Below are 121,896 nucleotides of genomic sequence, written 5' to 3'. Positions count from 1 at the left end.
GGGGAGGGAGTGGAGGTGGGAGGGGGGGAGGGAGTGGAGGTGGGTGGGAGGGAGGGGGTGGAGGAGGGAGGGAGGGGGTGGAGGTGGGGGGGGGAGGGTGGGGGTGGAGGGGGGAGTGGGGGGTGGAGGTGGGGGGGGGGAGTGGGGGTGGAGGTGGGGGGGGGAGTGGGGGTGGAGGGGAGGGGAGTGGGGGTGCAGTGGGCAGAGTGTGAGGGGGGAGGGGATCGGGGGTGCAGTGGCCAGAGTGTGAGGGGGAAGGGGATCGAGGGTGCAGTGGGCAGAGTGTGAGGAGGGAGGGGATCGGGGGTGCACTAGCCAGAGTGTGACGGGGGGCGATGACCGGCTTTGGGGGGGTGAGGACATGCAGGGTTGTCTCACTTGCTTCTGCGCCTCCGACCTCGCATGGCGCGACCTCCCGGGTGGCGGATCCCCCAGCGAGGTCCAGGGCCCTCTGCTTGTGAACATTTAGGGGGTGCAGCAGCACAGGCGAACCCACTCCGGTTCTCATACGCTCACGATGGTTGTGAGCTGTCTTGTCCTGGTGGGCGGGGGGGGGGGGGGGGGGGGGGGGTTGGATAAAGCATCACAATTAGGCGGGTATCATCAGGGCGTGCAGATAGAGGCTACATTGATGCTGGGTGGGGAGACAGTTGGAGCCACGCCATGGCATCTCTCCAGGGGGGTCCCGGTGCTCATGTGGGTCGAGTACAACGTTGTGCACCCTGTGCCCTCCCCCCCCGCCCCCCCCCCCCCCCCCCCCACTTGCTCCCCGGACCGGGGGTGTGTGCCCCACAGAACTCACAGCGGTGCTAACGTCACGCCAGCTGCGCCTCACCATGCTGGACGGCTGGCGATGCCCATGTCTTGGGCAGAGGGTGGCCCTTCGTTGTTCAACCTCATTGAGGAGGGTGTCCAGGTCCGTGTCCCGGAATCTCGGTGCGGCTCGTTGGGGCTAAGCCATCTCTCCTCCTCCTGGGTCCTTCCATGCGCGGATCGCGCCATTGATGGCAGTGCGCGGCGTCATTCGGGCGTCGTGCGCTTATGACGCTGCTTTCGCGCCACGCCCCCCCCGCCCCCCCCCGAGTTCCTCGCGGCCCCACTCCTAGCCCATTTTCGGGGCTTGACTCGATCGCGATTGGGGCCGTTTCGCGCCGTCGTGAAACTCAACGGCGTTCACGACGGCGCGGGGACTCTGTCATAACATCGGAGAATCCCGCCCGCTTTTTCCATCATTGGCAAAAGTATTGACATTATTCCTTCATAATAAACCTCCTGAAAGTATTGTCAGCCTTGATATATATTAAAAGATTTGCTTGTCCATTAAGCCTCCACGAGACAAAGATTAATGTATCACATAGGCTTCTTTAGAAAACGAACTTGATGGGGGGGAAAAAAGCCAGGCGTGCGGATAGAGATCCAGAATGAGCAAAAATGACCAAATTCTCAAAACACTGTATGAAACAAAAGTTTCAGCAAACCGACCAAATGGTGAACAGAAAAATAAAAGCAAAATGCTGCGGGTGACGGAAATTTGAAATGAATGCAAAATATGCTGGGAAAACTCCGCAGCATCCGTAGAGCGAGAAACAGTTAACACTTTTAGTCTAACATGACTTCTAAAGGTGAATACGTTGGCTCAGGAAGATGGATGTATTAAAGAGTAACTTGGACATTAATTAAAGTTGTACATTACTTTGAAGAAAATCTATATTTGTTCATCAACAAATCAGTCTAAGACTGGAAATTAATCACTTGAGAATGTATTATTACCATACTCTAGTGTTTCCAATGGGACCCATTCGAAATTATAGTTACAAAGGATGAATCTGAAATAAAACACCAAATCAATGGCTTACCACAATTGTAAAGATTTAAAAGGGATTTCCTGCAGAATCTCATTCTCTCCTACATTCAAAATTGTTGTTCCCTTGAAGGCATTAAATGAAGCATATTCTCGGGAAAACATAGTGTTAATAATAGTAATCTTTATTAGTGTCATAAGTAGGCTTACATTAACACTGCAATGAAGTTACTGTGAAAACCCCTTAGTCCCCACATTCCGGCGTCTGTAGAATACACCGAGGGCGAATTCAGGCTGTCCAATTCACCTAACAAACACGTCTTTTGGGACTTGTGGGAGGAAACCGGAGCACCCGGGGGAAACCCACGCAGACACGGAGAACGACCTCGATCTTACTCACAAAAAGGGAAAAACTAATAGGGTGTGTCTTATTGTCCTCACTGATGATTGTGGACTGACGATTGTTGAATTAAGTGCGAGTCTTTATAACCCAGTGTTTTCTTCTTTCCACTTTATTAAACTTGGCATGAAGAGAAGTTACAGAGATAAGAGTACAATCAAGTGTAGTCAAATGCCCTTCACAGTCTTGTACTCTTATGTCGGGTATTTTACAACTGAACACTAGGCATCAAGGCCTGATCCCTCTTGCCACATGACCTCATATAGTGCTCCCCCTTCAGTAAGTTTCCTTCATGAAGAACTTCCTGCCAGTTGTACCGTAATCTATCCAACATGATGAAGGGTAATCGACCTGAAATGTTAACCCTGTTTCTTTCTCAGCATATACTTCCAGACCTTGAGTATTTCTGACATTTTCTGTTTTATTTTTTAGATTTCCAGCATCTGCAGTATTTTATTTTTTCATTGATCCAATCAACTATTGTGAGAATTCCTGTTTTGCACCATGGTTAATTAAATCAACTGCTATTAGGCCAGCAAGGTACATAGATTTTTTGTACTTTACAGACATTTTGATTTTCTTTTTGTTCCCTTACCTTCTGGCCAAAATGCTGCTTCAAAGTCAACAATGCCATTCTCTTCTCTTCTTGGGTTAAATGCTTGGTTGCTCTTCAATTGTTTGGTCAGTTTCAATTAAGTTCCATGTGTTCCTTAAAACCTCTTATCTCCTCTCAGATCAGAAATTATCATTGTTTCAAAAAGAGATTCATCTCCACTCAAAGATTTGCAAATTACCCATCCCACTTTTTAGTCTTTATAAAGGTCCCTTTAGTTAATTTATGGTTTTGTCAATGTTAATTTTCACTTCCAAAGCAGTTTGCATAAAAGCTAATTGTTTGGTTCACAGTGTCAGTTCTTGTCTGACCGTAAGAAGTGCAAGAGCTTGTCCACGATCAAAATACATATACTTAACAAGTACAGAATATTAGAGATGTTGGTGTTGCTGGCAAGGCCAGCATTTGTGGCCCGTCCATAATTTCTCTTGGGTAAGTGGTGGTGAGTTGCCTTCTTGACCTGCTGTAGTCCATCCGATGCCTGTACACCTGCAGTCCTGTTAGTGAGGGAGTTCCAGGGGTTTGACCCAGTGATGATGGAATGGTGATACAGTCCCTAGTTGGGGATGGTGTGTGGCTTGGAGAGGACCTTGCAAGTGGTGGTGCTCCCAGGTTCTGGCTGTCCTTGTTCTTGGGTTTCAAGAATTTGGAAGGTGCTGTTGCGAGTTGCTGCATTGCATCTTTTATATAGTACATACTGTTGCCATTGTGCATGAGTTGTAGGGCAACTGAAAATTTAAATAAGCAAATGGGTTGCTGATCAAAAGGACTTGATTAAAAAATACAGCAATGCATCATAATGCAATTTTGAACAGGATATGTTTCACAGAGAGAAACGGCTCTCCAATTCTTTACCAAACAGTGCAATACACAAAGAACAAAGAAATGTACAGCACAGGAACAGGCCCTTCGGCCCTCCAAGCCTGTGCTGACCATGCTGCCCGACTAAACTACAATCTTCTACACTTCCTGGGACCGTATCCCTCTATTCCCATCCTATTCATGTATTTGTCAAGATGCCCCTTAAATGTCACTATCGTCCCTGCTTCCACCACCTCCTCCGGTAGCGAGTTCCAGGCACCCACTACCCTCTGCGTAAAAAACTTGCCTCGTACATCTACTCTAAACCTTGCCCCTCTCACCGTAAACCTATGCCCCCTAGTAATTGACCCCTCTACCCCGGGGAAAAGCCTCTGACTATCCACTCTGTCTATGCCCCTCATAATTTTGTAGACCTCTATCAACCCTCAACCTCCGTCGTTCCAGTGAGAACAAGCCGAGTTTATTCAACCGTTCCTCATAGCTTATGCCCTCCATACCAGGCAACATTCTGGTAAATCTCTTCTGCACCCTCTCTAAAGCCTCCACGTCCTTCTGGTAGTGTGGCGACCAGAATTGAACACTATATTCCAAGTGTGGCCTAACTAAGGTTCTATACAGCTGCAACATGGCTTGCCAATTCTTATACTCAATGCCCCGGCCAATGAAGGCAAGCATGCCATATGCCTTCTTGACTACCTTCTCCACCTGTGTTGTCCCTTTCAGTGACCTGTGGACCTGTACTCCTAGATCTCTTTGACTTTCAATACTCTTGAGGGTTCTACCATTCAGTGTATATTCCCTACCCTACCTGCATTAGACCTTCCAAAATGCATTACCTCACATTTGTCTGGATTAAACTCCACCTGCCATCTCTCCACCCAAGCCTCCAAACAATCTAAATCCTGCTGTATCCTCTGACAGTCCTCATCGCTATCCACAATTCCACTAACCTTTGTGTCGTCTGCAAACTTACTAATCAGACCAGTTACATTTTCCTCCAAATCATTTATATATACTACAAACAGCAAAGGTCCCAGCACTGATCCCTGCGGAACACCGCTGGTCACAGCCCTCCAATTAGAAAAGCATCCTTCCATTGCTACTCTCTGCCTTCTATGACCTAGCCAGTTCTGTATCCACCTTGCCAGCTCACCCCTGATCCCGTGTGACTTCACCTTTTGTACTAGTCTACCATGAGGGGCCTTGTCAAAGGCCTTACCGAAGTCCATATAGACAACATCCACTGCCCTACCTGCATCAATCATCTTTGTGACCTCCTCGAAAAACTCCAAGTTAGTGAGACACGACCTCCCCTTCACAAAACCATGCTGCCTCTCACTAATATGTCCATTTGCTTCCAAATGGGAGTAGATCCTGTCTCGAAGAATTCGCTCCAGTAATTTCCCTACCACTGATGTAAGGCTCACCGGCCTGTAGTTCCCTGGATTATCCTTGCTACCCTTCTTAAACAGAGGAACAACATTGGCTATTCTCCAGTCCTCCGGGACATCACCTGAAGACAGTGAGGATCCAAAGATTTCTGTCAAGGCCTCAGCAATTTCCTCTCTAGCCTCCTTCAGTATTTTGGGGTAGATCCCATCAAGCCTTGACTGTGACCATTGAGACTATGCCAGCTTAACTTAGACTTGTCCAATATTAACATATCTTTCTCCAAGAAAGAGACTTGCATTAAATTCATGACCTTGACAACTTCACAGCACTTTACAGCCAATTAAGTGCTTTTGAAATGTTAGTTGCTGTGGCAATGTGGCAAACGCGTTACAATTATGAGGTTTATAAGGTAATGATGTTTTAGGACTCGGCCTTTAGTTGAGGGTAAAATGAAGGGGGTCATCTGACCTATTCAGAAATTTGCCTGACAACAAGTCTGGATAGTTTTAAGGCCCAGATTCTTTTCCTGGGAAGAAAGTGCAAGATATTTATGCTTCGGGAGATAAAGGCAGCATCCTGTGTGCAAACAGTGAATAGACTGCGAATCTCCAAATTTCCATAGGAGTACTGAAAATGTTGGGTTGTAAAGAGTTATCCTTTAAATTGTCCATTTACTTCCAAGATGAGAGTTGAAGTAACAAGGATAGTTAATTAATATCTCTATCTGAATACAGGAACATGTGATTCATGTCACCATAGTGATGCGATTTGAGATGAGAAGGGTAGAGAAGAAGTCATTGTGATATCAGGTTACAGGCTTTCCCAAAGTATCATAGACGGGATCTGTCATCTGTCACGGTCAAGACATGATGGAAAATATATATATATATATTCATCAACTGAACTATTTTGCAAAGTCATTTTTTTTCTGTGCTAATAAAAATGGAAAATTTCTGATCTGATAAATGGTTCAGCTTGGCCGCAGTTTCAAGATGACAATTACTACGGGGACAAGGGGTCCAGCTAACTCCGACCAAAGGAAAACCTTCAAGTCATAATCTCCTATAATGGTGCTAATGGACAAAGTGTCAGCAGTCCCAACACCATGGTTTTGACAGAGTGGCAGGTAATTTAATCTGACACCAGTGTCTCCAAATGCAACAGGACTCCAATTAGACACCTAGATTCCAGCTTTGGGAATACACATTCTATGCCCAACATAGAGGAAATATGTCACATGACCTCCCCCAAACTGCGCTATGATATTGTCTGTTGGAACTGAACTCCGGTAGATGCTGTTTGACTTCCAAAGTGAACAGAACTCCAGCCTATGGTGGCAGCAGGAAGACCTCAGACCCTGATCAAACCTGCCAACCTGGAACTCGTGCTTCCAGACTAACTCAAACATAATGGGGCTTTTCACAGTAACTTAATTTGAAGCCTACTTGTGACAATAAGCGATTTTCATTTTCATTTCATTTCATGTCTTCTCGAGTCGTGGAAGTCTCATTCTGGAAAGATGGGGGTATTCTACAACCAGCTAACCTCCCTGCGGAATGTTCTGATTTTGGGCTATTTTATTGTGTTCATATCCTGAACCCTCTTCCTTTTTCCTTATCCCCATTTATTGTGTGTGTAGGTGTAGAAGATTGGAATCTTTCCAAATGTAAGGGTTGGGGAAAATACACCACTATTTATAAAGGGGGAAATCAGGATAATAAAAAAAAGACCTTTTAGCTTACAAAGAGCGTAGAAAAGTACAGCACAGGAACAGGCTCTTCGGTCCTCCAGGCCTGCGCCGACCATGCTGCCCGTCTAAACTAAAATCTTCTACACTTCCTGGGTCCGTATCCCTCCAATCCCATCCTATTCATGTATTTGTCAAGATGCCCCTTAAACGTCACTATCGTCCCTGCTTCCACCACCTCCTCCGGCAGCGAGTTCCAGGCACCCACTACCCTCTGTGTAAAAAAAAAAAAAAAAAAACTTGCCTCGTACATCTCCTCTAAACCTTGCCCCTCGCACCTTAAACCTATGCCCCCTAGTAATTGATCCCTCTACCCTGGGGAAAAGCCTCTGACTATCCACTCTGTCTATGCCCCTCATAATTTTGTAGGTCTCTTTCAGGACGCCCCTCAACCTCCGTCGTTCCAGTGAGAACAAACCGAGTTTATTCAACCTCTCCTCATAGCTAATGCCCTCCTTACCAGGCAACATTCTGGTAAATCTCTTCTGCACCCTCTCTAAAGCCTCCACATCCTACTGGTAGTGTGACGACCAGAATTGAACACTATACTCCAGGTGTGGCCTAACTAAGGTTCAATAAAGCTGCAAAGTGACTTGCCAATTTTTATACACAATGCCCCAGCCAATGAAGGCAAGCATGCCGTATGCCTTACAGATGGGTAGAGTGGGGAAAAATCAGGACAATTTAAATTGACCCCCCCCCCCCCCTCCTGTCCATGACACATCCTTACCCAGACTGGTGTACATATTACAGCAATCTGGTTGGCTCTTAACTGCCCTCTGAAATGGCCGAACAAGAGAGTTATTTGGCTTTTCCAGAACAGTTTTATCCAACTAAGAATAAAACAGGATGGACCACCAGCACCAACTGAGACATTGGAAACAGCTCTGCCCAGTTGAACCTGAAAGGTCCACCTCACTAACATTGTGCCACAGACCTGTGCAACAGACTGACAGTCATACTCTTCAGATCATACCTTGTAACCAACTGCTCAGACCTCTGGCAGGATAGAGCCACCAGAGGTGGCAGCACAATGGTATACAGTCAGAAGGGAGTGGCCATGAAAGTCTTCAACAGGCACCCAACCCAACCCTATAAAGCTGCATCAGGTCAAACATGGGCAAGGAAACCTCCTGTTGATTACCATTTAGAAGAAGCACTAAGGGTAGCAAGTGTCATTTTGGGCGGGCAAATCTGTACAAATGATTTTAATGTGAGGATCAATTATAATGTTTTCAAATTTTCTGATGACGCAAAACTAGGCAGGAATGTGAAGAGGATGCAAGGAGGATTCAAGTGGATTTGGACAGGCTAAAAATTAATGGGCAGATGGAATATAATGCGAAAAAGTGTGAAGTTGTCCACTTTGGTAGAAAAAAACAGAAATGCAGAGTATTTCTTAAATGCTGAGCAGTTGGGAAGTGTTGATGTCGAAAGAGACCTGGGTTCATGAGTCATTAAAAGCTAACATGCAGGTGCAGCAAACAATCAAGAAGGCAAATAGTACATTGACCTTCATTGCAATGGGATTTGACAACAGGAGCAAAGATGTCTTCCTGCCGCTGTATAGAACCTTGGTGAGAGAGCAGCTGGAGTATTCTGTACAAAACTCTGTACAGTTTGGGTCTCCTTGTGGGGGGGGGGGGTGATTTGCAGCACCCCCCCACGGCGTGTTTCTCTGCAGTGGGAGGCGGGCCACCGTTGTCCAGCAGTGGGATCTTTTTTAGTCCTGCCACTGTCAATGGGGTTTCCCATTGAATCCACTCCCCGTCACCAAGAAACCAGCGGCAGGGGTTTGCCGTCGGCGGGGCCACAAGGTCCGCTGGCGAGAACAGCCGGAAATCACCTCGTTCCTTAGCCGAGGAGGGATTTATTTACCATAGACTAAGTGCAACGGAGGTTCACCAGACGAACCCCTGAGATGGTGGGACTGTCTTATGAGGACAGATTGAGGAGACTGTGCCTTTATTGTCTAGAACTTGGAAGAATGAGAGGTGATCTCATTGAAACTTAGAGTTCTTATCGGTCTTTACAGGATAGATGTGGATCGGATGTTTTAGGACTGGGATGAGGAGGGATTTCTTCACTCAGTGGGTGGTGAATCTTTGAAATTCTCTACCCGGGAAGCTGTGGAATTTCAATCACCATGCATCCTCAAGACAGAAATTGATAGATGTCTGGATACTCATGACATCCAGGGATATGGAGTATAAGCCATGATCTGTTTGAATGTGGCCACAGGATTGATGTGCCTGCTCCTATAAGCAATAAATAAATTCTGGAATTGGAGATTTCATGGCAAAATGTAGCTTTATTGTTTTTGTTTCATGCCAGAAATATGAATGAAAAATACGTTGAAATACATTGTTGAAATTCAACTTCTGATCTTTTAAAAGTAGAATTTGCTCAACAAATTTGCTTCTATCAAGATATATAAATACCAATAACTTCAAGGTAATTAAATTAAAGATATGTCACTAAGCTAACTCCCAATCGAATCACAATTGAATAATTAGCTTGTGGGATCTCGCACTCGCCTGAATTTTGAGTTATAGTTGTTGGAAAAGTAATGAGTTGAGAAATGAATGGGAAATCCCAGATCAACGGGACTAAGAATCATTGGCGACTCGCCCATATTTTTCCTGTTCGTCAAGGTTAAGCGGAATAACAGCTTCTTTTTCACAGATTTGTGTTTCTTCACCATCCTGGCAAGGAAAAGAAAGGAAAATTCAAAGAATTCATTTTATTCCTAAAAATAGTAAGCTACAGAATCAAAAGAGTAAGTAATAATGGCAATCAAACACAGGCACGATATTTCTGTTCACTTCCTTCCACATCTTTACAAAATGGTTTGTTGAAGGACAACATGATGTGCAATATCAAAGAATCCACACCATAGCACATAGCTTATGAATAAAATTAATGGGAGAAGGGTCTAGGTTCAAAGTAAAATTCTTTTCGGTTTCTGCTAGTTTTAGATTTTTGATTTGCATTCCACTCTGGCTTTTAACAAACTTGAGTTGCATATTGATAAGAAATAGATTTTAACATTTAACAGGCAGCTAATGAGTATTTTCAGTAAGACTTTGGAAGATGGAGAGTTACCACCTCATTCTTTGCCTCAACAGGATTTGTTCTTGCAAGAGTCCAGGTTTCTAAGGTTATTATTGGCACGTTATTTTTAAATAGTTTCTCTTTCACACAGGTCACAGAGGCAGCTTTCTCTTCTCCTCATGATGCTGAATCTTACTGGGGTTTAGTTCCATTAGTACGTTCTGGTACCACCAGTCAAGTTCTGGTTCTTTGAGCTGCAGGCCATCACAGGGGGAAATATGGCACCACTTCGTCATGGGAGCGATCAAATGCCCTCTGAAATGGCCCAGCAAGCCAGTCAATTGCACAAAACTGCTATAGATACCAGATGGACTGCAGCAGGTGGCTCACCACAACCTTCTCGAGGATAGTTAGGAATGGGCAACAAATGCTGGCCTTGCCAACGATGCCCGCATCCCAAAAGAATAAAAAAGAAAGTCAAACTTCATTCAGCCTGCCCTGGCCTCGTGACCACATACACGCAGATCACTGATTAACAATCGAGTAGAAATCCTCATTGAATGATGTACACCCTGGTTCAATGACATTCATGTCTTGTGTAACAATAACAACCATATTTTCTGAGATCAACAAACTTAGCAAAGATCTATGATAGGAGTTGTCTCCACAGGTTTCCTCTGGGTGATCTGGTTGCCTCCTACAGTCCAAAGATGTGCAGGTTAGATGGAATGACCATGCTAAATTATGTACAGGGATGTGCAAGTTCAGTTACCAGGATAGTGTGGGGGCGTGCCTAGGTAGAGTGTTCTTTTGGAGGGTCGGTGCCGACTTAATGGGCCGAATGGCCTCCTTCAGCACTGTAGGGATTCTATGAAATCAATCTGAAAGGTGCTTTACATATTCTAAGTTCGTTCCAAGAGATTTCCTCTTTGTGTCAGTTGTCTTTCATATGTTCCTGGTCTTTGGCCTTAGAAATACCAGAAAGTCCAAATGAAGATTGGCCATTTTTCTATCATTTGAAATAATTGGAGCCAGGATCCAGTTCAATCAGGTTAGGATAATCCCACAATTATTAGGAAGGTTTAAAAAGGAACACAAGTCATGAAAAATAGATTTTTGCACTGACTTATTGTAGAAGTCTGAGACTAGAGTGACATTCTGAATTCAACATTCAAGATTTCTGTTTCAGGAGCACTGTTCCATTTAACGTGTGGCCATTTAAAATGGCCACCAGCAAAGGATAATGGGAGTTGTGGTCAGGTTGGGACACAGACAATACACAGCCCTGTGTATTGTGCAGAGGAAACCAGACCTACACGGAGACTGCACCTGCTAAAGGTCAATCACCGATTTCCTCAGGACAATGGGACAGATCGAAACATAGCAGCAGTAACAGGCTCGGGGGTGCCAATTCACCTTATTTGGGAGTGCCTATGTGCCTTGGACAGTAACAACTAGGATCCGCCCAGCTATCATGGTACCCGCTCCTAATTGACCAGAATCGATTAGGGTGATCGAAAACCTATCGATCCATTGGATCCCGAGTTGGGACCGCCCAAAAGAGCGTGAAAGATCGGGGGATAAGAACTGCGCGACCAACATTCTTCCTCTTTTGGGACTGGCCTCTGCCTCTACCAACTGCAGCACATCGACCAGCCAAGTTCAAGGACCTGTGATGGTTACCTGAAGGACGAGCCGCAGCCCCAACGTACCTGGCGACTCCAGCCGCCACACGTGGGGATTCAGACAAAGGCCTTGTCTAACCTGCACAGAGTCAGTCACTTGAAAGTTAAGTGAAGGTCATTTAAACTGTTGGGTATAGTTTAATGTGCAGCCGCATGTAGATTATTATGCATAGAACCAAGCCTGTGTTTAATAATAAACAATAATTGGATTAATATTCTGGTTGTGTGGTCATTTATCCAATACACAGGGCAGCATGGCGGCACAGCGGTCAGCACTGCTGTCTCACGGCACCGAGGTTCCAGGTTCGATCCCTGCTCTGGGTCACTGTCCGTGTGGAGTTTGCACATTCTCCGTGTTTGCGTGGGTTTCGCCCCCACAACCCAAAGATATGCAGGGTAGGCAGATTGGCCATGCTAAATTGCCCCTTAATTGGAAAAAATGAATTGGGTACTCTAAATTTATATATTTTTAAAATTTATCCAATACACGGAACGTACTTGCGTCCTGTGGTTCTTATTAATAAAGATAAAAGCGCAACAAACTAAAAGAGCAACAAACGCTACTGATCAGCTTCACTGAAGGTATCACAGGAGGTATCAGAAATCATTTTCGCTCTGATTTGTGCTTTCTTCCTCCTCTAAATTTTGGTATTGCACAAAGTTAAAACTAAACTATTAAATGGCATTTTTAAAAAAAATGCATCTCAAGATTAGCACTTTCCCAATAAACGTTACTCGTTTGGAACTGGTGGGACAAATGGCAAGATTTTCAAGCTAGAACTCTGACAATCCTTGTTATCACAAACAAATGCAAAATAGATAGTACAATAATAGTGAAGTATTCTGGGTGCACCCACTTCATTATATTTGGAAGCTGCAGATAGATTATCCATGCTGTATAAGACCAAATTGTTTTTCAGCATATTGTCCATGTATTTATTCAAATTCTGAGCAATTTTTTACAAAGTTGTTTGCTTGCCAGTGGCCAGGAGTAAATATTGGGAATTCAGGCACAAATCTCCTGAAATGCCATGACCTTGGATCATGAAACATTCCTTGACTAAGGAACTGAGTGGGAAATCCGTTTCCAGCTGTATCTGTACACAATTAAAATATTAATACCAGAAGCAAAAAAATCATAACAATTGTGTCAACGCCCTACTTCCCCGCCCCTATTTTCCTTCTCTCCCCTCTCCTTCAATCTAACTGTGATACATGCTTCTGGTCGCTGAAAACGGGCAAGTTCTTTTACTGTTTCAGTCACAATCAGGGCCATGGATATACTGTGGCTAAATAAGCCAAATTCCTTTTTTTTTTAAGTTCTCTGAATTTGGCCACAGTTTTTGGAATCAAGCTTTGAAATTCCATCCATTTTCCCATCAGAGTCCTAAATCTGTGGATAAGCAAGCAAATTGACATCTTCGCCATAATCAAATACGTACCTGAATTTTATAAAGTGGTTCACTTCCATTCTCGCAAAATGGGCTCACTGCAGCTTTTTTACGCCATACACATTCTCCACGCTCTTTCAACCTTTTAAGGGGCCATGCCATAAAAGCTCTTCCAAGTGTTTTCTGATCAAGAACAGTTGGAGGTGATTGCCTGACAATTTAGAGATCAAGTTAGTATTTTTCAACAGCTGAATTTTTTTTTAAAAATTGCTCATCCAATCTCAAATTGGGCAATATTAATCAAAATTGTATCATGACTGTAACAAGTGGGCGGCACAGTTAGCGCTTCTCACAGCGCCAGGGTCCCGGGTTCAATTCCGGCCTTGGGTGACTGTAAGTGTGGAGTTTGCACGTTCTCCCCGTATCTGTCTGATTTCCTCTGGGTGCTCCGGTTTACTCCCACAGTCCAAAGATGTGCAGGTTAGTTGGATTGGCCATGCTAAATTGTCGCTTAGTGCCCAGGGATGTGCGTATTACAGGGTTACAGGGCGAGGGAGGGGAGGTGGGGTGGAGCAGGATAGTTCTCTTTCAGAGGGTCGTTGCAGAGTCAATGGGGCAAATGTTCGCCTTCTGCACTGTAGGGATTCTATGAGTGCATGTTAGATAATTAGCTGTTTTCACTTTATTAGATTCCATGGGTGCGGCCTACCGGCCGCATTATGCCTCTTCCGAGATCGACCAAGCTCACCACACCGCGCGAGATCTAACGCAATCTTGTTGGACGTTGTGATGTGAATCCCGCTCATTTTGGGCGGATCACTTGTTAGCAAATCTGCAGGCAGCACAGTGGCGCAGTGGTTAGTGCTGCTGTCGCACGGCGCCGAGGTCCCAGGTTCGATCCCGGCTCTGGGTCACTGGCCATGTGGAGTTTGCACATTCTCCCCGTGTTTGCGTGGGTTTCGCCCCCACAACCCAAAGATGTGCAATGTAGGTGAATTGGCCACTCTAAATTGCCCCTTAATTGGAAAAAATGAATTGGGTACTCTAAATTTAAAAAAAAAAGCAAATCTGCATATCAAAGTGAGACAGCTAGTTTCACTCTAACATGCATTCCCATGATCTAACCAAAGCATTGGGATCTAAACCCTTCGCCTTGGAGATCTTGAATAAGATGCCTTGATGTTGACATGTACTTGAAGGACAGTTAAGTTTATTTTCTTTTTTTTAAAAAATATTTGATTCAAGGCATTTTCATTTTATATACAAAGCACACAATGCAATACAACCACCTTTATGCCATTTTCTCAAAACAAAACCCCTGTCCACCTTAAACCCCTCTTTCCGCATTTCACAGCTAAAATACAATAACACAAAAGAAAATTAACCAACAAAACCACCTCCTCTTTCCACCACCCCCCCCCCCCCCACCCCCGCCTTCTAGCGCACACACCCCGCCCACCCACTAGCGTTTACCAGTCCTTAAAGAAAGAGATGAACAACCTCCACCGAGTGGAACCCCTCCTCTGACCCCATAATGGCAAACTTTATTTTCTCCAGATGCAGGAATTCCACCAGGTCTCTCACCCAACCCCCTGCCTTAGCCCACCACCCTAACAAGATCCTCCGATGGGCTATCAAGGAGGCAAAGGCCAAGATGTCAGCCTCTCTCCCCACCTGTGCTCCCGGATCCTCCGAAACCCCAAATATCGCCATCCACGGCTCAGTGCCACCTTTACCCTTAAAATCTCCGACAAAGACCCTGCAAAAGACTCCCAAAACTCCACCAAATTCGGTCAAGACCAAAACGTGTGTGTGGTTTGCAAACCCTCTTGAACACTGCCCACATCTATTCTCCACCTCCGGGGAAAAAACGACTCATGCGCAACTTCATTGCAGTGTTAATGTAAGCCTACTTGTGACACTAATAAAGATTATTAGTATTATTCACGACTTTGTCATGTGTGCACCCTATGTATCACCTTAAATTGCATTAAACTCAATCTCGCATACGAGACAATCAAATTTATCCTCGCATGGCTTCATTCCAAACCCCCCTTCAAATCCACCAACAAACTCCACCTCCCACTTCCGCCTTATCTCCTGCAACAAGGCTCGCTCCCTTTCCATTAACTGCCTCTAAATAGGCAGAGACCTTGCCCTCCCCTATTTCGATCTCAGGCACAATCTTTTTGAGTAATAAAGGGAGTGGCAACTGTGGCAAAGTAATCAGCTCCTTCCTCACAAAATCCCTGATCTGCAGATACCAAAACACATTCCCCTTCGGCAGTTGAAACTTCTCTACCAGCCCTCCCAACTCTGCAAACCTGCCGTCCACGAACAGATCCCTAAACTTCTCTATCCCCTCCCGCTCCCAAGTCCTGAATATTGAATCCGACTCCGCTGGGATAAATCTACAGCGACATTCCCTCTATTTCAAAATGTTGCCTGAACTGATTCCAGACCTTTAAATGAGGCAATCACCATGGGATTTGTGGAGTATTTCACCGGCGAGAATGGAAGAGGTGCCATCACCAGTGCCCTCAAACCTGTCGCCCAGCATGAGATCTCCTCCATCCGCCCCCACACCGACCCCTCCTCCACAATCAACTTCCAAATCTTCTCCATGTTCCCTGCCCAATAATTTAATAATTTAGCAAATTCGGCAATGCCATGCCGCCCGTCCGCCCGTCCCTCTCCAAGAATACCTTCCTAATCCAAGGTACCTTACCCATCCATATAAAGTCCAAAATCATCCTGTTTACCCTCCCAAAAAAAGATTTTGGCAGGAAAATCGGGAGATTCTGAAAGATAAACAAACTCTTCGAGAGTACCGTCATCTTCACAGTCTGGACCCGCCACGCCAGTGACAGCGGTAGAACATCCCACCTCCTAAAATCCTCCTTCACCCCATCCACCAAATGAGCTAAATTCAAGTTATGCAACTGAGCCCAACTATGTACCACCCGTATTCCCAGATACCAAAAACCCAACCTAACCAACCAAAATGGCAACTTCTCCAATTCCCTCCCCTGTAGCTGGACATTGACCGGGAACGGGTCACTCATTCCCACGTTGAGCTTTACCCTGAAAACTAACCAGATTTCATCAGTATTCCCATAATCCTATCTGACTAGAAACCAGGTCTGTAATATGCAGCAGATCATCTGCACATAGGGACATTTGATGCTCCAACCCTCTCTATTCCTCTCTATTCCATTGAAGCCCTAAGTGCCATTGCCAATGGCTCAATCACCAAAGCAAAAAAGGAATGGGACAGTGAGCATCCCTGCTTTATTCTCTGATGCAAACAAAATTATTCCAATTTCATAGTGCTCATTTGCACACTTTCCATGTGGGCCCTTTACAACATCCTAATCCAGCCAACAAACTCTGGTCCAAAAACCAAACAGTCTCAGCACTTCAAATAGATACTCCCACTCCATCTGGTCAAACGCCTTCTCCACGTCCATGGATGTTATCACCTCCATTTCCTGACCCATAAGGGAATCACCACATTCAACAACCTCCTTATTTGACGGAAATTGTCATCCTTTCACAAACCCCGTCTAGTACTCAACTATCACACCCGGCACACAATCCTCCAGGCGCGTTGCCAACACCTTGCCTAAAAGTTTTGCATCCATGTTCAAAAGCAATATCAGTCGACAAGACCCACATTCCTCCGAATCTTCAAAATGAGCGAAATTGAGGCTTGTGCCAACGTGAGCAGGAGTTCCCCTTTCTCCAACGCATCACTAAACATTTCCACTAGCAAAGGCCCCAACTCAGATTACTATGTAAAGTTAAAGTGCATGGGATTATGGGTGGTGTCTTGCGATGAATAGAAAGCTGGTTAGCAAACAGGAAGCAAAAAGTTGGAATAAATGGGTCTTTCTCTGATTGGCAGGCAGTGACTAGTGGGGTACCGCAGGGATCTGTGCTAGGACCCCAACTATTCACGTTATATATTAATGTTTTTGGACAAGGGAACTAAATGTAGTATCTCCAAATTTTCAGATGATACAAAGTTGGATGAGAGGAGGATGCAGAGATGCTTCAGCGGGATTTGGACAGGCTGAGTGAATGGGCACATGCATGGCAGATACAGCATAATGTGGATAAATGTGAGGTTGTTCACTTTGGTCGCAAAAATACAAAGGCAGATTAATATTTGAATGGGTGTAAATTGAGAGAGACCTTGGTATCCTTGTCCATCAGTCGCTGAAAGTAAGCGCGCAGGTACAGCAGGCAGTAAAGAGGGCAAATGATATGTTGGCCTTCACAGCAAGAGGATTTGAAAAAAGGAATAGAGATTTTCTTTTTTTACTGCAATTTAATAGGGCATTGGTGAGGCCACACCTGGAGTATTGTACGCAGTTTTGGTGTCCTTATCGGAGGAAGGATGTTCTTGCTATGGAGGGGCTGCAGCAAAGGTTTACCAGGCTGATTCCTGGGATGGTGGGATTGTCATATGAGGACAGACTAAACCGGGTAGGATTATATTCATTGGAGTTTAGAAGAGTGAGAGGGGATCTCATAGAAATTAACAATTTTAACTGGATTAGGCAGTGTAGATTGAGAAAGAATGTTCCCGATGGTGGGGGAGTCCAGAACTAGGGGTCATAATAATCATCTTTATTATTGTCACAAGTAGGCTTACATTAAAACTGCAATTAACTTATTCTGAAAATCCCGAGACGCCACACTATGCCGCCTTTTCAGGTAAACTGAGGGAGAATTCAGAATGTCCAATTCACCTAACAAGCACGTCTTTCAGGACTTGTGGGAGGAAACTGGAGCACCCGGAGGAAACCCACGCAGACACGGGAAAAGGTGCAGACTCCGCGCATTGACCCAAGCCGGGAATCGAACCCGGGTCCCTGGCATTGCGAAACAACAGTGCTAACCACAGTGCTACTGTACCGCCCACTTATAGTTTGAGGATAAGCTGTAAACATTTTAGGACTGAGGTGAAGAGAAATTTCTTCACCCAGAGAGTGGTGAATCTGTGGAATTTATAAAAGGTAGTTAAGACGAAAATATTATGTAATTTCAAGAAGGAATTAGACATAGCTCTTAAGGCTAAAGGGATCAAGGGAAATGGAGGGAAGATGGTATTGAACTTGATGATCACCCCCCCCCCCCCCCCCACCACCACTTAGGGCTCTGACCTATACAGCACCCAGCAGAAGGCCTAATTCACCTTTCTTGGCTCAGTGGCCAGCCTGTCCCTGGAGTCCTTTATCTGCCCAATCTCCCTAGCCGTCGCCGCCAGCCACCTCAATTGGTGCACAAGCAACCTACTGGCCTTCTCCCCGTGCTCATAAAATGCCGTCTAATCCTATGCAATGGCCCCACTGCCTTTCCCGTCGACATAAGATCAAACTCCACCTGGAGCTTCTTCCACTCCTTCAACAACCCTTCTTCAGGGGTTGTTGAGTACTGTCTGTCCACTGCTAAAACAGCCTCAACCAGCCTCTGCCATTCCATCCTTTCTACGTTATCCCTGCATGCCTTAATTGACTTTAGTCCGTCCCGTTCCCCCCCCCCCCATTACCGCCTTCAACGTTTCCCAAAACACTGAGGGAGAGACCTCTTGATGCACGATCAATGACCACTAAAGCGAGGATGTAGTCCAACTGAAAACTTTAATAAGCTAGATGTTTCCCCCAGCAGCTCAGGTACAGAATGAAGGCTGCTGGGGCGGCACGTGTTCTTATACCCTGCCTAGCAGGGCGGAGCTACCATACATCCTAACCAATAGAAAGCATACAGTTTCCACCAATGGTGCTCCAGCCTATCAGGTACCGTAATACCTATAATACCACATTCACCCCCTGTTAAAAAAAGAGTCCGGTAGGGGTGGTGGCCTGATACTACAAACATGGCAACGTGGTATAATTAATTATGGAAGTACCGTAATACCTCTGTACAGTGTTTTGTAACTATTTACAATTCTGATAGCTATGTACATTTGATGGTTTACATTTACAGTTTACAGTCTACAATTTAAAATGAAGCAATCAGTCGATCGGGCGCCCTGGTCGTCCTCTGTGATCGTCGGAGCTTCGGTGGTGACACCAGTGGAGGCGCGGGCGTCTGTGACTCCGGGAGCGTGGCTTCGATCTCCAATGCAGCTTCGGCAACCCTAGACGGGGCTGGCGAGGAAAACGGTTGACCTGGGAAGGGAGCGCCTGCGGGGAGCGTCGGTGGGTGGGGGGGCTAAGACGGGGCCGGCGGATGGACCGTCTCTCCTGTAAGGTGCCCCGGTGGAGGGGAATGTGGGACTGGTGGCTGGGGTGTGCATGGGGTTCCGCCGGGCGCCAGGTCTTGTAGGGAGACCGTATCTTGTCGGCCGTCGGGTTACACCACGTAGGCGCACTGGGGGTTAGGGTGGAGAAGATGGACCCTCTCGACCAACGGGTCCGACCTGTGCGCCCACATGTGTTTTCGGAGCAGGATGGGTCCGGGAGCTGCCAGCCAGATCGGGAGCGAGGTCCCAGAGGAGGACGTCCTGGGGAAGACAAGGAGACGTTCATGAGGTGTCTGATTGGTTGTGGTACAAAGCAGTGACCGGATGGAGTGGAGGGCATCCGGGAGGACTTCCTGCCAGCGGGAGACTGGGAGGGTCCTGGACCGTAGGGCCAGTAGGACGGTCTTCCAGGCCATTCTGTTCTCCCTCTCTACCTGTCCGTTACCCCGGGGGTTGTAACTGGTCATCCTGCTCGAGGCGATGCCCTTGCTGAGCGGGAATTGACGCAGTTTGTCGCTCATAAAGGAGGACCCCCTATCACTATGTATGTAAGCGGGGAACCCGATCAGTGCAAAATGCTGTGGAGGGCCTTGATGACGGTGGTTGCGGTCATGTCGGGGCAGGGGATGGCGAATGGGAACTGGGAGTACTCATCAATCACGTTGAGGAAGTACGGCTTGCGGTCGGTGGAGGGGAGGGGGCCTTTGAAGTCCATGCTGAGGCGTTCAAAGGGACGGGAAGCCTTTATCAGGTGCGCTTTCTCTGGTCGGTAGAAGTGCGGTTTGCACTCCGCGCAGATTTGGCAGTCCCTGGTGGCTGTCCTGACCTCCTCGATGGAGTAGGGCAGGTTGCGGGTCTTGACAAAATGGAAAAAGTGAGTGACCCCTGGGTGGCAGAGGTCCTCGTGGAGGGCTCGGAGGTGGTCCACTTGTGTGGTGGCACATGTGCCGCGGGACAGGGCGTCAGGAGGCACATTTAGCTTCCCGGGACGATACAAGATCTCGTAGTTGTAGGTGGAGAGTTCGATGCTCCACCGCAAGATCTTGTCGTTTTTTATTTTGCCCCGCTGTGCATTATCAAACATGAAAACAACCGACCGTTGGTCCGTGAGGGGAGTGAATCTCCTGCCGGCCAGGTAATGCCTCCAATGTCACACAGCTTCTACTATGGCCTGGGCCTCCTTTTCGACTGAGGAGTGGTGGATTCCGGAAGCATCGAGGGTACGAGAGAAGAAGGCCACGGGTCTGCCCGCTTGGTTGAGGGTGGCCGCCAGAACTACGTCGGACGCATCGCTCTCGACCTGGAAGGGGAGGGACCCGTCGATGGTGTGCATCGTGGCCTTTGCAATGTCCGCTTTGATGCGGCTGAAGGCCTGGCGGGCCTCTATCGACAGGGGAAAAGCTGTGGATTGGATCAGGGGACGTGCCTTGTCTGCATAGTTGGGGACCCACCGGGCGTAGTAGCTGAAAATCCTGAGGCCTTGGAGCAGTGAGGGAGGGAGAACTCCATAAGGGGGCGCATGCGTTCAGGGTCGGGGCCTATAATTCCATTTCGCACTACGTAGCCGAGGATGGCTAGGCGGTCGGTGCTAAACACGCATTTATCCTTGTATGTAAGGTTAAGGATTTTCGCGGTCTGGAGGACTTTTCGGAGGTTGGTGTCGTCGTCCTGCTGGTCGTGGCCGCAGATGGTGACATTATCGAGATACGGGAATGTTGCACGTAAACCGTACCGGTCAACCATTTGGTCCATCTCGCGCTGGAAGACCGAGACCCCGTTGGTGATACCGAAGGGAACCCTTAAGAAGTGATAGAACCACCCATCTGCCTCGAAAGCAGTGTATTTGCGGTCCCTAGTGCGGATGGGGAGCTGGTGGTAGGCGGACTTGAGACCCACCATGGAGAAGACCTTATAATGCGCAATCCTGTTTACCATGTCGGATATGCCGGGGTGAGGATACACGTCCAGCTGCGTAAACCTGTTGATGGTCTGACTGTAGTCGATGACCATAAGACCATAAGACATAGGAGCGGAAGTAAGGCCATTCGGCCCATCGAGTCCACTCCACCATTCAATCATGGCTGATTTCAACTCCATTTACCCGCTCGCTCTCCATAGCCCTTAATTCCTCGAGAAATCAAGAATTTATCAACTTCTGTCTTAAAGACACTCAACGTCCCGGCCTCCACCGCCCTCTGTGGCAATGAATTCCACAGACCCACCACTCTCTGGCTGAAGAAATTTCTCCTCATCTCTGTTCTAAAGTGACTCCCTTTTATTCTAAGGCTGTGCCCCCAGGTCCTAGTCTCCCCTGCTAATGGAAACAACTTCCCTACATCCACCCTATCTAAGCCATTCATTATCTTGTAAGTTTCTATTAGATCTCCCCTCAACCGCCTAAACTCCAATGAATATAATCCCAGGATCCTCAGACGTTCATCGTATGTTAGGCCTACCATTCCTGGGATCATCCGTGTGAATCTCCGCTGGACCCGCTCCAGTGCCAGTATGTCCTTCCTGAGGTGTGGGGCCCAAAATTGCTCACAGTATTCTAAATGGGGCCTAACTAATGCTTTATAAAGCTTCAGAAGTACATCCCTGCTTTTATATTCCAAGCCTCTTGAGATGAATGACAACATTGCATTTGCTTTCTTAATTACGGACTCAACCTGCAAGTTTACCTTTAGAGAATCCTGGACTAGGACTCCCAAGTCCCTTTGCACTTCAGCATTATGAATTTTGTCACCGTTTAGAAAATAGTCAACGCCTCTATTCTTTTTTCCAAAGTGCAAGACCTCGCACTTGCCCACATTGAATTTCATCAGCCATTTCTTGGACCACTCTCCTAAACTGTCTAAATCTTTCTGCAGCCTCCCCACCACCTCCTCCATACTACCTGCCCCTCCACCTATCGTTGTATCATCGGCAAACTTAGCCAGAATGCCCTCAGTCCCGTCATCTAGATCGTTAATATATCAAGAGAACAGCTGTGGCCCCAACACTGAACCCTGCGGGACACCACTCGTCACCGGTTGCCATTCTGAAAAAGAACCTTTTATCCCAACTCTCTGCCTTCTGCCTGACAGCCAATCATCAATCCATGTTAGTACCTTGCCTCGAATACCATGGGCCCTTATTTTACTCAGCAGTCTCCCGTGAGGCACCTTATCAAAGGCCTTTTGGAAGTCAAGATAGATAACATCCATTGGCTCTCCTTGGTCTAACCTATTTGTTATCTCTTCAAAGAACTCTAACAGGTTTGTCAGGCACGACCTCCCCTTACTAAATCCATGCTGACTTGTCCTAATCCGACCCTGCACTTCCAAGAATTTAGAAATCTCATCCTTAACAATGGATTCTAGAATCTTGCCAACAACCGAGGTTAAGCTAATTGGCCTATAATTTTCCATCTTTTTCCTTGTTCCCTTCTTGTACAGGGAGGTTCAAACAGCGATTTTCCAATCCTCTGGGACTTTCCCTGACTCCAGTGACTTTTGAAAGATCATAACTAGCGCCTCCACTATTTCTTCAGCTATCTCCTTTAGAACTCTAGGATGTAGCCCACCTGGGCCCGGAGATTTATCAATTTTTAGACCTCTTAGTTTCTCTAGCACTTTCTCCTTTGTGATGGCTACCATATTCAACTCTGCCCCCAGACTCTCCGGAATTGTTGGGATATTACTCATGTCTTCTACTGTGAAGACTGATGCAAAGTACTTATTCAGTTCCTCAGCTATTTCCTTGTCTCCCATCAAAAAATTACCAGCGTCATTTTGGAGCAGCCCAATGTCAACTTTTGCCTCCCGTTTGTTTTTAATGTATTTAAAGAAACTTTTACTATCATTCCTAATGTTACTGGCTAGCCTACGTTCAAATTTGATCCTCTCTTTCCTTATCTCTCTCTTTGTTATCCTGTTTGTTTTTGTAGCCTTCCCAATCTTCTGACTTCCCACTACTCTTTGCCACATTTTTGGCTTTCTCTTTTGCTTTGATGCATTCCCTAACTTCCTTTGTCAGCCATGGCTGCCTAATCCCCCCTCTGATAACCTTTCTTTTCTTTGGGATGAACCTCTGTACTGTGTCCTCAATTACTCCCAGAAACTCCTGCCATTGCTGTTCTACTGTATTTCCCACTAGGCTCTGCTCCCAGTCGATTTTCGTCAGTTCCTCCCTCATGCCCCTGTAGTTACCTTTATTTAACTGTAATACCTTTACATCTGATTCTACCTTCTTTCTCTCAAATTGGAGATTGAATTCGACCATATTATGATCACTGCCTCCTAAGTGCTCCCTTACTTTAAGATCTTTAATCAAGTCTGGCTCATTACATAACACTAAGTCCAGAATGGCCTGTTCCCTCGTGGGTTCCTTCACAAGCTGTTCCAAAAAGCCCTCCTGTAAACATTCAATGAATTCCCTTTCCTTGGGTCCACTGGCAGTATTATTTACCCAGTCCACCTGCATATTAAAGTCCCCCATGATCACTGTGACCTTGCCTTTCTGACATGCACTTTCTATTTCGTGGTGCATTTTGTGCCCCTGGTCCTGACCACTGTTAGGAGGCCTGTACATGACCATCCTATGCTTCTCCCCGGTCTTTACCACCACTACTTGAGCTCTCCAGGGGCTGTTACTGGCTTCAATGACTCCTTCCCTCAGTAGCCTTTGGACCTCTGACCTAATAAAGATCCGATCCTGGACACTGTACTGTCTGCTCCTGGTGGCGACGGGTTTGCAATCCGGGGTGAGGTTCGCAAACAGGGAAGGTGGGTTGACCTTAAGGGTCGCGAGGCCGCAGACAGTAAGGGGGCATATAGGGCCGCCGAATTTGAAGGTTAGACTTTGGAGGTTACACTGGAAGTCTAAACCCAGGAGTGTAGCCGTGCAGAGGTGGGGAAGGACATGGAGACGGAAATTTTTGAACTCCCTTCCCTGGACTGTGAGGTTTGCTACACAAAACTCCTTTATCTCCACTGAGTGTGAACCGGAGGCCAGGGAGATTTTTTGATTAACGAGGTGGATGAGGAAAGAACAGCGCCTTACCGTGTTGGGGTGTATGAAGCTCTCCGAGCTCCCAGAGTCAGTTAGGCAGGATGTCTCGTGCCCGTTGATGAATACGGTCGTTGTAGCGTTGAGAGTGTTCGAGGCCGGGACTGATCCAGGGTCACCGAGGCTAGTCGCAGCAGTTGAGAGTTCTCTTCGGGCAGTGCGTGGTCAGCCGAGCTGGGGTCCTGGGGGTTCATCCAAGATGGCGGCACCCATTGGTCACATATGGCTGGGGGTGCACAAAATGGCAGCGTCCATCCCTCCAACGTGGCGTCCAGGGAACAAGATGGTGGCGTCCAGGGAACAAGATGGCGGCGCCCGGGGTCCGCACGTGGCCCTGGAATAGGAAGATGGCGGCGACCACTATCCGCATAGTGGATATGGGGGACCGCATGGGGACCGTGGAGAAGTTTGTGGTTGCGGTCCGCATTCGCCGCCGGAGACCGCGGCAACCGCATGGGCCTGACATACCCCCACGAAATGGCCCTTTTTGACGCATCCATTGCAGGTGGATGCGTGGGCCGGGCAGCGCTGGCGGGGGTGCTTGGCCTGTCCGCAAAAGTAGCAGCTGGGCCCTCCGGGGTTGCCAGGCCGCCTTGCAGTGCAGGCCTGTGGGGGGATGGGGGAAGTCTCGGGGTCGGCCGTGGAGGGGTTCCACGCTGCCCAGGGGGCTGCCGCGTGGTCGGGAACGTAAGCGCGGGCATTCCTGGAGGCCACGTCCAGGGAGCCTGCAAGGGCCCGTGCCTCCCTCAGACCCAGAGTGTCTTTTTCTAACAGTCGCTGGCGGATTTGTGAGGATAGCATACCTGCCACAAAAGCGTCCCGGACTAAGAGTTCAGTGTGTTCGCTCGCCGAAACTTGTGGGCAGCTGCAGCTTCTCCCCAACACCAGGAGTGCACGGTAGAATTCTTCCAGCGATTTCCCCAGGGGTTTTTTGCCTTGTTGCAAGCAGGTGCCGGGCGTAGACTTTGTTTACCGGGCGAATATAGTGTCCTTTTAGCAGCTCTATTGCTGCATCGAAGTCTTCCGCTTCCTCGATGAGGGTGTAAATCTCCGGGCTCACTCTTAAATGCAGGACTTGCAGTTTCTGCTCTCCCATGGGTGTGTTTTCGGCAATCCCGAGACACCCTTTAAAGCACGCCAGCCAGTGCTTGAAGATTGCCGCTGAGTTCGCCACGTGGGGGCTGAGTTGCAGACACTCCGGCATGATTCGGAGCTCCATCCTTTCTTCTTAAAAAAACTAGCTTATTAAATTGATGCACGATCAATGACCACTAAAGCGAGGTTGCAGTCCAACTGAAGGCTTTAATAAGCTAGATGTTTCCCCCAGCAGCTCAGGTACAGAATGAAGGCTGCTGGGGCGGCACGGGTTCTTATACCCCGCCTAGCAGGGCGGAGCTACCATACATCCTAATCAATAGAAAGCATACAGTTTCCACCAATGGTGCTCCAGCCTATCAGGTACCGTAATACCTATAATACCACACCTCTCCATTTTTGTTAAACTCGACTTAGGTACCAAAAGCCACCCCAATCATTTCACATGCCCCCTTATCACCAACAGTCCCACATCCAACCTCCACTGTGATCACTGGGAGCCTCCCTTCTCCACACATAGATCCACAAGGCGCAGCACGTGGTCCAACACAACAATCGCTGAATGCTCTCATCCTACCACCCCTGCCAACAACATCTTATCCATTACAGAAAAATCCATACAGTATTATATCTAATGCACGTGCAAAAACAAAAGAAAATTCCTTCCCCCTCGGGCGCCCAAACTGCTATGGATCCACGCCGCCATCCACTCCATGAACCCTAACAACTCCTTTGCCACCCCAGGCACCTTCAAAGACTTGGGACATGACTGATCCAACCTAGGTTAGAATTCCCCCGCCCATAATCAACTGATGTGTACCTACGTACGGTGTTTTCACCAGCATTTTCTTCACAACTTCTGCATCGTCCCAATCAGGGGGTTAGACATGTGTGTGGAGGTGTGGCATAGTGGTATTGTCATTAAACTAGTAATCCAGAGACCCAGGGAATAATGCTCTGGGACCTGAGTTCGAATCCCACCATGGCCAATGGTATTCAATGAATTCAATAAAAATCTGGAATTAAAAGTCTAATGATGATCATTAAACCTTTGTCGATTGTCGTAAAAACCCATCTGGTTCACTGATGTCCTTCAGAGAAGGAAATCTGTCATCCTTACCTGATCTGGCTGACATGTGACTCCAGATCCACAGCAATGTGGTTGATTCTTAAATGCCCTCCGGGATGGGCAATAAATGCTGGTTCAGCTAGCCACGCCCACATCCAATGAACAAATTTTAAAAAAAATTCCTCTGACCATCACCTATCTACCCCCGGATCACCCACAATGTTACATACTGAGAAAGCCACCCTCTTGCAGTCCCCCTCGCCTTCATATCCAAACCCGCATGGAACACTTGCCCCATCTGCCCTTTCCTCAATCTCGTTTGGTCTTTAACCCTCAGGTGAGTCTCCCGCATAAAAACCATGTCTGCCTTTGAACTCTTTAAATGGGCAAACGCAGGGTCTCACGGCGCCAAGGTCCCAGGTTCGATCCCGGCCCTGGGTCACAGTCCGTGTGGAGTTTGAACATTCTCCCCGTGTTTGTGTGGGTTTTGCCCCCACAACCCAAAGATATGCAGGGTAGGTGGATTGAACACGGTAAATTGCCCCTTAATTGGAAAGAATTAATTGGGTACCCTAATTTTTTTTTAAATGGCCAAACACATGACACCTTTGGGTTGGCCCATTCAGTCCCCTCAATTTCTATTTCTATGAAACCAGACTGCCCCCCCCCCCCCACCCCCGGATCAGCCATATCCAAATCTCAATGGACTCCTCCCGCCCCCATCTTGCCCATCACCCGGGATTCCGAAGGTGGCCACCGCCACCCCCCTCCATCCAACTACTCCATAAAAAAACCTTCCACATCAGCAGCCCAACACCTCCCATCCTCTTCCCCCATCCCCAACTAAGAAACTCCACCATCCCAGACTCAATATCCCAACCCAAATCAAAAACAAAGAAATCAAAAGATCCAACCCCCTCCCGAAATAGCCAGCCGTGGATCCTCACCCCCCCACCCACCCCCCACCACACACACACACTTCACTTCCATTAACTAGCATTTCTGCTAACAGGGTGACCCCCACCTGAGGCTAAGAACAAACTACATTTATACCAGGACCCCCGTATTCCCCCTGCCACACCTTGCAAACTCATAGTACCAAGCTCCTTCATCACCACCTCCCCACCCCCAACGCCTCCCACTATGCCTCACTCGTACTGAATACCCCCAATACCTACCTCCAAATGAGGGGTGGCAAAAGTTACAATTCTATTTCTACACATTAACAGTACAAAATGAGTATGAAAGAATAAAAAATAACAACCGCATGCAAAAACATACAATCCCTCACCCCCTGAGCACGCTTCCACAGTCCAGCAATTGCAGGTGAACCCATCCAAAATCTAAAATCCTTGAACACCACCCAGTCCATGATTCCTCAATCTGGCATGTTGAAGTAATAATCATTTCCTCCATGCGTGACCCACAGACAAGTCGGGTACATCATGCCAAATTGTACCTTGCTCCTGAAAAGAGCAGCCTTGGCCTTGTTGAAATCTGCTGTCACGTCTTGGTCGGTACAGACCGTGTGGCCTTCCCAGGTACATTTATGAGTCTTCTTTGCCAACCTCAGGATCTTTTCCTTATCCAGGTACTCGTATGATGATTGCTCGTGGGAGCTCCCCAACTCTCGGCTGCCTCTTTAATGACCAATGAGCTCAATCCACTTAAGGAGGGTGGTCAAAGACCCCCTCTCCCACCAACTTCTCAAATATCTTGACCACATACTGCACGGTACTCGTTCCCTCAATGCCTTCAGGCAGCCCCGCGATCCTCCGATTCTGTCTCCTTGAGCAGTTCTCAAGGTCGTCTACCTTCAGTTTCTCTGCCCCTCTAACATCAACTGCATTTCTGCCTCCAAAAAGGTGATCCGATCCTCATAGTCAGCCACCATCTCCTCCACTTTCTGGATCGATGCATTCTGCGCCTCCAGCTTCTTCTCCACTCTCCAGGGTAGCTCGAATCGGCTCAGCCACTCTCGTCAGCTCCTCTGAGGCTGCCAACCTGTTTCTTAAATTTGGCCAAGAGAATTCTGACTAACTGCTCCATCGACCACTGTGTGGGCAATGACGCCACAGGTCCCTCCACCATGTTTTCCCCTCCACCACGCGCGTCCTCCTGCTCCGAAGAGTGCCCCTTATTCGACACGCTGCTTGTCTGGTAACTCTTTGACATTACCCACCGAAAGATAATACCTAGTTCTTCAATCCTATCACATTTTCCACCCCTGTAAAATGGGCAGAGAGGGCCAAAGAACTTTACCTCAGGCAGGAGACACCTTATGTGTGATCGCTCAAGTTTATTTTCTTTGCTATGGCAAGTAGGCCCCAGTGATCAAAGGGTTGAACCCTCCAGCTGCAGTGTTGAAATCAGGGAACACTTTATGCCACCAATCCATGGAACGTGGAAGATTCAGGAAGATTCCTCATCCCAGGAAACCGTTAGGAGGGCACCACGGTTTACCTCACCGTCGAGCAAGGGAGGGCTTATTCCAAGGTCGTTAAAATATCTTAATTGGTTGAATTGCCTGCCTACCTCCAGCTGGGGGGGGGGGGTTTCACACTGCTACCCTTCCATTCATTGGAAATATCCTGTGGTAATGGTATGATGTCTGGCTTCTCTCCTGTCACCTTCTACTGCCATTTTAGGAAGCCTTCCACCTCCTCACCAGACACCAGAAAACATGTAAAATTCAGTCATAGGGTCTGCGAACTCAAACGATTCCTGCTTGCTAAGTTAAATGCTGCCTTGACGGGCAGATGCCAGTGTTATAGCTTGAATTTGAGTCCAATACATTATGGATGCCACGAGGAAAACCTGCATTTAAGTTTGGTGTTGCCAAATAATGATGCTGCCCTGTGGATGAGCGACAACAATGGGGAGAAATTGGAACACGCAAGAGATGGTGCATGGAATTCGGGAGGGATGAAACTTGTCTATGCTACCAACACTGCACAGGCTTGCAGCAAATTGGCACCCTGTTGTACACTGCCCCAGTTTTTATTTTCAGTTGACCTGGAGGAGTATTGCCAAGTTTTTTAACTTCAAGTCAAGTTTAAAAGGAAGCGCGTCTCCAAAAAGAGTTTAAACTATCGTCCTGTAGCATATAATGTAAAGATGATCTGATGCGGTGAAACTCGGTTGCCAATTCGCTCTAACCTTTTGCCAAGGAAATGACTGGGAGGTCATGTCGAAATGGGGATAAATTCCAAAAGCAGACAGTCAATGATTTCCTCTGGTGTACTCAGAAACAAAAGGTGACACTCTTATTTCTCAGGCCTTACATGAAAACCAGATAAGTTTATAGAAGTGTGTAGATTATTTCATACAGCTTCCAGAACACAGGGGTACAATTGATGGATATATATGACCCTGTCAATGCAAAATGGCAGAGATTCACAAACACCAATAAAATTACACTTCTTCCCGAGTAGGTGGTTGGGACTCAGACCCCACAATCTTGAGAATAATGAAACCCAAATCATTTTAGGTAAAATGATCTGGTTTTCAGATAGCCTCATCCAAGGTACTAGACATGTTTATGTTGCATCCAGAAATACATACCATGGATTTTGGTACCGATGAGCCAATTTGTCTTGAGCCTGCTGTCGGAATTCCCCTTGCTAAAATTGAAAAAGCATGAAAAAAACTTGGTGAACCTGAGAATATTTTCATGAAGTTAGAAGCAAAACAAAAGATTTATCTATAAAAATGATGGAATTCATATTTGGATTTTTTGCGTGCATGGGGGGGGGGTTCCTGATCTGTCACCCGAAAAGTCAGCAGGGAACACATCCCTGCCAATACTGGCTGCCCTATGGCCTAAGGGGCTGGTTTAGCACAGTGGGCTAAACTGCTGGCTTGTGATGCAGAACAAGGCCAGCAGTGCGGGTTCAATTCCCGGACATGCAACCTGTAAAAGGAATAACTGCAGTTTAGGTTGAGATTTGCGAAAGCTATCCAACCATGATGACATTTCATATACATCATCCATCAGGCTTTCAAACATTGGAAGCAACAGGATTTATGAGAGAGGGAGCTTGTTTTTACTCAAAGCTGCTGAATACAATATCCTGTTTCCATGCAAAGTTAGACAGTCTTGTCAGGACTAAAACAAAGGAGGCTTATTAAAAGGGCTTCACAATAGGCTTTAGAAGTCTGGAAAGGCAGATGTATGTGTGTCCCCCAATGTCCCTGAGTCTTCATAAGCACAACTAGGAGCTAACAGCCAAGCACTCGACATACAACAGCACTCGAGCTAACAGCCAAGCACTCTGGACAACGACATACTTAGTCAATCTAAACAGTCTTGCCAAAGACCATTGGAAAGTGAGGATTCCCTTCCTCCAATTTAACACATGCTGGGTTAAATTGGATCAAAGATAGTGATATTTTAATTTGGTTACTGCAGGCAATCACTGTTGCTGAGCAGAATACAACCTTGTTGGCTCATAATAGGCCATCACCCCAGTCAGTCGAATCGAGTCAGCACTGATGTCAGCCAATCTGCAATCACCAGCCTGAAACAGCACAGCCTTCTGGAATCTGTTTGCTTGGAAATAAAGGCTGCTTTGCCTTAAAGACGCAGGTCCATTAATCTTCCATAGATCAAAATTGTAATAGCAAAAATTTTTAAAAAGGGGAAATAAGGGAATAAACAGGAAACAAACAGGAGCAACCCTTACAATGGACAAAAGAGTTGAACTTGGGATCGGTGAGGGTGGTTTTCCTTGGCAACAAGGCAGCATTTAACAATCAGGGGAAAGCTCTCCAGTGGTTGGAGTCATACCTAGGTGCAAAGGAAGATGGTTGGAGTTGTTGGAGGACAATCATCTTAGCCCCAAGACATCACTGCAGGTACTCCTCCAGGATGAGTCTCTGGATTTCTGCTTCCATTGCCTTTTAAAGAAGAGTCTTTGAATATATTTAAGGTAAAGCTACAGAAATTCTTGACGAACAAGGGGAGGGTTGAAAGGTCACAGGAATATGGGGTTGAAGTTACAATCAGATCAGCCATGATCATTTTAATGGCAGAGCAAGTTTGAGGGGCTGGGTGGCCTACTCCTGTTCCTAATTCATATGTTTATGTAGTGTCCTAGGCCAACCATCGTCAGCTGCTTGATCAATGGCCTTCCCTTCATCATAAGGTCAGAAGCGGGAATGTTCGCTGATGATTACACAGTGTTCAGTACCATTTGCGACTCTTCAGTAACTGAAGCAATTCATGCTCCCATGCAGCAAGACCTGGGTAATATTCAAGCTTGGGCTAATAAATGTAAAATAACGTCATGCCACACAAATGTCTGGCAATGACCGTCTTCAAGAAGAATTAATTTAACTATCCCTGAGATTCAAAGCATTACCATCGCTGAACACACATCATCAATATCTTGAGTGTTACCATTGATCAGAAACTTAACTGGACCAGCCAATTAATACTGTGGCAAAAGGAGCAGGTTAGCATCTGGGAATTCTACAGCGAGTAACCCACCTCCTGACACCCCAAGGTCTGTCTACTATCTACGAGACACAAAGTGTATGATGGAATATTCTCCACTTGCCTGGATGCATGCATCTCCAACAGCACAGCATCCAGGACAAAGCAGTTTATTTCATCAGCACCCCATCCATCACTTAAACATTCACTCCCACCCTCACTGCCGCACAGTGGCAGCAGAGTGAACCATATTCAATACACACTGCAGAGACTCACCAAGCCTCCTTTGACAACACCATTCAAACTTGCATTGTCTAGAGCCTAGAAGGACAAGGGGAGCAGACACATGGGAACACCAACAACTTCAGGTTCCCCTCCAAGCCACACAGCATCCCCACTGTTCTTTCACAGTCGCTTGGTCAAGATCCTGTGTTGAATGCCCTTCCTATAGCACTGTGAATGTACCTACACCACATGGTCAGCAATATATCAAAAATGCAGTTCACCGCCACTCTCTGAAGGGTAATTATAGACGGTCAACACATTCTGGTAATGCCAGTGACACTTCCATCCCATTAAAGAATGAAAAAACAAGATGAGTGAAAGTGAGGAGCATCAAGATATGTGCTGGATTCCATGGAGTTTGGCAGCACTGCAGGATTGGAAAGATGAGCATGGGTGTGTAATGGGGGCTGGCAGGATTTCCCCATTAAATGGAACATAGGCGATTTGGTTTGTGATGGGGAGTTGATGGTCACGCTCTGATGTTAGGAGTTGGGGTGGACCGAAGTATGGAGGCCATTTTATCATTTAGCACCATCCTGGGCGCTTTGAGTGTCCTGGCTTCCACTCCAACATATACAGGGCTCCACAACACTGACAGGAAAGACTGAGGGATTTGCTCGGCTGAATCCAGGAGCAGGGATAAGAAACAAATAAGTTTGTTGCCGTTGTTTCAGTTACTTCGAAGTAATGAATGACCAGAATCAGCCGTACAGTGCAAAGGTTCAGGTAAAGGTGATTTTTATGGATTGATACAACCAAGAACTTAATAACAAAAAAGAGGGCGATCACATTGCTGGAAGTGTACTCTAGGACAGAAGGAGAGTTGAGGGGGTTCTGGCGAAGAGTGCCTTTTGTTGAAGATTGTATCAACTCGGGTTGAGTGAAACTGCTGAGAATCGGTGGCTAAATCTTTGAGGAAAAGGAGCTGGAATTCTACCTGAGGAAGATTAGAGTCTTGTAGGACTTTATGGCTGAAATTGCTACCATGTATGCTGAGTGGACTGCCTGAGATCTATCCTTTTAGCCTCTGCTTTTTAATGTATAATTTATATTGATTATTATTTGTCTGTTAATTCATGTTTAATTTACGTTGATTTTGGTTTGATTGTTGAACTAAAAGGAACTAAAAGTTGAAATTGTGTCCTTTTCTTTCAATGGGGTTGTTTGGTAAATTTGGCTATTTTGGTTTGTTGATCTCCACAGGGAACATAATAATTAGCACCAGTAACGAGATACTGAACAAAATAGTCATGGAAACAGACTTTATGGGCCAAATTATCTCTTCATTTTTTTTGCATATTAACAATTCTCTGCTGAAGCACAACATTTTTGTAAGTTATTCCCTCTTTGCTTTAAAGCTTGCCCGTTTCACATTCTCCCCGTGTCTGCGTGGGTCTCACCCCCACAACCCAAAGATGTGCCTGGTGGGAAGATTGGCCACACTAAACAAAAAAAAAACCTTCATTGGAAAAAAAAACCTTCATTGGAAAAAAAAGAATTGGGTACACTAAATTAAAAATTAAATAAATAAATAAAGCTAGCCCTTTTAAAATGATAGACGTATTTCTTTGTTACTTTGCACTCTCAGATTATGCAAAAGCTTGTTGTACTGTGACTGCAGTACAGTACTATGTTTCCTGTATGCTGTCTGGATTATGATGGAAAGGTTGGGAGCAATGGTGGATGGGCAGGAGAGGATGATTTTAGAGCAGAGAGAGAGAGAATAGGGTAGGGGAGAGAGGTAGAAGTAGAAAGGATGAGGAGCTGTGAAGGAGCGAGAGCATGTGGAACTAAAAGAGGAGGAATTGCATTATTAATTAGGGAGAACATCACAGCCGTACTCAGGAATGATAACTTTGTAGGTTCCTCAAATGAAGCCATTTGGATAGCACTAGTAAAAAAAAAAAGGAGCGATCTTATTGCTGGGAGTGTACCAGTCAGGGAGAGATAGGGCAGCTATGTAGGCAAATCTCTGAGAATTGGAAGATAAACTGGGTAATAATAGTAGTGGATATCAGCTTCCTCAATATTAAGTGGGATTGTCAAATTGTGAAAGGCTTAGAGGGGGTGGAATTCTTAAAATGCATCCAGGAGAGGTTTTTATGCCAAAACGTAAAGTCCTACGTGGGAGGGAGCGGTGCAGGATCTAATTTTTTTTAAAAATAAATGTTTTTTATTGGATTTTTGAACAAAGTATATTTGCCGTTATGTACACAGGATATGATATATATAGAGAAGAGAAGGGCGCACACACACACGCACAGGAGAAAAGAAAAAAAAACACAGTAACAACATGTGAGAAGTACAAAATCAAATAATGTAACTGGTGGGGTACAATGCACCGCCCAGCCGCAGCAACTCTGTACACTTGGCAAAATTATTTACACACATAAGTAGGCATCTGTTTGTGGGGGGGAAGGGGGGGGGGGGCGGGCGTAGATATACAATTGGGTGCTGAAGAGTGAAGGATCTAATATAATGAGGAGAATACATGAGAGTTTCCAGGAAAGTCAAACAGAAAGAATAACAAAGAATCTAAAGTTTAGGATGAGGGATACAACAGCCAAAGGAACTCGAGTTGCACAAATGCATGCTTTATTTATATGTTCACCATAAGCCGCATCAGAGGTAATCAACCAATATTATTTAAAAGAAGGCAGGATAGTGGATGGTTGTAATTGTGTGATTGGATTACAAAACAGGAGAGTAACAAAATCTGGATTCGATTACTGCTTGGTTATCACCCTAAACATTATGGGCAAGGTCTAACCAAAAACAACCGGAGTCTGTCTGGGTGGGATTAGCAGAGCCAAGTGCTAGGAACGACCCCGCTATCTAATGGCACTCTGGGTTTTTCGGGTCTCAGCTGGAAACGCCCCGCCAATTCTGCACTCAGTCGCATTTTTAAATGGTGCTCTGATCACTTTACCCCCAGACCTCTCCAATGCCCCAACTGACCTGTGTGGGGTCCTCAAACTCATCACACCCCACCTCATATGGGCAGGGCATCCCTGGGCCAGATCCTCTGCATGTGCAGAATGTCACCTGCACACCTGCTAGTCTCAGTGCCAGCCTGGCACCCTGGCAGTGCCCTGGTAGTCTCAGTGCCAGCCTGGCACCCTGGCAGTGCCTTGCCAGTCTCAGTGCCAGCTGGGCACCCTGGGTGCCGAGGTGACACTGCCAGGGGATCATTCTGGCAGGGCCAATGTGCCTGGGTGGCATCAGTAGTGCCAGGGTGCCACCCTGCCCAAATTCTACCCACCCAGGGGCCTCTGATCTGAAACCCCCAAGTGCCATTCCGAGTGCTAAACAGCGCCCGGCTGGGGTATCCTCCATCAGGCTGGTAGAAGCTCACTTAATTCTGCAAGTCTAAGGGTGGCAGCGCGGCGCAGTGGTTAGCACTGCTGCCTCATGGCACCGAGGACCTGGGTTCAATCTCGGCCCGGGTCACTGTGCGTGTGGAGTTTGCACATTCTCCCCATGTCTGGGGGTCTCACCCCCACAACCCAAAGATGTGCAGGTTAGATGGATTGGCCACGCTAAATTGCCCCTTAATTGGAAAAAAAATAATTGGATACTCTAAATTTTTTTTTTTTAAAGATGCATAGGGTACGTGGTTTGGCCATGCTAAATTGCCCCTCAATTGGACATTTTTTTAAAAACTCTGCAAGTCTTGCTCCAGCCCATTGTGGGTGAGATCCAGATCGCAACATCTCACGAGATCTTGTTAGGTCTTTCGAAGTGTAACGACCATTGGAAATCCCAGAAGACACCTCTCACGGGATCTACTGGCCGCGTCCTGTTCCGATTCTGGCGGGTCGCAGCCAGTAAATCGTGCCCTGTATCTGCATACACTTCTGTAATTGCAATTTTACACTTCTGTTCAGACGGTTGACAATTCAGCACATTCATAAAAGATCATTCGAAAATCTAAGTGGTCTGGATACCACAATGAGTGAACACAATGCACTGAAATTACTATGAGCTTTCTTGCACCCTGATGCAACTTTGTTTAACCATGGAAACATTGTTTCTGCCAAACTTCCAAATTTGATCCAATCTGTGCGAACAGGATGAAACCTCCTCTTCTGTCACTTGTCACAGTGCTAAGTGACATCTCCACTAAATTCTGAGTGAATACAGGCTCACAAACCTATCTACACATCATGATTCAGGACAAGCTGTCAATCTCAGTTTCAGGATAGAATAGTGGTTGGTGTAGGAAATGCAAACAGAAACCGATGTCGACTCAAGTCCTGTTTTGAGATTTAGATTGGAGTAGTGCTCCATCTGTGCATTGTGGATACTGATGCCCGGAAAAGTGTTCTCCTCTCCAGCATTAACAACCCCAAGTTTGATGGACACTAAAATTGGCCAACAAAGACAAATAAAATAAAAACGAACAATTGTATTTTAAATAGTTATAAATGTAATACCTTGAATTGCTTGCCACTTAGGAGATTGGTTTTGTTTAGTTTTGGGCCTAAACACCATCCCCAGCCAATCTCACCCACATAGCTTTGCTTGGGTAGCTGATATGAACCATAAGGTGCAGCACGATATAAATAGCTTAGATTTCCAGTATTTTCAGCAGATACATGTTGACTCTCACCAATGTAGTAAGGAAAGTCAGAGAATTTTGGTCTGAAATCTCTTGAATTATCTGGTCCTGGAAAAAGTAAAATGGAAGTGTTAACAGCAATTACTTATCATAGAACCATAGAATGGCTACAAGTACAGAGGATTCCACTTACACATTGTGTTTATGTTGACTCTCTACGCCAGCAATTCACCTGCAGCTATCTTTTAATATGTTTGATCTATTACTCCTATCTCACAGGAACAAGAGTAGGTTATTCAGCAATTAAATCATAGCTGATCTTTGTCTTAACACTGCGCCCTTCCCCGCCATGGTTCCATATCCTTTCATATCCTTGGTCAGTAAAAATGTGTTGATTCCAAATATAAATATTACTTGAGCTAGTATCCACTGCTTTTTTGTGGGAGAGGGTTCCACACTTATACAAATCTTTGCCCGAAGAAGTGTTTCCCAACTTCTCTACTGAATGGCCTGGCTCTGAAATATAGAAATGTGGAACGATGTAGGGCATTAAAGGGGGCCATTCAGCCCATTATGTCTGTGCCAGCTGAAAAAGAGTCATCCAGTTAAATCCCATTTCCTCGCTCTTGATCTGTAGCCCTTAAACTTAGGGGTTACAGCACGTTAAGTGCATATCCAAGTGGTTTTTTCCCAATACCACCCTTTCAGGCAATGGGTTCCAGACCCCCTCCTAACCTCTGGCTGAAAAGAATACTCTTCAATTCCCCTCTAATCCTTCCACCAATTTCTTGAAATCTATTTCCCCTGGTTATTGACCCCTCTGCCAGTGGAAACTGGTCTTTCCTATCTACTCCATCTATGCCCTTCATGATTGTATACACCTCAATTAAATCTCCCCACTAGCCTCCTCTGTTTAATAAACAACTCAGCCCAGCCAACCTTTCCTCATAGTTAAAACACTCCATTCTGGCAACATCACTATAAATCTCTTATGTACTCTCTCTAATGTGATCAGATCCTTTCTGTGATGCAGTGACCAGAACTGTATGTGACGTGTGGCCTAACTAGCGTTTTATTCAGTTTTAGCATAATCTCTTACTTTCTCTGCTGTTCCCCTCTGGGCCTTGGCCAGTAAGGATGTAGACAGGTAAGTGAGTATCAAAAAGCTGGCAGATAGACAGATAGAGTATAATATGGGGAAATGTGCGATCATTCACTTTTACCATCAGAATAGAAAAGCTAAACATTTTTACAAGATGTGAAAATTCTAAATGTTAATGTTCAGAAAGACTCCGGTGTTCTCGTAAAAGAAACGCAAAGTTATCAAGTCACCCAAAACCTTCTATATACCAAAGAATACAACGCTAACTTAGGTAGTTCCACTTTATAATCTAGCCATGAGGGGCAGCACAGCGTCACGGTGGTTAGCACTACTGCCACACAGCACCGAGGACCCGGGTTCAATCCTGGCCCCGGGTCACTGTCCGTGTGGAGTTTGCACATTCACCCCATGTCTGCGGGGGGTCTCAGCCCCACAATCCAAAAATGTGCAGGATTAGCCATGCTAAATTGCCCCTTAATTGGAAAAAAATGAATTGGGTTCTTTAAAAATGTAAAAATATTTATATATGTGTATAATCTAGCCATTAGAAATTGGTAATGTTCTGGTAAAATGAATGCAAAACACTGCGAATGCTGGAGATCCAAAATAAAAACAAAATGCTGGAAAATCTCAGCTGGACTAGTCACATTTGTGGAGAGAGAAACAGCGTTAACATTTTTAGTCAAGTATGACTCTTCAGAACTGAAGGTGGGTAGATATGTGATAGGTTTTATGCCTGCTATAACCAGCACGAAACCTCGGGGTTGGAGCAATCAACCTCCTCGTGAGTCTCGCTGAATATGAGCACCCCCACTAAAGGGGCGGGGAGCCCTAAATCATCCGTAGTTAATCTCTGTATAAAGTCGGCCAGGTACGGTACCGACAGTTCAGACGCGGTTGGGATTTGTTGTAATTTGTAAATGCTAGTGTGTGTTAATAAACTAAGTTTCTGAAATCTACTCTGTTTTGTTTGTGGCCTACAAAATTGTTATTGAAAGCAGGGAGGAGGAAGGAATAAAAGGGAAGGTCTGGGATAGGGTAGAGGGTGGGAGAGATTAAATGACAACGGTATCATGAACAAAAGGCAAAGGGAGTGGTAGTGGTTGCAGTAAAAAGGGAAAGCATTTGTCCAGAGTAAGTGTAAATGCCAGAATAATAAATAGTTTTGTCCAAAAGAAAAAAGGTGAGAAACATGATTAAGACCAGCACATAGCAAAAAACAGAATCAAAATGGGGAACAGAGTTCGTGGCCTGAAATTGTTGAGTCCAAAGGGCTGGGGCATGTCTAATCCTGTTCCTCGAGGCTACTTTGAGTTTCACTAGTGTGGTGAATGTATTACTGCTACCATTCACCATTGTATCACATTACATTACATTGTATTATGTTGATGCCCTTGTGGGCTCCGCCTATGGCCCACCATTGTATTACATTACATTACATTGTATTATGATGGTGCCTTTTTTGGGCTCCGCCCCCTCGGGGGAGGTATATACACCTGCACCCTGTAGGCGGCACTCGGTACAGAGCAGTCGCCATTAGGCACAGTTCTAGCTGATTAAAACCACTGTTCACTTCAACTCTTCGTCTCGTGTGAATTGATGGTCGCATCAATTTAATCAGCTACAATATCACTATGGAAGCAGCCCTCAAACTTGATCGACTGGAACTCGACCCTCAGGCAGCAGAAGCCAAAGGAAGTTTTTCGCATTGGCTCCGCTGTTTTGAGGCCTACCTTGCCGCCTCCTCCTCGTCCACCGAGGAACAGAAACTGAGTCTCCTCCACGCAAGCCTCCAAACAATCTAAATCCTGCTGTATCCTCTGACAGTCCTCATCGCTATCCGCAATTCCACTAACCTTTGTGTCGCCTGCAAACTTACTAATCAGACCAGTTACATTTTCCTCCAAATCATTTATATATACTACAAACAGCAAAGGTCCCAGCACTGATCCCTGTGGAACACCACTAGTCACAGCCCTCCAATTAGAAAAGCACCCTTCCATTGCTACTGTCTGCCTTCTATGACCTAGCCAGTTCTGTATCCACCTTGCCAGCTCACCCTGATCCCGTGTGACTTCACCTTTTGTACCAGTCTACCATGAGGGACCTTGTCAAAGGCCTTATTGAAGTCCATATAGACAACATCCACTGCCCTACCTGCATCAATCATCTTTGTGACCTCTTCGAAAAACTCTATCAAGTTAGTGAGACACGACCTCCCCTTCACAAAACCATGCTGCCTCTCACTAATATGTCCATTTGCTTCCAAATGGGAGTAGATCCTGTCACAAAGAATTCTCTCCAGTAATTTCCCTACCGCTGATGTAAGGCTCACCGACCTGTAGTTCCCTGGATTATCCTTGCTACCCTTCTTAAACAAAGGAACAACATTGGCTATTCTCCAGTCCTCCAGGACATCACCTGAAGACAATGAGGATCCAAAGATTTCTGTCAAGGCCTCAGCAATTTCCTCTCTAGCCTCCTTCAGTATTCTGGGGTAGATCCCATCAGGCCCTGGAGGCTTACCTACCTTAATATTTTTCAAGACGCCCAACATCTCGTCTTTTTGGATCTCAATGTGACCCAGGCTATCTACACACCCTTCTCCAGACTCAACATCCACCAATTCCTTCTCTTTGGTGAATACTGATGCAAAGTATTCATTTCGTACCTCGCCCATTTCCTCTGGCTCCACACATAGATTCCCTTGCCTATCCTTCAGTGGGCCAACCCTTTCCCTGGCTACCCACTTGCTTTTTATGTATGAGTAAAAACCCTTGGGATTTTCCTTAACGCTATTTGCCAATGACTTTTCGTGACCCCTTCTAGCCCTCCTGACTCCTTGCTTAAGTTCTTTCCTACTTTCCCTATATTCCACACAGGCTTCGTCTGTTCCCAGCCTTTTAGCCCTGACAAATGCCTCCTTTTTTTTTTGACGAGGCCTACAATATCTCTCGTTATCCAAGGTTCCTGAAATTTGCCGTATTTATCCTTCTTCCACACAGGAACATGCCGGTCCTGAATTCCTTTCAACTGACACTTGAAAGCCTTTATAATTAAAGCAATTATAAGGACGTCACAGCCTCGCAGCATATGGACCGAATGGTGGAACAGTATGGGCTGCGGGCCACATTTCCGTACTTGGACAACATCACCATCTGCGGCCATGATCAGCAGGATCACGACGCCAACCTGCAGAAGTTTCTCCAAACCGCCCAAGTCCTCAATCTCACCTATAACAAGGAGAAATGCGTTTTCCGCACAATCCGACTGGCCATCCTCGGCTATGTCGTGGAAAACTGAGTCTTAGGGCCCGACCCCGACCGCATGCGCCCCTCCTGCAACTCCCCCTCCCCAACTGCCCCAAGGCCCTGAAAAGATGCCTCGGGTTCTTTTCCTATTATGCCCAGTGGGTCCCCAACTATGCCGTCAAAGCCCGCCCGCTGATCAAAGCCACCATCTTCCCCCTGACGGCTGAGGCCCGCCAGGCCTTCAGCTGTATCAAGGCAGATATTACCAAAGCCGCGATGCACGCAGTGGACGAGTCCATCCTCTTCCAGGTGGAGAGCGACATGTCAGAGGTCGCCCTCGCCGCTACCCTTAACTAGGCAGGCCCGTAGCCTTTTTTTCCAGTACCCTCAACGCCTCCGAGATTCAACACTCCTCAGTCGAAAAAGAAGCTTAAGCCATTGTGGAACTGTACGGCATTGGAGGCACTACCTCGCTGGTAGGAGGTTCACCCTCGTCACCGACCAACGGTCGGTAGCCTTCATGTTCAACAATTCACAGCGGGGCAAGAGATCAAGAATGATAAAATCTTGAGGTGGAGAATCGAACTCTCCACCTATAATTACGATATTGTATATCATCCAGGGAAGCTCAACGAGACCCCAGATGCCCCATCCCCTGGCACATGCGCCAGCGCGCAAGGTGACCGACTCCGGGCCATCCACAATGACCTCTGTCACCCGGGGGTCACCCGGCTTCTCCACTTCATCAAGGCCCGCAACCTGCCCTACTCCACCGAGGAGGTCAGGGCTCTGACCAGGGACTGCCAAGTCTGCGCGGAGTGTAAGCCGCACTTCTATCGGCCAGACAAGGCCCACCTGGTGAAAGCATCCCGGCCCTTTGAGCGCCTCAGTATCGACTTCAAAGGGCCCCTCTCCTCCACTGACCGCAACGCGTATTTTCTTAACGTCGTTCCCGACATGACCACGGCGACTGTCATTAAGGCCCTGCATAGTATCTTCACCCTGTTCGGTTTCCCCACTTACGTCCACAGTAACCGGGGCTCCTCGTTTATGGGAGGCAAACTGCCTCAGTACCTGCTCAGTAAGGGCATCGCCTCGAGCAGGACTACCAGTTACAACCCCCGGGGAAACAGACAGTTGGAGAGGGAGAACACAACGGTCTGGAAGGCCGTCCTTCTGGCCCTACGGTCTCGGAGTCTCCCAGTTTCCCGCTGGCAGGAGGTCCTCCCTGACGCGCTCCACTCCATTAGGTCACTCCTTTGCACAGCCACGAATGAGACCCCTCATGACAGCCTCTTTGTTTTCACCCGGAAATCCACCTCTGGGGTCTCGCTTCCGTCCTGGCTGACGACACCGGGGCCTGTCCTCCTCCGAAAGCACGTGAGGAGCCATAAGTCCGACCCCCTGGTCGAGAGGATTCAGCTCCTTCACGCCAACCCCCAGTATGCCTACGTGGCACACCACGACGGCCAACAAGATATGGTCTCCCTCTGGGACCTGGCACCCGCCGGTTCCCCTGCGACCATCACCTAACCCCCCCCCCCCCCACCCTACACCGAACACCACCCGCGCCCCTACATGGCCTACACCCACCCTCCCCCCATCGCCGACCTACAGGGATGAAGCTCCAGAATACATGCTCCCGGAGTCAACACCCATACCCGCAGCGACGAGTTCAACACCTGTGCCCATGGTGACGAGTTCAACACCCGTGCCCACAGCGAAACCAGAGCTCAGGTGATCGCAGCGAACGATCAAGGCGGCGGACAGACTCAATCTGTGAGCCCACTTCACCCCCGCTGGACTTCAATTTTTAACAGGGGGTGAATGTGGTGAATGTATTACTGCGACCATTCACCATTGCATTAGATTACATTACATTGTATTATGTTGGAGCCCTTGTGGACTCCGTCCCCTTGGGGGAGGTATATAGATCTGCAGCCTGTAGGTGGCACTCAGTACAGAGCAGTCGCAGGCACAGTTCAAGCTGATTAAAACCACTGTTCACTTCAACTCTTCGTCTCGTGTGAATTGATGGTCGCATCAACTAGAACACAGCAGCAAGCTGAGGACAGAAATGTGAGGGGTGAGAGCAAAGTGGTGAATTAAAATGGAAACTTGGCGTCACGCTAACAGATTGAGCAGAGGTGTTCCACAAAGCAGTCACCAAATCTGAGTTTGATCTCCCCAGTGTAGTAGAGACCACATTGTGAGCAGTGAATTCTGGTGACCACTTTGAGAGAAGACCAAGTAAATCACCTGGAAGGAATGTTTGGGGCCTCGGGCTTTGAGTGGAGAGAGGAGGTAAAAGGGCTGAAGTTACACTTTCTGCGATTGCGAGGGAAGGCGATGAGGTATTGGGGTGATTAAAGAATGGACCAGCGTGTCGCAAAGGAAACCATCTCTTCAGAATGCTGACAGGGGAAGAGAGGGGACATTGTTTTGGTGGGATTGGGTGGCATGGTGGCGCAGTGGTTAACACTGCTGCAAAATCGTGCCGAGGACTGTGGGTTCGATCTCACCTCCGGGTCACTACCCGTGTGGAGTTTGCACATTCTCCCCATGTATGCATGGGTCTTGATGTGTTGGGTGTTCTGGATCACAAACAGGTCACCAACACTGGAAGTGGTGCAACTCTATTTTATTATAAGGTTAACTATATTAACATACTTGAACTGTGGATAAATGCAATACCAGCTTTAACTGTTGACCCTTGCCTAGTCCTAACCAGGTGATGCACTCAGCACATGGTGAATGTCTGTGTTGCAGGCTGTGAGCTCTGTGCTCCGAGCTGGCTGCTACTAGAATGAGCGGGTACTCTCCTGTCCCCTGTCTTTATAGTGCGTGTGCTCTCACTGGTGATTGGCTGCGGTGTTGTGTATGCTGATTGGTCCCACTGCATGTCCATCAGTGTGTGTGTCTGCACCATAATATACTGGTGTATATTATGACATCCCCCCTTTTATATAAAGAACATGTGCCTGCGTGACAATAAATATCGTGTAGTGAATGTACCTGACTATGTGTGTGCGTGTTATTTACATGACTATGTACATAAGGCTAATCTATTTACACGGTGTAGCGCACAAAGACTCACGAGAGACGAATAGAGATGAAGTCGATGAGGCTTTATTAAGCGTGACTTGTTCCCCGCAGTTCAGGAACAGACTGGCCTGCGGGGGAGAACTCCTGGTTCTTATACTCCGCCTTCAGGGCGGAGCTAGAGGTCAACAGCCAACCAGGACCCGGGATCTGTCAGCCAATTACATCACGGCTTCACAGTCCCACATGACCCCGAATGCATACTACCACATTCACCCCTTGTTAAAAATGATCCCGGCGGGGTGGTGCTTCGCATGGTGGTAGGGGTTTACAAGGCTGGTCCTGGGAGGAAAACTTTTGCATGTCATCACAGTATGTACAGGGTTTTTTTTTTTGTTTTGCACTATTTACAGTAGTCGTAAGGGGGAAAAGAAAAAAAGTTCTCGTTAAAGTCCACAACATTGTAGTGTTACATCCATGCCACGAGTCGGTCGGGCGGTCCGGTCATCCTTGTCGATCGCCTCGGCCCCGGTGGTGGTGCTTGTTCCCGTGTTGTCGTCTCCGGGAGCCTTACGGTTTCTGCTTCAGCTTCACTTCTGGTCGGACCTGGGAGGAGGACCGATCCTCCCGGGAAGGGGGCGGTGGCGGGGTGCGCCGGTGGCAGGGAGGGGGTGATTGGTGTCGGGGGGGGGGGGTGTGCGTGTTGCCGGCGGGCGCCAGATCTCGCAGGGAGACCGTGTCCTGTCGGCCGTCGGGGTACTCCACGTAAGCGTACTGCGGGTTCGCGTGGAGGAGGTGAACCCTCTCGACCAACGGGTCCTACTTGTGCGCCCGCACATGTTTTCGGAGCAAGATGGGTCCTGGGGCCGCCAGCCAGGTCGGCAGCGACGTTCCAGAGGAGGACTTCCTGGGGAAGACAAGGAGGCGCTCATGAGGCGTTTGGTTAGTGCTAGTACACAGTAGCGACCGGATGGAGTGGAGAGCGTTCGGGAGGACCTCCTGCCACCGTGAAACTGGGAGGTCCCTGGACCGTAGGGCCAGTAGGACGGTCTTCCAGACCGTGCCGTTCTCCCTCTCTACTTGCCCGTTCCCCCGGGGGTTGTAGCTGGTCGTCCTGCTCGAGGCTATACCGTTGCTGAGCAGGAACTGGCGCAGCTCGTCACTCATGAAGCAGGACCCCCTGTCGCTGTGGACGTATGCGGGGCAACCGAACAGTGTGAATATGGTGTTAAGGGCTTTAATGAAACCGGGTGCTCCGGTTTCCTCCCACAGTCCAAAGATGTGCGGGTTAGGTGGATTGGCCATGATAAATTGCCCTTAGTGTTCAAAATTGGCCTTAGTGTTGGGTGGGGTTACTGGGTTATGGGGATAGGGTGGAGGTGTTGACCTTGGGTATGGTGCTCTTTCCAGGAGCCGATGCAGACTCGATGGGCCGAATGGCCTCCTTCTGCACTGTAAATTCTATGAAAAAAAATTCTATGACTGTGGCCGCTGTCATGTCAGGGCAGGGGATGGCGAAGGGGAAATGGGAGTACTCATTCACCACATTCAGGAAGTATGTGTTGCGGTCGGTGGAGGGGAGGGGCCCTTTGAAATCCAGACTAAGGCGTTCAAAGAGACGGGAAGCCTTGATCAGGTGCGCACCATCCGGCCTGAAAAAGTGCGGTTTGCACTCTGCGCAGATGTGGCAGTTCCTTGTGACTGTATGGACCTCCTCCACAGAGTAGGGGAGGTTGCGGGACTTTATAAAGTGGTAGAACCGAGTGACCCCCGGGTGGCAGAGGTCCTCGTGGAGGGTTTGGAGGCGGTTAATTTGTGCGTTGGCACATGTGCCGCGGGATAGGGCATCGGACGGCTCGTTCAGCTTTCCGGGCCGGTACAAGATCTCATAGTTGAAGGTGGAGAGCTCGATCCTCCACCTTAAGATCTTGTCGTTTTTAATTTTGCCCCGCTGTGCATTATCGAACATGAAGGCTACCGACCGTTGGTCCGTGAGGAGAGTGAATCTCCTGCCGGCCAGGTAATGCCTCCAATGTCGCACAGCTTCCACTATGGCTTGGGCTTCCTTTTCCACTGAGGAGTGGCGGATTTCTGAAGCGTGGAGGGTTCGGGAGAAAAAGGCCACGGGTCTGCCCGCTTGGTTAAGGGTGGCCGCTAGAGCTACATCGGAGGCGTCGCTCTCGACCTGGAAGGGGAGGGACTCGTCGATGGCGCGCATCGTGGCCTTTGCGATATCCGCTTTGATGCAGCTGAAGGCCTCGCAAGCCTCTGTCGACAGAGGGAAGGTCGTGGTCTGTATTAGGGGGCGGGCCTTGTCTGCGTACTGGGGGACCCACTGGGCGTAATATGAAAAGAACCCCAGGCAACGTTTTAGGGCTTTTGAGCAGTAAGGGAGGGGAAATTCCATGAGGGGGCGCATGCGTTCGGGGTCGGGGCCTGTTATCCCATTGCGCACTACATATCCCAAGATGGCTAGCCGGTTTGTGCTGAAAACGCACTTGTCCTCGTTGTATGTGAGGTTCAAGGCTCTAGCGGTCTGGAGGAATTTTTGGAGGTTGGCGTCGTGGTCCTGCTGATCGTGGCCTCAGATGGTTATGTTGTCGAGATACGGGAACGTGGCCTGCAACCCGTGCTGGTCAACCATTCGGTCCATCTCCCGTTGGAAGACCAAGACCCCGTTAGTGACACCAAATGGGACCGGAGAATCGCTGGACGAATTCTACGCCGCGCTGCTAATTTTGGGACGGGCCTGCAGCTGCCCGCCGGTAAACGCGATTGAACACATGGACATGTTGATGCGCGATGCTTTTGTCGCAGGTATGAACTCTCCCCAAATCCGCCAAAGACTTTTGGAAAAAGAGTCGCTGGGACTCTCAGAGGCACGGGCCCTTGCAGCCTCCCTGGATGTAGCCGCGCGAAACGCCCGCGTGTACGTCCCCGACCGCGCGGCAGCCCCTTGGGCTCCGTGGACCCCCGTCGCGACAAACCCCCCCCCCCCCACCCCACAGGCTTGCGCGGTTCAGACTCCAAGTCGTCCCGGGGGAGCCCGCTGCTATTTCTGCGGCCAGGCAAAACATCCCCGGCAGCGCTGCCTGGCCCGCGCAGCGATTTGCAAGAGCTGCGGGAAAAAGGGCCACTTCGCGGCTGTGTGCCGGTCCCGGGAGGTCGCCACTGTCCCAGGAGAAGAAGCAGTCTGAACCGCGCAAGCCTGTGGGGTGGGGGGGGGGTTGTCGCAACGGGGGTCCACGGAGCCCAAGGGGCTGCCGCGCGGTCGGGGCCGTACGTGCGGGCGTTTCGCGCGGCTACATCCAGGGAGGCTGCAAGGGCCCGTGCCTCTGAAAGTCCCAGCGACTCTTTTTCCAAAAGTCTTTGGCGGATTTGGGGAGAGTTCATACCTGCGACGAAAGCATCGCGCATCAACATGTCCATGTGTTCAATCGCGTTTACCGGCGGGCAGCTGCAGGCCCGTCCCAAAATTAGCAGCGCGGCGTAGAATTCGTCCAGCGATTCTCTGGGACTTTGCCGTCTCATTGCGAGTTGGTAGCGTGCGTAGATCTGGTTCACTGGGCGAACATAGATGCTCTTTAGTGCTGCGAATGCCATCTGGAAATCCTCTGCGTCTTCGATGAGAGGGAAAATTTCCGGGCTTACCCTCGATTGCAGGACCTGTCGTTTCTGGTCTTCTGTGACCCGGCCGGGGGCCGTTCTGAGGTAGGCCTCGAAACAAGTCTGCCAGTGTTTGAAAACTGCTGCTGAGTTCACTGCGTGGGGGCTGATCCTCAGGCATTCCGGGTGTCACACCAACAACAAAATGAACATTATATACAAACTACTGGAACGATGAAACAGGATAACAGAACAGATCAAAGAGTCCAACATTGTAAAACTCATAAGTCAAGTCTCTGAGGTGGGCGACGAATTCTGGTTGACCGCCTCAAGGGTGGGTCAGGAGCCATCGGCTGAGGAACGGGCTGGGCCAGGGCAGAGTGAGGAGGATGCAGAGTATTCGGAATCTCCACACAGTCCAGGTTGCGGACAACAGGAGGGCGTGGCACCGGTGGAGGATCACGTAGCGAGCATGGAACGAGACGAAGGGCCCGCCGATTGCGGTGACGAATGGAACCATCTGGCAGACAAACCAGGAACGAGCGGGGAGACACCTGCCGAAGAACCACAGCAGTTGCAGACCAGCCACCCTCCGGAAGATGGATGCGGATGTTTTCATCCGGTGCCAGAGCAGGGAGATCAGTCGCCCGAGCGTCATGCGCCGCCTTGTGTTGTGCACGAGACTGTTGCATCTGCTGAAGGACCGGAACGTGGTCGAGGTCTGGGACGTGAATGGACGGCACCGTGATCCTGAGGGTGCGACCCATGAGCAGCTGGGCTGGCGACTGGCCCGTGGAGAGTGGGGCCGAATGATAGGCCAGCAAGGCGAGGTAGAAGTCGGATCCTGCATCGGCAGCCTTGCAGAGGAGCCGTTTGACGATGTGGACGCCCTTTTCTGCTTTGCCATTGGATTGGGGGTGCAGGGGACTGGCTGTCACATGTACAAAGTTGTACCTGCTGGCAAAGTTGGACCATTCCTGGCTCGCGAAGCAGGGGCCATTGTCCGACATCACAGTGAGTGGGATGCCGTGACGAGCAAAGATCTCCTTGCAGGCACGGATGACCGCCGATGATGTGATGTCATGCAGGCGTACGACCTCCGGGTAGTTCGAAAAATAGTCTACAATCAGAACATAGTCCATGCCGAGCGCATGGAACAGGTCAACGCCTACCTTAGACCAAGGGGACGTGACCAACTCATGGGACTGTAGGGTCTCACGTGGTTGGGCCGGCTGGAACCGCTGACAGGTGGGGCAGTTGAGCACTGTGTTGGCGATGTCCTCATTGATGCCGGGCCAGTACACAGCCTCTCGGGCTCTCCGTCGGTACTTCTCCATGCCAAGATGCCCCTCGTGTAGATGTTCCAAAACGAGCTGGCGCATGCTGTGTGGGATCACGATGCGGTCCAGCTTCAGGAGGACACCATCGACTACCGCCAGATCGTCTCTGATATTGTAGAACTGTGGGCATTGGCCCTTGAGCTACCCATCTGTCATGTGGAGCATTACACACTGTAGTAGAGGGTCAGCCGCAGTCTCGCGGCGAATGTGGATAAGGCGTTCATCCGTGGCTGGCAGATTGGAGGCCGTGAAGGCCAAATGGGCGTCAACCCAGCAGACGAACCCCTCTGAGTCACACGGGGTGTTGACTGCCCTGGACAGAGCGTCGGCTATGATCAGGTCCTTGCCCGGGGTGAAGAGGAGCTGGAAATCGTACCGCCGGAGTTTAAGCAGAATGCGCTGGAGGCGAGAGGTCATATAATTCAGGTCTTTTTGTATAATATTGACCAGCAGGCGATGGTTGGTCTCGACAGTGAATTGGGGGAGGCCGTACACGTAATCATGAAATTTGTCGACCCCAGTCAACAGGCCCAAGCATTCCTTTTCGATCTGCGCGTGGCGCTGTTCCGTGGGGGTCATGGCACGTGACGCATATGCAACGGGGGCCCATGATGAGGCCTCATCGCGTTACAGGAGCACCGCCCCATGCCGGATTGGCTGGCATCCGTTGAGATTTTTGTTTCCTTCGTGGGATCAAAAAATGCCAATACCGGGGACATGGTAAGCTTGGTCTTAAGCTCCTCCCATTCGCGCTCATGGGCGGGAAGCCATTGGAAGTCTGTCGTCTTCCTGACCAGGTTCCGGAGAGCTGTGGTATGGGAGGCGAGGTTGGGGATGAACTCCCCCAGGAACTTGACCATGCCCAAAAATCGGAGGACCACCTTCTTATCCGCTGGCTTCTGCATGGCCGTGATGGCTGCCATCTTGTTCGCATCCGGCCGCACACCCAACCGGGAGATGTGGTCCCCTAGGAACTTGAGTTCCGTTTGGCCGAAGGAACATTTGATGTTGAGGCGAAGGCCTTGGTCCCGTATTCGTTTGAAAATGCGCTGGAGGCGACTGATGTGCTCCTGCGGGGTGGTGGACCAAATGATGATGTCGTCAACATAGACGCGCACACCCTCAATGCCCTCCATCATTTGCTCCATGATCCGGTGGAAGACTTCTGAGGCCGATATAATCCCAAACGGCATCCTGTTGTAGCAGTATCTGCCACACGGGGTATTAAAGGTACACAGCTTTCTGCTGGACCTGTCCAGTTGAATTTGTCAGAATCCTTTCGAGGCGTCAAGTTTGGTGAAGGTGTTGGCCTGAGCCATCTCGCACGTGATCTCCTCGGGCTTGGGGATAGGGTAATGCTCCCTCATTATGTTGCGATTCAGATCCTGGATCAATGCAGATCCCAAGCTCGCCAGAAGGCTTCTGTACGCACACCATGGAACTGACCCAGTCGGTTGGTTCTGTCACTCTGGAGAGCACTCCTTGGTCCTGGAGGTCCTGCAGCTGCTGCTTGAGGCGGTCCTTGAGAGGTGCTGGGACTCTGCGAGGTGCATGAACCACAGGCGTGGCGTCTTGTTTGAGCAGGATTTTGTAAGTGTATGGAAGCGTGCCCATGCCTTCGAAAACGTTGCGGTGCTGGTCGATGATGGCATTGAGTTGCGCCCTGAAGTCCGCATCCTGGAAGGCAGACGTGTCCTCTGTAGAGAGAGAGTGTACTCGTTGAACGAGGTTAAGGAGTTTGCATGCCCGTGCGCCTAGCAGAGAGTCCTTCGAGGAGCCCACGATCTCGAAGGGAAGGATGGCTTTTCGTGAGTTGTGCGTCACTTCGAGTTGGCATGAACCGGTAGCAGGAATGACGTTGCCGTTGTAGTCCACTAGTTGGCAGGTCGACGGAAGAATGGTTGGTTTAACCCCAAGGGTCTGAAAGTCTGACCACGCTAGGTGATTAGCTGAACCACCAGTGTCCAGGCGGAATATTTTGATTCGGGGACAGCCTGTTCTTTGTTATAACAGCGACTCGAAAAGGCTCCCTCGGGTCCTCAGTGTCACTGATCTGCGGGAAGTCGGAATCGGATTTGGTGAACGTGGGTTGAATTGCCCAAACGTTCCTGCGAGGCTGGCTGAAGCGATGCGAATTGGCAGGCTGAGCTGCTCGACAGCAGGCAGCATAGTGGCCAAGTCTGCCACATCGTAGGCATTGTCGCGATTTTGCAGGACATTGCCGTTTTAAATGGGCGGAGCCACTGTTGCCGCACGTCGTGACTTCAGTACGCTCGTTGCGCCACTGCGCATGCGCGGTGCGGTCCTGCGTGGTGCGCACCTCGCATCACGTTCCTCCACGTCACCATCCCCTCGTTTGGCGCATACAAGCGAGGCCGCGAAAAGCGCGTGAAATGGCCGCCCTCATCCAGGCTGCAGCCCTGGAGGTGTTCAACCGTTCGGACACGTTCCGCCTCGTGGGGACATTGCCGCGCCGTTTTAGCCACCCGTATGTGGGAGTACCGGCTGGTGGCATTCTCATGCAGGACACAGGTCTCGATGGTAGTCGCGAGGGTGAGCCGCCCAATTTTGAGGAGCTGCTGACGCAGGGGGTCCGACAGAACACCAAACACGATCTGGACGCGTATCATGGAGTCGGAGGTTGGCCCATAGCCGCAGGACTGCGCAAGGATGCAGAGGTGTGTTAAAAAGGATTGGAAAGGCTCGTCCTTACCCTGCAAGCGCTGCTGGAACAGGTACCTTTCGAAGCTTTCATTGACCTCGATGCTGAAGTGGGTATCGAATTTGAGGAGAATCGTCTTGTACTTTGTCTTGTCCTCGTCGTCTGCGAATGTGAGGGAGTTGAAGATGTGGATGGCGTGATGCCCGGCCGTGGAGAGGAGCAGAGCAATCTTCCTGGTGTCCGAGGCGTTCTCCCTGTCCGTGTCTTCGAGGAAGAGCTGGAAGCGCTGTTTGAAAATCTTCCAGTTGACCCTGAGGTTGCCGGCGATGCGGAGCGGCAGCGGCGGGTTGATGTTCGCCATACTTCAGGATGTCGGAATGCTGATTAGTTGCAGGTGGGTCTCAGAAGTGCTAGTATGCAACCACTCCTTGTACCATGATGTGTTGGGTGTTCTGGATCACAAACAGGTCACCAACACTGGAAGTGGTGCAACTCTATTTTATTATAAGGTTAACTATATTAACATACTTGAACTGTGGGTAAATGCAATACCAGCTTTAACTATTGCCGAGTCCTAACCAGGTGATGCACTCAGCACATGGTGAATGTCTGTGTTGCAGGCTGTGAGCTCTGTGCTCCGAGCTGGCTGCTACTAGAATGAGCGGGAACTCTCCTGTCCCCTGTCTTTATAGTGCGTGTGCTCTCACTGGTGATTGGCTGCGGTGTTGTGTATGTTGCTTGGTCCCACTGCATGTCCATCAGTGTGTGTGTGTGTGTCTGCACCATAATATACTGGTGTATATATGACAGGTCTCACCCCCACAACTCAAAGATGTACAGGGTAGGTGGATTGGCCACACTAAATTGGCACTTAATTGGAAAAAAAAGAATTGGGGACTTTAAATTTTTTTTTAAATGCTAGAGGTGGAGATTAGTCCTTTGAAGGTGGAGGCTGGTCGGTGGAAAGTGAGGACAAAAGGAATCCTATTGTGGTTCTGGGAGGGAGGGGGAGGAATGAGAGCAAAAGAGTAGGTCATGGATCAGATTCCGTTGCAGGACCTGTCAACTACAGTGGTGGCGGAAGGTGGAGGGGGTGCTCTTTGTTTGAGGAGAAAGAAAGACACATCAGTATTGTCTTGATATTCAAACACACACATCATGATAGACACACCAACAGACAAATCAGAACACACAACACCACAACCAATGACAGAAAGATATAAAAGCACAGACACGACCCCCGGTGGTCAGTATTAGCTGCAGAGGAGAACCAGGACACATCTGTTGCCAAACACACTTAGGGAGACAGCACGTGCAGAGTATCCAGAACGAACTGTATTATAAGAGTTATAATAAAATAGAGTTGTACCACATACAACTGTGTTGGCTCATCTGTGCACCAGAGCACCCAACACCACATGGTACAGGAGTGGATCGATACCTGCCGGCATACCTCAGTGTACACAGACAACCAGCAGTGCCCAGGCATGATGTACGAGCTCCCGGTTCCGCAGCCGCTCCAGTGCCACGGCGACCTCCGCGAAAACTGGCGGCGATTCCGGCAAATGTTCGAATTGTTCCTGGTGGCAGCTGAACTCCAAGACCTGGATGATAGGGAAAAAATTGAATTTCTCCTCACCATCGCCGGTGCAAGGGCAAGAGAAATATTCACAAGGTTCAGGTTCTTCAGGAGGCAGCAAAGGTACGATTACCAGGCAGTCCTGGGCAAATTCTCCAAGTACTGTGAAGAAAACGCAATCCAATCGGCACATAAAGGTAAGAAAAGCTGCAGTACTCACCTCGTGGCTGGGATCCCGGAGCCCGAATTCCCAGAGGCCGAAATCCCGGGCCTGAGAGAAGGCTGGGTCGAGGTCGGCGGCCATCTTGCTAAAGGTATCACGCTAGCACAGTTGCGCGAGCAGTGCGCAGAACCGGAAGTTTCGTTTGCGCATGCGCGAGATGCTGCGCATGCGCAGTCCAGAAAACGGCCATCGGTAAAGGAACAGCGATCTGAGCATGCGCAGTCGCTTCCTACGTGCTACATACCGAGCGTCAGGATGTCAGAGGCCCCAGACTGCACCAATTTAAAAGGGAAACGTCCCAAATCAAAAAAACAAAAATCTGTTAAAGCTGTAAAACAACCTTCCCTCACCTGGAATGACAGCACAGTGCCGCAAATTGACCCAGGAGATGAATTTGACCTCCGAAGAACCCTCCGACAAGCAGTTACCTACGCACAAGCCGATGATTCCGACCTTGAATACTTCGATGACGATCTTTACAGTGTTTCCGGACCTCGCGAGCCCAATGATAGCTCCGTGGTCCTATATGACTATGACTCGGACGAACCTTTCGTGTTGCACATTGGCGGCCCCCACATTGAATCCGACGCAGATGCGGATTCATTTTTCGGATTTGAGGATCTTCAATCCAGCAGATATGACGTTCCAACTTATCAGTACCGGATGATGCTGCAGCCTGACATTAACAGACAGGGAGCGGTGCAAGCACACGGAGAGTGCCCTGCTGCCACACAGAGCGTGGTCCACGTCCCGCTCAACGTTCCCGACTCTATGAAAGAAGACATGCAAGACTCCAGAGTGCAGTCCTCGCATGAACCAGAAGTGACTCCAGTGTCACAAGCTTCCACAGCAAGCTCGTGGACAGACTCCACAATTGCAGAAATGCAAGACTCCAGAGCGCAGTCCTTGCACGAACAAGAAGTGACTCCAGTGTCACAAGCCTCCACAGAGAGCTCGTGGACAGCCTCCACGATAGAAGCAACGCAAGACTCCAGAGCGCAGTCCTTGCACGAACAAGAAGTGACTCCAGTGTCACAAGCCTCCACAGAGAGCTCGTGGACAGCCTCCACGATAGAAGCAACGCAAGACTCCAGAGCGCAGTCCTTGCACGAACAAGAAGTGACTCCAGTGTCACAAGCCTCCACAGAGAGCTCGTGGACGGACTCCACGATGGAAGGAACGCAAGACTCCAGAGCGCAGTCCTTGCAGGAACAAGACCATGAGGGTCTAGCAACCTCTCCTGACCAACCAGCGGCAGACGATGCAAGTCTGCCATGCTCACGTGAACAGCAAGAAGGCTATAACAGCCTACCATGCTCCACTACACAGCAGCATGAACATGACGGTCTCTCATGCTACAATGAAGGGCACAGCGCTGAAGACTGTTCAAGCCCAACTGAAGACAAGCCAAAGGAATCGCCTCGTCCAAGCCCGAAGAAAAAAGGTTTATGCGCTGACCTTCAGGATCATTATAGCCGAACAGAGATTAATAATGCTGCACGGCCACAGAAGGATGCTGCGGATTTGCTAACAAAATTAATTGAATGTTTAACTTGCAAGGAGCAGACTGAGAATTGCCAGTGTTTTAGTACGGATCGAAAAAATGGACAAGACATTGATCCTCAGGTAATGGAAATAACACAACCTGAATCATATCTACAGCAGGGACAAATGTCTCCCTTCAACACAACACCGCAAAATCCCAACTTCGGAGACCAGCAGTTAGTCAGTAATGACTCTTCAAACCTTGAGGGGAACATTAATTGCATTGAACCTATACACGCTCCACTGATTATTGAGCAGAACATTGGAGCAAGAATCCTGAGGACACCGACATCGAGTAGCCAGATAACGAATTTAAAACCTCCACAGAGAGCTCGTGGACGGACTCCACGATGGAAGGAACGCAAGACTCCAGAGCGCAGTCCTTGCAGGAACAAGACCATGAGGGTCTAGCAACCTCTCCTGACCAACCAGCGGCAGACGATGCAGCAGTTTCAAGTGAACCAAGTGTGCTTTCCACTAATGGTGAAGATGCAGATAAGGTCGACCCGATTATCCATTGTACCACACTAACCCCAGTGATTAAGCAGTTATGTATGGGGAGTATAATGTGGGCAATTGAGAACAGTAAAAGAGAGACTGTGACCATGCCAGTCCCAGCAAAATCAGACCCAGAGACCATGAAGGCATGTACATTAGACAAAGATACATATGAGGCACCTGAGAAGAAAAGTGAAACGGAATGTTCTTTGGAAAATAGTACAATGTCGATAGAAACATTGGATCCTATATTCGAGACCATACCTATGGGAGAATTTGGGGGTAATAAACAAGGTTCTGCAATGTCTGGGGGAAGATTTAAAATTCCAAAGAAGAAAAGCCCAAATGAAGGACAACGGCAAGACAATGACAGTCCACCGACATGGTGTGCACCACCAGATGAAAACTCTGACAATTTACCCAACCCTAGTGAACAGCAAGCTGCTAATGAGGATCTATCCACGGGATGTGAGACGAGTGACGACAGCATCCCACTTCCCATGCAAAAGGTGCAAGGTGACGGACCTCGCCTAGTGCGTACCGAGGCACTCGACGATCACGGTGGGACCACTGACGACTGCGGTGGCGGCGCACCGCTTCCACCCTCGATGGCTCGACCCTCTCCACTGGTTGGTGCATTCCTGCATGTTCCGACTCCAGAAGTGCAGCTTCAGGGAATCTCGGCTGCCTCCAGTGAACCTGTTGGGACTCCGGACGGGGGGCATCGACGGAAGGCAGACCGGACTCCAGATGGGGAGCAGCCAAGCGCCGACTCTGATTCGCGCACGCCAGACCTTGCTCCGGACGGGCGGTGTCGCGGCCTCGGTGATGGCACGCTCAGGGTGACGGCGGATGCCACGGCGACAGGGAATGGATCGCGTGGCAGTCCCACTGGGTCGGCAGTGGCAACCAGCACCGGCGGTCCAAGATGGATACACCAATTCGCGCCATCGCCAGACGTTGATGCGAGCAACAATTCTCTCTCCAAGGCGACATGCTTCGACGTTTCTCTGCGGAGTCGCCCTTCCGGCACAGCAGGTGGCCGGAACCAGCGTACACGGTCTCGGCCAACTTCCACATCTGGCACAGTCATCGCCTTGCATGATATTAGTGATGGTGCTACTTCGATGGCGACGACCCATCGGCTACAAGATGCCGTCCACCACAAACATAAAAAGAAAAAGACTCCACCTTGTTCCTGGCATGCAGGGCGGATGGATTGGTGCGTAGGCGCAATCAGCGAGCTTTGCGCCGCCTTCCACGCTCGCAACTGAACCGTACGCACACGCCGGATCCTCCACTGGTTCCCAAGGATGACTTCGTGGAGATGCCACGGATCATGCCCCTTCCATCGCCACCAGAACCAAACCACAGCCAAGGCACCACTAACAAAGATGTTGAATGTTATATTTGCACGAATGAAAAAACCAAGCACTGCACGAAGTACAACAAATGGTAAAGTAGAGACTTCGGCAACAGCATCACCTCCAACAGTCCAAGGTGAACCAGTGTGACCCCAAATCTCCACAGCTGAACCGGCTTGAGGACCAGCCCATTCTTGAGGCGGTCACCCATTAGACTGGACTTATAACGCTGTTCATACGTTCAAAAAGTCAAACACTTCTGTATTATAACCTGTTGTTGTTTATTGTTCCAGATATCGTCTGACCAGACCAATGTTCAAGTTTTTTTTTCTCTCGCATCCAAGTTTTGTTATGGTACAACCTTGTTAGTGTGACGCACCCGACATCGCCCCATGTAAATAGTTACGTCATATACACACGCTGTACATAACACACACACACACTCTTCGATGCACTCACGACACAATTATATTTATAACCACGTAGGCACATGTCTTTGTAAAAAGGGGGGATGTCATGATATTCAAACACACACATCATGATAGACACACCAACAGACAAATCAGAACACACAACACCACAACCAATGACAGAAAGATATAAAAGCACAGACACGACCCCCGGTGGTCAGTATTAGCTGCAGAGGAGAACCAGGACACATCTGTTGCCAAACACACTTAGGGAGACAGCACGTGCAGAGTATCCAGAACGAACTGTATTATAAGAGTTATAATAAAATAGAGTTGTACCACATACAACTGTATTGGCTCATCTGTGCACCAGAGCACCCAACACCACAAGTATTGCTGTTGTGGAATGTTGCAACATCAAAATTGATGTGACAGAGATGGAAGTTCTGGGAGAATGGAATGGAATCCTTATAGGAGGCAGAGTGTGAAGAAGTCTAGTTATGGATGTTAAGGGAGTGGGTGGGCTTTCTAGTTAATATTAGTAGACAGCCTATCCCTGGAAATGGAGACAGTGAAGTCAAGGAAGGGAATAGAAATGGCAGTGATAAGCCACGTGAAAGTGAAAGTTGATTAAGTTTTCCAGTTCTGAGTGACAGCAGCGAGCTACATTGCTACAGTCATCAATGTACTGGAAAAAGAGTTGTGGGAGGGGCATTGAGCAGGACAAGAACAAGGAATGTTCCACATGCCCCACAAAAAGGACCCATACGGGTACCCATAGCAACACCTTTTATTTGGAGGAAGTGAGATAAGTTGAAGGGGAAATTATTCAACGAGAGAACAAGTTCAGTGAGGCAGAAGAGAGCATGGAGGTCGGTTAGGCCTCTGTTCAAGGAAGGAGCAAAGAGCCCTCAGACCATCTTGTGGGTAATGAAGCTGTATGATAAATTCTGGTAGATCAGTATTGCGTGCCTTTCAGGTCAATAATTTACCTTCAATTACATGAGCTTTAATATACGTCTTTTATGGTACGATGTCTAGAACCCATCAGATGTGGCATAAGCAGTTTTTGTGTAGCTGCTGTAAAACTCCCTCCCATTTATATTCTAGCCCTCTAGTTATAAAGGGTGGGATTTTCCAGCCTCTCCCAACAGCAGGACCTCTTGGTGTCACTGAAGCTCACTGCATCTGCCGCAGGGGAACCCGCCATGGTGGGCTGGACAATTCTGGCCAAAGACTTACATTCCAAAAGCCTTTTGATTATTTTTTTGTACCTCATTGCAACATTTCAGTGTTTTGTGTTCATGGACACCTAAACCTCTTTGGACCTCCAATGTTTTCAGATGTTCACTATTTACAATCAAAACACGCGGATCTATATTTTTGGTCCAAAATGGATGATCCCACACTTGCTTGTGTTGAAGTGCATCTGCCACAGGTTTACCCATTCTTAATCTAGCAATGCCTCTTTGTAATATTCTGCTTTGGTTTATATTACTTACATACCACCAATCTTCTTGTCATCAGCAAACTCTGTTACATTATCCAAGTCATTAATAAATATAATGAATAATTAAGGGGCCCAGCACGAATGTTTTTGGGACACCACTGGTCACTTTTTAGACAGATTGAGCACAAGCCCATTATCCCTACTCTCCGACTTCTACCACTTAACCAGATCAATAATTTACCTTCAATTACATGAGATTTAATTTTCATTCATAACCTCTAAGCGGAACTTTATTGAATGCCTCCTGTAAATCCATATATATTACATCCACAGGCATTCCCTTTCTACTCCTTTAGTTACTTGTTCTAAAAATTCAATTAGGGTCAATAGACATGGTCTACTCTTTATCATAGAATCATAGAATTTGCAGTGCAGTAGGAGGCCATTCGGCCCATCGAGTCTGCACCAGCCCTTGGAAAGAGCATCCTACCTAAGCCCACACCCCCACCCTATCCCCGTATGCCAGTAACCCCACCCAACCCAACCATTTTGGACACTAAAGGCAATTTTAGCACGGCCAATCCACCTAACCTGCACATCTTTTGGACTGTGGGAGGAATCTGGAGCACCCGGAGGAAACCCACGCAGACACGGGGAGAACGTGCAGACTCCGCACAGACAGTGACCCAAGCCAGGAATCGAACCTGGGACCCTGGAGCTGTGAAGCAACTGTGCTAACCACTGTGCTACCGTGCCCCCCCTTGTATAAATCCACAAACGGAATACTTTGGATGCTGGAAATCTAGGCTAAAAGCAGAAAGTGCTCAAAAGATTTGGCAGATCTGTGCAGAGAGAAAAACCTTAATTCTGTTTCTCTTCCACAAGTGCTGCCAACCCGACTAAACATTTCCAGCATTTTCTCTGTTTACTTTACAAATCGGTGCTTTCTGATCAGCTCAAATTTCACTAAGAGCTCAGTTACTCCCCTTAATTATAGATTCCAATAACTTCCTCACAATAGATATTAGACTAACAAGTTTGTAATTTCCTGGGTTTCTTACGGTCTCACCTTTCATAAATAATTGAGTAACAATTACATCTTTCCAATCTAAAGAGGCAATTCAGGAACCAAGAGATCTTTGGAAGGTTTTGTCTAAAACTACTTCCTTTGAAGCCTTAGTTTGGAAACCATCAGGTCCTGGAAATACTTTAGCAACATAACATTTTCCAATATTATTTTCCTGCTACTGTTAACTTTAGTGAGTTCCAGTCCCATAAGACCATAAGACCATAAGACATAGGAGCGGAAGTAAGGCCATTCGGCCCATCGTGTCCACTCCACCATTCAATCATCGCTGATTTCAACTCCATTTACCCGCTCTCTCTCCATAGCCCTTAATTCCTCGAGAAATCAAGAATTTATCAACTTCTGTCTTAAAGACACTCAACGTCCCGGCCTCCACCGCCCTCTGTGGCAATGAATTCCACAGACCCACCACTCTCTGGCTGAAGAAATTTCTCCTCATCTCTGTTCTAAAGTGACTCCCTTTTATTCTAAGGCTGTGCCCCCGGGTCCTAGTCTCCCCTGCCAATGCAAACAACTTCCCTACGTCCACCCTATCTAAGCCATTCATTATCTTGTAAGTTTCTATTAGATCTCCCCTCAACCTCTTGAGATAAATGACAACATTTCATTTGCTTTCTTAATTACGGACTCAACCTGCAAGTTTACCTTTAGAGAATCCTGGACTAGGACTCCCAAGTCCCTTTGCACTTCAGCATTATGAATTTAGTCACCGTTTAGAAAATAGTCCATGCCTCTATTCTTTTTTCCAAAGTGCAAGACCTCGCACTTGCCCACGTTGAATTTCATCAGCCATTTCTTGGACCACTCTCCTAAACTGTCTAAATCTTTCTGCAGCCTCCCCACCTCCTCCATACTACCTGCCCCTCCACCTATCTTTGTATCATCGGCAAACTTAGCCAGAATGCCCCCAGTCCCGTCATCTAGATCGTTAATATATAAAGAGAACAGCTGTGGCCCCAACACTGAACCCTGCAGGACACCACTCGTCACCGGTTGCCATTCCGAAAAAGAACCTTTTATCCCAACTCTCTGCCTTCTGCCTGACAGCCAATCGTCAATCCATGTTAGTACCTTGCCTCGAATACCATGGGCCCTTATTTTACTCAGCAGTCTCTCGTGAGGCACCTTATCAAAGGCCTTTTGGAAGTCAAGATAGATAACATCCATTGGCTCTCCTTGGTCTAACCTATTTGTTATCTCTTCAAAGAACTCTAACAGGTTTGTCAGGCACGACCTCCCCTTACTAAATCCATGCTGACTTGTCCTAATCCGACCCTGCACTTCCAAGAATTTAGAAATCTCATCCTTAACAATGGATTCTAGAATCTTGCCAACAACCAAGGTTAGGCTAATTGGCCTATAATTTTCCATCGTTTTCCTTGTTCCCTTCTTGAATAGGGAGGTTACAACAGCGACTTTCCAATCCTCTGGGACTTTCCTTGACTCCAGTGACTTTTGAAAGATCATAACTAACGCCTCCACTATTTCTTCAGCTATCTCCTTTAGAACTCTAGGATGTAGCCCATCTGGGCCCGCAGAGTTATCAATTTTTAGACCTCTTAGTTTCTCTAGCACTTTCTCCTTTGTGATGGCTACCATATTCAACTCTGCCCCCAGACTCTCCTGAATTGTTGGGATATTACTCATGTCTTCTACTGTGAAGACTGACGCAAAGTACTTATTTAGTTCCTCAGCTATTTCCTTGTCTCCCATCACTAGATTACCAGCGTCATTTTGGAGCGGCCCAATGTCTACTTTTGCCTCCCGTTTGTTTTTAATATATTTAAAGAAACTTTTACTACCATTATCAGTATCTGGAACATCAGATATATTAGCCTTTTGTTCTTGAACATTGACACAAAAAAATTATTCAAAAAGTCTTCCATTTTCTTCTTTTCATTTTGCAATATTACCCGCATACATTTTTAAAGGACCCAATTTAACCTTGATTACCCTTTTCTTCCTAGTTTAATTGTCAAAACCTTTTACGCAAAAATAGAAAGGCTTCTGAGGATAAAAAATAGCTGGCATCATGAACGGCACAGTGGCGAAGTGGTTAGCACTGCTGCCTCACAGGATCAAGGACCTGGGTTCGATCCTGATCCTGGGTCACTGTCCATGTGGAGTTTGCACAATTCTCCCAGTGTCAGGTCTGGCCTCACAGCGGTGTGGTTGACTCTTAAATGCCCTCTGAAATGGCCCAGCAAGCCACTCAGTTGTATTCAACCACTACAAAAACACAAAAAAGGAAATGAAAGCAGACCACCCAGCATCGACCCAGACATGGAAACGACAATGGCAAACCCAGCCCTGCCGACCTGCAAAGTCGTCCTTACTAACATCTGGGCGCTTGTGCCAAAATTGGGAGCGCTGTCTCACACACTAGCCAAGCAACAGCCTAACATAGTCATACTCACAGAATCTTACCTTAGAGTCAATGTCCATTCCTGGGTATGTCGTGTCTCACCGGCAAGACTACCCAGCAGAGGTGGTAGCACAGTGATATACAGTTGGGAGGGAGTTTCCCTGGGAGTCCTAAACTTCATCTCTGAAGTATCCTGGCTTCAGGTTAAAAATGGACAAGGAAACCTCCTGCTGATTACCATGTATCGGCCCCCATCAGGACTTCAATGTCCATCACCAAGAGTAACTCGGTAATACCACTTCTGACTGAAGTGCTGGCTGGGTCCTAAAGGACATAGCTGTTAAATTGGGACTGCAGCAGATAGCGAGGGAACCAACAAGAGAGAAAAACATACCAGTCCTCATTCTCACCAACCTGCCTACTGCAGATGCATCTTCCATGACAGTATCGATAGAAGTGATCATCGCACAGTCGTTGTGGAGACAAAGTCCCATCTTCACATTGAGAATATCCTCCATCGTCTTGTGTGGCACTACCATTGTGCTAAATGGGACAGACTGAGCAGATCTAGCAACTCAAGACTGGGCATCCATGAGGCACTATGGGCCATCAGCAGCAGCAGAATTGTACTCATCCACAATCTACAACCTCATGGCCCGGCATATCCCCCGCTCTACGATTACTACCAAGACTGTAGTCCGATTTTCTCGTTGCCAAATAGTTGCAAGGCTCAACAACTGCTCGGCAGGTGAAAGATAAAAAAATTTGTTTGGTGAAGTTTAACTGTACACGAAGAAGACCAACCTACTCCTTGACTCCCCTGACGTCAACTGGCCAGTGCTCAACCACTGCTCCGTGGGTTTGGACTCGCCCTCCATCCACTGTTCCGCAAGTCAACTGACAACTGCGAGTCAGCTGCTGCTCCGTGAGTTCTGACATGCGACCACACTGACCTTCTGATACTTTGCCAATCTCCAGGTCCTTCTCCTCCACTGGCATCGGAATTGCCAATAAAGGCACTCCACCCTCGTTCGATGTCTCTTCCAGGAATTTTGAGCTCTCTTCTATTGCAATGTGACTTTAAAAAGTTTGGATTATAATGCATAGTGACAGTTAATGGACATCACTGTGCAATGGGAGACACCAGGTCCCCATTTCAGGGCTGAGTGTGTGTGCAGTCTGTGTGCATGACAGTTGATGAAGGGGCGCGATGAGACATTTCTCTGAGTGGATGCAAATACCCCTTTCTATCTGTGCAGAGGACTGCTGAGGGGTTGACAGAGTCATGGTTGCCAGCAGATCATTGGACGACACTCAACTTTGTTGACCTTAGGGGGCAGCATGGTGGCGCAGTGGGTTAGCCCTGCTGCCTCGCGGCACCGAGATCCCAGGTTCGATCCCGGCTCTGGGTCACTGCCTGTGTGGAGTTTGCACTTTCTCCCGTGTTTGCTTGAGTTTCGCCCCCACAACCCAAAGATGTGAAGGATCGGTGGATTGGATTGGAAAAAATGAATTGGGTGCTCTAAATTTATTTTTTAAAACTTTGTTGACACTAAAGAGGCCGGTGATGGTCTTCTGCACTGTATCCAGGTCCTATTAATGACCTCCTCAGCTATCTCCAGCCATTCCCACTTAGTCCTGTTGACTGGCCTTCTCCCATCATCTGGAAGGGTTACTTCTGTTCCTTCTCCATCTCCACAATATCTTTCAAGGAGGTATCAGTTTAGCCCTTGCCAGCTCCTGGAATTGGGGGGGTGGGGTGGGGGGGAGGAGAGTGGTCTGGCTTGGAAGTTAAAAAAATCTCTGCAGCAACAGTACGTTCAATGAGGAGTGCAGGAGAGCATGCCAGGAGCAACACCAGGCATACCTAAAAATGGGGTGTCAACCTGACGAAGCTGCAACATAGGACTACTTGTGTGCAAAACAGCATAAACAGCAAGTAATAGACAGAGCTACAACAAACATGTCAGATCGAAGCTTTGTAGTCCTGCCACATCCAGCTGTGAATGGGGGTGGACAATTAAACAACTTACTGGAGGAGGAGGCGCCGCAAATATCCTGATCCTCAATGATGGAGGAGCCCAACACATCTATGCAAAAGACAAGGCTGAGGCATTTGCAACAAACTTCAGCCAGAAGTGCCACATGCATGATCCATCTCAGTCTCCTCTGGAGGTCCCCAGTGTCACAGATGTCAGTCTTCACCCAATACGATTTATTGCACGTGATATCAAGAAATGACTGAAGGCACTGGATACTGCAAAGGTTATGGGCCCTGATAATATTCAGGCAATAGTACTGAAGACATGTGCTCCAGAACTTGCCGCACCCCTAGCCAAGATTTTCCAGTACAGCTACAACACTACACGGCAATGTGGAAAATTGCCCAGGTTTATCATGTACACAAAAAAAAGGACAAATCCAACCCAGCCAATTACTGCCCTTTCAGTCTACCCTCCATCATCAGCAAAGTGATGGAAGGAGTCATCAATAATGCTATCAAGTGGCACTTAGCAATATCCTGCTCAAGGACGCTCAATTTGGGTTCTGCCAGGGTCACTCATTTTCTGACCTCATTACAGCCTTGATTCAAACATGGACAAAAGAGCTGAATTCCAGAGGTGAGGTGAGAGTGACTGCCATTGACATCAAGGCACCATTTGATTGGGTATGGCATCAAGGAGCCCTAACTAAACTGGAACGCCCACATCCTGTGAATGATTTTTTTTCACCCGGAGCTACTGAGGGTTCAGGAGAGTAGAAAGTGCATGGCTATTTATCAGAGTACGAAGAGGCAGGCAGGGAAGCACTGAGAATGTGGCACTTTCAACCCTGAATAGCAGTGATGATGACAACACGTAGGGAGTGCCGTTTAGACTACATCAACAGCACAGTGGGGCAAATAACCGTGTGAGGGTGAGAAGAAGAGGCACAATAAAGGTAAGGGATTAAGTGTCATTGAAAATTCAATAGTCAAGGGAATAGAAAGACATTTCTGCATTCTCTGATGTCAGTCCCACATGATGTGCTACCTCCCTGAAGTCAGGGTAGAGGATATCATCAAGAGGATATAGAGGGGGGCAGTGGGGGAGGAGAATAGCCAGAAGCTGTGATCCATGTGGGAACCAATAACATGGGAAGAAAAATGTTTGAGGTATTGCAGTCAGAGTTTCAGCAGCTGGTTAAAAAGCAGAACTGGATTATTGTAATAGAGTAATAGGATAAAACAGATTAATATATTACAGGAACAATGGTGCATGAAACTTCAGATTTCTGGAGCATTGGGATCATTTCTGGGGAAGAGAACTGTTGAACGTTGGCTAGATTGTACCTCACAAATCATGGGTCTCTGTCCTTGCAAGATGGGTAACTGAGGAGCATTTAAAGCATTGTCCATCGCAGCCTGCTAAGGCCCCAGAACTACTGCTCAAACCAGGCGGTAAGTTCCAAATACCTGCTCCAATCAGAAGCCGTTCCTTTCCAGCATTTGCTGCCACTAGACTCACTAGGATATGTGTGTGTGTGTGTTTGTGTGTCTGAGGGGTGTGTGTGTGTAAGGGGTATGTGTATGGCGGGGGTGTTTCGGGAGGAGTGAATGGGTGGGGGGTGACTGGGTAAGGGAGTGAATGATTGGCCTTCTTACCTACCTACCTACCTCGCTCCCTTGAGGACAGGCGGACTTTGCAATACTACCTCCAAGGCAAGTATGTCCTTCCTTAAATATGGAGATCAAAACTGCACATACAATTCCAGGGTGGAGTCAATTGAGACCAAAAAGTCGATGATCCAGTTTGTGGAGGATGAGGGCATAGCTGAGGTTATAACTGATTGCTTAACATTTGTCTTTACTAGAGAAGAGGATGCTGGCAGTGTAGGAATAAAAGACGAGGCAACATTAGGCATGATAAAAATGAATAGAGCAGGTGTACTTTAAAGATTGGCACACCTCCAAGTAGAAAAGTCATTAAATCTGCATCGGATGCATCCTAGGTTACTGAGGGAAGTAAGGGTATTAGTGTCAGAGGCCCTGGCCACAATATTCCTGTCCACCTTGGCTATGATCCCATACCCTTATAGGATTACAAATGTTACAGTCCTGTTTAAAAAAGGGAAGAGGGATAAACGCAGCAACTAATAACTAGTCAGCTTAATGCTGGTGGTGGGGTAACTTAGACAATAATTAACTGGCCTTTGGAAATGTATGGCCTAATAAATGAATGTCAGTATGAATCTGTGGGAGGCAAATTTATATGTCTGACTAATTTTATTGAGTTCTCTGATAAAGTAACAGAGGGAGTTTATGCTAAATACATGGGTTTAAGTAGCAGTTAATAGATATGTGAGGAAATTGAAACCAGTGGAATTAAAGGGACTGTGGCAGCATGGATACGCGTTTGGTTAAGTGACAGGATACAGATAGTAGTGGTGAATGGTTGTTTTACAGACTGGAGGTAAGTAATAAAGAGATGGTCCCAAGGGGTCAGAATTAGGACCACTACTCTTTTTGAAATATATTAGTGACCAGGACTTGGATATTGAGAACAAATCTCAAAGTTTGCCAATATTACGAAACTCAGCAATATAGTAAACAATGACAAGGATAGTAACAGGTTTCTCAGGAGAACGTAGAGCGACTGGTAAAATAAGCTTACATGTGGCAGATGAAATGAAACAAAGAGGTGTGAAGCCATACACTTTGGTGGCGACAATAAGTCAGACAATATGAATTAAATTATACAATTTTAAAGGGGTTACAGGAAGAGAGAAGTTCAGGGTTAGATATACACAAATCTTTGAAGCTGGCAGGACAATTTGAGAAGGCTGTTGAAGAATTTGGGACCCCTGCCTTTTCAGGAGAGGAATAGGATAAAAAGGAAGTTATGTTAAACCTTCAGAAAACTGCTAGGCCTTGGGTAAAGTATTGTTCCAATTCTTCGCACCACATATTGGGAATGATGTCGAGGCCTTGATTGGGAATGATGTCGAGAGTGGAGAAGAGATTTACCAGAATGGGACTCAGGATTAGAATCTTCAGTGATGTGGAAAGACTGGATTGATTTCCTTGAAAATTAAAATCGCTTATTGTCACAAGAAGGCTTCAAATGAAGTTACTGTGAAAAGCCCCTAGTCACCACATTCCGGCACCTGTTCGGGGGGCTGGTACGGGCTGGCTGGAGCAGAGGAATAAAAACAAAAAAATGCTGGAAATATTCAGCAGGCCTGGCAGCATCTGCGGAAAGGGAATCAGATTTAAACATTTCAGGTCTGTGACCTTTCATCCGGACTGGGAAAAGTTAGAAACATGGTACATTTTGAGCATGTGTGTGGTATTATAGGTATTACGGTACCTGATAGGCTAAAGTACCATTGGTGGAAACTGTGTGCTTTCTATTGGTTAGAATGTATGATAGCTCCGCCCTGCTAGGCGGGGTATAAGAACCAGTGCCACCCCAGCAGCCTTCATTCTGTACCTGAGCTGCTGGGGGAAACATCTAGCTTATTAAAGCCTTCAGTTGGACTACAACCTCGCTTTAGTGGTCATTGATCGTGCATCAATTTAATAAGCTAGTTTTTTTTAAGAAGAAAGGATGGAGCTCCGAATCAAGCCGGAGTGTCTGCAACTTAGCCCCCACGCGGCAAACTCAGCGGCAATCTTTAAGCAATGGCTGGTGTGCTTTAAAGGGTATCTCGGGACGGCCGAAAATGCATCCACGGGAGAGCAGAAACTGCACGTCCTGCGCTCAAAGGTGAGCCCGGAGATTTACACCCTCATCGAGGAAGCGGAAGACTTTGATGCAGCAATAGAGCTACTAAAAGGACACTATATTCGCCCGGTAAACCAGGTCTACGCCCGGCACCTGCTTGCAACAAGGCGACAAACCACTGGGGAATCGCTGGAGGAATTCTACCATGCACTCCTAGTGTTGGGAAGAAGCTGCAGCTGCCCGCATGTTTCAGCGAGCAAACACACGGAACTCTTAGTCCGGGACGCTTTCATGGCAGGTATGCTATCTTCACAAATCCGCCAGCGTCTGTTAGAAAAGGACACCCTGGGTCTCAGGGAGGCACGGTAAGGCGCTGTTCTCTCCTCATCCACCCGTTAATCAAAAAATCTCCCTGGCCTCCGGTTCACACTCAGTGGAGATAAAGGGGTTTTGTGTAGCAAACCTCACAGTCCAGGGAAGGGAGTTCAAAAATTTCCGTTTCTATGCCCTTCCCCACCTCTGCGCGGCTACACTCCTGGGTTTAGACTTGCAGTGTAACCTCCAAAGTCTAACCTTCAAATTCGGCGGCCCTATACCCCCCTTACTGTCTGCGGCCTCGCGACCCTTAAGGTCGACCCACCTTCCCTGTTTGCGAACCTCACCCCAGATTGCAAACTCGTTGCCACCAGGAGCAGACGCTACAGTGCCCAGGACCGGATCTTTATTAGGTCAGAGGTCCAAAGGCTACTGAGGGAAGGGGTCATTGAAGCCAGTAACAGCCCCTGGAGAGCTCAAGTAGTGGTGGTAAAGACCGGGGAGAAGCATAGGATGGTCATCGACTACAGCCAGACCATCAACAGGTTTACGCAGCTGGACGCGTACCCTCTCCCCCACATATCCGACCTGGTAAACAGGATCGCGCATTATAAGGTCTTCTCCACGGTGGATCACAAGTCCGCCTCCCACCAGCTCCCCACCCGTACTAGTGACCGCAAGTACACTGCTTTCGAGGCAGTTGGGCGGCTCTATCACTTCTGAAGGGTTCCCTTCGGTGTCACCAATGGGGTCTCGGTCTTCCAGCGTGAGATGGACCTAATGGTTGACCGGTATGGTTTACGGGCAACATTCCCGTATCTCGATAATGTCACCAAATGTGGCCATGACCAGCAGGTCCACGACACCAACCTCCGAAAATTTCTCCAGACCACTAAAATCCTTACATACAACAAGGATAAATGCGTGTTTAGCACCGACCGCCTAGCCATCCTTGGCTACGTAGTGCGAAATGGAGTTATAGGCCCCGACCCTGAGCGCATGCGCCCCCTTATGGAGATCCCCCTCCCTCACTGCTCCAAGGCCCTGAAATGTTGCCTAGGGTTTTTTAGCTACTTCCCAGTGGGTCCCCAACTACGCGGAAAAGGCCCGTCCCCGATCCAATCCACAGTTTTTCCCCTGTCGATAGAGGCCCGCCAGGCCGTCAGCCGCATCAAAGCAGACATTGCAAAGGCCACAATGCACGCCATCGGCGAGCCCCTCCCCTTCCAGGTCGAGAGCAACGCGTCCGACGTAGCTCTGGCGGCCACCCTCAACCAAGCGGGCAGACCCGTGGCCTTCTTCTCTCGTACCCTCCATGCTTCCGAAATCTGCCACTCCTCAGTCGAAAAGGAGGCCCAGGCCATAGTAGAAGCTGTGCGACATTGGAGGCATTACCAGGCCGGCAGGAGATTCACTCTCCTCACGGACCAACGGTCGGTTGCTTTCATGTTTGATAATGCACAGCGAGGCAAAATAAAAAACGACAAGATCTTGCGGTGGAGGATCAAACTCTCCACCTCCAACTACAAGATCTTGTATCGCCCCGGGAAGCTAAACGAGCCTTATGACGCCCTGTCCCGCGGCACATGTGCCACCATACAAGTGGACCGCCTCCGAGCCCTCCATGAGGACCTCTGCCACCCGGGGGTAACTAGCTTTTTCCATTTTGTCAAGACCCGCAACCTGCCCTACTCCATCGAGGAGGTCAGGACAGCCACCAGGGACTGCCAAATCTGCGCGGAGTGCAAACCGCACTTCTACCGACCAGAGAAAGCGCACCTGATAAAGGATTCCCGTCCCTTTGAACGCCTCAGCATGGACTTCAAAGGCCCCCTCCCCTCTACCGACTGCAACACGTACTTCCTGAACGTGATTGACAAGTACTCCCGGTTCCCATTCGCCATCCCCTGCCCCGACATGACCGCAACCACCGTCATCAAGGCCCTCCATAGCATCTTTGCACTGTTCGAGTTCCCCGCTTACATACATAGTGATAGGTGGTCCTTCTTTATGAGCGACGAACTGCGTCAATTCCTGCTCGGCAAGGGCATCGCCTCGAGCAGGACGACCAGTTACAATCCCCGGGGTAACGGACAGGTAGAGGGGGAGAACGGAACGCTCTGGAAGATCGTCCTACTGGCCCTATGGTCCAGGAACCTCCCAGTCTCCAGCTGGCAAGAAGTCCTCCCGGATGCCCTCCACTCCATCCGGTCACTGCTTTGTACGACCACCAATCAGACACCTCATGAACGTCTCCTTGTCTTCCCTAGGAAGTCCCCCTCTGGGACCTCCCTCCCGACCTGGCTGGCAGCACCCGGACCCATCCTGCTCCGAAAACACGTGCGGGCGCACAAGTCGGACCCGTTGGTCGAGAGGGTCCATCTGCTCCATGCTAACCCCCAGTACGTCTACGTGGCGCACCCCAACGGCCGACAAGATGCGGTCTCCCTACGGGACCTGGCGCCTGCCGGAACCCCACGCACATCCCAGCCACCTGTCCCACCCTTCCCTCCACCGCAGCACCTTACAGGAGGATTGGTCCTTCCGCCAGCCCCATCTAGGCCCCCCCACCCACCGACGCCCCCCTGCAGGCGCTCCCTTTCCAGGTCAACCGTTTTCCCCACCAGCGCCATCTAGGGGTGCCGAAGCTGCCATGGAGATCGAAGCCGCGCTGCCGTAGTCACAGACGCCCGAGCCTCCACCGGAGTCACCACCGAAGCTCCGACGATCACAGAGGACGACCAGGCCCCCGATTGACTGATTGCTTCATTTTAATTGTAAACTGTAAATATAAACCATCAAATGTACATAGCTATCAGAATTGTAAATAGTTACTAAGCACTGTACGGAGGTATTACGGTACCTCCATAACTAATTATACCACGTTTCCATGTTTTGTAGTTTCAGGCCACCAACCCCGCCGGACTCTTTTTTAACAGGGGGTGAATGTGGTATTATAGGTATTACGGTACCTGATAGGCTGGAGCACCATTGGTGGAAACTGTATGCTTTCTATTGGTTAGGAAGTATGGTAGCTCCGCCCTGCTAGGCGGGGTATAAGAACCAGTGCCGCCCCAGCAGCCTTCATTCTGTACCTGAGCTGCTGGGGGAAACATCTAGCTTATTAAAGCCTTCAGTTGGACTACAACCTCGCTTTAGTGGTCATTGATCGTGCATCAATGTAAAATTGGGAAGGGTGGCCAAAAGAATAAAAAGGGAAGGACTGTGATAGGGTAGAGGACAGGACATGTTAAATGGCAAAAGGGTGCTTGGTGCAAGATGAAAGGGAGTGATAATGAGACAAATAAAAAAACATCGTGCACCGCAGAGGTTATGATCTAAAATTGTGGAGCTAAACGTTGAGAACAAAAGGCTTTAAAGTGCACGGTTGAAATATGAGATGCTGGATGAGCCTCATCAGAAGACTGCAGGAGGTGAACGACGGAAAGGTCAAAGTGAGGGCAAGGTGAAGAATTAAAATGATAGGGGACTGGGAGTTTAGGGTCACACAGGCTGAATGGAGGCGTTATGAAAAACTGTCACACAATCTGTGTTTGGACTACGAGATTGGGAGCCATGTAAGGGAAGATCTCCAGAGAAGATGAAGTCAGTGACAACCCTGGAAGCAATAGCATAAGTTTTGGCTATGAGTTCATGGTCTAGGGGGAACATAGGAGGACGTGTCGGAGTTGGCGTTCGGCATCTTCTAGGTAGAAGTCCACATGTCAACCAAGAACCACAGTACCGCTGTCAGCAGGTAATTTTTAAATATACATTTAGAGTACCCAATTCATTTTTTTTTCACCCCCACTACCCAAAGATGTGCAGGTTAAGTGGATTAGCCACACTAAATTGCCCCTTAATTGGAAAAAAGTAATTGGATTCTCTCTAAATTTATTTTTAAAAGTTTTAAAACTGAAAATAATTTTTAAAAATAGTTAGCAGGCTCACAGAAAAGGAAGTCTGCCAGAGTCAACTGCCTGGCCCCCATCTACACTGCTTTTGCTGCAAATTCTGTACCATCACCCACAAGATTGATTAATCTTTCTGTTCCTATCTCATCGTATGAAGTCAACGGCATCAGAAAAGTGAATTCTATAACAGCAGTTTTCAGCCAGCCCATCTCCGTGATGGAATATCTCATTGGACTTTACTCTGGAATCTATGTGAAATTATTTATTTTTTTGCCTGTGGTCTCTGCACTGGTTGGGCCTAGGACACTATCCTGAGGAACTCCTGTAGTGATGTGCTGCAGATGAGATGATTGATCTCCAACCACCAGAACCATCTTCCTTTGTGCCAGGTATGACTCCAACCATTGGAGAGCTTTCCTCCTGATTACCATTGACTCCTGTTTTGCTAGGGCTCCTTGATCCCATACTCGGTCAAATGCTGCCTCAATGCCAAGGGCAGTCACTCTCACCTCACCTCTGACATTCAGATATTTTGTCCATGTTTGAACCAAGGCTGTAATGAGCTGAGTGACCCTGGCGGAACCCAAATTGAGCATCCATGAGCAGGTGCCCTGAGTAAGTGCCGCTTGAGAGCATTGTTGGTGATCTTCCATCGCTTTGCTGATGATGGAGAGTAGACTGATAGGGCTGGGTTGGATTGTTCTGTTTCTTGTGTACTGGACACACCTGGGCAATTTTCCACTGAGCCAGGTACATGCCAGTGTTGTAGCTGTACTGGAACAGCTTGGCCAGGGGTGTGACAAGTTCTGGAGCACAAGTCTTCAGTACTATTGCAATAATATTGTCAGGGCCCATAGCCTTTGCAGTACCCAGTGCCTTCAACTGTTTCTTGATATCACATGGAGTGAATCATACAGGCTAAAGACTGACATCTGGACACTAGTGTCCTCCGGGGGAGACCGAGATGGATCATCCACTCTGTACTTCTGGCTGAAGATTGTTGCGAATGCTTCAGCCTTGTCTTTTGCACAGATGTGCTGAGTTCCTCCATCATTGAGGATGGGGATATTTGTGGCTCCTCCTCCTCCAATGAGTTGTTTAATTGTCCACCACCATTCACGACTGGATGTGGCAGGACTGCAGAGCTTAGATCTGAGGCTTTTGTTGTGGAATCGCTTAGCTCTGTCTATTACTTGGTGCTTATGCTGTGTGGCACACAAGTAATCCTGTATTGTAGCTTCATCAGATTGACACCTCATTTTCGGTACACCTGATGTTGCTCCTGGTATGCTCTCCTGCACTCTTCATTGAACTAGGGTTAATTCCCCGGCTTGGTGGTAATGGTGGAGCGGGGGATATGCCGGTCAATGAGGTTGCAGATGGTGGTTGAATACAATTCTGCCGCTGCTGATGGCCCACAGCGCCTCATGGATGCCTAGCCTTGAGTTGCTAGATCTATTCGAATCCCATTTAGCATAGTGGTAGTGCCACATAACATGATGGAGGGTATCCTCAATGTGAAGACGGGATTTTGTTTCCACGAGGACTGTGCGGTACTGTCTCTACCGACACTGTCCAAACAAATTAATGCCAAACACTTTGTTGGGGTTTGGTAATTTGCTTCCACATGAATCAAAAATACAACTTTAGCCAGACCCTGTGTCCTATTCAGTGTCCTATTAACCTTGTCCACAGTAATGCCCGATTTACTCATCATTTCTGTGCAGCTGACCTATATTGATTCTCTGCCTGGCAACACTCTCAAATCTCTCCATGGCCTCACCCCTCCATACCTCAGTAATCTCCTCCAGTTCCACAACTCTCTGAGATTTATGTACTCCTCCAATCATGGACTTTGCACCGCCCCCCCCCCCCCCGCCCCCGCCCCCGCAATTTGTAGCACTGCACCATTGGTGGACAAATTTTCAACTGTGTAGAACCCAAATTCTGAAATCCCCTGCCTAAAACTCTTCATTTCTCCACCTTTTTAACACCTCCTTTAAAAACTCCTTAAAGCCATCTGTTGTAACATCTCTATGTGCCACATGTTGCTCCTGTTATGCACTTTTAGACATTTCACTATGTTATAGGTGCTCTACAAATGCAAGGATTTAAGATGTTGCAAACTGAAGGAGCTGGGGGTGAACTCGCCATTAAATTTATCAAGCAGTGAAATACAATAGGCCACTTCCTTTACGAACAGATAGCTAGAATTAAAAACGACGTTAAATGTTATATTTATTTTATAAATACGTGCTTTTCAATATTTATATGCATCTGTTTAACGTCCATCCGACAAATAATTCGGTGTGGTGGAAACTGTAGTTTGAGCTTTCTATGTCAAATGGAAGATCTGAAAGCCACAATAATGAAGTTATTAAATACCTGTAAATACAACCGATCCTTTGCCTGGTTCAGCCAATCTCTTGCATGTCCGGGGAGACATTTGTTTTCAGTGAGTATTTGAGGTGCAATTTAATTGGAGACACAGAGCCTAGTGGCGCTGCAATGTCAATGACCGCCGCGAGGCTGAGTTCGAAGAAAGTGGCATTAACACCCGCGTTGCCATGGACGCCGAAATGGTTGTAGTGACAGCCCAGTGACGAAGACCTTCAGACAAGAGACATACCAGAGGATGGGAGCGAGTCGGTTCAGAGAGCGTGGATTCAGGGGGAACAGGCTCAGAGAGCACAGATTCAGGGAGAACAGGTTCAGAGAGCGCAGAGACCGGGAGAGCAGGTTCAGAGAGTGCAGATAGAGGGCGAACAGGTTCAGAGAGCCCAGATACTGGGAGAGCAGGTTCAAAGGATGTAGATACAGGGAGACAGACGGTTCAGAGGGCGCAGAGACAGGGAGAACAAGTTCAGAGAGCGCGGATTCAGGGAGAGCAGGTTCACAGATTACGGATTCAGAGAGAGCAGGTTCAAAGGGTGCAGAGACAGGGGAGAGAGACAGTTCAGAGAGTGCAGACAGGGAGAGAACAGGTTTATAGAGCGCAGATTAAGGGAGAGCAGATTCAGAGAGCACAGACAAGATGAGAGCAGGTACAAAGATAACAGATACAGGGAGAGTCATTTCAGAGAGTGCAGAGACAGGGAGAGAGCTGGTTCAGGGAGCGCAGATACAGGGAGAGGAGGTTCAGAGAGTGCAAATAGAGGGAGAACAAGTTCAGAGAGCTCAGATACTGGGAGAGTATGCTCAAAGAGTGCAAGACAGGGAGAGGGCCAGTTAAGGGAGTGCAGAGACAGGGAGAGGGCAGGTTCAGAGAGTGCATATTAAGGGAGAGCAGCTTCAGAGAGCACAGAGACAAGAGAAGAGCCGGTTTAGAGAGCATTGATACCGTGGGAGTAATTTCAGAGAGTGCAGAGACATGGAGAGAGCCGGTTCAGAGATTCAGTTCAGAGACCGCAGACACAGGTGGTTCAGGTAGCGCAGATACAAGCTGAGCAGGGTCAGAGAGTGCAGAGACAGTGAGAGAGCCAGTTCAGAGATTCAGTTCAGAGACCGCAACACAGGTGGTTCAGGTAGTGCAGATACAAGCTGAGCAGGTTCATAGAGTGCAGACACAGGGAGAGAGCTGGTTCATAGAGCGCAGATGCAGGGTGATAGCCGGTTCAGAGAGTGCAGAGATGGGGAGAGAACCATTTCAGATAGCACAGATACAAGGAGAGGGGGCAGGTTCACAGAGACAGGCCAAGGGAGAACAGGTTTAGAGAGCACGGACAGAGCCGATTCAGAGAGTGCAGAGACAGGGAGATAGCTGGTTCAGAAAGTGCAGATTAATGGGGTACATGTTCAGAGAGCGCAGACAGAGCTGGTTCAGAGAGTGCAGACACAGGGAGAGAGCTGGTTCAGAGTGCACAGGTACAGAGAGAGTCGGGTTCAGAGAGCGCAGACAGAGACCTTTTTTTTCTTTTAAAAAAAATTTACATTACCCAATTAATATTTTCCAATTAAGGGGCAATTTAAGGGCAGCACGGTGGCGCAGTGGGTTAGCACTGCAGTCTCACGGCGCTGAGGTCCCAGGTTCGATCCCGGCTCTGGGTCACTGCCTGTGTCGAGTTTGCACATTCTCCCCGTGTTTGCGTGGGTTTCGCCCCCACAACCCAAAGATGTGCAGGTTAGGTGGATTGGCCACACTAAATTGCCCCTTAATTGGAAAAAATTAATTGGGTACTCTAAATTTCTTTTTAAAAAAGGAAAACTAAAGGGGGGCAATTTAGTGTGGCCTATCCACCTACCCTGCACATTTTGGGTTGTGGGGGCAAAACCCACGCAAACACGGGGAGAATGTGCAAACTCTGCACTGACAGTGACCCAGAGCCAGGATCGAACCTGGGACCTCAGCACCGTGAGGCAGCAGTGCTAACCACTGCACCACTGTTCTGACCTCAGAGCCGGTTTTAGAGAGGGCAGATACAGGGAGAGCAGGTTCAGAGAGCGCAGGTAGAGGGAGAGAGCCTGTTCAGAGAGTAAAAATATGGGGAGAGCAGGTTCAGCGAGTGCAGAGATGGGGAGAGTTCCATTTCAGAGAGCACAGATACAGGGAGGCAGGTTCAGGGAGTGCAGAGACAGGAAGAGAGCCTTTCAGAGAGTGCAGAGACAAGGAGAGAGCTGGTTCAGAGAGGATGGGTACAGGGAAAGAAAGTCCAGAGAGCGCAGAGGCAGGATGTGCAGAATCAGAGAGCGCAGCTATAGGGAGAGCAGGTTCAGAGAGCACAGCTACAGGGAGAGCAGGTTCAGAGAGCACAGCTACAGGGAGAGCAGGTTCACAGAGTGCAGACAGTTGGTTTCAGAGAGTGCAGATACAGTGAAAGCAGGTTCAGGAAGTGCTGTTGGAGGGAGAGAGCCTGTTCAGAAAGCCCACATGTGAGGAGAGCGGGTCTGAGAGTGCAGCGATGGGAAGAGTGCCATTTCAGATAGCGCAGATTCGGGGGGCAGGTTCACAGAGCACAGTTCCAGGGAGAATAGGTTCAGAGAACACGGACAGAGCCAGTTCAGAGAGCTGGATTAGGGAGAGCAGGTTCAGAGCATGCAGAGACAATGAGTCAGTTCCGAAAGCACAGACAGTCAGTTTCAGAGAGCACAGATATAGATTTCAGAGAGAGCCTGTTCAGAAGGCACAAATAAGGGGAGAATAGGTTCAAAGATTTCAGATACAGAGAGCGCAGGTTCAACAGATAACAGGCTCAGAGAGCAACTGACAGAGCCGGAACAGAGAGAGCAGTCTCAGAGAGTGCAGAGACAGGGAGAGAGCTAGTTAAAAGTGTGCAGATTAAGGGAGAGCAGGTTCAGAGAGTGCAGAGACAGGAAGAGAGCCAGTTCAGAGGGTGCAGAGACAAGGAGAGAGATGGTTCACAGAGTGCAGATATAGGGAGAGCAGGTTCAGAGGGCACAGACTGAGCCGGTTCAGAGAGCACAGAATAAAGGAAGAGCAGGTTCAGAGAGTGCAGAGACAGGGAGAAAGCTGGTTCAGAGAGCGCAGGTAGAATATGAGCAGCTTCAGAGAACACAGCGAGACAGGTTCAGAGAGCGCAGATACAGGCAGTGCAGGGTCAGTGAGTGCAGTACAGGAAGAGAGAAGGTTCAGAGAGTACGGAGACAGTGAGAGCATTTTCAGACAGTGCAGAGACAGGGTGCGAGCCGGTTCAGAAAGCCTAGATTAAGAGAGAGCAGGTTTGGAAAGCGCAGTGACAGGGAGAGCAGGTTCAAAGAGCACAAACAGAGCGGGTTCAGAGAGCACAGATACAGAGAGAGCCAGTTCAGAGAGTGCAGATACAAGGAGAATAGGTGCAGAGAGCGCAGAGACAGGAAGAAAGCAGTTACATAGAGGGCAGATGCATCAATAGAGCCAATTCCGAGTTCTCAGATGCAGGGGAACAGGTTCAGGGAGTGCAAAGACAGGAAGGGAGCTGGTTCAGAGCATGCAGATATAGGGAGAGCATGTTCCAAGAGCACAGGCACAGCCTGTTCAGAGAGCTCAGATACACGAGAAGCAGGTTCATAGAATGCAGAGGCAAGGAAAAAGCAGCTTCAGAGAGCAATGATTAAGGGAGAGTAATTTCAGAGAGAGCAGAGCCAGGCAGAGAGCCAGTTCAGATTGCGCAGAGAAAGGGAGAGTAGTTTCAGAGAGCACAGAAAAAAGAGAGCAGATTCAGAGGGTGGAGACAGAGGGAGAGCAGGTTCAGAGTGTATAGATAGATGGAGAGCAGGTTTAGAGAGTGCAGATATAGGGTGAGCATTTTCAGAGAGCGCAGAGACAAGAAAAGAGCTGATATAGAGAGTGCAGAGACAGAGAGAGAGCTGGTTCAGAGAGCGCTGATACAGGGAGAGCAGAAAGAGCAGACGAGCCAGTTCAGAGAGCAGATAATAAAGGGAGAGCAGGTTCAGAGAGCACATACTGAGGGAGAGCAGGTTCAGAGAGCACAGATACAGGGAGAGCAGATTCAGAGAGTGTAGACACATAGAGAGAGCCAGTTCAGAGAGCGAAGATGCAGGGAGAGAAAGTTCAGTGAGCACAGAGACAGGATGAGAGAAGGTTCAGAGAACACAGACACAGGGAAAGATCTAGTTCAGAGAACGGAGACAGGGAGAGTGCCAGATCAGAGGGCAGAGACAGGGGAGAGAGACAGTTCAGAGAGTGCAGGTATGGGAAGAGAGTGGGTTCAGAGAGCGCAGAGACAGGTGGTGAGCAGGTTCAGAGAGTGCAGAGACAAGGAGAGCAAGTTCAGAGTGCGCAGAAACATGGAGGGAGAGCCAGTTTAGAGAGTGCAGATGGAACAGATTCAGAAAGTGCGTAAACAGGGAGAGTGCAGTTTCAGAGTGCAGAGATGTGGAGCGAGCAGGTTCAAAGAGTGCAGAGAAAGGAACAGAGCGGCATTGGAGAGCACAGAGAGAGGGAAAGAGCAGCAAAAGAAAGGTAGTGAGCAATTTCAGAAGGCACAGAGACCTGTGACTCTCATCTCCAGCTCCCTCTATATCTATGCTCCTATTCTCCCTTGACTGTACATCATTTGCTTCGCATTTGATACATTCTCTGCTGGCTCTCTGTCTTGACGCTCTCCATTGCTGCCCTATCCCTTTTTGTGTGCTCCCTGAACTTGTTTTGTCCCTGCCTGCACTTCATGCACCTGCTCTCTCCCAATGTCCATGCCATTGCTCCTACTCTCTCCCAGTGCCCCTTCCATTGCTCTTGCTCTCTCCCTATCACTGAGACAATGCTTAAGCTCTGTCCCTGCCTTACGCCCTCTACATCTGTTCCTCCTGTTGCTGCACTGTTGCTCCTGCTCTCTCCCTGTATCTGCACTCTCTGAATCTGCTCTCTCCCTGTCTTGATGCCAGTGCTTCCGCTCTTTCCCTAACTCTGTGGCAATGTTCCTGCTCTCTCACTGTTGCTGCACCTCTGTCTCTGCCCTCTTCCTGACTCCAAGCTCTCTGATTCTGCTACCTCTCTATCTCTGTACCATTACTACTGGTCTCTCGATGTTTCCACGCACTCTGAATTTGTTCTCACCCTGTCTCTGCGATCTCTGAATCTGGTCTCTCCCTGTTCTTGCGCTGTTGATGCTGCTCTCTCCCTGTCCCTGCATTGCTGATGCTGCTCTCTCCCTGTCTCTGCGCTGTTGATGCTGCTCTCTCCCTGTCCCTGCGCTGTTGATGCTGCTCTCTCCCTGTCTCTGCGCTGTTGATGCTGCTCTCTCCCTGTCCCTGCGCTGTTGATGCTGCTCTCTCCCTGTCTCTGCGCTGTTGATGCTGCTCTCTCCCTGTCCCTGCACTGCTGATGCTGCTCTCTCCCTGTCTCTGGGCTGTGGATGCTGCTCTCTTCCTGTCCCTGCGCTGTTGATGCTGCTCTCTCCCTGTCCCTGCGCTGTTGATGCTGCTCTCTCCCTGTCTCTGGGCTGTGGATGCTGCTCTCTTCCTGTCCCTGCGCTGTTGATGCTGCTCTCTCCCTGTCTCTGCGCTGTTGATGCTGCTCTCTCCCCGTCTCTGCGTTGTTGATGCTGCTCTCTCGCTGTTGATGCCGCTCTCTACCTGTCTCTGTGCTGTTGATGCTGCTCTCTTGCTGTCTGTGCTGTTAATGCTGCTCTCTCCCTGTCCCTGCGCAGTTGATGCTGCTCTCTCCCTGTCCCTGCGCTGTTGATGCTGCTCTCTCCCTGTCCCTGTGCTGTTAATGCTGCTCTCTCCCTGTCTCTGCGCTGTTGATGCTGCTCTCTCCCTGTCTCTGCGCTGTTGATGCTGCACTCTACCTGTCCCTGTGCTGTTGATGCTGCTCTCTCCCTGTCACTACGCTGTTAATGCTGCTCTCTCCCTGTCTCTGTGCTGTTGATGCTGCTCTCTCCCTGTCTCTGCGGTGTTGATGCTGCTCTATCCCTGTCCCTGCGCTGTTGATGCTGCTCTCTCCCTGTCTCTGGGCTATGGATGCTGCTCTCTTCCTGTCCCTGCGCTGTTGATGCTGCTCTCTCCCTGTCTCTGCGCTGTTGATGCTGCTCTCTCCCCGTCTCTGCGTTGTTGATGCTGCTCTCTCGCTGTTGATGCCGCTCTCTACCTGTCTCTGTGCTGCTGATGCTGCTCTCTTGCTGTCTGTGCTGTTAATGCTGCTCTCTCCCTGTCCCTGCGCAGTTGATGCTGCTCTCTCCCTGTCCCTGCGCTGTTGATGCTGCTCTCTCCCTGTCCCTGTGCTGTTGATGCTGCTCTCTCCCTGTCTCTGCGCTGTTGATGCTGCTCTCTCCCTGTCTCTGCGCTGTTGATGCTGCACTCTACCTGTCCCTGTGCTGTTGATGCTGCTCTCTCCCTGTCACTACGCTGTTAATGCTGCTCTCTCCCTGTCTCTGTGCTGTTGATGCTGCTCTCTCCCTGTCTCTGCGCTGTTGATGCTGCTCTATCCCTGTCCCTGCACTGTTGATGCTGCTCTCTCCCTGTTCCTGTGCTGTTAATGCTGCTCTCTCCCTGCCCCTGCGCTGTTGATGCTGCTCTCTCCCTGTCCCTGCGCTGTTGATGCTGCTTTCTCCCTGTCTCTGCGCTGTTGATGCTGCTCTCTCCCTGTCTGCGCTGTTGATGCTGCTCTCTCCCTGTCTCTGCACTGTTGATGCTGCTCTCTCCCTATCTGCGCTGTTGATGCTGCTCTCTCCCTGCCCCTGCACTGTTGATGCTGCTCTCTCCCTGTGCCTGCGCTGTTGATGCTGCTCTCTCCCTGTCTCTGCGCTGTTGATGCTGCTCTCTCCCTGTCCCTGCGCTGTTGATGCTGCTCTCTCCCTGTCTGCGCTGTTGATGCTGCTCTCTCCCTGTCCCTGCGCTGTTGATGCTGCTCTCTCCCTGTCTCTGTGCTGTTGATGCTGCTCTCTCCCTGTCTCTGCGCTGTTGATGCTGCTCTCTCCCTGTCTCTGCACTCTTGATACTGCTCTCTCCCTGTCTCTGGGCTGTTGATGCTGCTCTCTTCCTGTGCCTGCGCTGTTCATGCTGCTCTCTCCCTGTCCCTGCGCTGTTGATACTGCTCTCTCCCTGTTTCTGCGCTGTTGATGCTGCTCTCTCCCTGACTCTGCGCTGTTGATGCTGCTCTCTCCCTGTCTCTGCGCTGTTGATGCTGCTCTCTCTGTCTGCGCTGTTGATGCTGCTCTCTCCCTGTCCCTGCGCTGTTGATGCTGCTCTCTCCCTGTGCCTGCGCTGTTGATGCTGCTCTCTCACTGTTACTGCGCTGTTGATGCTGCTCTCTCCCTGTCTCTGCGCTGTTGATGCTGTTCTCTCCCTGTCTCTGCGCTGTTGATGCTGCTCTCTCCCTGTTTCTGCGCTGTTGATGCTGCTCTCTCCCTGTCCCTGCGCTGTTGATGCTGCTCTCTCCCTGTCCCTGCGCTGTTGATGCTGCTCTCTCCCTGTCTCTGTGCTGTTAATGCTGCTCTCTCCCTGTCCCTGTGCTGTTGATGCTGCTGTCTCCCTGTCTCTGTGCTGTTGATGCTGCTCTCTCCCTGTCTGTGCTGTTGATCCTGCTCTCTCCCTGTCCCTGTGCTGTTAATGCTGCTCTCTCCCTGTCCCTGCGCTGTTGATGCTGCTCTCTCCCTGTCCCTGTGCTGTTAATGCTGCTCTCTTCCTGTCTCTGCGCTGTTGATGCTGCTCTCTCCCTGTCTCTGTGCTGTTGATGCTGCTCTCTCCCTGTTTCTGCGCTGTTGATGCTGCTCTCTACCTGTCCCTGTGCTGTTGATGCTGCTCTCTAACTGTCACTACGCTGTTAATGCTGCTCTCTCCCTGTCTCTGTGCTGTTGATGCTGCTCTCTCCCTGTCTCTGTGCTGTTGATGTTGCTCTCTCCCTGTCCCTGTGCTGTTGATGCTGCTCTCTCCCTGTCTCTGCGCTGTTGATGCTGCTCTCTCCCTGTCTCTGCGCTGTTGATGCTGCACTCTACCTGTCCCTGTGCTGTTGATGCTGCTCTCTCCCTGTCACTACGCTGTTAATGCTGCTCTCTCCCTGTCTCTGTGCTGTTGATGCTGCTCTCTCCCTGTCTCTGCGCTGTTGATGCTGCTCTATCCCTGTCCCTGCACTGTTGATGCTGCTCTCTCCCTGTTCCTGTGCTGTTAATGCTGCTCTCTCCCTGCCCCTGCGCTGTTGATGCTGCTCTCTCCCTGTCCCTGCGCTGTTGATGCTGCTTTCTCCCTGTCTCTGCGCTGTTGATGCTGCTCTCTCCCTGTCTGCGCTGTTGATGCTGCTCTCTCCCTGTCTCTGCACTGTTGATGCTGCTCTCTCCCTATCTGCGCTGTTGATGCTGCTCTCTCCCTGCCCCTGCACTGTTGATGCTGCTCTCTCCCTGTGCCTGCGCTGTTGATGCTGTTCTCTCCCTGTCTCTGCGCTGTTGATGCTGCTCTCTCCCTGTCCCTGCGCTGTTGATGCTGCTCTCTCCCTGTCTGCGCTGTTGATGCTGCTCTCTCCCTGTCCCTGCGCTGTTGATGCTGCTCTCTCCCTGTCTCTGTGCTGTTGATGCTGCTCTCTCCCTGTCTCTGCGCTGTTGATGCTGCTCTCTCCCTGTCTCTGCACTGTTGATGCTGCTCTCTCCCTGTCTCTGGGCTGTTGATGCTGCTCTCTTCCTGTGCCTGCGCTGTTCATGCTGCTCTCTCCCTGTCCCTGCGCTGTTGATACTGCTCTCTCCCTGTTTCTGCGCTGTTGATGCTGCTCTCTCCCTGACTCTGCGCTGTTGATGCTGCTCTCTCCCTGTCTCTGCGCTGTTGATGCTGCTCTCTCTGTCTGCGCTGTTGATGCTGCTCTCTCCCTGTCCCTGCGCTGTTGATGCTGCTCTCTCCCTGTGCCTGCGCTGTTGATGCTGCTCTCTCACTGTTACTGCGCTGTTGATGCTGCTCTCTCCCTGTCTCTGCGCTGTTGATGCTGTTCTCTCCCTGTCTCTGCGCTGTTGATGCTGCTCTCTCCCTGTTTCTGCGCTGTTGATGCTGCTCTCTCCCTGTCCCTGCGCTGTTGATGCTGCTCTCTCCCTGTCCCTGCGCTGTTGATGCTGCTCTCTCCCTGTCTCTGTGCTGTTAATGCTGCTCTCTCCCTGTCCCTGTGCTGTTGATGCTGCTGTCTCCCTGTCTCTGTGCTGTTGATGCTGCTCTCTCCCTGTCTGTGCTGTTGATCCTGCTCTCTCCCTGTCCCTGTGCTGTTAATGCTGCTCTCTCCCTGTCCCTGCGCTGTTGATGCTGCTCTCTCCCTGTCCCTGTGCTATTAATGCTGCTCTCTTCCTGTCTCTGCGCTGTTGATGCTGCTCTCTCCCTGTCTCTGTGCTGTTGATGCTGCTCTCTCCCTGTCCCTGCGCTGTTGATGCTGCTCTCTCCCTGTCCCTGTGCTGTTAATGCTGCTCTCTCCATGTCTCTGCGCTGTTGATGCTGCTCTCTCCCTGTTTCTGCGCTGTTGATGCTGCTCTCTACCTGTCCCTGTGCTGTTGATGCTGCTCTCTAACTGTCACTACGCTGTTAATGCTGCTCTCTCCCTGTCTCTGTGCTGTTGATGCTGCTCTCTCCCTGTCTCTGTGCTGTTGATGTTGCTCTCTCCCTGTCCCTGCGCTGTTGATGCTGCTCTCTCCCTGTCTCTGCGCTGTTGATGCTGCTCTCTCCCTGTCCCTGTGCTGTTAATGCTGCTCTCTCCCTGTCCCTGCACTGCTGATGCTGCTCTCTCCCTGTCTCTGGGCTGTGGATGCTGCTCTCTTCCTGTCCCTGCGCTGTTGATGCTGCTCTCTCCCTGTCCCTGCGCTGTTGATGCTGCTCTCTCCCTGTCTCTGGGCTGTGGATGCTGCTCTCTTCCTGTCCCTGCGCTGTTGATGCTGCTCTCTCCCTGTCTCTGCGCTGTTGATGCTGCTCTCTCCCCGTCTCTGCGTTGTTGATGCTGCTCTCTCGCTGTTGATGCCGCTCTCTACCTGTCTCTGTGCTGTTGATGCTGCTCTCTTGCTGTCTGTGCTGTTAATGCTGCTCTCTCCCTGTCCCTGCGCAGTTGATGCTGCTCTCTCCCTGTCCCTGTGCTGTTAATGCTGCTCTCTCCCTGTCTCTGCGCTGTTGATGCTGCTCTCTCCCTGTCTCTGTGCTGTTGATGCTGCTCTCTCCCTGTCCCTGCGCTGTTGATGCTGCTCTCTCCCTGTCTCTGTGCTGTTAATGCTGCTCTCTCCCTGTCTCTGCGCTGTTGATGCTGCTCTCTCCCTGTCTCTGCGCTGTTGATGCTGCACTCTACCTGTCCCTGTGCTGTTGATGCTGCTCTCTCCCTGTCACTACGCTGTTAATGCTGCTCTCTCCCTGTCTCTGTGCTGTTGATGCTGCTCTCTCCCTGTCTCTGCGCTGTTGATGCTGCTCTCTCCCTGTCCCTGCACTGTTGATGCTGCTCTCTCCCTGTTCCTGTGCTGTTAATGCTGCTCTCTCCCTGCCCCTGCGCTGTTGATGCTGCTCTCTCACTGTCCCTGCGCTGTTGATGCTGCTTTCTCCCTGTCTCTGCGCTGTTGATGCTGCTCTCTCCCTGTCTGCGCTGTTGATGCTGCTCTCTCCCTGTCTCTGCACTGTTGATGCTGCTCTCTCCCTATCTGCGCTGTTGATGCTGCTCTCTCCCTGCCCCTGCACTGTTGATGCTGCTCTCTCCCTGTGCCTGCGCTGTTGATGCTGCTCTCTCCCTGTCTCTGCGCTGTTGATGCTGCTCTCTCCCTGTCCCTGCGCTGTTGATGCTGCTCTCTCCCTGTCTGCGCTGTTGATGCTGCTCTCTCCCTGTCCCTGCGCTGTTGATGCTGCTCTCTTCCTGTCTCTGTGCTGTTGATGCTGCTCTCTCCCTGTCTCTGCGCTGTTGATGCTGCTCTCTCCCTGTCACTGCACTGTTGATGCTGCTCTCTCCCTGTCTCTGGGCTGTTGATGCTGCTCTCTTCCTGTGCCTGCGCTGTTCATGCTGCTCTCTCCCTGTCCCTGCGCTGTTGATACTGCTCTCTCCCTGTTTCTGCGCTGTTGATGCTCCTCTCTCCCTGACTCTGCGCTGTTGATGCTGCTCTCTCCCTGTCTCTGCGCTGTTGATGCTGCTCTCTCTGTCTGCGCTGTTGATGCTGCTCTCTCCCTGTCCCTGCGCTGTTGATGCTGCTCTCTCCCTGTGCCTGCGTTGTTGATGCTGCTCTCTCACTGTTACTGCGCTGTTGATGCTGCTCTCTCCCTGTCTCTGCGCTGTTGATGCTGTTCTCTCCCTGTCTCTGCGCTGTTGATGCTGCTCTCTCCCTGTTTCTGCGCTGTTGATGCTGCTCTCTCCCTGTCCCTGCGCTGTTGATGCTGCTCTCTCCCTGTCCCTGCGCTGTTGATGCTGCTCTCTCCCTGTCTCTGTGCTGTTAATGCTGCTCTCTCCCTGTCCCTGTGCTGTTGATGCTGCTGTCTCCCTGTCTCTGTGCTGTTGATGCTGCTCTCTCCCTGTCTGTGCTGTTGATCCTGCTCTCTCCCTGTCCCTGTGCTGTTAATGCTGCTCTCTCCCTATCCCTGCATTGTTGATGCTGCTCTCTCCCTGTCCCTGTGCTGTTAATGCTGCTCTCTTCCTGTCTCTGCGCTGTTGATGCTGCTCTCTCCCTGTCTCTGTGCTGTTGATGCTGCTCTCTCCCTGTCCCTGCGCTGTTGATGCTGCTCTCTCCCTGTCCCTGTGCTGTTAATGCTGCTCTGTCCCTGTCTCTGCGCTGTTGATGCTGCTCTCTCCCTGTTTCTGCGCTGTTGATGCTGCTCTCTACCTGTCCCTGTGCTGTTGATGCTGCTCTCTAACTGTCACTACGCTGTTAATGCTGCTCTCTCCCTGTCTCTGTGCTGTTGATGCTGCTCTCTCCCTGTCTCTGTGCTGTTGATGTTGCTCTCTCCCTGTCCCTGCGCTGTTGATGCTGCTCTCTCCCTGTTCCTGTGCTGTTAATGCTGCTCTCTCCCTGCCCCTGCGCTGTTGATGCTGCTCTCTCCCTGTCCCTGTGCTGTTGATGCTGCTCTCTCCCTGTCCCTGCACTGTTGATGCTGCTTTCTCCCTGTCTCTGCGCTGTTGATGCTGCTCTCTCCCTGTCTGCGCTGTTGATGCTGCTCTCTCCCTGTCTCTGCGCTGTTGATGCTGCTCTCTCCCTGTCTGCGCTGTTGATGCTGCTCTCTCCCTGCCCCTGCACTGTTGATGCTGCTCTCTCCCTGTGCCTGCGCTGTTGATGCTGCTCTCTCCCTGTCTCTGCGCTGTTGATGCTGCTCTCTCCCTGTCTCTGCGCTGTTGATGCTGCTCTTTCCCTGTCCCTGCGCTGTTGATGCTGCTCTCTCCCTGTCTGCGCTGTTGATGCTGCTCTCTCCCTGTCCCTGCGCTGTTGATGCTGCTCTCTCCCTGTCTCTGTGCTGTTGATGCAGCTCTCTCCCTGTCTCTGCGCTGTTGATGCTGCTCTCTCCCTGTCTCTGCACTGTTGATGCTGCTCTCTCCCTGTATCTGCGCTGTTGATGCTGCTCTCTCCCTGTGCCTGCGCTGTTCATGCTGCTCTCTCCCTGTCCCTGCGCTGTTGATGCTGCTCTCTCCCTGACTCTGCGCTGTTGATGCTGCTCTCTCCCTGTCTCTGCGTTGTTGATGCTGCTCTCTCTGTCTGCGCTGTTGATGCTGCTCTCTCCCTGTCCCTGCGCTGTTGATGCTGCTCTCTCCCTGTGCCTGCGCTGTTGATGCTGCTCTCTCCCTGTTACTGCGCTGGTGATGTTGCTCTCTCCCTGTCTCTGCGCTGTTGATGCTGCTCTCTCCCTGTCTCTGCGCTGTTGATGCTGCTCTCTCCCTGTTCCTGCGCTGTTGATGCTGCTCTCTCCCTGTCCCTGTGCTGTTGATGCTGCTCTCTCCCTGTCTGTGCTGTTGATCCTGCTCTCTCCCTGTCCCTGCGCTGTTGATGCTGCTCTCTCCCTGTCTCTGCGCTGTTGATGCTGCTCTCTCCCTGTCCCTGCGCTGTTGATGCTGCTCTCTCCCTGTTCCTGTGCTGTTCATGCTGCTCTCTCCCTGCCCCTGCGCTGTTGGTGCTGCTTTCTCCCTGTCTCTGCGCTGTTGATGCTGCTCTCTCCCTGTCTGCGCTGTTGATGCTGCTCTCTCCCTGTCTCTGCGCTGTTGATGCTGCTCTCTCCCTGTCTGCGCTGTTGATGCTGCTCTCTCCCTGCCCCTGCACTGTTGATGCTGCTCTCTCCCTGTGCCTGCGCTGTTGATGCTGCTCTCTCCCTGTCTCTGCGCTGTTGATGCTGCTCTCCACCTGTCTCTGCGCTGTTGATGCTGCTCTCTCCCTGTCCCTGCGCTGTTGATGCTGCTCTCTCCCTGTCTCCGCTGTTGATGCTGCTCTCTCCCTGTCCCTGCGCTGTTGATGCTGCTCTCTCCCTGTCTCTGTGCTGTTGATGCTGCTCTCTCCCTGTCTCTGCGCTGTTGATGCTGCTCTCTCCCTGTCTCTGCACTGTTGATGCTGCTCTCTCCCTGTATCTGCGCTGTTGATGCTGCTCTCTCCCTGTGCCTGCGCTGTTCATGCTGCTCTCTCCCTGTCCCTGCGCTGTTGATACTACTCTCTCCCTGTTTCTGCGCTGTTGATGCTGCTCTCTCCCTGACTCTGCGCTGTTGTTTGCTAGTGTCACACGGGAGGGTTTAAACTAGTATGGCAGGGGGGTGGGCACGGGAGCAATAGGTCAGAAGGTGAGAGCATTGAGGGAGAACTAGGGAATAGGGACAGTGTGGCTCTGAGGCAGAGCAGACGGGGAGAAGTTGCTGAACACAGCGGGTCTGGTGGCCTGAAGTGCATATGTTTTAATGCAAGGAGCATTACGGGTAAGGCAGATGAACTTAGAGCTTGGATTACTACTTGGAACTATGATGTTGTTGCCATTACAGAGACCTGGTTGAGGGAAGGGCAGGATTGGCAGCTAAACGTTCCAGGATTTAGATGTTTCAGGCGGGATAGAGGGGGATGTAAAAGGGGAGGCGGAGTTGCGCTACTTGTTCGGGAGAATATCACAGCTATACTGCGAGAGGACACCTCAGAGGGCAGTGAGGCTATATGGGTAGAGATCAGGAATAAGAAGGGTGCAGTCACAATGTTGGGGGTATACTACAGGCCTCCCAACAGCCAGCGGGAGATAGAGGAGCAGATAGGTAGACAGATTTTGGAAAAGAGTAAAAACAACAGGGTTGTGGTGATGGGAGACTTCAACTTCCCCAATATTGACTGGGACTCACTTAGTGCCAGGGGCTTAGACGGGGCGGAGTTTGTAAGGAGCATCCAGGAGGGCTTCTTAAAACAATATGTAAACAGTCCAACTAGGGAAGGGGCGGTACTGGACCTGGTATTGGGGAATGAGCCCGGCCAGGTGGTAGATGTTTCAGTAGGGGAGCATTTTGGTAACAGTGACCACAATTCAGTAAGTTTTAAAGTACTGGTGGACAAGGATAAGAGTGGTCCGAGGATGAATGTGCTAAATTGGGGGAAGGCTAATTATAACAATATTAGGCGGGAACTGAAGAACATAGATTGGGGGCGGATGTTTGAGGGCAAATCAACATCTGACATGTGGGAGGCTTTCAAGTGTCAGTTGAAAGGAATACAGGACAGGCATGTTCCTGTGAGGAAGAAAGATAAATACGGCAATTTTCGGGAACCTTGGATGACGAGTGATATTGTAGGCCTCGTCAAAAAGAAAAAGGAGGCATTTGTCAGGGTTAAAAGGCTGGGAACAGACGAAGCCTGTGTGGCATATAAGGAAAGTAGGAAGGAACTTAAGCAAGGAGTCAGGAGGGCTAGAAGGGGTCACGAAAAGTCATTGGCAAATAGGGTTAAGGAAAATCCCAAGGCTTTTTACACGTACATAAAAACAAGAGGGTAGCCAGGGAAAGGGTTGGCCCACTGAAGGATAGGCAAGGGAATCTATGTGCGGAGCCAGAGGAAATGGGCGAGGTACTAAATGAATACTTTGCATCAGTATTCACCAAAGAGAAGGAATTGGTAGATGTTGAGTCTGGAGAAGGGGGTGTAGATAGCCTGGGTCACATTGTGATCCAAAAAGACGAGGTGTTGGGTGTCTTAAAAAATATTAAGGTAGATAAGTCCCCAGGGCCTGATGGGATCTACCCCAGAATACTGAAGGAGGCTGGAGAGGAAATTGCTGAGGCCTTGACAGAAATCTTTGGATCCTCGCTGTCTTCAGGGGATGTCCCGGAGGACTGGAGAATAGCCAATGTTGTTCCTCTGTTTAAGAAGGGTAGCAAGGATAATCCCGGGAACTACAGGCCGGTGAGCCTTACTTCAGTGGTCGGTAAATTACTGGAGAGAATTCTTCGAGACAGGATCTACTCCCATTTGGAAGCAAATGGACGTATCAGTGAGAGGCAGCACGATTTTGTGAAGGGGAGGTCGTGTCTCACTAACTTGATAGAGTTTTTCGAGGAGGTCACTAAGATGATTGATGCAGGTAGGGCAGTAGATGTTGTCTATATGGACTTCAGTAAGGCCTTTGCCAAGGTCCCTCATGGTAGACTAGTACAAAAGGTGAAGTCACACGGGATCAGGGGTGAACTGGCAAGGTGGATACAGAACTGGCTAGGCCATAGAAGGCAGAGGGTAGCAATGGAGGGATGCTTTTCTAATTGGAGGGCTGTGACCAGTGGTGTTCCACAGGGATCAGTGTTGGGACCTTTGCTGTTTGGAGTATATATAAATGATTTGGAGGAAAATGTAACTGGTCTGATTAATGTAACTGGTTTGCAGACGACACAAAGGTTGGTGGAATTGCGGATAGCGATGAGGACTGTCTGAGGATACAGCAGGATTTAGATTGTCTGGAGACTTGGGCGGAGAGATGGCAGATGGAGTTTAATCCGGACAAATGTGAGGTAATGCATTTTGGAAGGGCTAATGCAGGTAGGCAATATACAGTGAATGGTAGAACCCTCAAGAGTATTGAAAGTCAAAGAGATCTAGGAGTACAGGTCCACAGGTCATTGAAAGGGGCAACACAGGTGGAGAAGGTAGTCAAGAAGGCATACGGCATGCTTGCCTTCGTTGGCCGGGGTATTGAGTATAAGAATTGGCAAGTCATGTTGCAGCTGCATAGAACCTTAGTTAGGCCACACTTGGAGTATAGTGTTCAATTCTGGTCGCCACACTACCAGAAGGATGTGGAGGCTTTAGAGAGGGTGCAGAAGAGATTTACCAGAATGTTGCCTGGTATGGAGGGCATAAGCTATGAGGAGCGATTGAATAAACTCGGTTTGTTCTCACTGGAACGAAGGAGGTTGAGGGGCGACCTGATAGAGGTATACAAAATTATGAGGGGCAAAGACAGAGTGGATAGTCAGAGGCTTTTCCCCAGGGTAGAGGGGTCAATTACTAGGGGGCATAGGTTTAAGGTGAGAGGGGCAAGGTTTAGAGTAGATGTACGAGGCAAGTTTTTTACGCAGAGGGTAGTGGGTGCCTGCAATTCGCTACCGGAGGAGGTAGTGGAAGCAGGGACGATAGGGACATTTAAGGGGCATCTTGACAAATATATGAATAGGATGGGAATAGAAGGATACGGACCCAGGAAGTGTAGAAGATTGTAGTTTAGTCGGGCAGTATGGTCGGCACGGGCTTGGAGGGCCGAAGGGCCTGTTCCTGTGCTGTACATTTCTTTGTTCTTTGTTCTTTGATGCTGCTCTCTCCCTGTCTCTGCGCTGTTGATGCTGCTCTCTCTGTCTGCGCTGTTGATGCTGCTACCTCCCTGTCCCTGCGCTGTTGATGCTGCTCTCTCCCTGTGCCTGCGCTGTTGATGCTGCTCTCTCCCTGTTACTGCGCTGTTGATGCTGCTCTCTCCCTGTCTCTGCGCTGTTGATGCTGCTCTCTCCCTGTCTCTGCGCTGTTGATGCTGCTCTCTCCCTGTTTCTGCGCTGTTGATGCTGCTCTCTCCCTGTCCCTGCGCTGTTGATGCTGCTCTCTCCCTGTCTCTGTGCTGTTGATGCTGCTCTCTCCCTGTCTCTGTGCTGTTAATGTTGCTCTCTCCCTGTCCCTGTGCTGTTGATGCTGCTGTCTCCCTGTCTCTGTGCTGTAGATGCTGCTCTCTCCCTGTCTCTGTGCTGTTGATCCTGCTCTCTCCCTGTCCCTGCGCTGTTGATGCTGCTCTCTCCCTGTCTCTGTGCTGTTGATCCTGCTCTCTCCCTGTCCCTGCGCTGTTGATGCTGCTCTCTCCCTGTCCCTGCGCTGTTGATGCTGCTCTCTCCCTGTCCCTGTGCTGTTGATGCTACTCTCTCCCTGTCCGTGCGCTGTTGATGCTGCTCTCTCCCTGTCCCTGTGCTGTTGAAGCTGCACTCTCCCTGTCTCTGTGCTGTTGATGCTGCTCTCTCCCTGTCTCTGCGCTGTTGATGCTGCTCTCTCCCTGTCCCTGCGCTGTTGATGCTGCTCTCTCCCTGTCCCTCCGCTGTTGATGCTGCTCTCTCCCTGTCTCTGCGCTGTTGATACTGCTCTCTCCCTGTCCCTGCGCAGTTGAGGCTGCTCTCTCCCTGTCCCTGCGCTGTTGATGCTGCTCTCTCCCTTCCTCTGCGCTGTTGATGCTGCTCTCTCCCTGTCTCTGTGTTGTTGATGCTGCTCTCTCCCTGTCTCCGTGCTGTTGATCCTGCTCTGTCCCTGTCTCTGTGCTGTTAATGCTGCTCTCTCCCTGTCCCTGTGCTGTTGATGCTCCTCTATCCCTGTCTCTGCGCTGCTGATGCTGCTCTCTCCCTGTCCCTGCGCTGTTGATGCTGCTCTCTCCCTGTCCCTGCGCTGTTGATGCTGCTCTCTCCCTGTCTCTGCGCTGTTGATGCTGCTCTCTCCCTGTCTCTGTGCTGTTGATGCTGCTCTCTCCGTGTCTGCGCTGTTGATCCTGCTCTCTCCCTGTGCCTGCACTGTTGATGCTGCTCTCCCCCTGTGCCTGCGCTGTTGATGCTGCTCTCCACCTGTCTCTGCGCTGTTGATGCTGCTCTCTCCCTGTCCCTGCGCTGTTGATGCTGCTCTCTCCCTGTCTGCCCTGTTGATGCTGCTCTCTCCCTGTCCCTGCGCTGTTGATGCTGCTCTCTCCCTGTCTCTGTGCTGTTGATGCTGCTCTCTCCCTGTCTCTGCGCTGTTGATGCTGCTCTCTCCCTGTCTCTGCGCTGTTGATGCTGCTCTCTCCCTGTCTCTGCGCTGTTGATGCTGCTCTCTCCCTGTCTCTGCGCTGTTCATGCTGCTCTCTCCCTGTCCCTGCGCTGTTGATACTGCTGTCTCCCTGTTTCTGCGCTGTTGATGCTGCTCTCTCCCTGAATCTGCGCTGTTGATGCTGCTCTCTCCCTGTCTCTGCGCTGTTGATGCTGCTCTCTCTGTCTGCGCTGTTGATGCTGCTCTTTCCCTGTCCCTGCGCTGTTGATGCTGCTCTCTCCCTGTGCCTGCGCTGTTGATGCTGCTCTCTCCCTGTCCCTGCGCTGTTGATGCTGCACTCTCCCTGTCGCTGTGCTGTTGATGCTTCTCTCTCCCTGTCCCTGCGTTGTTGATGCTGCTCTCTCCCCGCCCCTGCGCTGTTCATGCTGCTCTCTCCCCGTCCCTGCGCTGTTGATGCTGCTCTCTCCCTGTCTCTGTGCTGTTGATGCTGCTCTCTCCCTGTCGCTGTGCTGTTGATGCTGCTCTCTCCCTGTCTCTGCGCTGTTGATGCTGCTCTCTCCCTGTCTCTGTGCTGTTGATGCTGCTCTCTCCCTGTCTCTGTGCTGTTGATGCTACTCTCTCCCTGTCTCGGTGCTGTTGATGCTGCTTTCTCCCTGTCCCTGCGCTGTTGATGCTGCTCTCTCCCTGTCTCTGTGCTGCTGATGCTGCTCTCTCCCTGTCTCTGTGCTGTTGATGCTGCTCTCTCCCTGTCCCTGCGCTGTTGATGCTGCTCTCTCCCTGTCCCTGCGCTGTTGATGCTGCTCTCTCCCTGTCTCTGCGCTGTTGATGCTGCTCTCTCCCTGTCTCTGCGCTGTTGATGCTGCTCCCTCCCTGTCCCTGCGCTGTTGATGCTGCTCTCTCCCTGTCCCTGCGCTGTTGATGCTGCTCTCTGCCTGTGCCTGCGCTGTTCATGCTGCTCTCTCCCTGTCCCTGCGCTGTTGATGCTGCACTCTCCCTGTCGCTGTGCTGTTGATGCTTCTCTCTCCCTGTCCCTGCGCTGTTGATGCTGCTCTCTCCCCGCCCCTGCGCTGTTCATGCTGCTCTCTCCCCGTCCCTGCGCTGTTGATGCTGCTCTCTCCCTGTCTCTGTGCTGTTGATGCTGCTCTCTCTGTCTGCGCTGTTGATGCTGCTCTCTCCCTGTCCCTGCGCTGTTGATGCTGCTCTCTCCCTGTGCCTGCGCTGTTGATGCTGCTCTCTCCCTGTCCCTGCGCTGTTGATGCTGCACTCTCCCTGTCGCTGTGCTGTTGATGCTTCTCTCTCCCTGTCCCTGCGCTGTTGATGCTGCTCTCTCCCCGCCCCTGCGCTGTTCATGCTGCTCTCTCCCCGTCCCTGCGCTGTTGATGCTGCTCTCTCCCTGTCTCTGTGCTGTTGATGCTGCTCTCTCCCTGTCTCTGCGCTGCTGATGCTGCTCTCTCCCTGTCTCTGTGCTGTTGATGCTGCTCTCTCCCTGTCTCTGTGCTGTTGATGCTGCTTTCTCCCTGTCCCTGCGCTGTTGATGCTGCTCTCTCCCTGTCTCTGTGCTGCTGATGCTGCTCTCTCCCTGTCTCTGTGCTGTTGATGCTGCTCTCTCCCTGTCCCTGCGCTGTTGATGCTGCTCTCTCCCTGTCCCTGCGCTGTTGATGCTGCTCTCTCCCTGTCTCTGCGCTGTTGATGCTGCTCTCTCCCTGTCCCTGCGCTGTTGATGCTGCTCTCTCCCTGTCCCTGCGCTGTTGGTGCTGCTCTCTGCCTGTGCCTGCGCTGTTGATGCTGCTCTCTCCCTGTCCCTGCGCTGTTGATGCTGCTCTCTCCCTGTCTCTGTGTGATTGATGCTGCTCTCTCCCTGTCGCTGTGCTGTTGATGCTGCTCTCTCCCTGTCTCTGCGCTGTTGATGCTGCTCTCTCCCTGTCTCTGTGCTGTTGATGCTGCTCTCTCCCTGTCCCTGCGCTGTTGATGCTGCTCTCTCCCTGTCCCTGCGCTGTTGATGCTGCTCTCTCCCTGTCTCTGCGCTGTTGATGCTGCTCTCTCCCTGTCCCTGCGCTGTTGATGCTGCTCTCTCCCTGTCCCTGCGCTGTTGATGCTGCTCTCTCCCTGTCCCTGCGCTGTTGATGCTGCTCTCTCCCTGTCTCTGCGCTGTTGATGCTGCTCTCTCCCTGTCCCTGCGCTGTTGATGCTGCTCTCTCCCTGTCTCTGCGCTGTTGATGCTGCTCTCTCCCTGTCCCTGCGCTGTTGATGCTGCTCTCTCCCTGTCCCTGCGCTGTTGATGCTGCTCTCTCCCTGTCTCTGCGCTGTTGATAGTGCTCTCTCCCTGTCCCTGTGCAGTTGAGGCTGCTCTCTCCCTGTCCCTGCGCTGTTGATGCTGCTCTCTCCCTTCCTCTGCGCTGTTGATGCTGCTCTCTCCCTGTCTCTGTGTTGTTGATGCTGCTCTCTCCCTGTCTCCGTGCTGTTGATCCTGCTCTCTCCCTGTGTCTGTGCTGTTAATGCTGCTCTCTCCCTGTCCCTGTGCTGTTGATGCTCCTCTATCCCTGTCTCTGCGCTGCTGATGCTGCTCTCTCCCTGTCCCTGCGCTGTTGATGCTGCTCTCTCCCTGTCCCTGCGCTGTTGATGCTGCTCTCTCCCTGTCTCTGCGCTGTTGATGCTGCTCTCTCCCTGTCTCTGTGCTGTTGATGCTGCTCTCTCCGTGTCTGCGCTGTTGATCCTGCTCTCTCCCTGTGCCTGCACTGTTGATGCTGCTCTCTCCCTGTGCCTGTGCTGTTGATGCTGCTCTCCACCTGTCTCTGCGCTGTTGATGCTGCTCTCTCCCTGTCCCTGTGCTGTTGATGCTGCTCTCTCCCTGTCTGCCCTGTTGATGCTGCTCTCTCCCTGTCCCTGCGCTGTTGATGCTGCTCTCTCCCTGTCTCTGTGCTGTTGATGCTGCTCTCTCCCTGTCTCTGCGCTGTTGATGCTGCTCTCTCCCTGTCTCTGCGCTGTTGATGCTGCTCTCTCCCTGTCTCTGCGCTGTTGATGCTGCTCTCTCCCTGTCTCTGCGCTGTTCATGCTGCTCTCTCCCTGTCCCTGCGCTGTTGATACTGCTGTCTCCCTGTTTCTGCGCTGTTGATGCTGCTCTCTCCCTGAATTTGCGCTGTTGATGCTGCTCTCTCCCTGTCTCTGCGCTGTTGATGCTGCTCTCTCTGTCTGCGCTGTTGATGCTGCTCTCTCCCTGTCCCTGCGCTGTTGATGCTGCTCTCTCCCTGTGCCTGCGCTGTTGATGCTGCTCTCTCCCTGTCCCTGCGCTGTTGATGCTGCACTCTCCCTGTCGCTGTGCTGTTGATGCTTCTCTCTCCCTGTCCCTGCGCTGTTGATGCTGCTCTCTCCCCGCCCCTGCGCTGTTCATGCTGCTCTCTCCCCGTCCCTGCGCTGTTGATGCTGCTCTCTCCCTGTCTCTGTGCTGTTGATGCTGCTCTCTCCCTGTCGCTGTGCTGTTGATGCTGCTCTCTCCCTGTCTCTGCGCTGTTGATGCTGCTCTCTCCCTGTCTCTGTGCTGTTGATGCTGCTCTCTCCCTGTCTCTGTGCTGTTGATGCTACTCTCTCCCTGTCTCGGTGCTGTTGATGCTGCTTTCTCCCTGTCCCTGCGCTGTTGATGCTGCTCTCTCCCTGTCTCTGTGCTGCTGATGCTGCTCTCTCCCTGTCTCTGTGCTGTTGATGCTGCTCTCTCCCTGTCCCTGCGCTGTTGATGCTGCTCTCTCCCTGTCCCTGCGCTGTTGATGCTGCTCTCTCCCTGTCTCTGCGCTGTTGATGCTGCTCTCTCCCTGTCTCTGCGCTGTTGATGCTGCTCCCTCCCTGTCCCTGCGCTGTTGATGCTGCTCTCTCCCTGTCCCTGCGCTGTTGATGCTGCTCTCTGCCTGTGCCTGCGCTGTTCATGCTGCTCTCTCCCTGTTCCTGCGCTGTTGATGCTGCTCTCTCCCTGTCTCTGTGTGATTGATGCTGCTCTCTCCCTGTCGCTGTGCTGTTGATGCTGCTCTCTCCCTGTCTCTGCGCTGTTGATGCTGCTCTCTCCCTGTCTCTGTGCTGTTGATGCTGCTCTCTCCCTGTCCCTGCGCTGTTGATGCTGCTCTCTCCCTGTCCCTGCGCTGTTGATGCTGCTCTCTCCCTGTCTCTGCGCTGTTGATGCTGCTCTCTCCCTGTCCCTGCGCTGTTGATGCTGCTCTCTCCCTGTCCCTGCGCTGTTGATGCTGCTCTCTCCCTGTCTCTGCGCTGTTGATGCTGCTCTCACCCTGTCCCTGCGCTGTTGATGCTGCTCTCTGTGTCCCTGCGCTGTTGATGCTGCTCTCTCCCTGTCCCTGCGCTGTTGATGCTGCTCTCTCCCTGTCCCTGCGCTGTTGATGCTGCTCTCTCCCTGTCTCTGCGCTGTTGATGCTGCTCTCTCCCTGTCCCTGCGTTGTTGATGCTGCTCTCTCCCTCTCTCTGCGCTGTTGATGCTGCTCTCTCCCTGTCCCTGCGCTGTTGATGCTGCTCTCTCCCTGTCCCTGCGCTGTTGATGCTGCTCTCTCCCTGTCTCTGCGCTGTTGATGCTGCTCTCTCCCTGTCCCTGCGCTGTTGATGCTGCTCTCTCCCTGTCTCTGCGCTGTTGATGCTGCTCTCTGTGTCCCTGCGCTGTTGATGCTGCTCTCTCCATGTCCCTGTGCTGTTGATGCTGCTCTCTCCCTGTTTCTGTGTGTTTGATGCTGCTCTCTCCCTGTCCCTGCGCTGTTGATGCTGCCCTCTCCCTGTCCCTACGCTGTTGATGCTGCCCTCTCCCTGTTTCTGTGCGTTTGATGCTGCTCTCTCCCTGTTCCTGCGCTGTTCATGCTGCTCTCTCCCTGTCCCTGCGCTGTTGATACTGCTCTCTCCCTGTTTCTGCGCTGTTGATGCTGCTCTCTCCCTGACTCTGCGCTGTTGATGCTGCTCTCTCCCTGTCTCTGCGCTGTTGATGCTGCTCTCTCTGTCTGCGCTGTTGATGCTGCTCTCTCCCTGTCCCTGCGCTGTTGATGCTGCTCTCTCCCTGTGCCTGCGCTGTTGATGCTGCTCTCTCCCTGTCCCTGCGCTGTTGATGCTGCACACTCCCTGTCGCTGTGCTGTTGATGCTTCTCTCTCCCTGTCCCTGCGCTGTTGATGCTGCTCTCTCCCCGCCCCTGCGCTGTTCATGCTGCTCTCTCCCCGTCCCTGCGCTGTTGATGCTGCTCTCTCCCTGTCTCTGTGCTGTTGATGCTGCTCTCTCCCTGTCTCTGCGCTGTTGATGCTGCTCTCTCCCTGTCTCTGTGCTGTTGATGCTGCTCTCTCCCTGTCTCTGTGCTGTTGATGCTACTCTCTCCCTGTCTCGGTGCTGTTGATGCTGCTCTCTCCCTGTCCCTGCGCTGTTGATGCTGCTCTCTCCCTGTCTCTGTGCTGCTGATGCTGCTCTCTCCGTCTCTGTGCTGTTGATGCTGCTCTCTCCCTGTCCCTGCACTGTTGATGCTGCTCTCTCCCTGTCCCTGCGCTGTTGATGCTGCTCTCTCCCTGTCTCTGCGCTGTTGATGCTGCTCTCTCCCTGTCTCTGCGCTGTTGATGCTGCTCCCTCCCTGTCCCTGCGCTGTTGATGCTGCTCTCTCCCTGTCCCTGCGCTGTTGATGCTGCTCTCTGCCTGTGCCTGCGCTGTTCATGCTGCTCTCTCCCTGTCCCTGCGCTGTTGATGCTGCTCTCTCCCTGTCTCTGTGTGATTGATGCTGCTCTCTCCCTGTCGCTGTGCTGTTGATGCTGCTCTCTCCCTGTCTCTGCGCTGTTGATGCTGCTCTCTCCCTGTCTCTGTGCTGTTGATGCTGCTCTCTCCCCGTCCCTGCGCTGTTGATGCTGCTCTCTCCCTGTCCCTGCGCTGTTGATGCTGCTCTCTCCCTGTCTCTGCGCTGTTGATGCTGCTCTCTCCCTGTCCCTGCGCTGTTGATGCTGCTCTCTCCCTGTCCCTGCGCTGTTGATGCTGCTCTCTCCCTGTCTCTGCGCTGTTGATGCTGCTCTCACCCTGTCCCTGCGCTGTTGATGCTGCTCTCTCCCTGTCTCTGCGCTGTTGATGCTGCTCTCTGTGTCCCTGCGCTGTTGATGCTGCTCTCTCCCTGTCCCTGCGCTGTTGATGCTGCTCTCTCCCTGTCTCTGCGCTGTTGATGCTGCTCTCTCCCTGTCCCTGCGTTGTTGATGCTGCTCTCTCCCTCTCTCTGCGCTGTTGATGCTGCTCTCTCCCTGTCCCTGCGCTGTTGATGCTGCTCTTTCCCTGTCCCTGCGCTGTTGATGCTGCTCTCTCCCTGTCTCTGCGCTGTTGATGCTGCTCTCTCCCTGTCCCTGCGCCGTTGATGCTGCTCTCTCCCTGTCTCTGCGCTGTTGATTCTGCTCTCTGTGTCCCTGCGCTGTTGATGCTGCTCTCTCCATGTCCCTGCGCTGTTGATGCTGCTCTCTCCCTGTTTCTGTGTGTTTGATGCTGCTCTCTCCCTGTCCCTGCGCTGTTGATGCTGCCCTCTCCCTGTTTCTGTGCGTTTGATGCTGCTCTCTCCCTGTCTCTGTGCTGTTGATGCTGCTCTCTCCCTGTCGCTGTGCTGTTGATGCTGCTCTCTCCCTGTCCCTGCGCTGTTGATGCTGCTCTCTCCCTGTCCCTGCGCTGTTGATGCTGCACTCTCCCTGTCGCTGTGCTGTTGATGCTGCTCTCTCCCTGTCCCTGCGCTGTTGATGCTGCTCTCTCCCTGTCTCTGTGCTGTTGATGCTGCTCTCTCCCTGTCTCTGTGTTGTTGATGCTCCTCTCACCCTGTCGCTGTGCTGTTGATGCTGCTCTCTCCCTGTCTCTGTGCTGTTGATGCTGCTCTCTCCCTGTCCCTGCGCTGTTGATGCTGCTCTCTCCCTGTCCCTGCGCTGTTGATGCTGCTCTTTCACTGCCTCTGCGCTGTTGATGCTGCTCTCTCCCTGTCTCTGCGCTGTTGATGCTGCTCTCTCCCTGTCCCTGCGCTGTTGATGCTGCTCGCTCCCTGTCGCTGTGCTGTTGATGCTGCTCTCTCCCTGTCTCTGTGCTGTTAATGCTGCTCTCTCCCTGCCGCTGTGCTGTTGATGCTGCTCTCTCCCTGTCGTTGTGCTGTTGATGCTGCTCTCTCCCTGTCGCTGTGCTGTTGATGCTGCTCTCTCCGTGTCTCTGCGCTGTTGATGCTGCTCTCTCCCTGTCCCTGCGCTGTTGATGCTGCTCTCTCTCTGTCGCTGTGCTGTTGATGCTGCTCTCTCCCTGTCTCTGCGCTGTTGATGCTGCTCTCTCCCTGTCCCTGCGCTGTTGATGCTGCTCTCTCCCTGTCCCTGCACTGTTGATGCTGCTCTCTCCCTGTCTCTGCGCTGTTGATGCTGCTCTCTCCCTGTCGTTGTGCTGTTGATGCTGCTCTCTCCCTGTCGCTGTGCTGTTGATGCTGCTCTCTCCCTGTCGTTGTGCTGTTGATGCTGCTCTCTCCCTGTCTCTGTGCTGTTAATGCTGCTCTCTCCCTGTCGCTGTGCTGTTGATGCTGCTCTCTCCCTGTCTCTGCGCTGTTGATGCCGCTCGCTCCCTGTCCCTGCGCTGTTGATGCTGCTCTCTCCCTGTTTCTGTGCGTTTGATGCTGCTCTCTCCCTGTCTCTGCGCTGTTGATGCTGTTCTCTCTGTGTCCCTGCGCTGTTGATGCTGCTCTCTCTGTGTCCCTGCGCTGTTGATGCTGCTCTCTCCCTGTTTCTGTGCGTTTGATGCTGCTCTCTCACTGTCTCTGTGCTGTTAATGCTGCTCTCTCCCTGTCGCTGTGCTGTTGATGCTGCTCTCTCTGTGTCCCTGAGCTGTTGATGCTGCTCTCTCCCTGTCCCTGCGCTTTTCATGCTGCTCTCTCCCTGTCGCTGTGCTGTTGATGCTGCTCTCTCCCTGTCTCTGTGCTGTTGATGCTGCTCTCTCCCTGTCTCTGAGCTGTTGATGCTGCTTTCTCCCTGTCTCTGTGCTGTTGATGCTGCTCTCTCCCTGTCGCTGTGCTGTTGATGCTGATCTCTCCCTGTCTCTGTGCTTTTGATGCTGGTCTCTCCCTGTCTCTGTGCTGTTGATGCTGCTCTCTTCCTGTCCCTGCGCTGTTGATGCTGCTCTCTCCCTGTCCCTGCGCTGTTGATGCTGCTCTCTCCCTGTCCCTGCGCTGTTGTTGCTGCTCACTCCCTTTCGTTGTGCTGTTGATGCTGCTCTCTCCCTGTCTCTGCGCTGTTGATGCTGCTCTCTCCCTGTCCCTGCGCTGTTGATGCTGCTCTCTCCCTGTCCCTGCGCTGTTGATGCTGCTCTCTCCCTGTTTCTGTGCGTTTGATGCTGCTCTCTCCCTGCACCTGCGCTGTTGATGCTGGTCTCTCCCTGTCCCTGCGCTGTTGATGCTGCTCTCTCCCCGTCCCTGCGCTGTTGATGCTGCTCTCTCCCTGTCTCTGTGCTGTTGATGCTGCTCTCTCCCTGTCTCTGCGCTGTTGATGCTGCTGTCTCCCTGTCTCTGTGCTGTTGATGCTGCTCTCTCCCTGTCTCTGTGCTGTTGATGCTACTCTCTCCCTGTCTCGGTGCTGTTGATGCTGCTCTCTCCCTGTCCCTGCGCTGTTGATGCTGCTCTCTCCCTGTCTCTGTGCTGCTGATGCTGCTCTCTCCGTCTCTGTGCTGTTGATGCTGCTCTCTCCCTGTCCCTGCACTGTTGATGCTGCTCTCTCCCTGTCCCTGCGCTGTTGATGCTGCTCTCTCCCTGTCTCTGCGCTGTTGATGCTGCTCTCTCCCTGTCTCTGCGCTGTTGATGCTGCTCCCTCCCTGTCCCTGCGCTGTTGATGCTGCTCTCTCCCTGTCCCTGCGCTGTTGATGCTGCTCTCTGCCTGTGCCTGCGCTGTTCATGCTGCTCTCTCCCTGTCCCTGCGCTGTTGATGCTGCTCTCTCCCTGTCTCTGTGTGATTGATGCTGCTCTCTCCCTGTCGCTGTGCTGTTGATGCTGCTCTCTCCCTGTCTCTGCGCTGTTGATGCTGCTCTCTCCCTGTCTCTGTGCTGTTGATGCTGCTCTCTCCCCGTCCCTGCGCTGTTGATGCTGATCTCTCCCTGTCCCTGCGCTGTTGATGCTGCTCTCTCCCTGTCTCTGCGCTGTTGATGCTGCTCTCTCCCTGTCCCTGCGCTGTTGATGCTGCTCTCTCCCTGTCCCTGCGCTGTTGATGCTGCTCTCTCCCTGTCTCTGCGCTGTTGATGCTGCTCTCACCCTGTCCCTGCGCTGTTGATGCTGCTCTCTCCCTGTCTCTGCGCTGTTGATGCTGCTCTCTGTGTCCCTGCGCTGTTGATGCTGCTCTCTCCCTGTCCCTGCGCTGTTGATGCTGCTCTCTCCCTGTCTCTGCGCTGTTGATGCTGCTCTCTCCCTGTCCCTGCGTTGTTGATGCTGCTCTCTCCCTCTCTCTGCGCTGTTGATGCTGCTCTCTCCCTGTCCCTGCGCTGTTGATGCTGCTCTTTCCCTGTCCCTGCGCTGTTGATGCTGCTCTCTCCGTCTCTGCGCTGTTGATGCTGCTCTCTCCCTGTCCCTGCGCCGTTGATGCTGCTCTCTCCCTGTCTCTGCGCTGTTGATTCTGCTCTCTGTGTCCCTGCGCTGTTGATGCTGCTCTCTCCATGTCCCTGCGCTGTTGATGCTGCTCTCTCCCTGTTTCTGTGTGTTTGATGCTGCTCTCTCCCTGTCCCTGCGCTGTTGATGCTGCCCTCTCCCTGTTTCTGTGCGTTTGATGCTGCTCTCTCCCTGTCTCTGTGCTGTTGATGCTGCTCTCTCCCTGTCGCTGTGCTGTTGATGCTGCTCTCTCCCTGTCCCTGCGCTGTTGATGCTGCTCTCTCCCTGTCCCTGCGCTGTTGATGCTGCTCTCTCCCTGTCGCTGTGCTGTTGATGCTGCTCTCTCCCTGTCTCTGAGCTGTTGATGCTGCTCTCTCCCTGTCTCTGTGCTGTTGATGCTGCTCTCTCCCTGTCGCTGTGCCGTTAATGCTGCTCTCTCCCTGTCTCTGAGCTGTTGATGCTGCTTTCTCCCTGTCTCTGTGCTGTTGATGCTCCTCTCTCCCTGTCCGTGTGCTGTTGATGCTGCTCTCTCCCTGTCCCTGCGCTGTTGATGCTGCACTCTCCCTGTCGCTGTGCTGTTGATGCTGCTCTCTCCCTGTCCCTGCGCTGTTGATGCTGCTCTCTCCCTGTCTCTGTGCTGTTGATGCTGCTCTCTCCCTGTCTCTGTGTTGTTGATGCTCCTCTCACCCTGTCGCTGTGCTGTTGATGCTGCTCTCTCCCTGTCTCTGTGCTGTTGATGCTGCTCTCTCCCTGTCCCTGCGCTGTTGATGCTGCTCTCTCCCTGTCCCTGCGCTGTTGATGCTGCTCTTTCCCTGCCTCTGCGCTGTTGATGCTGCTCTCTCCCTGTCTCTTCGCTGTTGATGCTGCTCTCTCCCTGTCCCTGCGCTGTTGATGCTGCTCGCTCCCTGTCGCTGTGCTGTTGATGCTGCTCTCTCCCTGTCTCTGTGCTGTTGATGCTGCTCTCTCCCTGTCGCTGTGCTGTTGATGCTGCTCTCTCCCTGTCGTTGCGCTGTTGATGCTGCTCTCTCCCTGTCCCTGCGCTGTTGATGCTGCTCTCTCCCTGTCTCTGCGCTGTTGATGCTGCTCTCTCCCTGTCCCTGCGTTGTTGATGCTGCTCTCTCCCTCTCTCTGAGCTGTTGATGCTGCTCTCTCCCTGTCCCTGCGCTGTTGATGCTGCTCTTTCCCTGTCCCTGCGCTGTTGATGCTGCTCTCTCCGTCTCTGCGCTGTTGATGCTGCTCTCTCCCTGTCCCTGCGCCGTTGATGCTGCTCTCTCCCTGTCTCTGCGCTGTTGATTCTGCTCTCTGTGTCCCTGCGCTGTTGATGCTGCTCTCTCCATGTCCCTGCGCTGTTGATGCTGCTCTCTCCCTGTTTCTGTGTGTTTGATGCTGCTCTCTCCCTGTCCCTGCGCTGTTGATGCTGCCCTCTCCCTGTTTCTGTGCGTTTGATGCTGCTCTCTCCCTGTCTCTGTGCTGTTGATGCTGCTCTCTCCCTGTCGCTGTGCTGTTGATGCTGCTCTCTCCCTGTCCCTGCGCTGTTGATGCTGCTCTCTCCCTGTCCCTGCGCTGTTGATGCTGCTCTCTCCCTGTCGCTGTGCTGTTGATGCTGCTCTCTCCGTCTCTGAGCTGTTGATGCTGCTCTCTCCCTGTCTCTGTGCTGTTGATGCTGCTCTCTCCCTGTCGCTGTGCCGTTAATGCTGCTCTCTCCCTGTCTCTGAGCTGTTGATGCTGCTTTCTCCCTGTCTCTGTGCTGTTGATGCTGCTCTCTCCCTGTCCGTGTGCTGTTGATGCTGCTCTCTCCCTGTCCCTGCGCTGTTGATGCTGCACTCTCCCTGTCGCTGTGCTGTTGATGCTGCTCTCTCCCTGTCCCTGCGCTGTTGATGCTGCTCTCTCCCTGTCTCTGTGCTGTTGATGCTGCTCTCTCCCTGTCTCTGTGTTGTTGATGCTCCTCTCACCCTGTCGCTGTGCTGTTGATGCTGCTCTCTCCCTGTCTCTGTGCTGTTGATGCTGCTCTCTCCCTGTCCCTGCGCTGTTGATGCTGCTCTCTCCCTGTCCCTGCGCTGTTGATGCTGCTCTTTCCCTGCCTCTGCGCTGTTGATGCTGCTCTCTCCCTGTCTCTGCGCTGTTGATGCTGCTCTCTCCCTGTCCCTGCGCTGTTGATGCTGCTCGCTCCCTGTCGCTGTGCTGTTGATGCTGCTCTCTCCCTGTCTCTGTGCTGTTAATGCTGCTCTCTCCCTGTCGCTGTGCTGTTGATGCTGCTCTCTCCCTGTCGTTGTGCTGTTGATGCTGCTCTCTCCCTGTCGCTGTGCTGTTGATGCTGCTCTCTCCGTGTCTCTGCGCTGTTGATGCTGCTCTCTCCCTGTCCCTGCGCTGTTGATGCTGCTCTCTCTCTGTCGCTGTGCTGTTGATGCTGCTCTCTCCGTGTCTCTGCGCTGTTGATGCTGCTCTCTCCCTGTCCCTGCGCTGTTGATGCTGCTCTCTCCCTGTCCCTGCACTGTTGATGCTGCTCTCTCCCTGTCTCTGCGCTGTTGATGCTGCTCTCTCCCTGTCGTTGTGCTGTTGATGCTGCTCTCTCCCTGTCGCTGTGCTGTTGATGCTGCTCTCTCCCTGTCGTTGTGCTGTTGATGCTGCTCTCTCCCTGTCTCTGTGCTGTTAATGCTGCTCTCTCCCTGTCGCTGTGCTGTTGATGCTGCTCTCTCCCTGTCTCTGCGCTGTTGATGCCGCTCGCTCCCTGTCCCTGCGCTGTTGATGCTGCTCTCTCCCTGTTTCTGTGCGTTTGATGCTGCTCTCTCACTGTCTCTGTGCTGTTAATGCTGCTCTCTCCCTGTCTCTGCGCTGTTGATGCTGCTCTCTCTGTGTCCCTGAGCTGTTGATGCTGCTCTCTCCCTGTCCCTGCGCTTTTCATGCTGCTCTCTCCCTGTCGCTGTGCTGTTGATGCTGCTCTCTCCCTGACTCTGTGCTGTTGATGCTGCTCTCTCCCTGTCTCTGAGCTGTTGATGCTGCTTTCTCCCTGTCTCTGTGCTGTTGATGCTGCTCTCTCCCTGTCGCTGTGCTGTTGATGCTGATCTCTCCCTGTCTCTGTGCTTTTGATGCTGGTCTCTCCCTGTCTCTGTGCTGTTGATGCTGCTCTCTTCCTGTCCCTGCGCTGTTGATGCTGCTCTCTCCCTGTCGCTGTGCTGTTGATGCTGCTCTCTCCCTGTCGTTGTGCTGTTGATGCTGCTCTCTCCCTGTCTCTGTGCTGTTAATGCTGCTCTCTCCCTGTCGCTGTGCTGTTGATGCTGCTCTCTCCCTGTCTCTGCGCTGTTGATGCCGCTCGCTCCCTGTCCCTGCGCTGTTGATGCTGCTCTCTCCCTGTTTCTGTGCGTTTGATGCTGCTCTCTCCCTGTCTCTGCGCTGTTGATGCTGTTCTCTCTGTGTCCCTGCGCTGTTGATGCTGCTCTCTCTGTGTCCCTGCGCTGTTGATGCTGCTCTCTCCCTGTTTCTGTGCGTTTGATGCTGCTCTCTCACTGTCTCTGTGCTGTTAATGCTGCTCTCTCCCTGTCGCTGTGCTGTTGATGCTGCTCTCTCTGTGTCCCTGAGCTGTTGATGCTGCTCTCTCCCTGTCCCTGCGTTTTCATGCTGCTCTCTCCCTGTCGCTGTGCTGTTGATGCTGCTCTCTCCCTGTCTCTGTGCTGTTGATGCTGCTCTCTCCCTGTCTCTGAGCTGTTGATGCTGCTTTCTCCCTGTCTCTGTGCTGTTGATGCTGCTCTCTCCCTGTCGCTGTGCTGTTGATGCTGATCTCTCCCTGTCTCTGTGCTTTTGATGCTGGTCTCTCCCTGTCTCTGTGCTGTTGATGCTGCTCTCTTCCTGTCCCTGCGCTGTTGATGCTGCTCTCTCCCTGTCCCTGCGCTGTTGATGCTGCTCTCTCCCTGTCCCTGCGCTGTTGTTGCTGCTCACTCCCTTTCGTTGTGCTGTTGATGCTGCTCTCTCCCTGTCTCTGCGCTGTTGATGCTGCTCTCTCCCTGTCCCTGCGCTGTTGATGCTGCTCTCTCCCTGTCCCTGCGCTGTTGATGCTGCTCTCTCCCTGTTTCTGTGCGTTTGATGCTGCTCTCTCCCTGCACCTGCGCTGTTGATGCTGGTCTCTCCCTGTCCCTGCGCTGTTGATGCTGCTCTCTCCCCGTCCCTGCGCTGTTGATGCTGCTCTCTCCCTGTCTCTGTGCTGTTGATGCTGCTCTCTCCCTGTCTCTGCGCTGTTGATGCTGCTGTCTCCCTGTCTCTGTGCTGTTGATGCTGCTCTCTCCCTGTCTCTGTGCTGTTGATGCTACTCTCTCCCTGTCTCGGTGCTGTTGATGCTGCTCTCTCCCTGTCCCTGCGCTGTTGATGCTGCTCTCTCCCTGTCTCTGTGCTGCTGATGCTGCTCTCTCCGTCTCTGTGCTGTTGATGCTGCTCTCTCCCTGTCCCTGCACTGTTGATGCTGCTCTCTCCCTGTCCCTGCGCTGTTGATGCTGCTCTCTGCCTGTGCCTGCGCTGTTCATGCTGCTCTCTCCCTGTCCCTGCGCTGTTGATGCTGCTCTCTCCCTGTCTCTGTGTGATTGATGCTGCTCTCTCCCTGTCGCTGTGCTGTTGATGCTGCTCTCTCCCTGTCTCTGCGCTGTTGATGCTGCTCTCTCCCTGTCTCTGTGCTGTTGATGCTGCTCTCTCCCCGTCCCTGCGCTGTTGATGCTGCTCTCTCCCTGTCCCTGCGCTGTTGATGCTGCTCTCTCCCTGTCTCTGCGCTGTTGATGCTGCTCTCTCCCTGTCCCTGCGCTGTTGATGCTGCTCTCTCCCTGTCCCTGCGCTGTTGATGCTGCTCTCTCCCTGTCTCTGCGCTGTTGATGCTGCTCTCACCCTGTCCCTGCGCTGTTGATGCTGCTCTCTCCCTGTCGCTGTGCTGTTGATGCTGCTCTCTCCCTGTCTCTGCGCTGTTGATGCTGCTCTCTCCCTGTCTCTGTGCTGTTGATGCTGCTCTCTCCCCGTCCCTGCGCTGTTGATGCTGCTCTCTCCCTGTCCCTGCGCTGTTGATGCTGCTCTCTCCCTGTCTCTGCGCTGTTGATGCTGCTCTCTCCCTGTCCCTGCGCTGTTGATGCTGCTCTCTCCCTGTCCCTGCGCTGTTGATGCTGCTCTCTCCCTGTCTCTGCGCTGTTGATGCTGCTCTCACCCTGTCCCTGCGCTGTTGATGCTGCTCTCTCCCTGTCTCTGCGCTGTTGATGCTGCTCTCTGTGTCCCTGCGCTGTTGATGCTGCTCTCTCCCTGTCCCTGCGCTGTTGATGCTGCTCTCTCCCTGTCTCTGCGCTGTTGATGCTGCTCTCTCTCTGTCCCTGCGTTGTTGATGCTGCTCTCTCCCTCTCTCTGCGCTGTTGATGCTGCTCTCTCCCTGTCCCTGCGCTGTTGATGCTGCTCTTTCCCTGTCCCTGCGCTGTTGATGCTGCTCTCTCCCTGTCTCTGCGCTGTTGATGCTGCTCTCTCCCTGTCCCTGCGCCGTTGATGCTGCTCTCTCCCTGTCTCTGCGCTGTTGATTCTGCTCTCTGTGTCCCTGCGCTGTTGATGCTGCTCTCTCCATGTCCCTGCGCTGTTGATGCTGCTCTCTCCCTGTTTCTGTGTGTTTGATGCTGCTCTCTCCCTGTCCCTGCGCTGTTGATGCTGCCCTCTCCCTGTTTCTGTGCGTTTGATGCTGCTCTCTCCCTGTCTCTGTGCTGTTGATGCTGCTCTCTCCCTGTCCCTGCGCTGTTGATGCTGCTCTCTCCCTGTCCCTGCGCTGTTGATGCTGCTCTCTCCCTGTCGCTGTGCTGTTGATGCTGCTCTCTCCCTGTCTCTGAGCTGTTGATGCTGCTCTCTCCCTGTCTCTGTGCTGTTGATGCTGCTCTCTCCCTGTCGCTGTGCCGTTAATGCTGCTCTCTCCCTGTCTCTGAGCTGTTGATGCTGCTTTCTCCCTGTCTCTGTGCTGTTGATGCTGCTCTCTCCCTGTCCGTGTGCTGTTGATGCTGCTCTCTCCCTGTCCCTGCGCTGTTGATGCTGCACTCTCCCTGTCGCTGTGCTGTTGATGCTGCTCTCTCCCTGTCCCTGCGCTGTTGATGCTGCTCTCTCCCTGTCTCTGTGCTGTTGATGCTGCTCTCTCCCTGTCTCTGTGTTGTTGATGCTCCTCTCACCCTGTCGCTGTGCTGTTGATGCTGCTCTCTCCCTGTCTCTGTGCTGTTGATGCTGCTCTCTCCCTGTCCCTGCGCTGTTGATGCTGCTCTCTCCCTGTCCCTGCGCTGTTGATGCTGCTCTTTCCCTGCCTCTGCGCTGTTGATGCTGCTCTCTCCCTGTCTCTGCGCTGTTGATGCTGCTCTCTCCCTGTCCCTGCGCTGTTGATGCTGCTCGCTCCCTGTCGCTGTGCTGTTGATGCTGCTCTCTCCCTGTCTCTGTGCTGTTAATGCTGCTCTCTCCCTGTCGCTGTGCTGTTGATGCTGCTCTCTCCCTGTCCCTGCGCTGTTGATGCTGCTCTCTCCGTGTCTCTGCGCTGTTGATGCTGCTCTCTCCCTGTCCCTGCGCTGTTGATGCTGCTCTCTCTCTGTCGCTGTGCTGTTGATGCTGCTCTCTCCGTGTCTCTGCGCTGTTGATGCTGCTCTCTCCCTGTCCCTGCGCTGTTGATGCTGCTCTCTCCCTGTCCCTGCACTGTTGATGCTGCTCTCTCCCTGTCTCTGCGCTGTTGATGCTGCTCTCTCCCTGTCGTTGTGCTGTTGATGCTGCTCTCTCCCTGTCTCTGTGCTGTTAATGCTGCTCTCTCCCTGTCGCTGTGCTGTTGATGCTGCTCTCTCCCTGTCTCTGCGCTGTTGATGCCGCTCGCTCCCTGTCCCTGCGCTGTTGATGCTGCTCTCTCCCTGTTTCTGTGCGTTTGATGCTGCTCTCTCCCTGTCTCTGCGCTGTTGATGCTGTTCTCTCTGTGTCCCTGCGCTGTTGATGCTGCTCTCTCTGTGTCCCTGCGCTGTTGATGCTGCTCTCTCCCTGTTTCTGTGCGTTTGATGCTGCTCTCTCACTGTCTCTGTGCTGTTAATGCTGCTCTCTCCCTGTCGCTGTGCTGTTGATGCTGCTCCCTCTGTGTCCCTGAGCTGTTGATGCTGCTCTCTCCCTGTCCCTGCGCTTTTCATGCTGCTCTCTCCCTGTCGCTGTGCTGTTGATGCTGCTCTCTCCCTGTCTCTGTGCTGTTGATGCTGCTCTCTCCCTGTCTCTGAGCTGTTGATGCTGCTTTCTCCCTGTCTCTGTGCTGTTGATGCTGCTCTCTCCCTGTCGCTGTGCTGTTGATGCTGATCTCTCCCTGTCTCTGTGCTTTTGATGCTGGTCTCTCCCTGTCTCTGTGCTGTTGATGCTGCTCTCTTCCTGTCCCTGCGCTGTTGATGCTGCTCTCTCCCTGTCCCTGCGCTGTTGATGCTGCTCTCTCCCTGTCCCTGCGCTGTTGTTGCTGCTCACTCCCTTTCGTTGTGCTGTTGATGCTGCTCTCTCCCTGTCTCTGCGCTGTTGATGCTGCTCTCTCCCTGTCCCTGCGCTGTTGATGCTGCTCTCTCCCTGTCCCTGCGCTGTTGATGCTGCTCTCTCCCTGTTTCTGTGCGTTTGATGCTGCTCTCTCCCTGCACCTGCGCTGTTGATGCTGGTCTCTCCCTGTCCCTGCGCTGTTGATGCTGCTCTCTCTGTGTCCCTGCGCTGTTGATGCTCCCCTCTCCATATCCCTGCGCTGTTGATGCTGCTCTCTCCCTGTTTCTGTGCGTTTGATGCTGCTCTCTCCCTGTCTGTGTGCTGTTGATGCTGCTCTCCCCCTGTCGCTGTGCTGTTGATGCTGCTCTCTCCCTGTCCCTGCGCTGTTGATGCTGCTCTCTCCCTGTCCCTGCGCTGTTCATGCTGCTCTCTCCCTGTCCCTGCGCTGTTGATGCTGCTCCCTCCCTGTCGCTGTGCTGTTGATGCTGCTCTCTCCCTGTCTCTGTGCTATTGATGCTGCTCTCTCCCTGTCTCTGAGCTGTTGATGCTGCTTTCTCCCTGACTCTGTGCTGTTGATGCTGCTCTCTCCCTGTCGCTGAGCTGTTGATGCTGCTCTCTCCCTGTCTCTGAGCTGTTGTTGCTGCTCTCTCCCTGTCTCTGTGCTGTTGATGCTGCTCTCTCCCTGTCTCTGTGCTGTTGATGCTGCTGTCTCCCTGTGTCTGTGCTGTTGATGCTGCTCTCTCCCTGTCCCTGCGCTGTTGATGCTGCTCTCTCCCTGTACCTGCGCTGTTGATGCTGCTCTCTCCCTGTCCCTGCGCTGTTGATGCTGCTCTCTCCCTGTCTCTGCGCTGTTGATGCTGCTCTCTCCCTGTCGCTGTGCTGTTGATGCTGCTCTCTCCCTGTCTCTGCGCTGTTGATGCTGCTCTCTCCCTGTCTCTGCGCTGTTGATGCTGCTCTCTCCCTGTCCCTGCGCTGTTGATGCTGCTCTCTCCCTGTTTCTGTGCGTTTGATGCTGCTCTCTCCCTGTCCCTGCGCTGTTGATGCTGCTCTCTCCCTGTCCCTACGCTGTTGATGCTGCTCTCTCCCTGTTTCTGTGCGTTTGACGCTGTGGTAGTATGTATTGGGGGTCATGTGGGACTGGAAGCCCTAATGTCATTGGCTGACAGATCCCGGGTCCTGGTTGGCCGTTGACCTCTAGCTCCGCCCTGAAGGCGGAGTATAAGAAGCCGGAGTCCTCCCCCGCTGGCCATTCTACTATCGATCTGCGGGGGAACAGACACGCTTAATAAAGCCTCATCGACTTCACTCTATTCGTCTCACGGAGTCTTTGTGCGCTACAATTTATTAAACGTGCCTAAAAAGGACTATGGAGCTCAGGATCATTCCGGAATGCCTGAGGATCAGCCCCCACGCAGTGAACGCGGCAGCAGCCTTCAAGCACTGGCAGACTTGCTTCGAGGCCTACCTCAGAACGGTCACCGGCCGGGTCACAGACGACCAAAAACTACAAGTCCTGCACTCGAGGGTGAGCATGGAGAACCTCTCCCTCATCGACGACTCGGAGGATTTCCAGACGGCGTTCGCAGCACTGAAAAGTCTCTATGTCCGCCCAGTTAACCAAATCTACGCTCGCTACCAGCTCGCGACGAGACGGCAAGATCCCGGAGAATCGATGGACGAATTCTACGCCGCGCTGCTGATTTTGGGACGAGGCTGCAGCTGCCCTTCGGTGAACGCAAATGAACACACGGACATGTTAATGCGCGATGCTTTTGTGGCAGGTATGAATTCCTCCCAAATCCGCCAAAGGCTTCTAGAAAGAGAGTCGCTAGGACTCTCAGAGGCCCGGGCCCTAGCAGTCTCCCTAGACGTGGCCGCGCGTAATACCCGCGCCTATGGCCCCGACCGCGCGGCAGCCCATTGGGCCCCGTACGTACCCGTCGCGACAAACCTCCCCCCCTGCACACCCCTCAGGCTTGCGCAGTCTAAACGCCAAGTCGCACCGGGGGCGCCCGCTGCTATTTCTGCGGCCAGGCGAAACACCCCCGACAGCGCTGCCCGGCCCGCGCAGCTATCTGCAAGAGCTGCGGGAAAAAGGGCCATTATGCGGTTGTGTGCCGGTCCCGCGAGGTCGCTGCTGTCCCGGGAGAACAGGGAGCCCTGCAAGCCATTTACGCTCCCCAACCCCCCCAGCACGCCATGTATGACCCGCAGGCGCAGCCGCTCTGGGTCCCGACCACCGCGGTCCCGGGAGAACTGGGAGCTATGCACGCCGCTTACGCTCCCCAACCCCCCCACCGCAGCCCATGTATGACCCGCCGGCGCTACCGCTTTGGGTCCCAACCACCACTCTCCACGGAGAAGAGGGAGTTTTGCGCGTCCCTAACGCCCCCCTAACCCCCCCCGCGCCCCACATCTGACCCGCCGGCGCTACCAACTTGGGTCCCGACCACCGCTGTCCCCGGTGAGGGAGGTCCGCGCGGTCCTAGCGCTCCCCAGCGCCCCACGTGCGACCCGCAGACGGCTCTGCGCGCTCCTAGCGCTCCCCAGCGCCCCATGTGCGACCCGCAGACGGCGCCATTTTGGGTCCCGGCCACCACGAGGGGAGGAAGGGCGCCGCCATCTTGGACCACCCCAGACCATTTTGTCCACCCCGCCGCCATCTTGTGACCCCCCAGCCACGTGCGATGTATGGGGCGGCCATTTTGTTCATCCCCGACGCCATCTTGGACGGACACAACGTACCCCACTCCACCACTACAACCACGTCTCGCTTCAATTACGCTCGATCAAGCTCGGCCCCGGACACTCCAGACGACGACGACAACGGTGCTAATAAACGGCCACGAGACACCATGCCTAGTCGACTCCGGGAGCACGGAGAGCTTTATCCACCCCGACGCGGTAAGACGCTGTTCATTGACCACCTATCCCAGCGCACAAAAGATTTCCCTAGCTGCAGGATCCCACTCCGTACAGATCCAAGGATTCTGCATAGTTACCCTAACGGTGCAGGGGAGGGAGTTCAAAAACTACAAACTAAATGCCCTTCCCCAACTCTGCGACCCCACCTTACTGGGATTAGATTTCCAATGCAATCTACAGAGCCTTACGTTCAAATTCGGCGGCCCAATACCCCCACTCACTATCTGCGGCCTCGCAACCCTCAAGGTGCAACCCCCGTCCTTGTTTGCGAACCTCACCCCGGATTGCAAACCCGTCGCCACGAGGAGCAGACGGTACAGCGCCCAGGACCGGACCTTCATTCGGTCCGAAGTTCAGCGGCTACTAAAGGAGGGCATAATCCAGGCCAGCAATAGTCCCTGGAGAGCGCAGGTGGTAGTAGTGAAGACAGGGGAGAAACAAAGGATGGTCATAGACTATAGCCAGACCATCAACAGGTACACACAACTAGACGCGTACCCTCTCCCCCGCATATCCGACATGGTCAATCGGATTGCCCAATATAAAGTCTTCTCCACCGTGGACCTCAAGTCCGTCAAGCATCAGCTCCCCATCCGCCCAAGTGACCGCAAGTACACAGCCTTCGAGGCAGACGGGCGATTATACCATTTTCTAAGGGTCCCATTTGGCGTCACAAACGGGGTCTCGGTCTTCCAACGGGAGATGGACCGAATGGTTGATCAACATGGGTTGCGGGCCACGTTCCCGTATCTCGACAATGTAACCATCTGCGGCCACGACCAGCAGGACCACGACGCCAACCTCCAAAAATTCCTCCAGACCGCCAAAGCCTTGAACCTCACGTACAACGAGGACAAGTGCGTTTTTAGCACCAATCGGCTAGCCATTCTGGGCTACGTAGTGCGCAATGGGATAATAGGCCCCGACCCCGAACGTATGCGCGCTCTCATGGAATTCCCCCTCCCGCACTGCCCAAAAGCCCTGAAACGCTGCCTGGGGTTCTTTTCATACTACGCCCAGTGGGTCCCCCAGTACGCAGACAAGGCCCACCCCCTAATACAGACCACGACCTTCCCTCTGTCGACAGAGGCTTGCCAGGCCTTCAGCCGCATCAAAGCGGATATCGCAAAGGCCACGATGCGCGCCATCGACGAGTCCCTCCCCTTCCAGGTCGAGAGCGACGCCTCCGACATAGCTCTAGCGGCCACCCTTAACCAAGCGGTCAGACCCGTGGCCTTTTTCTCCAGGACCCTCCACGCCTCAGAAATCCGTCACTCCTCAGTGGAAAAGGAAGCCCAAGCCATAGTGGAAGCTGTGCGACATTGGAGGCATTACCTGGCCGGCAGGAGATTCACTCTCCTCACGGACCAACGGTCGGTAGCCTTCATGTTCGATAATGCACTGCGGGACAAAATCAAAAACGACAAGATCTTAAGGTGGAGGATCGAGCTCTCCACCTTCAACTACGAGATTTTGTATCGTCCCGGAAAGCTGAACGAGCCGTCCGATGCCCTATCCCGCGGCACATGTGCCAACGCACAAATTAACCGCCTCCAAACCCTCCACGAGGACCTCTGCCACCCGGGGGTCACTCGGTTTTTCCACTTCATCAAGTCCCGCAATCTCCCATACTCTTTAGAGGAGGTCCGTACAGTCACAAGGGACTGCCACATCTCCGCGGAATGCAAACCGCATTTTTTCAGGCCGGATGGAGCACACCTGATTAAGGCTTCCCGCCCCTTTGAACGCCTCAGTCTCGATTTCAAAGGGCCCCTCCCCTCCACCGACCGCAACGCATATTTTCTTAATGTGGTGGACGAATACTCCTGCTTCCCTTTTGCCATTCCCTGCTCTGACATGACCGCGGCCACAGTTATTAAAGCCCTGAACAGCATCTTCACACTGTTCGGTTACCCCGCATACGTCCACAGCGACAGGGGGTCCTCTTTCATGAGTGACGAGCTGCGCCAGTTCCTGCTCAGTAAGGGCATAGCCTCAAGCAGGACGACCAGCTACAACCCCCGGGGGAACGGGCAAGTAGAGAGGGAGAACGGCACGGTCTGGAAGGCCGTCCTACTGGCCCTACGGTCCAGGGACCTCCCAGTTTCACGGTGGCAGGAGGTCCTCCCGGACGCTCTCCACTCCATCCGGTCGTTATTATGTACGAGCACTAATCAAACGCCTCATGAGCGTCTCCTTGTCTTCCCTAGGAGGTCCTCCTCTGGAACGTCGCTGCCGACCTGGCTGGCGGCCCCAGGACCCATCTTGCTCCGAAAGCATGTGCGGGCACATAAGGCGGACCCGTTGGTCGAAAGGGTTCACCTCCTCCACGCGAACCCGCAGTATGCTTATGTGGAGTACCCCGACGGCCGACAGGACACGGTCTCCCTGCGGGATCTGGCGCCCGCCGGCAACCATTCACCCAACCCCCCCCCCTTCCTGCCACCGCCGCACCCCGCGACCGCCCCCTTCCCAGGAGGATCGGTTCCCCTTCCCTCAGGCCCGACCAAGGATAAAGCCCAAGCTGAAACGCTCCCGGAGACGACAACACCGGTACAAGCACCACCACCACCACCGGGGCCGAGGCGATCGACACGGACGACCAGACCCCCCGACCGGCTCGTGGCGTCGATCTAAACCAAAATACGGACTTTTCACAAGAACATTTTTGCTTTTCTCCCTATTCCCTCTGTAAATAGTTGAAACAGGACAAAATTGCACAATGCTGTATTGCCATGTGAATGTTTTTCCTCCCAGGACCAGCCCTGTAAACCCTTACCACCATACGAAGCATCACCCCGCTGGGTTCATTTTTGACAAGGGGTGAATGTGGTAGTATGTATTGGGGGTCATGTGGGACTGGAAGCCCTAATGTCATTGGCTGACAGATCCCGGGTCCTGGTTGGCCGTTGACCTCTAGCTCTGCCCTGAAGGCGGAGTATAAGAAGCCGGAGTTCTCCCCCGCTGGCCATTCGACTATCGAGCTGCGGGGGAACAGACACGCTTAATAAAGCCTCATCGACTTCACTCTATTCATCTCACGGAGTCTTTGTGCGCTACAGACGCTGCTCTCTCCCTGTCTCTGTGCTGTTGATGCAGCTCTCTCCCTGTCTCTGAGTTGTTGATGCTGCTTTCTCCCTGTCTCTGTGCTGTTGATGCTGCTCTCTCCCTGTCGCTGTGCTGTTGATGCTGCTCTCTCCCTGTCTCTGCGCTGTTGATGCTGCTCTCTCCCTGTCTCTGTGCTGTTGATGCTGCTCTCTCCCTGTCTCTGTGCTGTTGATGCTGCTCTCTCCCTGTCCCTGCGCTGTTGATGCTGCTCTCTCCCTGTCTCTGTGCTATTGATGCTGCTCCCTCCCTGTCCCTGTGCTGTTGATGCTGCTCTCTCCCTGTCCCTGCGCTGTTGATGCTGCTCTCTCCCTGTCACTGCGCTGTTGATGCTGCTCTCTCCCTGTCCCTGCGCTGTTGATGCTGCTCTCTCCCTGTCTCTGCGCTGTTGATGCTGCTCTGTCCCTGTCTCTGCGCTGTTGATGCTGCTCTCTCCCTGTCTCTGCGCTGTTGATGCTGCTCTCTCCCTGTCACTGCGCTGTTGATGCTGCTCTCTCCCTGTCCCTGCGCTGTTGATGCAGCTCTCTCCCTGTTTCTGTGCGTTTGATGCTGCTCTCTCCCTGTCCCTGCGCTGTTGATGCTGCTCTCTCCCTGTCCCTGCGCTGTTGATGCTGCTCTCTCCCTGTCCCTGCACTGTTGATGCTGCTCTCTCCCTGTCGCTGTGCTGTTGATCCTGCTCTCTCCCTGTCTCTGCGCAGTTGATGCTGCTCTCTCCCTGTCTCTGCGCTGTTGTTGCTGCTCTCTCGCTGTCCCTGCGCTGTTGATGCTGCTCTCTCCCTGTCCCTGCGTTGTTGATGCTGCTCTCTGCCTCTCTCTGCGCTGTTGATGCTGCTCTCTCCCTGTCCCTGCGCTGTTGATGCTGCTCTCTCCCTGTCCCTGCGCTGTTGATGCTGCTCTCTCCCTGTCTCTGCGCTGTTGATGCTGCTCTCTCCCTGTCCCTGCGCTGTTGATGCTGCTCTCTCCCTGTCTCTGCGCTGTGGATGCTGCTCTCTGTGTCCCTGCGCTGTTGATGCTGCTCTCTCCATGTCACTGCGCTGTTGATGCTGCTCTCTCCCTGTTTCTGTGTGTTTGATGCTGCTCTCTCCCTGTCCCTGCGCTGTTGATGCTGCTCTCTCCCTGTCCCTGCGCTGTTGATGCTGCTCTCTCCCTGTCTCTGTGCTGTTGATGCTGCTCTCTCCCTGTCCCTACGCTGTTGATGCTGCCCTCTCCCAGTTTCTGTGCGTTTGATGCTGCTCTCTCCCTGTCTCTGTGCTGTTGATGCTGCTCTCTCCCTGTGGCTGTGCTGTTGATGCTGCTCTCTCCCTGTCCCTGCGCTGTTGATGCTGCTCTCTCCCTGTCCCTGCGCTGTTGATGCTGCTCTCTCCCTGTCGCTGTGCTGTTGATGCTGCTCTCTCCCTGTCTCTGAGCTGTTGATGCTGCTCTCTCCCTGTCTCTGTGCTGTTGATGCTGCTCTCTCCCTGTCGCTGTGCTGTTGATGCTGCTCTCTCCCTGTCTCTGAGCTGTTGATGCTGCTTTCTCCCTGTGTCTGTGCTGTTGATGCTGCTCTCTCCCTGACCCTGCGCTGTTGATGCTGCTCTCTCCCTGTCCCTGCGCTGTTGATGCTGCACTCTCCCTGTCGCTGTGCTGTTGATGCTTCTCTCTCCCTGTCCCTGCGCTGCTGATGCTGCTCTCTCCCCGCCCCTGCGCTGTTCATGCTGCTCTCTCCCCGCCCCTGCGCTGTTGATGCTGCTCTCTCCCTGTCGCTGTGCTGTTGATGCTGCTCTCTCCCTGTCGCTGTGCTGTTGATGCTGCTCTCTCCCTGTCTCTGCGCTGTTGATGCTGCTCTCTCCCTGTCTCTGTGCTGTTGATGCTGCTCTCTCCCTGCCTCTGTGCTGTTGATGCTACTCTCTCCCTGTCTCGGTGCTGTTGATGCTGCTCTCTCCCTGTCCCTGCGCTGTTGATGCTGCTCTCTCCCTGTCTCTGTGCTGCTGATGCTGCTCTCTCCCTGTCTCTGTGCTGTTAATGCTGCTCTCTCCCTGTCCCTGCGCTGTTGATGCTGCTCTCTCCCTGTCCCTGCGCTGTTGATGCTGCTCTCTCCCTGTCTCTGCGCTGTTGATGCTGCTCTCTCCCTGTCTCTGCGCTGTTGATGCTGCTCCCTCCCTGTCCCTGCGCTGTTGATGCTGCTCTCTCCCTGTCCCTGCGCTGTTGATGCTGCTCTCTGCCTGTCCCTGCGCTGTTCATGCTGCTCTCTCCCTGTCCCTGCGCTGTTGATGCTGCTCTCTCCCTGTCTCTGTGCTGTTGATGCTGCTCTCTCCCTGTTGCTGTGCTGTTGATGCTGCTCTCTCCCTGTCTCTGCGCTGTTGATGCTCCTCTCTCCCTGTCTCTGTGCTGTTGATGCTGCTCTCTCCCTGTCCCTGCGCTGTTGATGCTGCTCTCTCCCTGTCCCTGCGCTGTTGATGCTGCTCTCTCCCTGTCTCTGCGCTGTTGATGCTGCTCTCTCCCTGTCCCTGCGCTGTTGATGCTGCTCTCTCCCTGTCCCTGCGCTGTTGATGCTGCTCTCTCCCTGTCTCTGCGCTGTTGATGCTGCTCTCACCCTGTCCCTGCGCTGTTGATGCTGCTCTCTCCCTGTCTCTGCGCTGTTGATGCTGCTCTCTGTGTCCCTGCGCTGTTGATGCTGCTCTCTCCCTGTCCCTGCACTGTTGATGCTGCTCTCTCTCTGTCCCTGCGCTGTTGATGCTGCTCTCTCCCTGTCTCTGCGCTGTTGATGCTGCTCTCTCCCTGTCCCTGCGCTGTTGATGCTGCTCTCTCCCTGTCCCTGCGCTGTTGATGCTGCTCTCTCCCTGTCTCTGCGCTGTTGATGCTGCTCTCTGTGTCCCTGCGCTGTTGATGCTGCTCTCTCCATGTCCCTGCGCTGTTGATGCTGCTCTCTCCCTGTTTCTGTGTGTTTGATGCTGCTCTCTCCCTGTCCCTGCGCTGTTGATGCTGCTCTCTCCCTGTCCCTACGCTGTTGATGCTGCCCTCTCCCTGTTTCTGTGCGTTTGATGCTGCTCTCTCCCTGTCTCTGTGCTGTTGATGCTGCTCTCTCCCTGTCGCTGTGCTGTTGATGCTGCTCTCTCCCTGTCCCTGCGCTGTTGATGCTGCTCTCTCCCTGTCCCTGCGCTGTTGATTCTGCTCTCTCCCTGTCGCTGTGCTGTTGATGCTGCTCTCTCCCTGTCTCTGAGCTGTTGATGCTGCTCTCTCCCTGTCTTTGTGCTGTTGATGCTGCTCTCTCCCTGTCGCTGTGCCGTTGATGCTGCTCTCTCCCTGTCTCTGAGCTGTTGATGCTGCTTTCTCCCTGTCTCTGTGCTGTTGATGCTGCTCTCTCCCTGTCCCTGCGCTGTTGATGCTGCTCTCTCCCTGTCCCTGCGCTGTTGATGCTGCACTCTCCCTGTCGCTGTGCTGTTGATGCTGCTCTCTCCCTGTCCCTGCGCTGTTGATGCTGCTCTCTCCCCGTCCCTGCGCTGTTCATGCTGCTCTCTCCCTGTCCCTGCGCTATTGATGCTGCTCTCTCCCTGTCTCTGTGCTGTTGATGCTGCTCTCTCCCTGTCGCTGTGCTGTTGATGCTGCTCTCTCCCTGTCTCTGCGCTGTTGATGCTGCTCTCTCCCTGTCTCTGTGCTGTTGATGCTGCTCTCTCCCTGTCTCTGTGCTGTTGATGCTACTCTCTCCCTGTCTCTGTGCTGTTGATGCTGCTCTCTCCCTGTCCCTGCGCTGTTGATGCTGCTCTCTCCCTGTCTCTGTGCTGCTGATGCTGCTCTCTCCCTGTCTCTGTGCTGTTGATGCCGATCTCTCCCTGTCCCTGCACTGTTGATGCTGCTCTCTCCCTGTCCCTGCGCTGTTGATGCTGCTCTCTCCCTGTCTCTGCGCTGTTGATGCTGCTCTCTCCCTGTCTCTGCGCTGTTGATGCTGCTCTCTCCCTGTCTCTGCGCTGTTGATGCTGCTCCCTCCCTGTCCCTGCGCTGTTGATGCTGCTCTCTCCCTGTCCCTGCGCTGTTGATGCTGCTCTCTCCCTGTCCCTGCGCTGTTCATGCTGCTCTCTCCCTGTCCCTGCGCTGTTCATGCTGCTCTCTCCCTGTCTCTGTGCTGTTGATGCTGCTCTCTCCCTGTCGCTGTGCTGTTGATGCTGCTCTCTCCCTGTCTCTGCGCTGTTGATGCTGCTCTCTCCCTGTCTCTGTGCTGTTGATGCTGCTCTCTCCCTGTCTCTGTGCTGTTGATGCTACTCTCTCCCTGTCTCTGTGCTGTTGATGCTGCTCTCTCCCTGTCCCTGCGCTGTTGATGCTGCTCTCTCCCTGTCTCTGTGCTGCTGATGCTGCTCTCACCCTGTCTCTGTGCTGTTGATGCTGCTCTCTCCCTGTCCCTGCGCTGTTGATACTGCTCTCTCCCTGTCCCTGCGCTGTTGATGCTGCTCTCTCCCTGTCTCTGCGCTGTTGATGCTGCTCTCTCCCTGTCTCTGCGCTGTTGATGCTGTTCTGTCCCTGTCTCTGCGCTGTTGATGCTGCTCCCTCCCTGTCCCTGCGCTGTTGATGCTGCTCTCTCCCTGTTTCTGTGCGTTTAGTGCTGCTCTCTCCCTATCCCTGCACTGTTGATGCTGCTCTCTCCCTGTCCCTACGCTGTTGATGCTGCTCTCTCCCTGTTTCTGTGCGTTTGACGCTGTGGTAGTATGTATTGGGGGGTCATGTGGGACTGGAAGCCCTAATGTCATTGGCTGACAGATCCCGGGTCCTGGTTGGCCGTTGACTTCTAGCTCCGCCCTGAAGGCGGTGTATAAGAAGCCGGCGTCCTCCCCCGCTGGCCATTCTACTATCGAGCTGCGGGGGAACAGACACGCTTAATAAAGCCTCATCGACTTCACTCTATTCGTCTCACGGAGTCAATTTGCGCTATAATTTATTAAGCGTGCCTAAAAAGGACTATGGAGCTCAGGATCATTCCGGAATGTCTGAGGATCAGCCCCCACGCAGTGAACGCGGCAGCAGCCTTCAAGCATTGGCAGACTTGCTTCGTGGCCTACCTCAGAACGGCCACCGGCCGGGTCATAGAAGACCAAAAACTACAGGTCCTGCACTCGAGGGTGAGCATGGAGATCTTCTCCCTCATCAACGACTCGGAGGATTTCCAGACGGCGTTCGCAGCACTGAAAAGTCTCTATGTCCGCCCAGTTAACCAAATCTACTCTCGCTACCAGCTCGCGATGAGACGGCAAGGTCCCGGAGAATCGATGGACGAATTCTACGCCGCGCTGCTGATTTTGAGACGGGGCTGCAGCTGCCCTTCGGTGAACGCAAATGAACACACGGACATGTTAATGCGCGATGCTTTTGTGGCAGGTATGAATTCCTCCTAAATCCGCCAAAGACTTCGAGAAAGAGAGTCGCTAGGACTCTCAGAGGCCCGGGCCCTAGCAGCCTCCCTAGACGTGGCCGCGCGTAATACCCGCGCCTACGGCCCCGACCGCGCGGCAGCCCATTGGGCCTCGTAAGTACCCGTCGCGACAAACCCCTCCCCCCGCACGCCCCTCAGGCTTGCGCGGTCCAAACGCCAAGCCGCACCGGGGGCGCCCGCTGCTATTTCTGCGGCCAGGCGAAACACCCCCGACAGCGCTGCCCGGCCCGCGCAGCTATCTGCAAGAGCTGCGGGAAAAAGGGCCATTACGCGGTTGTGTGCCGGTCCCGCGAGGTCGCCGCCGTCCCGGGAGAACAGGGAGCCCTGCAAGCCGTTTACGCTCCCCAACCCCCCCAGCGCCCCATGTACGGCCCGCAGGCGCAGCCGCCCTGGGTCCCGACCACCGCGGTCCCGGGAGAACAGGGAGCCCTGCACGCCGCTTACGCTCCCCAACCCCCCCAGCACGCCATGTACCACCCGCAGGCGCAGCCGCTCTGGGTCCCGACCACCGCGGTCCCGGGAGAACTGGGAGCTCTGCACGCCGCTTACGCTCCCCAACCCCCCCCCCACCGCAGCCCATGTATGACACGCCGGCGCTACCGCTCTGGGTCACGACCACCACTCTCCACAGAGAAAAGGGAGTTTTGCGCGTCCCTAACACCCCCCTAAGCCCCCCCCCCCCCCCGCGCCCCACGTCTGACCCGCCGGTGCTACCAAATTGGGTCCCGACCACCGCTGTCCCCGGTGAGG

General features: G+C 51.4%; 1 protein-coding gene across 1 annotated transcript; it reads right to left on the bottom strand.

The window, feature by feature from the left end:
• Positions 1-9,084: 9,084 nt before the first annotated feature.
• LOC140409502 (protein SPMIP2) lies at positions 9,085-74,794 on the bottom strand. Its single transcript, XM_072497908.1, has 5 exons — positions 74,498-74,794; positions 36,530-36,762; positions 29,936-29,994; positions 12,957-13,116; positions 9,085-9,480 (listed from the first exon to the last, which is right to left on the bottom strand). Exons 1-5 carry the CDS (start codon positions 74,556-74,558, stop codon positions 9,385-9,387), a joined length of 609 nt encoding a protein of 202 aa, XP_072354009.1. The 5' UTR covers positions 74,559-74,794; the 3' UTR covers positions 9,085-9,384.
• Positions 74,795-121,896: the final 47,102 nt, after the last annotated feature.

This window comes from Scyliorhinus torazame, chromosome 3, assembly GCF_047496885.1.
Source record: "Scyliorhinus torazame isolate Kashiwa2021f chromosome 3, sScyTor2.1, whole genome shotgun sequence".
NCBI lineage: Eukaryota > Metazoa > Chordata > Chondrichthyes > Carcharhiniformes > Scyliorhinidae > Scyliorhinus > Scyliorhinus torazame.
Note: the sequence above shows the minus strand (reverse complement) of the source record. Positions and strands in the feature narration are given on the sequence as shown.

Bases quoted from the DNA above. Each gene is read 5' to 3' on its own strand.
- LOC140409502 (XM_072497908.1), bottom strand. From the start codon at position 74,558: ATGTCTCCCCGGACATGCAAGAGATTGGCTGAACCAGGCAAAGGATCG. The intron at 29,995-36,529 runs GTATTACATTTA...TTTCAATTTTAG, and splicing joins TAAGTGGCAAGCAATTCAAG to CAAGGGGAATTCCGACAGCA. The intron at 13,117-29,935 runs GTATGTATTTCT...CTAAATTGTCAG, and splicing joins CATCGGTACCAAAATCCATG to GCAATCACCTCCAACTGTTC.